At 44.0% G+C, this 144179-nt stretch overlaps 2 protein-coding genes and 1 long non-coding RNA gene across 8 annotated transcripts; 1 reads left to right on the forward strand and 2 right to left on the reverse strand.

The window, feature by feature from the left end:
• Nucleotides 1-7005: 7005 nt before the first annotated feature.
• On the reverse strand, nucleotides 7006-30922 carry LOC121282074 (ADP-ribose glycohydrolase OARD1-like). 6 transcript variants are annotated; one of them, XM_041195503.1, is made up of 7 exons: nucleotides 30766-30922; nucleotides 27234-27301; nucleotides 26705-26858; nucleotides 22572-22630; nucleotides 14984-15096; nucleotides 11433-11547; nucleotides 7006-7544 (listed from the first exon to the last, which is right to left on the reverse strand). In XM_041195503.1, exons 1-7 carry the CDS (start codon nucleotides 30812-30814, stop codon nucleotides 7539-7541), a joined length of 564 nt encoding a protein of 187 aa, XP_041051437.1. In that variant the 5' UTR covers nucleotides 30815-30922; the 3' UTR covers nucleotides 7006-7538. The 6 variants fall into 6 exon arrangements, with proteins under 6 accessions (XP_041051437.1, XP_041051435.1, XP_041051438.1 ...); XM_041195501.1 differs by having other exon boundaries at nucleotides 7006-7835; XM_041195504.1 differs by having other exon boundaries at nucleotides 7006-11547; nucleotides 27267-27301.
• A 10481-nt stretch (nucleotides 30923-41403) lies between these two features.
• LOC121281785 lies at nucleotides 41404-101803 on the reverse strand. The gene is made up of 3 exons (XR_005943930.1): nucleotides 101732-101803; nucleotides 48397-48695; nucleotides 41404-41551 (listed from the first exon to the last, which is right to left on the reverse strand). It is a non-coding gene; the product is annotated as an uncharacterized LOC121281785 (long non-coding RNA).
• Nucleotides 101804-120278: 18475 nt separating this feature from the next.
• On the forward strand, nucleotides 120279-127736 carry elf3 (E74-like factor 3 (ets domain transcription factor, epithelial-specific)). Its single transcript, XM_041196028.1, has 9 exons — nucleotides 120279-120435; nucleotides 120660-120803; nucleotides 121445-121675; nucleotides 122161-122259; nucleotides 123096-123221; nucleotides 124073-124162; nucleotides 124906-125022; nucleotides 126050-126245; nucleotides 126786-127736. Exons 2-9 carry the CDS (start codon nucleotides 120668-120670, stop codon nucleotides 126883-126885), a joined length of 1095 nt encoding a protein of 364 aa, XP_041051962.1. The 5' UTR covers nucleotides 120279-120435; nucleotides 120660-120667; the 3' UTR covers nucleotides 126886-127736.
• The last annotated feature ends 16443 nt before the right edge of the window (nucleotides 127737-144179 follow it).

The raw sequence follows: 144179 nt of genomic DNA on the forward strand, positions 1-144179 counted from the left end.
CCTACTTCCTCACTGTTACTACTGGTATCTCCTAAGGATTTATCCTTGGCCACCTCCTATTTCTCACCTACATAACCACGGGTTACATCATTTGAAAACAGTGTCAGTTTCCATATGTATGTTGATGACACCTAGCTCTACCTCACTGCTATGTCTCTCGATTCCCGCACTTTGCATTGTCCATCTGCTTGTCTGACATCATGAACTAGATGAGCAGAAATTTCCTATGATTAAATATTGGGGAGACAAAATCATTGCCTTCAGACCATGCCTTGTTTCTTAGTCACCAAATCCATCCCTGTCAGAGGTTGTCTGAGGCTAAACCAGACTGCTCACAAACTGTGACATATCTGACTTGAGATGAGCTTACCACATATTAGTGACATCACTAAGGCTGCCTATATACATCTCCATAACATCATCTGACTCCACTTCTGCCTCAGCTCATTTGCTGCTGAAATTCTTATCAATGTCTTTGTTACCTCCAAACTTGATACTCTAACCCACGCCTGGCTGGCCTCCCAGGTTCTACCCTCTGTAAACTTGAGGTCATCCAGAACTCTGCTGCCTGTGTCTTAACTTGTTTCAAGTTCCATTCACCCATCATGCCCTGTACTCGCCGACCTATGTTGGTTTCCGGTTAAGGAATGCCTGACTTTAAAATTCTTGTCTGTTTTCAAATTCCTCCATGGCCTTGATCTCTGTGATCTCCTCCAGCCCTTCAAATCTCTGAAAAATTTGTGCTTTTGCAATTCTGGCCTCATGAGCATCCCGGATTTAAATTGCTCCACCACTGGTGGCCGCACCATCAGTTGCCTAGCCCCTAAGTTCTGGAATTTTCTTCCTTCATTTCTCTGTCTCTCTACCTTGCTTTCTTTCTTTAAAATGCTCCTTAAAACCAAGCTTTTGGTCATCTGCCCTAATTATTCTCCTTACACAGCTCACTGTCAAATGCCCCCGTGAAGCACCTTGAATATTTTACTGCAGTAAAGGTGCTCTCATAAATACAGGTTGTTGTTGTGCAATAAATTGGTGATGACTGAATCAACCTTAGTCTTAATGACAAAAGCAAATTACTTCCTAAACAGAAAATCTGTAGCATCCGTAGAGTCAAAAAAGTTAATGGCTCATAGCTTCCATTCTGCCGGGGGTGGGGTGAAGGGTGCAGTCGTACCTGGGAGGTATCCCTGAAGAAGCACTGGCTCCCCTGGAATTACCCACGCAGAGATTGTCTGTGAATTGCCCAGGAAGTTCAAACTTTCAATGTGAAATTATCCTGCACCTGGGAACCATCCAATACTCTGATTTAAATCAGAGACTTCGAATTGATCTGACTGTCTTAACAAAAGAGTTATTCAGGAAAGAAGAATTAAAACCACTTCTAACTCCTAGGTAACTATGGTAGTGATCCCCACCCCCAACGACTCCCCACACCCCCTTTGACAACACCCCCACTACCCCGCACCCTATCAACTACCTGCCACAACTTCACACCTCCCCCAACTAATCTCCTGCAACTCCCCACCTCCCTAACTACCTCCATGAACCCCTAACCACATCCCCAACCATCACACACTGACCATCCAACCTCCCCACTGACCATCCGCCTGTGATGTGGGTGGATGGTCGGTGGGGAGGTCGAATGGTCAGTGACAACCCCACCTGTTCCAGCTCACTTACCTTACACACTGACCTTCTCCCTGGCTTGCCAAGTGCCATGAGAGAGAAGTGGCTTTTTCACTTCACTCAACTCTGTTGAACTCGACTGAGAGGATTCCTACACAGCTGCACTACATATTTCTCACTCAGCCGAGTCAGAAGCTCAGGCGAGAAAGGTCCAGCCGCGTTCTAGTGCAATTAAAAAGGACAGGAGCGACAATCTGACTGTGATTGCCACTCCTTGCAAGCTCTGGCTTATTTGCTTCAGGTCAATGACCTTACAATCTGCAACATTTTGTTTTTGTTGAAGACTGGAGCTGGATTGGAATAGTGTGTTATTTTTAGGATGATTGTAACTCTTACATTGTGCATTTAAACCTAAGTTATTTTATGCCACTGGTAAGAAACACAGTGTGGAATTCTTGTGGCACAATGATAGCGTCCCTATCTCTGGGGCAGAAGCTCCAGGTTCAAGTCCCACTCTGGGGCTTCATGGCCACAGAAGATGGGTTCACAATGTGGCCAAGCAGGTTGATTATCAGCATGTAAATGCTTCCAAAATGCCTGATGGCAGGTGGTGAAGAGAAGGAGAGTTTCCTGGTCAGCCATACTGCAGAAGCAAACAGCAAAACACTGCAATACTTAATTACCAAGCTTAATTATGGATCAATCCAATGGAATTCCATGGTCGCCAACACCCTCTTGGGCATAGCACCTGGAAGAGAAGGAAGACCGTAAGATGTAGGAGCAGAAGTAAGCCACTCGGCCCATCTGGTCTGCCCCACCATTCAATGAGATCATGGCTGATCTGACAATCCTCAACTCCACTTTCCTGCCTTTTCCCCATAACCCTTCATTCTCTTACTGATTAAAAATCTATCTCAGCCTTGAATATACTTAATGACCCAGCCTCAATAGCCCTCTGTGGTAAAGAATTCCACAGATTCACTACCCTCTGAGAAAAGAAATTCCTCCTCATCTCTGTCTTAAATGGGCAACACCTTACTCTGAGATCATGCCCTCTGGTCCTGGACTCTGCCACAAGGGGATACAACCTCTCAGCATCTACCGTGTCAAGCCTCCTAAGAATCTTATATGTTTAACTTCACATTTTCCCAAATTATATTCCATCTGCCAAGTTTTTGTTCACTCACTTAATCTCTGTAGACTCTTTGTGTCATCCTCGCCGCTTGCCTTCCACCTATTTTTGTGACTTCCACAAACTTGGAAATAGTACATTCATTTCCCCCATCTAAGTCATTAATATATATTGTAAATAATTGTGGACCCAGCACTGATTTGTATGACACTCCACTAGTTACAGGTTGCCATCCTGAAAATGTCCCCCTTATCCCAACTCTCTATCTTCTATTAGTTAGCCAATGCTCTATCCATGCTAATATACTACCCCCAACACCATGGGCTCTTATCTTAAGTAGCCTTATGTGCGGTACCTTATCGAATGCCTTTTAGAAAGCCAAATATATTATATCTACCGGTTCCTCTTTACCTATCCTGCTCGTTACCTCCTCAAAGAATTCTAATAAATTTGTCAGGCATGATTTCCTCTTCATGAAGCTATGCTGACTCTGCTTGATTATATTATGCATTTCTAAATGCTCTATTACATTCTTTATAATAGACACCAACATTTTCTCAATGACAGATGTTAAGCTAATTGGCCTATAGTTACGTGTTATTTGTCTCCCTCCCTTTTTGAATAAGGGCTTTACATTGGGAGTTTTCCAATCTTCTGGGACTTTTCCAGAATCTAAGAGTTCTTGGAAGATTACTATCAGTGCATCCATTATCTCTGTAGCTACTTCCTTTAATATCCTAGGATGCAACCCATCAGGTCCAGGGGACTTATCGGCCTTTAGCCCCATTAGTTTCCCTAGTACTTTTTTAGTGATAGTTTTTGTTTTTATTTCCATCCCCCTTTTGACCCTTGATTATTTAGTATCTTTGGAATGCTATGTGTCTTCTAACGTGAAGACTGATGCAAAGTATTTATTCAACTCCTCTGCTATTTCCTGGTTCCCCATTATTATTTCCCCAGCCTCGTTCTCTAAGGAGCCCATGTTTGCTTTGGCCTCTCACTTCCTTTTTATATCTTTAAAGAAGCTCTTTAAAAACTGTCTGTTTTTATATTACTTGTTAGTTTACCCTCAAAGTTTATTTTCTCCCTCTATTTTTTTTTTGGTCATCTTTTTTTGGATTTTAAAACTTTGCCAATTGTCCGGTTTACCACTAATCTTCGCCACATTGCATGTTTTTTCTTTTAATTTGATGCACTCATGAATTCTTGCTCATGGCTACCTCTGCCAATTTGATTTTCTCAGCCTACATGAAGATTTAAGTCACCCATGATTAACGTACTGCCTTTTCTACATGCCCTCATTATCTCCTGATTTACTCTCTGTCCCACAGTATATCTACTATTACGGGGCCTATAGGCTACTCCCACCAGTGTCTTCTTCCCCTTGTTATTTCTTACCTCCACCCATATGGATTCAACATCGTCCGATCCAAGATCATTTATTGCTATTGTACTTGTTCCATCTCGTACTAACAAAGCTACCCCACACCCTTTCCTTCCTGCCTGTGCTTTTGAAAAGTCATATAACCCTGAATATTTAGTTCCCAGCTTTGATCTCCTTGTAACCATGTCTCTGTAATGGCTATAGGATCATACCCATTAACCTCTATTAGTGCCGTTAATTCATTTATTTTGTTCCAAACACTATGTGCATTTAAATAAAGAGCCATTAATTTTGCCTTTTTACCATTTTTGGCCCGTTGACCTTATTTGCTGCTGATTTTTGTACACTCTGTCCCTTCCTGTCACATTCTGGGTATCATTACCTAAATAGCTGCCCTGCAATGCTGCCACATCTTTTTGCTTTGTAAACATACAGATCCCCTCTCCAGAACCTTCCCGCCCTCTATTTAGTTTAAAGCCCTTCCTACAGCCCTAGTTATTCGATTCGACGGGACACTGGTCCCAGCACAGTCCAAGTGAAGCCCCTCCCAAACAGCTCCCTTCTAGCCCTGCATGGGTGCCAGTGCCCCATGAACTAAAACCCATTCGTCCCACGCCAATCTTTGAGCCACGCATGTAACTCCTTGACTTTATTAACCCTATGCCAGTTTGCCCATGACTCAAGTAGTAATCCTGAGATTATTACCTTGGAGGTTCTGCTTTTTAATTTAGCTCCTAACTGTTCAAATTATTTCAGCAGAATCTCCTTTCTAGTCCTATCAATGTCGAAACAGAACGAACAGTAAAAGTGGTACTGCAAAATATCAGGTGCCTAAATATGAGGACGGACTATATATATTGATTGTTATGTTACAGAAAACTGAGACAGGATTTTACTGAGGTGTTCAAGACTCTTAATATCAGCAACTTAACTGAGAAACTTACCATGGTCCTGAGAACAATGATGAGGGTATGAGGTAACATTCAGAAAAGGAAAGGTAAACCGACAGGTCTAGGTACTGTATAATTTCAGAGTGCACGAACATTTGGAATGAATTGCCCCAAGAAATGATCAAAGCTATTGAATGTAAGAAAGAGTTAGAAAGGTATTTGGCAATGAAATCAACTGAGGGAGATAGGCAGTGAACTGTGTATCCTGTGTTCTGATGCTGAGTTAGCCAGATAGAGTAAAATGCTTTTTTATCAGCAATGTGATGCCAAATAATGGTAACATGCATTTAATTTTGTTTGTGGGCCAAAGCCTCCATTTTACAGCCTACACATCTCAAAAACAAACAAAAAGTCTGAATACCCCGTATCATAATAATACATTTAATGCAATTAAGTTTGATAAAATGTTTGCTAACATTTAAAATGTACTCAAGGCATTATCCACCCCCTTGTTTCTAAGTATGCTTCCTTCACCTAGGAGAACGCATTTGCAGTTTGTGGTCTCTGTGACTTATGATGACTCTAAAGTGGTCCATGAACAAAGAAACATCCTTCATAAGGGTGCCTGTTCCTCCTTAAATTGCGACATGTAATGGGATATCACAAAAGATTTGGATCAATTGGCAGCTGTAAGGAAGAGCTGAATTGATATTGGTTGAGAAGCGGGTGAAATGTTATAACTTTTTTGAGTTAACCAAATAAACTAAATTAATAAAATTAGGGACAAAAGAAACGCAGCCCCTTAAAGGGAAACTGCGGAAACAGAAAAAGACAAAAATTTAAAGGAAACTTACCAACATTAAATCAAAATGTGATTAAGAGGGTTGATAAAGCATCCCAGTCCCCGTGGTGCCGACCAAGCACAGCAGGCCTCGACGGTGCCGGCAGACACCGCATGCTCCCTCTCCAGGGACACCCGGCGCCAACATAGCCGGGGAAGAGGAGCAGACAGTCACGTCAGACGACCAGCACCAACAGGATCTAGTGTTCCTATTCATAAAGGGTCAGTGGGTGGAAGTACAATTCCATAATTATACATGGGTTTACAGAGGAGTGGGCTTGACGTTCCTGACATTTGTGCAAAACAGTTTAAACAGGAGACAACTGCAAATCACAGACATTCTATTAAATATATTAACCTCTCCATCATGGAGCTTCCACTCACGTCCAGCTTATTTCTGACACGTTGTAGGGGTTTGTATACACAATTGTGGAAGTGAGGAAGAAAATCACAGTACAGGTAAAGTACTTTGAATCTGGCTACCAGAAAACCGGCAGTGTTCGAAAACTGGACGTTCCCCCCTCCCCCCCGCACTGCCGAGCCCACCTGACCCCGCTTGGACTGACCCACCTGACTCGAGCCTGCACTTCTTGCAGCCGACCTAAGTCAGCTCAAAGAGAGCTATTTAAGAGTACTGTACAATCTTGCAATGAATTAAAAACAAAACGTTTTCAGTTACAAGTACAGGGTGTTTTTAGCATCATTTCAGTTTGATTGATCTTTTCTCATTTTAAATGGGATGCGCTGAAGGGAGGGAAGTGGGGGAGGCATGAAAGAGTTATTAAATCCAATGTGTGGTAAGTGAAGTAATATCAGCAGCAACATGACCATTAACCTAAAGTACTTTGCAATTATATCATTTGGTTTTCCCTGTCTCCCCTATTCACTGAATGAAGGGGTTCTAATTTTTCCCCCCCAAAAACCGGCAAGTTCTGAAACCCGTTATGAACTTGAACCCGAAGTTGCTGGATTTGAAGTACTCTACCTGTATACACATTAAAAAGAGGAATGCGCAGGACTTAGCATTTACCTCATTAATAAGCAGACTGACAATACCCATTTCAACATTATCCTTTCACTATGAACTCCTCCAGAAATGACAAGTGAATAAAAATATGCAACAGGCCAGGTATTTGCTCAATAGACATTATTTGCATTAGATGTCACAGGATTTATTTGAAAACAACAGTACTATCAAATGACAAATTGTGTGTTCCAGATTAACTTTACTTCACACATTACAAACTGGAGATCCCACACAAGTAAGCAGAACACAATGATCATAAACTTACAATATCATCTTGTTGAAGTACAGTTTGCTCCTTCCTGCATCAATGCTTCAATTCTTATTAAAATTTCTTATATCGGTAAGGTTATGTCTTCAACACTCTAGGTCCACACAATGTCGGATAGTTCTCATCCTTGTGTCAGGGTGTATTCTTGAGGCAGAATACTCCACACTAGCGATAGGGGCAGTACTGAGTTGTAAATTTGAGCACGACCTGCACAGCCATTTTATTCCATCCATTTGTGGAGTTCCTTTACTTTCTCCTATCATGGTTGGGCTTCCATATCCAGTTCTTGTGCACTGATTCACCATTTCCAAGATATGGTTGCAATTCCTCTAAACTACATCGCGTATTACAGTGCATTCTCAGTTGAAAATCATACCTTCAATAATAATGCAGCATACATGAAACAGCACTGTCAGTTAGTTAAGTAAAAGAATTAAAAATGTTACTTACAGCAGTTAAGCTTGCGTGGGTTACAATACACTTTAAGCATTGAATGTGCACGTTTTCCTTTCATGCCATGTCGGAGTGCAACCAGGTGTGACAAAGCAGGTAAAGGCCAAAATGGATTTCATCTTGCTTCTAAGATGGCAACAGCTCACCATTTAAAACTTGCTTCAGCTGAGTGAGCCAGCAGGTCACTTCAGATTAGCAGCAGCTCTGCTATGCCCTATAGCCAAAAATATATGACAAGGGTCACACAGTTTTAGAAGGGTTCAGGAATAGTACACATCAATGCTCCATGCGTGTATTTTACAAATATCACCTTCGAAATACTATAGAAGTTTGTGGAGAATCAACCTCTTCAGTAATCACAAGTGTAAAAAAGTGTGTTAAAAATAAAGTATTTGAAAGGGAATAAAGTTCACAGACAGATGCATAAATAAATTGGTAAGGAGTTGACAGCACTTCAGCATATGGTATGCTACTAAGAGGGATCACTTCAGTTATAGTATAATCTTTATGTTTGGATAAATCTAATGCAACACTACACTGGGGCTGAAATGACAGACCAGTTAAAGGTTATTCATATGCAGTATTATAGCCTGCCTACATCACAAACTAAGCTTATAAACAAACAATTTTAAATTCATGGATTATCTTCAAATTTAAAGCCACAGTAAAAATATTTTAGACACTATGGCCTGCTGCAAAACTTACTTTCTAAATGGTTCTGTTTTCATTCACATCCTCTAGACCTTTCTTGTTTCTTTACTTGTCCCTTTGGCTTGTTACAATCACCCCTTCTACCATTTAATCACTCCTGCCCTATCACAGACTTTCCTCTTAGTATTCCCTACTCTACTTCCTCACCTGGCTGTGTCTGTGTATAAACCTTTAAGTCTCTAAATTCTTCTAATTCTAATGAAAGGTCAGGACCCAAAACATTAACTCTTGATTTTTCTCTCCACAGATGCTGCTGGACCTACTGAACATTTCCTTCCTTTTCTGTTTTTCAGATCAAATTTCCACTTTTGGCAGTACTTTGCTTTTGTTATAGTATTGTTGGTTGTGAATGATTTGCCCATGAATCCCATTGTTTTTATTGTAATCCTGTGGGATTTCAAAGCATGTCTTAGCTCTGTGCTGCTGCTGCCAGGCTTTGTGTAGTATGCACTGATGGTATAATTGAGAGTGCTGGCCTGGGAGGTTAACTGTCATTAATGCGCTATAAGACTCAAGACATCTAGAGTTCATTACAAGCATTATCAGTTTACTGAGGAATAGCTGACATCTCCTTCAAGCCAGTACCATAATGTCAACAAAACTTTAAATAGAAATTGAAGCCCTTGGGATTAAAGGGACATTGGCTGTTGGACAGAAAGCAGAGAGCAAATAGGAACAGCTGTTTTTCCAGAGAGCAGGAAAGTGTGCCGTGGTGTCCCCAGGGACCACTGCTCCTTTTGATATAATTACCTGGACTTGGGTATACAGGGAATAATGTCTAAGTTTACAGAAACTCAAAAGATTGAGGGGGAGAGTAACAGGCTTGAAGAGGACAGAGACAGACTAGTGAAATGGGCAAATGGTAGATGAGTTTTAAAGTCTGAAGTGCTTCATTTTTGTACGAAGAATGCCTTGGAGGCAAAGCAAAATAAATGGTATAAATTTGAAGTGGGTGCAGGAACAGAGACAACTTGGGGGAGGATATTTTGCTCTTGCTGGGGCCAGGAACGGAGGTGGGTAGGCACTAAGGCTACCGCTTTCCAAGCTTCATCCCATCCTTGGGCCATTTTTTCAGAGGTGGGAAGGGACACAGCGGGCTACTTGCCTGCTTGCTGCAAGTAGTTGATTAAGCTCAGTAACAGCCACTTGAAGGAGTCCAGCTAGGACTTTCCAGTCAGCCTCTAGGTCTTCGCAGGCAGTGGGGGCCAGTTTAGCTGCCTGCAGGCAGCCTCCCTGTGGTAGACTGGGGGCAGCACTCCAGGCAGACTGAGGCCCTTCCTCCTTGCCTAGGTGCAGTAGTAGGTCACCCTGTGAAGGGGTTCCCCCCACCTCCCTCCTGCCACCAACCAACATAGTGACCCAGTTGCAAAGGCCGTTTTTAATTTTAAATTTGAAAACGTTGTAAAGGGTGCCTCCAATTTGGGGTATCCTCTCCCTCACTTGTCACAGCATCCTGCTGCTATTTACAAGCTGGAAGGCCTCCTGCTGGCTCTCCAGCTCCGAGAGCCTGCACGCCAACCTTAATTGGATGGCACGTCCTCCCTCTGGCCATAATTGGCCAACTTGGGGAAAATCAGAAGTAAGTGACATTTGAGCCTGATGGCCAGGTTTAGAAGCCAGCAGGTGTGTGCATATACAAGTCTTTGAAAGTACTGAGAAGGGTGTTAAAAAGGAAGATGGGCTTTGTAAATAAAGCCACAGGATATAAAAGCAAGGAATCAAATTAGGAGGAATGTCCAGGCCTCGGAGAGAACGTAGAGAAAATGTACTACAATAATACCAGGGATGAAAGACTTGAGTTACATGCAGTTGAGAAACTAAAGTTGTTCTCCTTCGTGAAGGTGGTGAGATTTTATAAAGGTGCTCAAAATAAGGATAAAGTAAATAAGGAAAAAACTTTTCCAGCAGCAGAAGGGTCAGTAACCAGAGGTCAAATTTAAGGCAGTTTAACAAAAGTAGAGCCTACAGGAGGAAAATTTACACAGCAAATGATGATTTGCACTGTCTGAAAGGGTGGGAAATGCATAACTTAAAGAAATGGGATAAATATGTTTTTTTAAAGTATTCATTCCTGGGATGTGAGCCTTGCTGCCATATTGTTATAAAACAATTTATGAATAGTCATTTGGTAGTACAGAACTTGAATTTTGCTGAAGAGTCATGTCGAATCGTTGTCTTACACTCATCATACTGGAATCCCTCAACGAGAGGGACAGAGTTTCAACGAGGTTGGTTGGCTCAGTGTTTACTGGCACCTTAAGAAATTCATGGACTTTGTCTTAGTCACATCTGTCATTTATTGTGCAGTGTGGTGTGTTCAACCATATTTTGCCTGTTAATTTACATCTAACTCTTTCTACCCCTGAATGTTAGAGTATTGGATAGATATTATAAATTGAGATAATGGTCTCAGGTAGGGGACAGGGAGAAGTCCCAGGGTCTCACCTGGCTGGAGAGTCGGTGAGAGACTTGTGCTACCTCCTTTGCGGAAGGTCCGCTGAACCAGGAGTCAGTTGGGCAGTTGAGAAGCCACTGGCGGGCCTTCACCAGGATCAGGACCCCAGAAGCAGGAAGTCCTGGCCACTGAGAGCTGCTGGCCAATCAATCAGAGGCTGGCAGCTCTTTTGCTAAGCAGGGAGATGGTGGCTACTGTCAAAATGACAGTCACCGGAGACCAGGATCACAGATAGACCCTGGCCAGAGGTAAGTGATGGTGGGAGGTACTTTGCAGGGTTATGGGTCTTAGGAAGGGGGGATTCGGCAGCAAGGGGACTTCCTGATACTGCATTCCTTGATCTGAATTTGAATGATGGACCCCCTCCTCAGGAGGTCACAACAGCCCACACAGATTTGCATGTCTTGCTCCCAACATGGTGACAGTCCATCCATTGCTCGGTTAATATTAGTGGCAGTTGCCTCCACAAGATTTTGCCCCTCGTGTTGTACATCATTTATGAGTAAATTCATTTTAGCTAACAGTTTCAAGATGTCAAAAATAACTATTTAGTAGCTACAGTTCTTTCAATGGCAAGAATCCAATGGCCCGACTGAGTCCGTCCTCGCATGCTATTTATGTAAAAACTTGTGCATTGGAAGTAACCTTAGCAGGTGTTTCCAAAGAGTATACAGTGATTTGAATATCAGTGTTCTTAAATACTTCTTGTATTCTTGCAGCAACTTTGTCCCAATTCAGTTTGTCCAGTCCACATCCGATCCTGCAGAGAAAACAATAATACCTATTAGCAATGCAGTCTATCCAAGCCTTGTGGTGATGCAGAATGTTAGACTGCAAAATCCTAAAGCCTAGAATAGTGTTGGGGTTTAACACTGAAGGGCATAAGAAATAGGAGGAGTAGACAATACAGCCCCTCAAGCCTGCTCCGCCATTTAATACGATCATGGCTGATCTTCTGCTTCAACTCCTGCCTACTCTCATATCCCTTGATTCCCTCAATGATGGAGCATTCACAACCTTCTGGGATAGAGAATTCCAAAGATTCACAATCTTCTGAGTGAAGACATTTATCCTCATTCCAGTCCTAAATGATAGAACCCTTATCCTGTGACTGTGCACCCATGCGTCCACAGCTGGAGGAAGCAACCTCTCAGTGACTACCTGATCAAGTCCCTTAAGAATCTTGCAAGTTTCAATGAGATCACCTCTCATTGCTCTAAGCTCCAGAAAATAGAAGCCTAAGTTACACTGCTTCTCAGAGGGCAATCCTCTCATCCCAGGAACCAATCTACAGAACATTCGCTCTACTGCCTCCAAGACAAGTATATCCTTCCTTAAATATGGAGGCCAAAACTGTGCTCAGTACTCCAGGTGTGGTCTTACCAAAGTCCTATACATTGTATTAAACTGCCTTATTCTTATACTCTTTCAATAAAGGCCAACATGTAATTTGCCTTCCTAATTGCTGGCTGCACCTATTAATCTTGTGTTCCTTGTAAAAGTACAAATCTTCCTGAAGATAATTTATAAAAATTTCAGGCTTTTTGAAAAAAAATTATGCTTTTATATCCCAACTACCAAAATGAATAACCTTACACTCCTCCACAACCATTCCGCTCCACTGCCACCTTGTTAGCCAGTTATTTAACCTGCCTACATCTCTTTGTAGCCTCTCCTTGTCCTCCTCAGCTTACATTCCCATCTAACTTTGTATCATCAGAAAACTCAGAGACATAGCTCTTGTTCCCTTTGTCTAAGTTACTAATATAGATTGTAAACAGAGAGACCCCAGCACTGATCTGTGAGATACTCCATTAGTTATAGCCTACTAACAAGAAAATGCCCCATTTATCCCTACTTCTTGTCCATTAACCAATGCTCTATCCATGCTAAGATACAACCCCAACTCCATGGGTTGAATTTTCACCTGGTTGGAAAGACTCGGGAGCCCTTTAAAAATGGCCGGCGGGTCCAGATTCTGGGAACCCTGACACCATTTCTGGGCTGTCCGATTTTTGGGAGTGCCTTTAAAGGGTGTGAGCTGGTTCCTGTCAAAAGTCCGCACCCAGCACTCCCAACCTGGCTGGCTCTATTGTGGAGATAGACATGTCCTTCTCTGCAATTTTCATGGGGCAGGATTTTTAGGTTGGTGAGCAGGGGGACGAAGGACAGCAAAATATTTGTTCAATACTGCTGCCATTTCCTCATTCCCATGATAATTTTTGCTGTCTCTGCTTCTAAGGGATCAATTCATATACTTGTAAAAGATATTATAATCTTTTTATGCTCCTGCTTAGTTTACTCTCATTCCACTTTTCTCAACTTTTTGACTGCCCTTTCTGAAACTCTCCCAGTCATCAGGCTCACTACTATTTTGCGCAACATTATAAGCCCCTTTTAATCTAATATCTTTAACTTAAGATAAAGACAAAATACTGCAGATGCTAGAAATCTGAAACAAAAACAAAAAATGCTGGAAAGACTCAGCAGGTCTCACAGCATCTGTGGAGAGAAAGACAGAGTTAACATTGTATGACTCTTCTTCAGAGCTAAAGAGAAGTAAAAATGTGGTGAAATATATACTGTTTAAGGGGGAGGGTGGGGGGTGAAACAGGTGAAGCTGGATAGAGGGCCAGTGATAGGTGGAGGCAAACGAGAGATTGCAAAAGATGTCATAAACAAAAGGTCAAAGGGGTGGTGATGGTGGTGGTACTGGCTAAAGGAGGTGCTAATGGTGACATTAAGAGTAGAAAGCAGAATGTGATAATAGCCAGACCAGGGTAAGCACTCTGGAAAGAACAACATGAGCAGTGACTGATGGCCCTAGTGGGGGTGGGGTGGGGGGAGGGGATGGTGTGGGAAGAAAGATCAAAAATAGGCTAAAAGGTGGCGATAAAACAATGAATAAAAAATGAATAAAATTGGGAATTAATTTTAAAAATAAGTGGAAAAAGATAAAAATAAAAAAAATAAAAATGAATATTGAAAAAAGGGGATCAAAAAGGGTTGAGGATGGAGGAGAGAGTTCACGGTCTGAACCTTTCCAGCATTTTTTGTACTATCTTTAACTTCCCTGGACAGAAACAAATCGTTCTTGCTGATTTAAAAAAAATTGAATTCCAAAATGTGCAATAAAATTGTATTATGAATACTTTTATCCCCCTGTGGATCTGTTAGTATAAGATTACTAATCAAATCTAATTTAATCAATTAAACTTAATTGGTTCCTGATTGTTCCAGGAAATTGTCATTAAAGCATTCTACAAACTCATCTTCCAGACCACCTTGACAATTTGATCTGTCTAGTCTACATGAAGATTAAAGTCTTCCATAATTATTACACTGCCTTTGTTACTAGCTCCAATTCTTTTCTTGCTTAATACTCTGTTTGGGGAGCTATAAATTACCCTACCTGACCCTAGTTATTTCCATGTCTACCTACTCTGATTCCATTTCCTGATTTTCTGAGCCAAGATTTTTTTTATGACTATTCTTAAATCATCCTTTACGAACAAGGCTTTTCCTCCTCCTTTTATATTCTGCCAGTGTACCCTGAAATATTTATTTTCCAACCTTGGTTCACCTTGCAACCATGTTTCTGTAATTGCAATTGGATCAAAACTATTTATCTCTATTTGTGTCATTAGTTTACCTATCTTGCTAAGAATCCTGTGTGCAGATAAAGAGCTTTTTTTTTTACTATTCTTTGCATGGACCTTAGTCACTGATGCACTCTTACTGTTAAACTCCATGTTCCTTCCAGTCACACACTGCTTGTCTTTACCCAAACCGCTACACTGCTCTATTGCTTCTAATTCTCCTGTCACCTGACCCCCTTCTCTCACTCTGTTTAAAGCCCTATCTTGCAATTCGCACAACTTCTCTCATCTAGCTAGCTACAATTGGGTTAGTGGTGATATAGATGAGGTGACATGATCAGATCAATCTTCAGAGTTTTGGGCCTCAATGGACTGCAGCAACAGTCTATCAAACATGCTTTGTGCCAGTGTGGACACCATTGTTGTTAAGATGCCTTTGCCCTCTACAAAATTCAAAAATGTAAAGAAGCTGAGTAAACTTGAGAATATCTTAAGCACCCAGCACTTTCCTTAGTTTTTCTTATGACAAGCCATAAGAAATGATATACCTGACAAATGGAAAACTGAACAAAACAAATTTAAACTTCCTATTATTACCTGGGCATTGAGATGCGTCTGACTCCATTGTTCAGGCAGTGTCTCATCATGGCCTCCAGGCTGCTCTGCAGACTGTCATAAGTTGGCTTTTGATAGGCCCTCTTTTTTGTAATCTGCAAATAGAAAACCACTTAATATCAAACAAGCATTTACAATTTAATTGCCCTTTTAACTCTCCCATACCCTTTCATCAATACATTGCTCATGATATTAAATATTTGAGTTGCAAGGCAGAACTATTCTGAATAATTTGACTGTATCTGGGCATTGCACAAGATTGACATATTTGAACACACAAGCTGGAATTTTAACAGGTGGCTTTTTGCATTCTTGATGCAAGTCAGAACCAAAATGAGGTTAAATGAGATGAATGCAACGCCTTCAACAGAAAGCTTATATCACAGTGAAGCACAAACTAGCTTCATACTGAATTTTAGTTCTACTCATCAGTGTTCTGAAATTTCACACTGAACTGCTATGCGTGGAGCAATGCTGAACTGTAAGGAGTTTGCAATGGTGCTAAAACCTCTTGGCAGAGAGTACAGCAAAATACAGTAAAGCACTCTGCAGTAATGGAAAATCATTCCTCCCTGCATTCGGCCACATCAGCAACATACAAATAATGTGGCAGTGCATTTTTTTCAGGATCATGACATGGTTTTAGGACTTAACGCTGTTGCCTTGATCAATATTTATCCCTCAACCAACATCAGTAACAGATTACAAAAGTAAAACACTGATGCTGGAAGTCTGATATAAGAACAGAAAATGCTGGACACACTCAGCAGGTCAGGCAGCATCTATAGAGGGAGAAACAGTGAACATTTCAGGTTGATGACCTGAACTATTGAGTATTTCCAGCATTTTCTGTTTTTATTTCAAATTATCAAGTCATTATCTCTCATTACAATTTGTGGGACCTTGCTGTGTGAATTGGCTACTGTTTTTCCTACAACAGTAACTGCATTTCAAAAAGTATTCAATAGTCCTGAAAGACGCCGCTTTCTTTCTTCTTTTACTCTCAGTACGTGAATTGTAATAAGATCTTAGCCATAGCATTTGGCATGTAGCATAACATTTAATTTGAAAATGTAATTGCCTGAAAGTTTGAAAAATCTGCCTTATGTTGTGCGAAACAGAGTCCGAGATTAATGAGTACTGTGCTCAAAATGAGCCACTCCTTCGTTGTGCCTCAGGATATCTCCAATGACTGTTCAGACCCAAACACTATGTTTGTACCCAACTGGTAATTGCAACATTTGTACTCACTGAAAATAAAAGTGAGCAAAAAAGCTCTCAATAACATGGGGCTATCATCCATCTACCATACACAAATATAAACCCAAAGCTGCCAATGGGTAATCCTGCTAGCCTTGACCAGATGGCTGATTTTTTTTTAAACAAAGCATGTGAGAAGATTAGCTTAACTAAAAAAAAAAATGCCAATGCAAAATTTGTCAGATTGGTGAATTAAGGAGGTGGCAATACTTAAATTTCCTGATACACCTAATTTAAAAAGAAAAGTTTTTACCAATTTGTATTGCATCTAGGAAAATAGGAACAGGCCATTCAGCCCCTCAAGCCTATTCTAGCATTCAATTAAATCATTGCTGATCTGTATTTACTCACTTTGATCCATTCCCTTCAATTCCTTACCGAACAAATTAATGAATTACAGTTTTGAAATTTTCAATTGGACCCTAGTAATAGCTTTTTGGGGAAGAGTGTTTTCCAGATTTCTATTATCTTTTGTGTGAAGTACTGCCTCCTGATATTATCCCTGAATATTCTTAACATTTTCCCCTTATTCTGATCTGCTCCAGATGAAATATTTTCTCCATCCCTATTAAATCTTAAATTTCTCAAAGTAGATCATCCCTTAATCTTCTAACCTCATGGAAATACAAGCCTGCTTTAAACAATTACTGAATTGCATAACACTTAGTCCTGTCATCATTCTGGTGAATATGAACTGCACCCTCTGCAAGGCCAATTTCTCCTTCCTAAGGTTCAGTCCCACAACTGAAAGCAGTGTCTCATTTGATCAGGATAGTTCCTGCCCACCCCAAAAAAGTTGAGACAATTTTATATGATATTTATAGAGGGAAAAAATAGAAAGAACAGAGATATTGCAATTTTAAACTGTTTAATGTATAAAAATCTCAGTGAAGTCTATATAAGTCATCTTATGTTTGGTCTTTTAAAGGTATTAAAGTAAATGGGAAATAAAGGTTTGTTTAACATCAATGGGATCACAAATGCACCATTACTGACTTCAACAGAAGAAGGTTACACAGAGCAGTAATGGACTGAGGTACATGTGAGCAACAGTTAAGAATGCGTGTACTGGAGTCTGAAGGTCATTGACAATAGTCAAGCCTGGAGTTTTAACCCCTCAAACTTAATCCATGTGTTATGACCACAGCAGGTGTTAATCGCAGCGCGAACTAAATCCCAGAGGGAAACTTGGTTTATAAGCCAAACCCTTTTATTTTGTATTCTGAAACAGAGATGATGATGAACCAATCTCAGAAGTAAGAGGTCCAGTAATGCTTTTGGGGTGTTAAAAATTAAAAGTAAAAGGAATATGGTGTTACCCTGTAAAGAAGGCTGGTTGTGTGTGTGAGAGGGATTTAATTAAGCTGGGCAAGAGATTGACAGGAGTCAGGTTGCCCGGAAGGTTTGAAACATGAGAAGCAATAGAGGCATTAAGTTTGAGGTACAATAGGTTAGAAACAAAAATAAAAGAAAACTGAAGCACACAAGATTACAGATACACAATTAAGGTTAGTCTTACAAAACATTCCCCCAAAATCTCTCTACTTGGTCAAACCCACAAGTAAATACCTTCTAGACAATGCTCCTTTTTAGATGTTTGGTGTGAAATCCAGTAATATTACACAAGGCAAACTGTTGTATCTTCAAGAAAGGCATGCCACTTTACCCCCTTCCACTCTGTGGTGGAACCACTTCGGAATAAACTGCTTGCTGCAGCCCAAGACTTTTCTGGCTTGACTGGATAGGTGATTCAAACTGCATCCTCTCCTAGCCCAGAGCTCTAGCTATAGCTCAACAGCTCAAGCTATCTCCGGCCATCTGTAGCTGAACAGCGATATCCACTAACTGTTCTTTTCTTCTTTTCATCTCCATTCCATTGTTCTCACACCTCTGAACTCAGACCCTTCCAAATATAAAAGGTCTTTCATGTTTCCATCTTGTCTTTGCTTTTGGGTCAATAAAATATAATATCCCCACTACTGTTTACCTATGGAACTCCTGCAAGATGCAAATGTGTTCATGCTACCTTTGATTCCCTTTTGATATTCAAACAAATTCTCAACTTATCTAAAAATGCAAATGTTAGATCTAATCTATTTACTTGTACCTCAAACTTAATGCCTCTATTCCTTCTCATGTTTCAAACGTTCCAGACAATCTGACTCCTATCAATCTCTTGCCCAGCTTAATTAAATCCCTCTCACACACACATCCAGCCTTCTTTACAAGGTAACACCACATTCCCCAAAATATTAAAAAAAAATCCATTCTCACATAAGCAAGTGCTGCTTTTAAATGATGGGACTGATTGGTGTACTTTGTGTAGTTTTCTTCTGGTTCAACAAAAAAAAACACGAAGAGATTTTAGCATTCATTACAAACCTTGTACAACAGTGTGTACTATATCTTGAAAACCAAAACAAAAACTCATCAAACTGTTAATAAAAATAGAAGGTACTGGAAAATCTCAGCAAGGCTGGCAGCATCTGTGGAGAGAGAAAGAGTTAACAGGCAGAATTTTCCGCTCCTGCCAGCAGTGGGAATTGTGGCAGGAGGGTGGGGGACTTAATTTCATGGGAGACAAAAAAGCGTTTCCCGATGGTGGAATAAACTGGAATTTTATTCTCCTTTCAAAGTGAGTCAAGCTTCCTGACAAACTATGTCAGGAACCCTATTCGCATGGATTGCACCTCATGCATGCCTGCAGAAGGCTATCTCACTAGAATTAAGCTCCCCACCAGCAAATATTTAGAAGGTTTAGTTTCCCGTCTATGTATAAATGGGATGCACCTGGTGAACTTCACCTCTTCCATGACTTTGAGGTCCACAGATGTTGCTTTCTCCTTCTTCGGAACCTCACATAACTTCATTCATATTGAGTGCTGTTAGCAAATGTTGCGCCAAGGCTGCACAAGGGAGACAGGCGAAGGCTGGACAGGGGAGGCAGGCTTGCGGAGGAAGGCTGCACGCGTTGCTGGAGAAAGGGGAGAAGGAGGGGTAATGTTTGGGGAAGTGGGGATGAGTGTGTCCAGGGAAGTGGGGGTGTCTTAGATGTTGGGATCGGTGGTGTCAACAGTGGGGTCCTGCGGGGAGAACACAGGGTACTGGTGAGAAGAGGAAACAATCACAGTCAGAGAGGGTAGTGGGATGCAGTAGAGCGGCAGGTCCAGGGAGAGGGTCTGGTTGGTGTAGGACTCATCAGTCACAGAGGAGGACAAAACAATTGGTTTGGATTATAGGAGGGAGCAGGGTGAGGGTGGACATGGGGATGGTAATGGGTGTCGGCTCCAAGCGGAGGAAAGGCATATGGAGGTGGATGGTTATAAAGTCCAGGGTAATGGGGGAAGGTTCAAGGGTGAGAGAGAGAGGGATGGTGATATTGGGTGGGTCTACGGTGATGGGCTGGGGGTAGGTAAGTTGGTGGGTAGGATAGAAGTTGGAGGAGGAAATTTGAAAGGTGATGTACACCATTTTTCTAAATTGACCTTGACTGTGCAGTTAGACAGTCAGCGAGATCCCTCGAAGTGGGAGGAGAGTCTTTGCGATGGGCAAGTTCATGGTCAGCACGTGTAGCCGACTAAAGGGACTCCCTAATAATTAGGAGGCAATTGGATGTCAAAGATGCTCACTTGTGTTCTCCTCTCTATGGTTATACCCGCATCACAGAAGGTTTGTTCCCAATTTATGGGTTTCATAATATCAAGATCCCAGCAAGGTGTGGAGCTGCCATTCTGTGCCATTTGCCATCGGCTGCAGTCAGAGGCAGGGAGGTGGATGCACCCAAGCAGTAAGGCTGGTGCAGGGCAGTCAACTCGCAGCTCAAAACCTCCATTTATGGCAGACAAGGGATAATGCAGTTAGTCTTCCTATGCTGCTAAAGCATTCTTTCCATATAGAGTGCTTCATGGGTAGTGGAGGCAAGCAGTAAAGTGTCTCGCACATGGCTCTCATTACTCTTGTCAAAGAGCAATGTCTCCATGCGCAGTCATGTGTGAACAGAAGGAACACCCATATCTATTCCCCCAGGATGTCCTTTACCTGGAAGGGCAGGGCTAGGGATGCCATATATAGATGGAGGTCAGGCAAAGGGTTTAGCACTTGCCTGCTGGCTTTGAGATGGCAGGAAACCTGTAAAGGACATGTTCACTTAACGTATCACTTCAATTTGTCCACACATCAACTGAGGTGTCAATGATGCAGGCTGCCTTTGTAATGACTCTCATCCAGATGAGGAGAAGGAAGGCCCAACACAAGCTGGCCCAGTGCCGTGAGAAGCAAGGGCCTGAGCAGCAAGAGGCAGTGGGGCCTCTGCAAGGTCAAGCATAGGAAGCGTACTCATTTAGAGATGAAAGGCAATACCGGAGGCACCTTTGTATGTCCCAGGATCTGGTTGCTCACATCTGCCAGCTTCTCCAGTATGACCTGTGGACACAAGCACCCTGTAGGAGTAATGCAAAGCTCTCAGCCACTGTGAATGTCTGTCCAGGTGCACTTTAGATATGATACCAGGACCTTCGACCCCATGAGGTAATGGCGGGACAGGTGACTTCCTGCCTGCCTCATTATGAGATTTACCAAGCTCCTCATGGACACATAATTAATGAGCTGGAAAATGTGTGTTCACCCACCCGCCGCCCAGTGGGAATCACAGACTTTCCTGCCTGTCACTGGGCTTAGTCTCCAGAATGGAAAATTCTGTCCAACATTTTAAGTCCAATATGACTCTTGTTCGGAACTGAAGAGAGGTAGAAATGTGATGGGTTTTATGCAGTTGAAGTAGTTGGGGGGAGAATCAGCTGGAACAGAAAGGAAGGTCAGGGATAGATTAGAGGTCAGAGGAGATTCATTACCAAAGATATGGAACAAGGCAAAGGGAGTGACAGTGATACCAATAAATAAACAAAGCATTGGTCCAGAGTAGTTGCTAATGACAGAATAAAGTTCAGCTCTGAATGAAACCAAAAACATGAGAACGAGATACATACTTGCATTTGGGGAAAAAATGTGAAATGGAGACAAGAATTCATGATCCAAAGTTGTTGAACCCTTTTGCTTTTTTTATTCGTTCATGGAATGTGGGCCTCGCTGGCTGGGCCAGCATTTATTGCTCATTCCTAATTGCCCTCGAAAAAGTTGTGGTGAGCTGCCTTCTTGAACCACTGCAGTCCATGTAGTGTAGATACACCCACAGTGCTGTTAAGAAGGGAGTTGCAGGATTTTGACCCAGCAACAGTGAAGGAACGGTGATATATTTCCAAGTCAGGATGGTGAGTGACTTGGAGGGGAACTTCCAGGTGGTGATGTTCTCATATGTCTGCTGACCTTGTCCTTCTAAATGGTAGTGGTTGTGGATTTGGAAAGTGCTGTTTAAGGAAGCTTGGTGAGTGCCTGCAGCACATCTTGTAGGTAGTACACACTGCTGCCAATGTGCATGGGTGGTGGAGGGAGTGAATATTTGTGGATGGGCTGCCAATCGAGCAGGCTGCTTTGTCTTGGATAGTGTCAAGCTTCTTGGGTGTTGTTGGAGCTGCACCCATCCAAGCAAGTGGAGAGTATTCCATCATACTCCTGATTTGTGCCTTGTAGATGAAGAACAGGCTGTGGGGAGTCAAGAGGTGAGTTTCTCACTGCAGGATTCCTAGCCTTTGACCTGCTCTTATAGTCATAGTATTTATATGGCTAGTCCAGTTCAGTTTCTGATAAATGGTAACACTCAGGACGTTGATAGTGTGGAATTCAATGGTGGCAATGCCATTGAATATCAAGGGGTGAAGTTAAGATTCTCTCTTGTTGGAGATAGCCATTGTCTGGCACTTGTGGCATGAATGTTACTTGCCACTTGTCAGCCGTAGCCTGATTATCATCAGGGAGTTGCTGCTTATGGACATGGGCTGTAAAATGCCTAATCGGAAGATGAAACACTGTTCCTCCAGCTTGTGTTAGGCTTCACTGGAACACTGTAGCAGACCAAGGACAGAAATGCGAGTGAGAGAGCAAATGGTGAATTGAAATGAAAAACTACAAGAAAGTTTGGGTCATGCTTGTGGACTGAGCAGAGCTGTTCCGCAAAGCAGCCACCCAGTCTGTGTTTGGTCTCCCCAATGTCGAAGAGACTGCATTGTGAGCAGCGAATAGAATACATTAAATTGAAAGATGTGAAGTAAATCGCTGCTTCACCTGGAAGGTGCACTTGGGTCTTTGGACTGTGAGGAGGCAAAGGGTTAATACATTTATTCCACATCCTGTGAATTTTAAATTCTTCATTTTAAGAGTTTCAGTGCTCAAATGATTAAAATCTTCTCTTCATTACCAAATAGTAAATGTATCTTTGCTTTGCCTTCAACACTGCTACATCCCCAGTCTTCTTTTCTGTGAAGAAAATCATGTTAAAAAAATGGTCATTTTTGTAAAAGGTAAATGCCTTACAAAGATGTTACAATTAGATGGTCAAGAGGGGATGGACCGAGACTTTTGGATTATTAACAAATAAGTGACAACGGCCTTCAAAAAAATCAGATTAAGGTCCATCTGATTTAATTGCAGAGACAATAAAACTTCTGTTTATAATTTTAACAGTCTGTACATTCTAAAAGGTTTTTACAATTCCATTTACTCTCTGAATGGGGAAATAGCACCCAGTGGAGGTTCGAAGTGATTGGGGGTCCAGGTAGCTAAATCATTAAAATGTCAAGAACAAGTACAGAAAATCAAAAAAGTTAATGGAACTATGGCCTTTATATCTAGAAGACTAGAAAACAAAGGGGTAGAAGTCTGCCTCAGCTATACAAATCTTCAATTAGAACATACCTTTTGTTTTTACTCGTTCATGGGATATGGGCATCACTGGCTAGGCCAGCATTTATTGCCCATCCCTAATTGCCCTTGAAGTCAGCCACCTTCTTGAACCACTGCAATCCATGTGGTGTAGGTTTATTCGGTGCTGTCAGGCAGGGAGTTTCAGGATTTTGACCCAGTGACAGTGAAGGAAGGAGAGATAGTTCCAAGAGAGGAAGGTGTGCGGCTTGGAGGGGGACTTGCAGGTGGTGATGTCCCCAACCATCTGCTGGCCATGTCCTTTTCTAGGTGGTTGTGGCTGTGGCTTTGCAAGGTGCTTTTTAATGGAGCCTTGGTGAGTTGCTGAGGTGTATCTTGTAGATAGTACACACAGCTGCCACTATGCTTTGGTGGTGAAGGGAGTGAATGTTTTTTTAAGGTGGTGAATGGAGTGCCAATCAAGCGGGCTGCTTTGCCCTGGATGGTGTCGTGCTTCTTGAGCATAATTGGAACTGCATTCATCCAGGCAAGTGAAGTGTGTTCCATCACACCCCTTGTGCCTTGTAAATGATGGACAGGCTTTGGGGAGGAGGTGAGTTACTTTCTGCAGAATTCCCAGCAAAATATTAAAGTCATTTAGAGTAATTATGGTCATAGCACAATTGGAACTTATTTCTGAGGAGAAAAGCAGAACAACCTTTTAAGGCTTCTGCTAAATATTTGGGATAATTATATGCATATGTTAATACTGGAGAATGGAGCACACATCCACTTCTGAAGGAACTTGAATTATCTTTTCTTTTGACTTAAGAATTTGGGGTGGAGCTAAAAACTTTGACAAACCAACATACTGATTTCAATTATAGAAGTTAATTAAATTTTATTACTCTAATAATTAATATCTTAGAAACATACATAGAAAATAGGAGCAGGAATAGGCCATTTGGCCTTTTGAGCCTGGCCCACCATTCGTTAGGATCATGGCTGATCATCCAAGTCAATAGCCTGCTCCCGCTTTCTCCCCATATCCTTTGATCCCTTTCGCCCCAACAGCTATATCCAACTCCTTCATGAAAACATTCAATGTTTTGGCATCAACTACTTTCTGTGGTAGCGAATTCCACAGGCTCACCGCTCTCCGGGTGAAGAAATTTCTCCTCATCTCAGTCCTAAATGGTCTATCCCGTATCCTCTGACTGTGATCCCTGGTTCTGGACTCCCCCACCATCAGGAACATCCTTCCTGCATCTACCCTGTCTAGTCCTGTTAGAATTTTATAGGTTTCTATGTGATATCCCCCCTCTCATTCTTCTCCAGCGGATATAATCCTAACCAACTTAATCTCTCCTCATATGTCAGTCCTGCCATCCCAGGAATCAGTCTGGTAAACCTTCACTACACTCCCTCTATAGCAAGAATATCCTTTTTCAGATAAGGAGACCAAAACTGCACACAATATTCCAGGTGTGGTCTCACCAAGGCCCTGTACAATTGCAGAAAGACATCCCTGCTCCTGTACTCGAATCCTCTCACTATGAAGGCCAACATACTATTTGCCTTCTTTACCACCTGCATGCTTATCTTCAGCGACTCATGTATGAGGACACCCAGGTCTCGTTGCACATTCCTCTCTCTCAATTTGTAGCCATTCAGATAATAATCTGCCTTCCTGTTTCTGCTACCAAAGTGGATAACCTCACATTTATTCACATTATACTGCATCTGCCATGCATTTGCCCACTCACTCAGCTTGTTCAAATCACACTGAAACATCTCTGCATCCTCCTCACAGCCTACCCTCCCAAACAACTTTGTGTCATCTGCAAATTTGGAGATATTACATTTAGTTCCCTCAGCTAAATCATTAACATATATTGTCAATAGCTGGGGTCTCAGCACCGATCCCTGCAGTACCCCACGAGTCACTGCCTGCCATTCGGAAAAAGACCCGTTTATTCCTACTCTGTTTCCTGTCTGCCAACCAGTTTTCTATCCATCTCAATGCACTACCCCCAATCCCATCCGCTTTAATTTTACATGCCAATCTCTTATGTGGGACTTTGGCAAAAGCCTTCTAAAATCCAAATAAACTACATCCACTGGCTCCTCCTCATCAACTCTACTAGTTATATCCTTGAAAAATTCTAGTAAATTTGTCAAGCATGATTTCCCTTTCGTAAATCGATGCTGACTCTGTCCAATTCTGCTACTGTTTTCCAAGTGCTCAGCTATTAAATCTTTTATAATGGACTCTAGAATTTTCCCTACTACCGACGTCAGGCTGACTGGTCTATAATTCAGTTTTCTCTCTACCTCCCTTTTTAAATAGTGGGGTTACATTAGCTACCCTCCAATGAGTAGTAACTGTTCCAGAGTCTATAGAATCTTGGAAGATGACCACCAATGCATTCATTATTTCTAGGGCCACTTCCTTAAATACTCAGATGCAGATTATCAGGACCTGGGGATTTATTTGCCTTCAATCCCATCAATTTCTCCAACACCATTTCCCTACTAATATTGATTTCTTTCGGTTCGTCCCTCTCTCTAAACCCTGTGTTCCCCAACATTTCTAGTATGTTATTTGTGCCCTCCTTTGTGAAGACAGAACCAAAGTATGTATTTAGTTGGTCAGCCATTTCTTTGTTCCCCATTATAAATTCCTCTGTTTCTGACGGTAAGGGTCCTACATTTGTCTTCAGCAATCTTTTTCTCTTCATATACCCACAGAAACTTTTACAGTCAGTTTTTATGTTCCCCGCAAGCTTGCTCTCATACTCTATTTTCCCCTTCTTAATCAATCCCTTGGTCCTCCTCTGCTGAATTCTAAACTGCGCCCAATCCTCAGGTCTGTTGTTTTTTCTGGCTATTTTGTATGCCTCTTCCCTTGTAAGCCATGGTTTGGCCACCTGTCCTGTTTTACTTTTGCTATTGTTGTTGCAGTTCACCCAAGCACTCTTTGAATGTTTGCCATTGCCTATCCACTGTCATCTCTTTAAGTAACATTTCACAATCCATCATAGCCAACTCGCGCCTCATATCATCGTTGTTTCCTTTATTAAGAATAAGGGCCCTCGTCTCAGAACCAACTATGTCACTCTCTATCTTGATGAAGAATTCTATCATATTATGGTCGCTCATCCCCAAGGGGCCTCGCACAATTAGACTGCCAATTATTCCTTTCTCATTAAACAATACCCAGTCTAGGATGGCCTGTTTTCTAGTTGGCTCCTCAACATATTGGCCCAGAAAACAATCCCGTATGCACTCCAGGAATTCCTCCTCTATGGCATTGTTACTAATTGGGTTTTCCCAATCCATATGCAGATTAAAGTCACCCATAATTACAGATATTCCTTTATTGCATGTGTCTCTAAATTTCCTGTTTAATGCTATGCCCAACATCACCACTACAGTTGGGGTGTCTACATACAACCCCCACTAACAGTTTTTGCCCCTTAGTGTTTCTCAGCTCTACCCATACAGATTTCACTTCGTTGGAGCTAGTACCTTTCCTCCCTATTGCGATAATTTCCTCTTTAACCAGCAATGCAACTCCACTGCCTTTTCCTTTTTGTCTGTCCTTCCTAAATACTGAATATCCCTGGATGTACAGTTCCCATCCCTGGTCACCCTGCAGGACGACTTACTCTTATTCATTAACCTTACTCTGATTCAGCAGCTCCTGAACAGATTGAAACCTCCTCCTGAATGAGACCGCAATCCCTGCCCCCATACGACAGTCTTCACTGATGCAGTGGGCCAGTGCATCCTGTGCTGGACATGTGAAAAGATCGCCAGTCACGTAACGGATCCTAAAGCTCTGGAATGGCCAATAAAAAGATAGTTATTTTATTACAATACTTGAAACATTTGCCCCCCCATCCCCAGTATAGTGTCTCCTTAAGGGACATAGTAAAGTATAACCATGGGGGGAGTTTTTTTTGGTTGTGTTATAGCATTGACAAGGGAATTTTTCTGCAGCTTAGGAGTATGTTGCCTATAATAGTGTTTAGTTAATGTTGCTTATAGTTTGTTTGTTACAATAAGAGTCCTACAACTTGAAACCTTGCCATGCAATTACTTTAACTTGGTCACTAGGAATGCAAATTCCTTTTTAAAAGTTATCGATCTCTACTGGTACCTTAGCACAAAAAAAGCATGCTATGCTCTTGCTTAAGTAAAGTCACATACTTACATTTCTCTCTACTAGTTTGTTTGTAAAACATACCATTTTGTTCATCTCAGTTTCTTTTGCACTTCCACCTGTTAAAAACAGGGCAAAATGAATGTACTTTTAACCACAATGTTCTCCTTCTATTACCACCTTCTGACAATGCCTGTAATTATTCTCTCCACAATCAACCACAAGGGGTGAAATGTTCTACTCAGGTTCATCACTCAACTATAATGACAGTGCCTTCAACTGTCTAGGACCTAAGCTCTGAATTTCCTTCCCTAAATCTCTCTCCTCCTTTAAAAAGCTCCTTAAAACCTTCCTCTTTGACCAAACTATTGGTCACCTCTCCCAAAACTCATGTGGTGTCCAGTTTTGTCTGATTTATGCTCCTATGAACTGCCTTGGGATATTTTACTATGCTAAGGTGCTATATAAATGGTGCCGTATAAATGCAGGTTGTTGTACACTTGTACTGATTAGATCTCCAATTTACTTGGACTTCAGGCAAACAGAATTACATTGGAAACACCTGAATAAAGAATCATAAATTGTAAAGAACATATCTTTTTATTTTCTGTTGGACTGTGGTAAAATTACAATGGCTGCAGCTGAAAAATATGTCCACTGGAACAGAATAAGGTATAGATACAATGTTGCAGTCCTGGAACAGAGTGTGCCATGAAAGACAGGGTGATGCCAGAAAGGAATCCTAGACCAATGGAGCTGCCTGATAACAGCATTTTAATTAGATTCTGACCAGGTTTTTGTTGTAGCCTGAAAGGAACAAGACCTAAAACCTCTCTCTCCTGTGTGTGAAAGATTCCAATAATTCCACAAGAATAGCTAGCTGTTTTTTTTCTCCTCATATCTCTATAACCTGCTCTCTCTCTGAAAGCCCCTGTCAAGAGGCAAAGGGGAAAACCACTGTTAGAGACATTGAAAAGCAAGTGCTCAACCAGTGAACTACAGCCTGAAAGTACTAGAAGACCACCTCATGTCATCAACAAGAACTGAAAGGAATTTGGAAGATATTGATCAAAATCAACTCATCGAATCCTGTACTCCAGATTGGTGCTATTGAACTGTTTTATCCCACCATTTAAATCCATGACTTGTGTGTGTATATAGGGATTTGAGAAGGGGGTAGAGTTTAAGTTATAGTGTTAGAAGTTAGCAGTTCATATGTCGTTCTTTTGCCACTAGTTAAAGACAAATTTGTTAAATGAACAGTTATTTACTTATTAAGTTTACAAACCTGGTGCCCAAATTCTGTTAACCTAAATTAAACAGTTAGGTAGAATTGGGGCAACCTGGTGACTTGGTCAAACTTTTCACATTTGTCACGGCTCAGGGGACAGTGGGGCTTGATATTACAGCACACTATCCCCAGTGAGTCGTGACAAAATGCAAAGCTGCCTTATATCTCTGTGAATAAAGGCACTAGCACATCGACCCATAAAGCTCCCTTGCAAAAGGCACATTTTAGATCTTAGGCAAACAGAGCAGCCAATTTAACAAAGCATGACCCCACAATCATCATGATCACAAGACCATAAGGCGTAGGAGAAGTAGGTCAATCGGCCCATCGAGTCTGCTCCGCCATTCAATGAGACCATGGCTGATCTGAATCCTCAACTCCACTTTCCTGCCTTTCTACCATAACCCTTGATTCCCTTACTGATTAAAAGCCTGTCTATCTCGGCCTTGAATATACTTAACAACTCAGAACCTACAGCTCGCTGCGGTAATGAATTCCACAGATTTACTAGCCTCAGAAGAAATTTCTCCTCATCTCTATCTTAAATGGGCGACCCCTTACTCTTGAGATTATGCCCTCTGGTTCTAGATTCTCCCACAAGGGGAAAGAACCTCTCAGCATCTACCTGTCAAGCCCCCTAAGAATCTTATATGTTTCAATAAGGTCAGACTCTCATTCTTCTAAACTCCAATGTGTACAGACCCAACCTACTCAACCTCTCCTCATAAGAAAATCCCTCCATACCCAGGATCAACCTAGTGAACCTTTTCTGGATTGCCTCCAATGCCATTATATCTTTTAAATGAGATGCTTTTCTGCTTTAGTGGTTTTGGTTGAGGAATAAACATTGTACATGATAAAATAACTTTTTTGCACTTTGATCAGAATCAAAAGATCTTTTACATACACCTGAACAGATAGATGAGGCCAACGTTTAACATCTTGCACAAATAAATAATGATTGAGAATTCTCCAAAAATGGAGCCCTCCCTCAGTGCAGCAGATTTTTCAGTAGTTTCTTGAGTGAGGCTTCAATTCTTCTGACGTGCTGCCACTCGAGTCAAAATAACACTTCAAAATGTTATGAAGGAATGAGTTCCATTAACAGCCTCATGTGTCAAGCACTGGGGAGGAGAGTAAGGAGAATAGATGGCCATGAAGGACAAGAGGAAATGGACAGTAATGTAGTAGAGAAAGGGGAAATGAAAGAGCCTAAAAAAATGGGAGAAACTAGATTCAATGTCTGGGATGAGAACAAAGAAAACAACAAGGAGAATGCCAACATTAAGCTGTGATTGAAAGCAGAAACACCATTTTGAATTGGGGAAGGGGTGAAGAGAGTACCAGATTGAGTTCGCAGCTTATCAACGCCTTCCCAAGGGCAATTAGGGATGGGCAATAATGGTGGTCTAGCCAGTGATGCCAACACCATGTGAAATAATTAAAAAAAATATTTGGCAGAGAAAGGAGTGCCAATAATGACTGGTGGGGTTGGGGCAGAAGGGACAGGGATGAGGATTGGCATAGAGAGCTCAGAGACTTAGTGGACAGTCTCAAAGAAAAGGGAATTAGTGTGTTTCTTAACTGGGGCAGGTGAAGATTAATGGTTTGAGGAGTATTGCAGGAAAGATGAAAATCCAAATGTCACATTGCCTTTTCTTAAATTTAAATATCTAACACTTATGAAGTTTAAAAACACACAAGTTTATCCAAATACATTCAAATTTATATAACGATTCAATTTAAAGAAAGGCTTGTATTTATAAAGCATCTTCCAGACATCCCAAAGTGCATTACAGTCAATGAAATACTTTAGAAGTATAGTCACTTGTTGTAATATAGGAGTTGAAGAAAGATGCCCCTGGACCACACCTAGAAATGCACCATTCGCCTCAGGTTTTCATGCAATTATTTACATCTTTAAAAAATAAATTGTCAAGTACACTTCTACAGTTTAAGTTACAAAGCCCATTTCTTGCATATCATAAGCTTTAAACTAAGGCCATTCTGGAATGGTAGTTTTCTTCCTGAGTTGGTCTATAATGGGGGAATAAGATGCTCACCAATTTAATGAGGCAGTGTTTGCGACTGCAAACTTAGATATGATCAATAACATGGTTTCAGTACAAATCATACTGCTGTATTTTAAAAAAACACAATTCCGACAAAAAATAGTTTTGCCAGGAGGAAGCACCAAACTATTTTAACAAACAGCCTGAGCACCACAGCCACGGGAAAGCAGCCAGATCGACTGATTGGGATTTACTGTGTGTAAAGGTTTCATGGTCTTACCGTCCTCACCAAGGCTAAAAGGTCGCGTTATTCCGGCAACAGACACCATTGCCTCTGCTCACAAGAAACAGCCCAGAGTCCTCAGGCCGCGGTGCCGGTCAATCGGCCTCACACAGTCGCCGGAGGGGAGGGCTGAGCCTGGGCTGGGCGGGGCCGGGAGGTGGGGGTCGGGGTCAGGGGGAGGGCGGGCTGAGCCTGGGCGGGGCCGGGTCTCTCCTCAAGCAGCCCCCGAAAGGCCGAGCCGAGCCTCTTGATAGGAGCGATCGAAGCGTCAGGAAGCTGCAGCCGTGTTAATGGGGTCACGTGTGGGGAAGGCGGGATGATATCTGAGGCAATAAGGGCTGAAGCATTAAAAATTAAACAAACCAGGGCTGTATTTTTTCTGGAATACACTGCATGAGTGTGTGTGGTGGAGGCAGGTTCAATCGAGGTTAAAATTAGATGATTATCTGAAAAGGAAGAATGTGCAGGGGAGAGGCTCTAGGTGCATTGCTCATTTGGAGAGCTGGCATAGACATGACAGACTGAATGGCCTCCTCCTGTGCTGTAACCATTCTGTGTGTCACCTATCTAGACATATTTAATACAGAGATAAAAACAAAAAAACTGCGGATGCTGGAAATCCAAAACAAAAACAGAATTACCTGGAAAAACTCAGCAGGTCTGGCAGCATCGGCGGAGAAGAAAAGAGTTGACGTTTCGAGTCCTCATGACCCTTCGACAGAACTTGAGTTCGAGTCCAAGAAAGAGTTGAAATATAAGCTGGTTTAAGGTGTGTGTGTAGGGGGCGGAGAGATAGAGAGAGAGAGGTGGAGGGGGGGGTGTGGTTGTAGGGACAAACAAGCAGTGATAGAAGCAGATCATCAAAAGATGTCAATGACAATAGTACAATAGAACACATAGGTGTTAAAGTTAAAGTTGGTGATATTATCTAAACGAATGTGCTAATTAAGAATGGATGGTAGGGCACTCAAGGTATAGCTCTAGTGGGGTTTTTTTTTATATAATGGAAATAGGTGGGAAAAGGAAAATCTTTATAATTTATTGGAAAAAAAGGAAGGGGGAAACAGAAAGGGGGTGGGGATGGGGGAGGGAGCTCAAGACCTAAAGTTGTTGAATTCAATATTCAGTCCGGAAGGCTGTAAAGTCCCTAGTCGGAAGATGAGGTGTTGTTCCTCCAGTTTGCGTTGGGCTTCACTGGAACAATGCAGCAAGCCAAGGACAGACATGTGGGCAAGAGAGCAGGGTGGAGTGTTAAAATGGCAAGCGACAGGGAGGTTTGTGTCATTCTTGCGGACAGACCGCAGGTGTTCTGCAAAGCGGTCGCCCAGTTTACGTTTGGTCTCTCCAATGTAGAGGAGACCACATTGGGAGCAACGAATGCAGTAGACTAAGTTGGGGGAAATGCAAGTGAAATGCTGCTTCACTTGAAAGGAGTGTTTGGGTCCTTGGCCGGTGAGGAGAGAGGAAGTGAAGGGGCAGGTGTTGCATCTTTTGCGTGGGCATGGGGTGGTGCCATAGGAGGGGGTTGAGGAGTAGGGGGTGATGGAGGAGTGGACCAGGGTGTCCCGGAGGGAGCGATCCCTACGGAATGCCAATAAGGGGGGTGAAGGGAAGATGTGTTTGGTGGTGGCATCATGCTGGAGTTGGCGGAAATGGCGGAGGATGATCCTTTGAATGCGGAGGCTGGTGGGATGATAAGTGAGGACAAGGGGGACCCTATCATGTTTCTGGGAGGGAGGAGAAGGCGTGAGGGCGGATGCGCGGGAGATGGGCCGGACACGGTTGAGGGCCCTGTCAACGACCGTGGGTGGAAAACCTCGGTTAAGGAAGAAGGAGGACATGTCAGAGGAACTGTTTTTGAACGTAGCATCATCGGAACAGATGCGACGGAGGCGAAGGAACTGAGAGAATGGGATGGAATCCTTACAGGAAGCGGGATGTGAGGAGCTGTAGTTGAGATAGCTGTGGGAGTCGGTGGGTTTGTAATGGATATTGGTGGACAGTCTATCACCAGAGATTGAGACAGAGAGGTCAAGGAAGGGAAGGGAAGTGTCAGAGATGGACCACGTGAAAATGATGGAGGGGTGGAGATTGGAAGCAAAATTAATAAATTTTTCCAAGTCCCGACGAGAGCATGAAGCGGCACCGAAGTAATCATCGATGTACCGGAGAAAGAGTTGTGGAAGGGGGCCGGAGTAGGACTGGAACAAGGAATGTTCCACATACCCCATAAAGAGACAGGCATAGCTGGGGTCCATGCGGGTACCCATAGCCACACCTTTTATTTGGAGGAAGTGAGAGGAGTTGAAGGAGAAACTTTTTCTCTTTCTCTCAAGTGCTAAGGAATGCAAGCTCCAACAGCTCATCGACACCAACACCCATCTAGGACCCTCCACCCCTGCCTGTCCCTCCGTCCCCACCCTTTCTTCCAATCCCAACTCCAGCCGTGTATTCACTATACCCCCTGACCTTCCCCTCTCCGATGCTGAACTTCAGTGCTCAGCAAAGGACTTAGTTTCATACCCTTTCGCCCTCACCTCAATGAATTTTGGGCTCGGCATGATACTGAACTCTTCTTCTGCCGTCTTCGTCTCCGGGCTCACTTCTTTGGGCAGGAGACCTCTCCCAGTTCAACGGATCCTTTTACCCATCTCCAATATTCTCCCTCCACCTGGACCCCTCCCTCTGGATTCTTACCTTCTCTCGATCTTTTCATTGAGAACTGTCGGCGCGACATTAGTCGTCTCAATTTCTCTGCTCCTCTCACCCATTCTAACCTGCCTCTCTCTGAACTTACTGCACTCCATTCTCTCAGGTCCAACCCTGACATTGTCATCAAACCCGCTGACAAGGGTGGTGCTGTTGTTGTCTGGCGCACTGACCTCTACCTCGCGGAGGCTGAGCGTCAACTCGCAGACACTTCCTCCTACCTCTCCCTGGACCATGACCCCACCACTGAACATCAAGCCATTGTTTCCAGGACTGTCACTGACCTCATCTCCTCTGGGGATCTCCCTCCCACAGCTTCCAACCTGATAGTTGCCCAACCTCGGACGGCCCGCTTCTATCTCCTACCCAAAATCCACAAACAGAACTGCCCCGGTAGACCGATCGTCTCAGCTTGCTCCTGCCCTACAGAACTCATTTCTCGTTATCTTGACTCCCTTCTGTCTCCCCTTGTCCAGTCCCTTCCCACCTACATCCGTGATTCCTCTGACACCTTACGTCACATCAACAATTTCCAGTTCCCTGGCCCCAACCGCTTCCTCTTCACCATGGACGTCCAATCCCTCTACACCTCCATCCCCCACCAGGATGGTCTGAGGGCCCTTAGCTTCTTCCTCGAACAGAGGCCCGAACAATCCCCATCCACCACTACTCTCCTCCATCTGGCTGAACTTGTTCTCACGCTGAACAATTTCTCCTTCAACTCCTCTCACTTCCTCCAAATAAAAGGTGTGGCTATGGGTACCCGCATGGGCCCCAGCTATGCCTGTCTCTTTATGGGGTATGTGGAACATTCCTTGTTGCAGTCCTACTCCGGCCCCCTTCCACAACTTTTTCTCCGGTACATCGATGATTACTTTGGTGCCACTTCATGCTCTCATCGGGACTTGGAAAAATTTATTAATTTTGCTTCCAATCTCCACCCCTCCATCATTTTCACGTGGTCCATCTCTGACACTTCCCTTCCCTTCCTTGACCTCTCTGTCTCATTCTCTGGTGATAGACTGTCCACCAATATCCATTACAAACCCACCGACTCCCACAGCTATCTCGACTACAGCTCCTCACACCCCGCTTCCTGTAAGGACTCCATCCCATTCTCTCAGTTCCTTCGCCTCCGTCGCATCTGTTCCGATGATGCTACCTTCAAAAACAGTTCCTCTGACATGTCCTCCTTCTTCCTTAACCGAGGTTTTCCACCCACGGTCGTTGACAGGGCCCTCAACCGTGTCCGGCCCATCTCCCGCGCATCCGCCCTCACTCCTCCCTCCCAGAAACATGATAGGGTCCCCCTTGTCCTCACTTATCACCCCACCAGCCTCCGCATTCAAAGGATCATCCTCCGCCATTTCCGCCAACTCCAGCATGATGCCACCACCAAACACATCTTCCCTTCACCCCCCTTATTGGCATTCAGTAGGGATCGCTCCCTCCGGGACACCCTGGTCCACTCCTCCATCACCCCCTACTCCTCAACCCCCTCCTATGGCACCACCCCATGCCCACGCAAAAGATGCAACACCTGCCCCTTCACTTCCTCTCTCCTCACCGTCCAAGGACCCAAACACTCCTTTCAAGTGAAGCAGCATTTCACTTGCATTTCCCCCAACTTAGTCTACTGCATTCGTTGCTCCCAATGTGGTCTCCTCTACATTGGAGAGACCAAACGTAAACTGGGCGACCGCTTTGCAGAACACCTGCGGTCTGTCTGCAAGAATGACCCAAACCTCCCTGTCGCTTGCCATTTTAACACTCCACCCTGCTCTCTTGCCCACATGTCTGTCCTTGGCTTGCTGCATTGTTCCAGTGAAGCCCAACGCAAACTGGAGGAGCAACACCTCATCTTCCGACTAGGGACTTTACAGCCTTCCGGACTGAATATTGAATTCAACAACTTTAAGTCGTGAGTTCCCTCCCTCATCCCCACCCCCTTTCTGTTTCCCCCTTCCTTTTTTTTCCAATAAATTATAAAGATTTTCCTTTTCCCACCTATTTCCATTATATAAAAAAACCCCCCCACTAGAGCTATACCTTGAGTGCCCTACCATCCATTCTTAATTAGCACATTCGTTTAGATAATATCACCAACTTTAACTTTAACACCTATGTGTTCTATTGTACTATTGTCGTTGACATCTTTTGATGATCTGCTTCTATCACTGCTTTGTTTGTCCCTACAACCACACCCCCCCCTCCACCTCTCTCTCTCTCTATCTCTCCGCCCCCCACACACACACCTTAAACCAGCTTATATTTCAACTCTTTCTTGGACTCGAACTCAAGTTCTGTCGAAGGGTCACGAGGACTCGAAACGTCAACTCTTTTCTTCTCCGCCGATGCTGCCAGACCTGCTGAGTTTTTCCAGGTAATTCTGTTTTTGTTTTAGACATATTTAATGTTCATGCTCTCTGCGTTTGGTGCTATTTTGAGGTTTCAGCAATCTTCTCCCCCACAATCCGTTGGGATCGAGGATGATAAGTCCAATGTGTGATCTGCAGATTCTACCACATCTAGGGAGGTGGTGCTTGAAAGGTTGGGGAAGTTTCTGCGCTCCCTCGGACACCTCGACTTCACCTCTGCACTTTACTGACGAAGTCTCTCCATGTGTTCGGTGCCTTTCTGAGCCTTCTCCATTTTGGTTGGTCACAACACAGGCTTTCCCACGAGTTGGTAGGGATGTGTGACCTTATCAGGGATGCTTTGAGGACATCCCGAAAGTGTTTCCGCTTTATTAATGGGAGTCTCCTGCTGCGACCGAGTTAAGAGTGGAGCAATTGCTTCAGGAGTCTGTTATCAGGCATACAAACAACATGTCCTGCCCAGCGGAGCTGGTTTGGAATGATCAGTGCCTTAATGCTGGGCAGGTTGAATTGAATTGGGAGAGAACGCTAATGCTGGACTGCCTTTTCTGCCATCGAATTTGGAAGATCTTGTGAAGGCAACACTAGTGGTACTTCTCCACTGCTTGGACGTTGTCTAAGTCTCTGAAACATGTAGGAGTACAGGAATCACTGCTGTCTGGTAAACAATGACCAGCATTACAGCAGCGCTGGTTTACCCAGAGGACTTCCTCTGGCCTGCACTGGATCGTCCGGAACAGTGGTATTCAACAGAAAAAATATTGAGGGCTAATTGAAATATTGAGAAATTTTAATCAGGGTGCAAGTTGAATTTAAAGAAACACTTATTGATTCATTGCGATTTAATCCTTCAAAATGATATCTTGGTAAAACACAAAAACTGATTATTGTTACTTAAATGTTTATCTTCTTTAAAGATTTAAAAAAATCACATCTTACATTTATTTTGATGTTGATGGGTGGAGCCTTTCAGATTTCTGCATTATTTTGTTGATGTTTGCTGGTCATTTTAAAACAGCAAGCCTAAGCAGCTGGTCCAAGTGTATTTTAGTAACTCGGGTGCTGTCGTTCTGTGTGAACTTTCACTTGCTGAAAGTTGCTTTGCATAGATATGTGAACCCAAAAAGTGGTGAAATCTTTTTGGCACAGGTTAATAGAAAAGGGTATTGCTCTTCTGGAAGCATGTTCCAAAACTCAGTTGCATTCTCTATTTTAACTTTCTCTTGGAACATCGAGTACTGAGATCTGCAGACATGATGGCAGCAATCTGAACCTGCATAGTAGTAAGGATGGATCTATAAATTCTGTCTGAGCTTCCACTGCAGTACTGAGACATTTGGTGGATTCCACCTTTACCATTTACAGGGTAAATAGTGAGAAAGTGTTCCCACTCAAGAGACCATCAAGAACTAGAGGGCACTGATTCAAAATAATTGGAAAAAGGAGTAAATGTGATGTGAGGAAAAACTTTTTCACCCAGAGGATGGTTGGAGTTTGGAACAAACTTCCTGAAAGGGTATTGGAGACAGTTTCGATCGAGGTATTCAAAAGGGAATTGTATTGCTACCTGAAAGGAGAGAATGTGCAAGGTTACGGAGATAAGGCAAGGGAGTTAGATTAGGTGGAATGCTCTTTCAGGGAGCCAGTGCAGACTCGATGGCCCGAATGGCTTCCTTCTGCACTGTAAAAATACTGTGATGCCTTCCAGTGCCTTGTTTTGCTGCAAGTCATTCAGTTCATTTAAGTATTCCATGTCATCGTCAAGAATACTTAGTCCTAACACATCATTGGTTGAAACTATTCATGAATTTTCAATGAGATGGAAAGCATGATAAAATCTTTCCTCAGGCAGGTCAACAATTGGATGAAACTTGCCACATCGTGCTGAACGAGGGATGGAGGTTTGGAAAGCTTGTGAAATCCTTAATTTAAAATTTTCAATGTGCATCTTAAACTCCTCTGCAAATACAAAATTTTGCTAGTGATCTGGGTTATTCATTTATTTTCTCCCTGAAGGATCAGTTTAAATGTTGTTCAACATCCCAGTAATATATTTGTGAGAATTGCAATTTTGTGCCAAAAATCAACATTGGGCTGAATTTTGAGATTGTTGGGCTGGCCCGGTGAGCAGGCCTGGGAGCAGCCAGGAAAGGCCCTGACCACTGCGATCGGCCCCCAACCACAATTTCACGCTGGCTAATTAATGGCCATCCAGAGTGAAGCGTGCATTGAAAGGCTCAATGTTGCTGGAGTGGGGGCAGGAGGAGGGCAATCGCTGATGTAAGCATGGGCGCGGGGGAGCGTGGAATGAAAGCTCCCTGAAGGCAGAGAGCTGTCTCAGGGAGCTGATGAATTTGAAACCATGAAATAAAGATTTTAAATTGTAAAAAAAATGTCCACACATTGGACTCACTCACCTAAATATATAAATTATAAAAATTCTGCCCCAACATTTTTTTAAAAATTAATATCGGAAACCCTTGGATGAGGTTTCCGCAAAAATCCGAAGGCCACCTGGCCGATTTGTCCGCCTGCCAACCATAATGTTGGATGGACGGCATAAAAGTCACAATAATTAATACATTAAAGGCCTTAATAGGCCTCTCATTTGTCAGTGGGTGTGCTGTTGACTCTTGCGCATGCCCACCGACCAAAATATCATGTGCGTGTGCAATGACATTGGGATGTCATCATGCACTATTTTATGCTTGAACTGTTGGGCATGCACCTGCAAGCCGAGCGAAAAGTCCTGCCCATTGTGCAGCTCGGGATAACTTGCACCACATTCAGCAAAAGAAAGCTTAATTTCAATGTACAGCTTGAAGAACCTTTCCAGGACTTTACCTGTATTGAGTCTATGAACCTCTGAATGATAAAGGATGCCTCTATGCTGTGAGTCAAGTTCTATCAGATATTCCCAGAAAGTGTAATGATTGAGCTCTTGCACTCGAATATTGTTGACAATATGGCTGACCTTTTTCATTACGTTACTGAAGTCTTCAGAGAACTTTGCTGACAATTTTTCTTGATGAAGAATACAGTGGTTGTTTAATAAATTTGGTTTATTTAACTCTTTCTTAAGAAGAGAAACAAAAGCATAGTTTGTGCCAATCCTGGAAGGATACTCAGCAGTGCACAGAGGTACAATTTTGTCCCAATCAAATCTATGGGTGGAATTGTCGCAGATTTATACTAAGTGTGATAGCGGACGAGTAAATCTGGCGGGTTTTCATGCCGTATCATCCTAAACCCACCATATTACTTATGCATTCCTGGGAAACATGCCATTTTCATGGCAGGCGCACTCTCATTTGCCCACCACACCATCACCTTGCTGCTTCATCATGCCGAGCACCATGTTTCCAGTGCTTCCAGTCCACATCTACCACAAGGAAGATGTCAAAAATGTAAAAAGACTGCAGCCCCCAGGTTTAATGACGCGTCACTGGAATGACATTTGGATGCTGAGGAGGTGTGCCGTGATGTCCTCTACCCCGGCTCTGACCGCAGAACGGGCAGCCGCATTATCAACCCTGCATGGCAGGTGGTGGCAGCAGTGGTCGGTACCAACGCTGCACAGAAGAGGTTGACCATCCAATGCGGATAGAGGATGAATGACCTCATCCGTGCACCCAGGGTATGGCAAACATTTCATTACTCTAAACTCACACACTCAAGCCCATCACACATTCACTTGCATCTCACTCACTGCCAGCTCAAGGGACATCACCACTCACTCTCTCACACATACCCTCACATGTCCATCTGGCCTCATTTCTTCTGGAGACTGCCTCCTCAACCTTCACCATCTTGAGGCCACTAGCACGGATCAACATGTGCCCCCCACACACACACCCTGGGATAGCCTCCTTCCCCAGTACAACCTTCGTCCTGCAGCCTCTTCCCTTGCCTGAGGCCACTTCTCCCCCTTCCCCAAGCAAGCCCTAGCCCTGCAGCCATTGTAAAGCCACCCACATATGGCTGATCTGGTAGGTAGAGACCAGCCAGTGACCCCCTCAAAAAGTGCTATGGTGCTGTCTGTGGAGCCTGACGCTGATGACTGTGAGTGCTGACCGAAGCAAGGGAGGTAAACAAACCTTGAAGTACTGAGCGAAGTGCAGCTCACCAGGTGCACGTCGCTTATGTTGGTTGTTGTGAAACACGTCAGTGTGTTTTCCCGCCATGTGGGCAGACAATCCAGCGGTGGGAGATTAGTCTGGCAGACTGGCCTTATAATGATATGCTGATATATTACAATGAGGTTTCAGACATCTGATGGCAGAAACCGCGGCCTGCCCTCACTGGGCAGAGCGGATGATCGCAAACTGGTCTCACAAAATCATGAGACTGATTTTTGGCCTTCTCGACACATTGTCCGCTCATGCCACCGAACGTGTCCGATGCCGGCGGGCACAGAAATCCTGGACTATGTATTTTAAAACACATCTTAACCATTTGCAAGTAATCTTCCCTCCCACCACCATTGCTTTTCACCACAATTTCCCTCCCAATCTCCATTCTCCCCACAAATTCCACAGTATTACCTCCCCACAACCTCCAGCCTCTGTCACTCTCTCAACCACATTGTCCCCCATGGCCTTTTTCTGTCATTTGCCCCCTCCCAGCTGCCACATTGATACCCTAGTCTCCAATTTTCCTGCCCCCACCCCCTACAACCTCCCTGATGTCTCCCTTCACTAGTCTCCGATCTCACCACCAACCCTCCTTCTATCCACTCCTTGGTTGTGGCCTTTCAGCCCAGCAGGCAGCCAGCTTTTCAATTTGGCCGACTGCCTGATGGAATTGGAGACAAAAATTTCAATGCCAAAGCCTGAGGGATTGGCAGGTCAGAAGGATTTCTGTGTGGGACTGCTCTTGCGTCTGGCCAAGGTAGCCATCACCAGCTGCAGGCAGTGGGCAGTCAAAGGGGTCAATTGGTCCCACTTTCTGCCTGTCTTCGATGGCTACATTCATGCCAGGTAGATGGAGCACATGGTGTCCACTGGTAAGCATGGGGCCTTCCGCGACCAGTGGCAATTGGAGGGACTGACTTGCTTCATCAACATCCAAAACAGAAATCTAATTTGATTTTGTTGAGTTTTATTTACATTTTTAAATTATAATTTATGGGTTGTACCCCTCTAAGAATGGGCACATCTTACTTTCAATTGGTGAATGTAATCAATCATCATTAACAACATAATGAGGTAATTTCACACAAATTATTCAATTTACCATGCTGTTCACTCATGATGTGGTGGATACTTGCCTGGGAAGTTCTGCGTATACGTGGTAACATTAGTGGAAGGTGATGCCTGATCTACAGTGATCCTGATGAGATTGAGAAGGAGGAACAAGCCACTGCGAAGAAGGCTGCTGGTGAAGAGGAGTACCAGGGAGAGTGGACTGCTCCCGTTGCAGAATTCGTTCAACCTGAGGTTACTGAATGGCCTGAGGGGGTGCAGGTCCCTTCTGTGCCCATCCAGCAGTTTGCAGCTGCAATTGGTAAAAATCTAGTTGAGACACTGGTGGCAGCAACATTCACTGCTGAAACAGCTACAAAGGACTGGAGTGCTCAGCCTGCTGCTGAAGACTGGTCTGCTGCTCCCACCGATCAGGCTCCAGAATGGGGTGGTGCTACTGTTGATTGGTCCTAAGATTTGGGTCGGAATTGACCAGAAAACTGACCTGCCTGTCTGCATTTGGTTGAAAAGGAAATAAAATGATTTGTTTTAAAAATAAGCAAATAAAAAACAATCACAATTTATAACTCAGATTCACAGCCTCACCTCACCCTCACACACTTAGCACTGCTGCAAGCTTTACACCCAATCTCACAGCTTACACACCACCAGCTATTCAATCATGACAGCCACATCACCCAAACTGATTGAACCACACTCACTGACACACTTCCCTTTCTCTTGTAGGAGAAGGTGGCACATAACTGGAGTCAGCAGCACCTAACTAGTGAGGGACCGGCATGGTTGCATGTTCTTACCCCCATGGGGCTGCTCACCATTATTGGAATGCCCATTGCTGAGGCGGTGGCTGGGAACTGGGCTAAAATCACTGAAGGTGATGGTATCCTCATGTCTAATTCTCTTTCTCACATCCTCATTTCGCCACATCACACAATCTTTTCTGATGTAGAAGCTACAGATAGTGTAAGCATGCACCTGCAACTATTCCCCCCACCTCCACTCCCCTATTGTTTCTCAGAATGACATTTGTCCTCCCACCACTGCCACTCTGCCAGTTCCCTTGCTGTTGCCTGTCAGCCAGTCCAGGCTGCTGCCATCTTTGCCAAGTTGGCTGCAGTCCAAAGTTGAGCCTGCGCAGGCCAGAGCTCCTTGAAGAGGCAAGGCCATCTGCAGACTCCTACTGTAAAAGTCAACAACCTTTCTCCAGCCATGCTGCAGCCATTTAGGTGGCACTGTGTTGGAGCACTAGGACAGGCAAAGGCACATGGAAGACAAGCACTGAAAGAATGCACAAGGATAATTAGTTGATTTTTGTTTGGAATATTGGATAGTTGATTGGATAAATGTTCTTTGGTGGCTTTTATTTTAGTATTGTGACCCAAGATGGTCAGTAACAGAGGGAAGGTAAGGTATGGAACTGTGGACAAATGTGGAATTGGGAGCTGCTTTCACTGGTACTGCAGTCAATCTGATGGGTCAATTGTGGACAGCCCATGTGTAAAGGGGCTGAGTTACTGAACTCCTCCCTTCTTCTTATTCCTCCTCAGTTTGTCACTGTATAGCTGGTAGCAAGGGCTGTGCCATCGTGATGGTGAGATTGTGCAGTAGACTGACAAATCTTGACTCATGCTCTGGCTAGTACTGCAGAGCTCCTCCAGAGCAGACCAAGCAATTGAAGAGCTCTTTAAGTACACTAATGGTCAGTCGACCACATTCTGTGTGGCAAAAAGGCTTTCGTTATATGCATGGTGCCCAAATGAGAGTGGGATTTGCACTGGAGTCCACAGCCATGAGGTCAGCCAATAGCCCTCATTACCCAGTAGCCATCCTCTGGTTTGTTGTGGTGGCTCAAAAACAGAAGGTGCATTGACTGCTGAAGAATGAAGGCATCATGACTGCTGCCAGGATGGCTGGCATTAACCTGCATGTTACAAAAGCAAAATGCTGTGGATGCTGGAAATCTGAAATACAAACAGAAAATGCTGGAAATACTCAGCAGGTCTACCAGCATACTTGGAGAGAGAAACAGAGAATCCCTGCATGATACACTCTGCATGGTTATACACTAGCTGGACGTTGAGGGAGTGGAGTCCCTTCTGCTGGCAATACATCTTACGGTTGGCATGCAGTGCCCAGAGAGCAGTGTGTGCGCAGTCAATGGCACCCCACACCATGGGGAAGTCTTCACAAAACCAGATGCTTGCTGCATCTGCTTCTCTCTGGCAAGAAAGAATAAAATATATTCAGCTCTCTTGGAATACAAAGTTTCAATACCCTCCACCCCATCCCCCCACCAGCCCCACCCTAGCACTTGTGCAGCGGTGTACAGTGAACTGGGAGATGTTGCAAATATTGCCTGCTCCAGCCTGGAGGGAGACAGACGAACAAGAGTTCATGGCTATGGTCATCTTCACAGCCACTGGCAATGCCGTCCTCTCCCTGCTCTGAGGCTGCAGTTGACGTTGGTGCAACTGGTGGATTTCAATGAGAAACTCCTTAATAAAGCAGAGACATCAAATGCACTGTTCCTCACTGAGATGGAGAGAGGAGAATTGCTCCCTGAACAACACAGGCAGGCAGGCATAGCATCTTCCCTCTTCCAGCACCTTGCCCTGCTCTGTGTTGTCTGCTCATTCTCCCTGTGTGCTGTGTTCCAAGCAGGATGCAAACTACTGCATCCATGTCTGGGAGCAAATGCAGAATCCTTGAAGTCAGGTTAAGTCCTTCATGCAGGTGCAGGAGGTGCAACAGCTGGCCTTTTATTTCTCTCCTCACTGTCCAAGGCCCTAAGCACTGCGATTTACATGTACTTCTTTCAATTTAGTATACTCCATTCGCTGCTCACAATGCAGTCATCTCTACACTGGGGAGATCAAACACAGATTGGGTGACCACTTTGCAGAACACCATCTTCAGTCTGCGAGCATGACCTCCGAGCTTCCAGTTGCTTGCCATTTTAATTCTCCACCTTGTTCTCACTCTGACCTCTCTGTCCTTGGCCTACTGCAGTGTTCCAATGGTGCTAAATGTAAGCTTGAGGAACAGCATCTCCATTTTTGTTTAGGCATTTATAGCCTTCTGGACTTGATGTTCATTTAACAATTTCAGACCACAATCTCTGCCTCCATCTTTTTGTCCTTTCTCTTTGTATGTTTTTGTCACTCTGCCATTCACACCCCCTCTGGAAACATCTTTTGTTTCTTTCCTCACTCCCTTAGGCTCTGCAATGCATTTAATCTCTGCTGTCTTCCACCTTATTACAGACCTTTCCTTTCGTGCTTTTCCCACCCTACCCCCATAATACTTGCTCAAAACCTATTCCATTTCTAACTTTTCCCAATTCTGATGAAAGGCCATTGACCTGAAATATTAACTCTGTTTCTCTCTCCACAGTTGCTGCCTGACCTGCTGAGTATTTCCAACATTTTCTGTCTTCATTTCAAAATTCTTCAGCACCTCTCACACCATTCACTATTGATTTAAGTACCACCAATAAATACCACAAATAAAAAGCACCAAACATTTCTACAAACCCAGCAACAGCCAGCAGAAATCAATCAGTAACTAAATTGAAAGTGGTTGAAGATCCCTTTAAATAGCACTGATGGGGTGGAGGATCCTTCCTGCTCTTGGATTAACCTTCCGTTTTTAGGTGTTAGCTGGAAAGCTGAGTTCCAAAAAAGCAGTGCTGGCATCAAATCAGTGTTACTGCGGATTGATATCATGATCTGAGTACTTCTGGTACACCCTCCCTGCGAATGCCTTGCCTAAGATGGCATCCGGCACAGCCTGCACCAGAACTGTGCATGTGTGCTATGGAGGCCATTTTGGAACTCAGATTTTGGGGGAAAATGGTGAGTCAGTTTCGGCAGATGCAGCTTACTTTTGTATTAAAAAAGCACAAGTATCTTAGAGAATAAGGAGAGGCCTTACCAATAATGTACTATGGAGCCGAATCTTGCTATCTCATTTTCCAGCAAATAAGGAACAAGCATATTCTTGAGACAAAAATATATATAATTTCCACTTTTTCACTGGTCTCTTTTGGAGATTAGGATTCTATTTGAAATACACATAAACTCAATATTCCAAAATATATTGGTAGATTCCATCCGTGAATCTGAAAATCAGACAAAAATTGAATAGTTTCTCAGGCTGTCACAGCACCTAATGAGCCAATGGCCTCAGGAAGGAACAGGCTGCAATTTTCTTTCATGAAACATGTGATGGGAAAGTTGTGGTTTTATACAAGTATGAGTCTGTAAAAGCCCAGGGTGGAATCCGTTTACACTGTTTTCAATGATTTTTTTTTTGCAAGACTTTGGACCTACGTTAATGGCACTTTATACATGCAATTAGTTGTGTCTCACACAACATACACAGAGAAACTGGAAACAATATATATTTTATCTCAGCATGTACAACAACTCCAGAATTCCTTGGGAAATTTGCTGATGCTCTTTCTGTAGATAAAGGAGTGAGGCAAGATTGTTTAATGTCTCTTCATTGGGTTTGTAAAATGTATAAATCTAACTAAAACCATTTATTTATGTACAGTAGCTTTTGTTCACAAGGATCAAATGTCGCAACACTATGTTGGCAAAATTCCTCTCCTAAAGCGACCCCACCACAGTCCGAGGCAGGATGCCTCAACACTGCTGTTGACCTGTGCTCATTTCACCAGGTCTTGAATAAGATATAAGTGAACATTTCTTCCCTTGGCAGCTGGGTTTCTGTGGAAGGTCATGTAATAGAGGCAAAGTCCACAGGTGTTATGAGCTGGGTATCTCTGCAAACAGCAAAGTACAGAACACTTAGCAGAGATTGTGCTTACATCTCCTGTCTACACCCAGATCTTGTGAACTACTTGGAGTGATTTGAGGTCACCTAGTTCTGCACAATTCAAACAGGAGGATCCTGAACAACACTTCTGAAATATGATTACAATCACTTGGAGTGCATGAGAATAGTAAATAGGAATGATACATATTGATCAGGAACTTTAGATTAATGTGTTACCTAATTAAATAATACTTTAAGCATTTAAAAAAAAACAAGTGTCAGGCTGCTTGCAAAGTGTGGGAAAGGAAAACTTTAAATAGAATAAGTGAAAAACAGAAAACTACAAGTTCTGAAAATGTGAAACAAAAGACAAATGCTGGGATTGTGCAGCATCTGTGGAAAGGTGCACAATTTGATTTGCTAATTCAAATCGAATGTTCATGGAGGGAATTGATGCACCCACTCAGACATTTAAATTGTTTTTAAAAACAGATTACCTTGTGATTCTACTCCCTTGAAACCTTCCAAACCAGTTTTTCTTTCACTAACAGCCTGAAACTCCTTGAACAAAGATGTCGGTTGTGTTTGTATTGCTTCACGCTCAATTTCCTTATCCTCTCAATCCTCTTCTGCTTTCAACCATATTTGAACTTTTCTCTAGGTATATCCTCCCTTTAGCTACCTCTGTCACCCTGCTGCCTCTTGTTCCAGTCCTGACTATTATATTGCAGACATTACAGGGATTGTTTTTTGATTTTGCTTGCCTGACTGGAACCCTCACATACTGAAAGTGCCTTTCAAGAATTCAGGTGGATTTTGCATCTGATTTTCTGATCATTTTTCTGATATCTTTCAGATGAGACATGAAACTGTTGCCTCATCTGGCTCCTCAGGTGGACATAAACACTCCCATTGCACTATTTCAAAGAAGAGCAGGTGAGTTATCTCCGATGTCCTGGCCAATATTTATCCCTCAGAAAACATCCCAAAAACAGATATTCTGGTCATTATCACATTGCTATTTATGGGAGTTTGTGTGCACAAATTGTCTGTTGTGTACCCTACATTATATCAAAGACTACATTTCAAAGTACTTCATTGGCTGTAAAGTGCTTATATGTCCAGTCTTCATAAATGTAAATCTTTCTTTCTTTAAACTAGAGGCCAAAAGAAATGGGGCCTCTTCTGCTCAAATCCCCAATGTATCAAATCTCCAACATATACTCCTGATGTGCACGGCACCCCACAGGGAGAGCAAGATAAGAAAAATTACTCTTTATATTTCACCTAATGGCTTCTCTGGTGCCGGCTTAATAACCAATGTAGCCCGATGCTTTTTCCTTGCATATGAACATATGAATTAGAAGCAGGAGTGGGTCATTTGCCCCTCAAACCTTGAGGGACACAGTTTAAAAATAAAGAGTTCCCCATTTAAGACAGAGAGGGGGAGAAATATTTCTCCCAGAGGGTTGTGAATCTTTGGAACTCTCTTCCCCAGACAGCAGAGGAGGCAGTGTCACTGAATATTTTTAAGGCAGAGGTAGATAGATTTTTGACTAGCAAGGAAGTCAAAAGTTATCGAGAATAGGTAGAATATGGAATTGAGGCCACAATCAGATCAGCCATGATCTTGATGAAGAGCGAAGCAGGCTCGAGGGGCTGAATTTCCTACCTCCTGCTCCTGATTTGTACATTCATATAAGCCTACTCAGCCATTCAGTAAGATCATGGCTGATCTGATTGTGGCCTCTACTTTCTTGTCCACCCCCTATGCCCTTTGACTCCCTTGTCAATTAAGAATCTATCTGACTCAGCCTTAAAAATATTCAATGACCCTGCCTCCATTGTTCTCTGGGAAGAGAATTCCACAGACTAATGACCCTATGAGAGAAAAAAATATTCTTCTTGTCTCCGTCTTAAATGGGAGACACCTTACTTTTACTCTAGTCTCTCTCATAAGGTGAAACATCTCTCAGCATCCACCTTGTCAAGTCCCCTCAGGATCTTATATATTTCAATAAGATCACCTCTCATTCTTCTCAACTCCAATGCATACATGCCCAAACTGTCCAACCATTTCTCATAAGATAACCCCTTCACCCCAGGAATCAGTCGAGTGAACCTTACTGAACTGCTTCTCATGCAATTATACCCTTTCTTAAGTAAGGAGACCAAAACTGTACACAGCACTCCAGACATGGTCTCACCGAAGCCCTATACAACTGTAGCAAAACTTCCCTAAATTCCCCTTGCAATAAACAACAATATTCCATTTGCCTTCCTAATCTCTTGCTTGTTGGTTCCCTCCTCTCCTGCATTGATAAGCTACTGCTTGGTGACCTTATCAGGAAGCATAAGACCAACTTCCACATGGATGCTTATGACACCTGGCTTTATTTCACAACCTCCTCCAATGAACCCAGGGCCATTACTCCACTACTCAGCTGCCTGGCCACAGGTTAAGTGAGAGGTATGATATGCTGCTGTACTGCTCCATTTCATCCTCAGATCCAATCCATTACCAAGATTACTTTCTTTCACATCCAGCACCTTACCTGACAATACTGCCAAAATTCTATTCCACATCTTCATTGTCCAGGGACTCGACATCTCCAGTGCTTTTGCTGGTTTCCACCCTTAACGAATTACTGGTCATTCAGAATGTCTCAATCTGTGTCCTTACCAGCGCAAAATACTGCACTGCCATCATCGCCAACCTTGCCAAGCTTCACTGGATCCCCATGTTTCACAGAATTGATTTCAAGGTCCTTGCCATTGCCTTTCAAATCCCAAGGCCTCACCTTTCCCAGTGATCCTGCCCAGCCACACATTCCTGTGTGCATCCTCAGCTCCCCTGAAACCAAAGAAAAATGTTATGGATGCAGGAACCTGAAGTTCAAAAATTGCCAGAAAACACTCAGCAGGTCAGGCAGCAGCTTAGGAGAGAGAAACAGAGTTAATGAGTGGGCTGAATGTTGCTACTGAGGCAGAGGGCATTTGGAGATGGGAGGGCAGGGAAATTCATCACCTCCGGGGTGTGCTTCCCAGGGATGGGCTGCCACGGGAATTGGCAACTAACTCCAAGGAAGTGGACAGCCAATTAGGCAAATCAAGTCCCCACTTAGGTACCATTGTCATTACCTGCTGGCATTTTCTCAACATCATTATGCCAACCACCACCCCTCCCATCCACCGTCCCACCGTAGCCCTTCCCCCTCCTCGGCCACATCCTCATTGAGTCCAGAGCCTGGCAGTAAGTTGGAGCTGGTAACTTCCACTTTATTGTCCATATTGATTTCCATTTTGGGTACATTGCTTGTTCATTAAAAAAAAACATATAAATGATTGGTAACAATAAAAAGAAAGAAAATTAACCTATCACGGAAGTCTAGCTATATTTAACATATGTATTAAAAACTCTTCCAATGCATTGGTCAGTGAGTCCCACCCTGAATACATATCCTCGTCCATACATTAAACTCCTGTTAAAAGTTCTTATAGCAAAGGGCACAAACAATTTCAGAAACTAATTTGTCCTGCATCTGAGGGATTGTAGTCTTTTCCCTGAATAGAAGCAACAGTAATACTGAGACAAGGGGTGATTCGCATTGTTCATGACACTCTACTTTCATCAAAATTCTTCGAGAGCAGATTTAATGAAGATAGATCTGTTCACCAAATACCTTTCCTGCCCATTTCAATAATCAGTGCCTCTTCTCACTTGCCCAACCAATAAGTCGCAAGTATGTAAAAGCTGCAGCCTAAACGAGTCCTGTATAGGGGTTTCTGAAGACCCTAAGACTGTGGGCCTTCCTTACTTTTACATTTTCAGCATGCTTCTTAGAGTGTCTCCATTTTGAGGTGCCCTTGCACTCGCATTCTTCCTCAGCAGCATCCACCACACCCAGCGGGGTTTTTGGCTAGCTATTTCTGTGGGCCTCTCATTGGGCTTCCTGCCTTGAGAACTTGCCTGCTATCCTTAATTGAACAGCGAACGTGGAGGTGGCCAGAAAGTTCTGCTGGCAGGCGCCTTGATGACCCATATGGTCCTGATGAGAAAATTCTGCCCAATGTTTCCTGTCACACAAAAGTTTTTAAAAATTCTTCACAAACATTTGTGAAAATGGAAGTTATTTTAAAATATTTTTTGGAGAATATTGGATTATTCTGTGAAGATGTGTGTACGCGTGCATAAATGATTTAATTAAGCTGGGGAAGCCTAATTGGCTGGGGAAGTTACTAGAAGACAGATTGTCTGGGGGAGGGGGTTTAAGACATGAAAGGATAGAGGTGTTTGGTTTGAGATACATGTGAATAGATTGGATCTAACATCTGCATTTTTAGATAAGTTGACAGTTCGTTTGAATATTAAAGGGAAGTCAGGGGAACATGTTTGCAGCTTGCAGGAGTTCCATAGGCAAATAGAAGAGGGTAGATTTTTTTTGACCTGAAAGCAGAGACAAAATAGAAACATGAAAGATTTTATATTTGGAAGGATTTGTGTTTCAAAGAGGTTTGAGAACAATAGAACATGAGGTGAAAGGTGGGAAAAGGTACGTTAGAGTTACTGTGGAGAGCTTAGGGATAGATGTTGGCTATGAGCTGGTAGTTGTTAGCTGTAGCTGTTGGCTGTTAGCTGTAGCTGTTAGCTGTAGCTTTAGGCTGGGAGAAGATGCAGTTTGAATCAGCCATCTAGTCAAGCCAGAAAAGCTTTGGGCTGCAAAAAGCAGTTTTGTTCTGAAGTTTTGGATTTCCACAGCAGAATGGAAGAGAGTTTAAGAGGTCATATGGTATGCCTTTTTAAAGCTATAGCAGTTTGCCTTGGGTAATATTAGCAAAGTTTTATAGCTAAACGTCCATAAGGGAGTGTTGTCAGGAAGGTGTTTACTTGAGAGTCTGACCAAGTAGGGAGTCCTTTGGGGGAATATTTTTTAAGACTAATTTTTAACTGTGCAACTATGAACTTGTGTGCTTAAGTTTTCTTTTATTCTTATTAATAAAACTTTTACTTTTAATTTAAGAAAAGGGTATGGCCCGGAAGCCAAGTTTCCCTCTGGGATTTGGTTTGCACAGCAATTAGCATCTGTGGTGGTCATAACACACAGACTGTTGTTGTATGTTTACAGCAATTTACACATCCAATAGAAGGTGTAATTCAAATTATATGTTAATCGTTTTTTTATTCATGCTTGGGATGTGGGTGTCGCTGGCTAGCCCAGCATTTATTGCCCATCCCATTGCCTTTGAGACAGTTTATTGAATTGATGCTGCAGCTGCCAAGGTTAATGGGAGGTATTTTCATTTTGACAATAAAATGTTCCGTTGCAAGGAAGAAGAAACCTTCTAGCATTCAATTTGGGGTTGGGCGTGGGGTCTAACATGCAGCTGACATAGGGAATGATGGCTGAAGATATGGTTCGGAGGGACCAGGGCACGCGTTAGAAACTGGAAGGAGCGAGTGTCTATGGTGAAAAGGAAACTGGGCATGTGGGAGCGACGCTCCCTCTCCATTGCGGGTAAGAACCTGGTCATCAGGTGTGAGGCACTCTCGCTGTTGCTGTACGTGGCGCAGGTCTGGCCCATTCCACACTCCTGTGTGGTGGCGATCACCCGAGCCATCTTCCGCTTTATCTGGAGGTCGAAAATGGATCGTGTCCGCAGGGACACGATGTACAAGCCTCTAGATAAAGGGGGAAAAAACGTGCCCAACGTCGCCCTCATACTGATGGCCACCTTTGTGTGCGGCTGCATCAAGCGGTGCGTAGACCCTCAGTATGCAAACACCAAGTGTCGCTACATGCTGAGGTTCTACCTGTCCCCGGTGTTGCGAAGGATGGGTCTGGCCACGATGCCGCGGAACACTCCAAGTAGTTGGACCGTGCCGTACCACCTGTCCCTCGTGGGAAAATTTATGCAGAGAAACACCTTCGACCGCAAGTCCGTCAGGCAGTGGTCGGCACGTAACGTCTTAAAGGCCCTGAGGGAAAAGGAGAAGGTGGATCCTGTGGGATGGTTCCCTGAGCAGACTGACAAAGTCATTTGGCAGAATGCCTCATCACCAGAACTTTCCAACAAACACTAAGATGTAGCTTGGCTGGTGGTGAGAAAGGCCCTCCCTGTAAGATCCTTCCTACACGCCAGGAGTCTCACCCCCTCTGCACGTTGCCCTCGAGGTGGCTGTGGTGGGGAAGAGACCGTTGTTCACCTCCTTGTAGATTGTGTCTTTGCGAAGAAGGTCTGGAGAGAGATGCAGTGGTTTCTGTCGAGGTTCATCCCAAGCAGTTCTGTGACAAAGGACTCTGTGCTCTACGGGCTGTTCCCAGGGACGCACACCGAGACAAACATCAACTGCAGCTGGAGGATCATCAACTCGGTGAAAGACGCTCTTTGGTCTGCCCGAAACTTGTTGGTTTTCCAGCGCAAAGAGTTGTCCCCGACCGAGTGTTGCAGACTGGCACATTCCAAGGTCCAGGACTACGTGCTGAGGGACACATTTAAGCTTGGGGCAGCCGCTGCAAAGGCGCAATGGGGAAGGGTCGCTGCCTAAGACCTTTCTGCCACAGTGCACTGGGGGGCTGGGAACTGTAAAGAGCCCCTCAGGCTGTACAGATTAAAATGAATGTCTGCCAATGATTGAAATATTCATTGTTTGTTCTGATACACCTTGTGATTCATGTTGTAAAAGTTGAACCTGTTTGTATTTTTGTAATGGTGATTTGTAATGGTTCGAAATGTTTTTGAAGATTTATGAATAAAGTATATTTTTGCAAAAAAAATGATGGCTGAAGACATTTTACTGAAAGATGACTACCAAGGAAGAGAGAAAAAGGGGTTAAATAGAACAAGGTTGGGGGTGGAAGGAGGGTAAAAGCATAGTCAATGGTGGCGATTAAGAAGGCTTTTGAAAAATGGAATAGAATTGGTAAAACAAAAACAGATGGGAAGAGGCAAAGTGGCATAATGGCTGCAACATGGAGGGAGTAGGGAATGCAGAATAAAGCTTTGGTGGAAAAGAAGAGAATGCAGACAGGGACGTGCAGCTTGAGGATGTCCTGGAGAAATAATAGAACAGTACTGGTGGAGGTCAAAAAGATGGAGTGATGGGGAGAGAGAGAGAGAGAGAATGTGGACTGCATCAAGCTGGGCAAGCACTGAGAAAGACAAGTAGTTGGGAAGGACCTAGAGGGCGTAAAGCCCTTTTATGCGTGGGAGCAACTTAGCTCTGCTGAAAGTAAGACCGACAGTTGCTGTTGTCACAGGCCAGTGAATGAATCTGAAAACCTCCCCATCTGTTTCATTCAATTCCATACTGGTCAATGAATTTATTATTTCAACCAACAGGGGGAACTCTATTCTTAATGTTTGTAACAACCCACCTCCAGAACAGCAATGCTACCAATAAAGGTTCACAATGACTTGTGTGCGCACAGACATTTTAATTTACCTCTGTTTTTGACCCATACAAACCAGGGAATCACTCCCTATGGATGAAGCAGAGTGACTGTGTTCCATAGATTCAGATTACACAAGCCAGGACCTGTACAATATGGCAACTAGCCACCATATACCCGCTTCATTCAGGTCAAAACTCTTAAGGAGACTGAGAACTTCTACTTCAATTCTTTTGGTGTGATTTAAAAAAGGGCAAACGTTGGGTGATATTTCATGAAGAATCTTGCATGGACAACTTGTAGGGTGTTTGGCCTGATCCAACCACCAATTAAGGGTTTCAAATATCCTGTACCTGAATACCTGTTTACTAGAAAAATGCAATCTAACCAATCTAACCAAAAATTTACCTCACAGTTAGAAATGTGTAATATTTTGTACTTTTCCAGATGATATAGCTCCTGCTTTGAGGGAGCAATCGCCATCAGAACCTCACTCCCCTATTAATATTTGACCATCTTCAACTATACACGCAATAGAATGTCCCATTTAACCACATGTCAGAGGCCTGTACTCAGCATTGTTTTTGAGTTATTAGTATTTTAATGCAGTGCCAGTTTTGCTACTTTCTGTGTTGCAGATCTATCAGGCCCATGGTAAGAGAGTTGCCATTTTGTAGTCAGCCACACTCCTCCAATACAATAATGTATTTGATTGACTCCCAGTGGAGAGCGGAGATCAACCCTAGTAATGTTTATAGTGAGTAAATTTGCAAAATATTTGCTTATATGCTTTGAACATTGATGTGCTCTAACCTCACCTGCCTCTGGAAACAAAGCAGCAGATGTCTGATATTGCCCAGTTATACAACAGCTTCTGTAGGTTTCTTTTGTACTCTGTATGCCCTTCATCTCTGCTTCACAATAACATGGGAAGGGCCCATCCTGTGGCGTAGAGGTAGTTTGCATTAGTTACTCAAGCATATGTCATCTCACCATTTGATGTCAAGCAGCAGCTAGAGAAAAAAGAAAAACTTGCATTTCGATAGCACCTTTCTTGACCACTGGAAGTCCTAAAGCACTTTACAGCCAATTAAGTACTTTTTGAAGTGTAGTCACTTTGTAAGGTTGGAAATACAGCAAGCAATTTGCACACAGCAAGTTCGCACAAACAGCAGTGTGATAATGACCCGATCATCAGTTATTTTTTGTGATGTTGATTGAGGGTAAATATTGGCCAAGGTCTCAGGGATAACCCCTCTGCTCTTCTTCAAAATTGCACCATTCCATTTTCTGTGTCCACATACCTGACAGGACAGGTTGGGCCTTGGTTTAATGTCTTATCCAAAAGACGACACCTCCGGCAGTGCAGAATTCCCTCAGTACTGCACTGGAGTGTCAACTTTGATTTTTGCATTCAAGTTCTGGAGAGGGACTCATCTGACTCAAATAAGAGCGCTACCAACTAAGCCACAGCAATGTCACTTTTCTAGATATCATGGGAAAAATTTTCCCCCATCGGGGGGGGGGAAGTACGTGAATGGGTGCGCCTCTGATTGGCACCCCTGATCAGGGGTGCACCGCCATTTTAATTAAGGCCCATCCAGCTGTGCGTACGCTGTTGCGGGTGGGGGAGGGGATTTTCCTCAACCGAGAGTGTGCTCTTTCGCGCATGCGTGTGAAAGAGCACACAGATCTCCCTGAGGCTAAGTGCTGCCTCAGGGAGATCAGGTTGGACTTCAAGTTTTTAATAAAAACCATCTTAACATTTCCCTTCCATGTCCCCTCATGTGACAATGTCACATGAGTTGGGACATGACCATAACTTTTATTAAAACTCAATGTGCAGATTTTAAATCACTCATGAAACTTCATCCCACCTGTGGATGAGGTTTCATGCTTTTTCTGATGTCCGCCAGGGCTCCTGGCTTGCCTGCCAACCTTAAGGTTGGACCGGCAGGTCCACTAATTATCTAAATTGGTTTTCTAATGGCCTGAATAGACCATTGACAGGTCGGTGGGCACGCAGCTGACTCGGCTGTGCCCCCGCCAACCTGAAAATGGAAATCACGTGGGGTGACATTGGGAGTTCCACCCGACGTCATCCTGCGTCATTTTACGCGTTGGCGAGTGGGCCCCGCTCCTGCTCGCTGACTGGAAGATCCTGCCTCATGTCTAATTTTGGCCTGTGCACTCTAGCAAGTAATTCTGCATCACTGCATCATTGTACTTTGAAGTGAAAGGCCGGATTTTCCAGCCCCGCCCGCTACCAGATGGTCCGGTCCCTCCGAAAGTCAATGGACTTTTGGCTGGGCCTCCTAATGTCCTGAGGCGGGTCCCGCCACCACAGGCCCGGAAAATCCCAGCCCAAGTCTCATGTCAGCCATATGCCCTGTGCCCCTCTTACACTGGCCAGAATTTTTCCGTTGGTGAGTTGGGGGCGGGGCCCGCTTGCCGATGTGAAAATGACGTGAGATGACGTCGGGAGGAATCCCCGATGTCATCCCACCCTATTTTAAAATTCAGGAAAGTGGGCGGACAGCCAATTGAGGCCATTGACAGGATAATTAAGACAATTAAAGGCCCTGCCCGTCCAACCTTAAAGCTGGTGGGCAGGCCAGGAGCCCCAGTGAGCTTCTGGAAAAACATGAAACCTCATCCACTGGCGGGATGAGGTTTCATGTCTGTTTTAAAAAACTTTAATAAAGTTTTAGTCATATTTATTAATATGTCTCATCTCATGTGACATTGTCACATGAGGGGGACATGTTAATAATTTTTTAATTTTTCTATTTTTTAAGTTTATCAAACTGTCAGTGCTCTCCCTGAGACAGCACTTAGCCTCAGGGAGCAGTATGTTCTTTCACGCGCATGCGCGAAAGAGCGCACTTTGACAGTTGGGGAATCCCTCCCCTCCCCCCGAACAGGGGCCTGCCCGTTCAAAATGGCGGCCGGGCCAGTTTCGGCAGTGGAGTTCGGCTGCCGAGCCGGTGGGGCCTGCCCGCCCATCGAGGGCTAAGTTCTCCCCACTATCTATTCAGTCACTATGCTCTAGTTCTCTAGAACTTTCTATCTAGTTCCCCTCTATGATATCCATTGTTTCCCCTCTTTGATGAAAAACACTTTGAGACATCTTTTTGTGTGTGAGGAAAACTATAAAAGTGTAGGTCGTTCTTTATAGTCTAGAATACCTCAGCATCTTTCAATTGAGAATGTCTACAAATGGCACTGACAAGCTGACTTGTGCCTGTGAATTTCATAAGTATTCTTCAACATTGAGATCAATTCCATATTTAACATTGAAACACTGCCCCACCTGGAATTATTACATTTTACAGCAGAAGGGGTGCCTGTCATTCTATTCTGCCTGTGCTGGCCCTTTGGGGGAGCTGTCCAATGAGTCCCACTGCTCTGCTCTTTCCTCATAGACCTGAAAATTTATGCCCTTTCCAATATATATCCAACTTACTTTTGAAAGCTACTACTGAATCTGCTTCCACCACCCTTTCAGTTAGGACATTTAAGATCATCATAACAACCAATGCTTTTGGACTTGCCTTGCTACCACAGAATACTTAGAGAGTCTGCTGAGGTAAGGAAAACATTAACTTAGTTGGAACATCTCTTACTGTGTCTACACCTTTCCATGAGGTCTATAAAAGAGAGCAAAATTATGAGACATTGCATCATTTCCTGTGATGATGTATAATGTGTCTCATTTGGAGTTCCTCCCCAGTCAGGCCTATTTAGCCCACCTGCAGTACATCATGGCTGTGGGTTGAGTTGGCGTGGAGTGAGTCAGCTCCACATCAACCTTGCTTCCGGGTGAGTAAGCTTTCCTTGCCTCCCACCTGCAGTAGGCTGCCCAATATCTTGATCAGCTCCACTGCACTGTGTGATGAAGGGTACATGGCTGCGGGATGGAACGGATGATCTTGAAGCAAAATTGAGCAGGCAGGTGTTGGATCTAATGGGGTAGATGGTGCACCAGAATTGTGCCTGTGGTGGGCCTAGCACCTGCCAGCCAATGGAAATGGGATGCCCTCTCTCTGACCTTGAAAACTCCAATAGGGTCAGTGTTTGAGGGGATATGCAGATGATAACCTGGGCAGAACCTTTGGTAAGGCATCCAAGGACTTTTGTTAATGTTACAAATACAAAGTTTATACGATTGTTGGCCCATTACCTCCAGTCTCCGGGGCGTCATACCTGGGAGGTACCCTAAAGATGCACTGCCTCCGGGAGTCCCCACATAAGGATTGCATAGCAATTGTCCTGGAAGTTCAAATTTCTGTTGGGCAATAACCCTCCACTGGGAACCATCTGATACTCCGATTTAAATCGGAGACTTCGGATGGTTCCGACTTACAGGACTAGTTACCCAGGAAAAGTTAGAAGAACTAAAACCACTTCTAACTCTTAGGTAACTATGGTAGTGACTCCCCTGACCTCCCACTGGACTTTCCAACTACCCTTCTGACTCATCTCAAGGTCCCCAATGATTACCTCTCCCAACCTCCCAATGACCTCCCCAACCCCCGACTACCCTCCCTACACATGACTACCTTCCTGACCTCCCAAAAACCTCAACCCCCAACTATCCTCCACATCCCAACTAACATCCTGACCTCCGGACTACCCCCACCCCGACTACCATCCTGACAACCCCCTGACAAGCTGACCCCACCCACAATTCTGGTGCATCATCTACCCCATTAGATCGAACACCTGCCTGCTCAATTTTCCTTCAAGATCATCCGTTCCATCCCGCAGCCATGTACCCTTCATTACACAGTGATCCCCCACTGATTACCCCTGCATAGATAATCCCTCCCACATGGAAGATCAAATTTCTTTTTAAAAGTTATCAGATTCTATGGGGATCATAACAGTAAGAGATTACAAACTTGTTAAATATCAAAAATTGCTAGTAGCATTTGCCCAAAGAGCCTCAGAGAATTGGCTATGGCTATTATTGGGCTAACCATAGCTATTTCCAGTTGGACGGTGAACATCAGACACCATGGAAACAGCAGCATTAAACTTAGATGAAAGTAATTAGAGGAGACTTTATTGCGAATTTGCCCAGTTGTACAGGATTGCCTGGGCACACCAAAGAAGAGATTTGCCTTTTTATTTGAAGTATCATTTACCTGTTAATTCACGCGTAATTTGCATTGGTTCTGATTCGTGTTAAAGTAAAAGCTACAAAAAGTGAAACCTTGTAGTTTCTTCATTTGCAGGTCATTCAGTAAATGTGGTGGTTTTGGTTTACTGTTTCTTCACGGGGATCGTAACAACTGATCTTACTTCCCATCATGCAGGAAATATGAGGCTTTTAGATTCACTGGCAGATTCAATGGTGAGTTGGAGAATACGCTACTTTCTAACAATCAGCGTGTTCGCCACAAAGTTTGATGCTACAGGAAGTAAATGTGATAGATGGGGTGTACATTATATGTAAAACTACCAATATATTATACACATTAGATTTGAAATGTGTCTTTTACAGGATAAAAAAAAATCAAACCAGATAGAATTTGATCTCCAAACATGATCAAAGATAAAGAGTCCTCAATACCACTATTAGTAACATTTGCAGACAATTAGATGATAATATTCCAAATACCATCCTTTTAACAGAATAATTGGACTATTTAAAATCAAAGGCTCTAAGTTTAAGGTTACGTCTCCTTGTTCTGGACCAGAGGAAATAGTTTCTCTCTTTTAAATCCTCTAATTATTTTAAATACTGCAATTAGATCACCATTTAAACTCCTGTATTCAAAGGAATACAAACCCAGGTTATGCAATTTGCCTTCATAATTTAACTCCTTTGGCCTTGGATTCCACACTGCACACTTTCCAATTGAGGCCAATATCCTTCCTGAGTTTTTTAAATCATTCATGGAATGTGGGCATCACTGTCTAGTTCAGCATTTATTGCCCATCCTTAATTGCCCTTGAGAAAGTGGTGGTGAGCTGCCTTCTTGAACTGCTGCAGTCCATGTGGTGTAGGTACACCCACACTGCTATTAGGGAGGGAGTTCCAGGATTTTGACTCGGTGACAGTGAAGGAAAAGCGATATATTTTCAAGTCAGGATGGTGAGTGACTTGGAGGGGAACTTCCAGGTGGTGGTGTTCCCATCCATCTGCTGCCCTTGTCCTTCTAGCTGGAAGTGGTTGTGATGTTGCAGTGGTGAGGACTGCTTGCATGAAGTCTAACCAGAGCTCTGTAAGCTATGATATATCTGCTATCCTTTGTATTCTAGCTCTCTTTAGATAAAGGCTTTTGAAATTACTTTTTATACCTGCCCTCTAGCTTTTAGCAATTCCTGTCCTTGGACCCCTGAATCCTGCTGCCCATTGACAGTTCCTAGCTTCTTGTCATTTAGAAAATACTCTGATCTATCTTCCTTAGGTCCAAAATGAATGACCTCACACTTTGCAGAATTTTAGCTCCCTTAAGGGGGCAAATATGGAATTGAGCGGGCGGGAAAATTTGCAGTGCCGGCTGGAGTGCTGCTTTCCTGGCACCATCACACCCCCTGGGACAGAAGGGTTGCCCGCCTACTATCAGCCAGTATCCAGTTAGAGTAAGTAAATGGCCTATTTAGGCCAATTGTCAGGGGTAACTGGAATTTCATAACGTCTTTAACATTGTGAAATGTTCCAAGGTGCTTCACAGGAGCATCATCAGACAGCGTTCTGATACTGGGCCACACAAGGAGGTATTAAGCTAGGTGGCCAAAAACCTAGTCAAAGAGCTAGGTTTTATGTAGTGGTCTAAAGAAGGTGAGACAGGCAGAGAAGCAGACGGATGGAGTCTCAGAATTTAGGACCTAGTCAACTGCTGGTAAGGCAGCCAACAATGGGGTGAACACAACTGGGGATGAACAAGAACTAGAGGAACCCAGAGTCCTTGCTGGGTTTTGTAGAGCTGAAGGAGGTCACAGAAATGGGGACTGTTGAGGTCACGGAATGGGTAAAAGTCACCTGGAATGTGATAGTTACAAACAGTTATAATTGCCCTGTGTGCAAGTTTATGAGCACCTACAATTATAGTTACTCCCATTCCTCACAGGCAGTCACTGAGCAGTGGCCTTAAAGATAGGGTGGGTTATCAGCTAAACAGAGCAACAGTGCTCTAGATCCAAGCACAATGTCACAAGAGATCTGTTCGTATTTACAATTGTTCATAGTGAATAGACACATGAGACTTTGTTCTTTTTATAGCTGGCAGCACTTTCCTCACCTGCCTGGTCATGTGAGAGCACTAGGACGAGCTCTAGCAACAGAAAAACTCATTGACACAGGTGGTTTCGTCTCTTGAATAATTTTATATATCAAAGCCGAGAACAAATAAGTCAGTGAAAAGGGCTTATTTTGGGAGCTTTGTGGGGAGGAGCAGTGAATATTGTGTACAGAAACAGCAAACAACCACAAAAGCAAGGCAGCCATTTTGCTCAACCAGAGTTATGGTGAGAATCTTGTTAAAGCCTCTGTGGATTTCCGGAGCCTATTATTTCTTTGTTTACATTTTGCTTTCTTCCCCAAGTCTGGACTTCCCTGTAGGGTGTTACCCATCTTGAAAGTCCAGAAGTGTATGAGTAGGATTGAGCTGCAGAGGACCATATAGCTCATCAAGCCCTGTTCAACACTGCATGAAGCATCATCTTTAGACATTCCCTATCCACCAGTAGCCATGTCATTTCCTGGGAGAGATAAAAGACAAAGATCAACATTGGCACATATAGGGTTAATGTGGGACTGTGTACAGTACTGCCCACACAGTGATCTAGGAGAACACATGACCCACACCTCGGGATCAGTCTAGTGTTGGACAGAGCCCTGTGCAAAAGCAAGCATGGAGACAACTCCTAGCTTGAACCCTTTACTGTAAAAATGTAGATAGTTCTTGTAGTTAATAAATACACACAGTTAACCTACTTAAGACTACAAAGACTTCATTAAGATCTACTGAACAGTATCCAATACCCTACAACAAACATGAAGGCTAATTCAGGAAAAAATCTGGAAAATTCTACTCCAGCTTCCTTAGGCAATAGAAAACAAGGACCACACTGACCATGTTTCTTGCCTGGTGCATTTACCTTTCTGTCCCAGACAAGTAATGGTCCAATTCTCTTTTGGAGAGTCAGCACTCATTGCATGTGCCAGCAAAATGTTAAAAATACCTTATTTCATCTGTGAAATAAAGAACTGCTTAATGTCTAACCTAAACATACTCTCGTGTAACTTGTACATAAGATCTTTTCCAATCTATTGTACCAAAATAGTCTATCAATAAGAACAGAATCCTTTCACTATTTTATATACTTTTATCAAGAGTCTAGGAGTCCCTAAAGTGAATAGACCCAGCTCTTTATGAGTAATTAAAACTTTTTATGCTGGGAATCATTCTTGTTGCCCTTTTTTTCCATATCCCCATGCTGATATTTCTAGTAGCCTTTTGGATCTGTGAAAGTGCATCGTCCATTATGGACCAAATGGCCTCCTTCTGTGCTGTATTATTCTATGATTCTATGATTTCTTCATGCCGTCTGTTTTAGTATGTATTACTTAATTGGTTTGCGCATTGATCCTACTTCTACAAGAGGTACAGCTCACACCTCAAGACTCTGTGTATGTGCCCATATGTGCACAGTGTATTTGCTTGTGTGTTGTGTATATGTGTAAATGCACCTCTTTATTCTTGTCTTTATGTACATGTCTGTGTACATGAGCGAATGTGTGCCTGTCCTTTGGTCTATTAGCACCACATTGGCTGGAATTTTGTTCTTGCAATGGGAGTCCCTCCAACAGGCCTGAAACTGAGATTGGGTGGCGGGGGGGGGTGCTGGGGAGTGGGGGTGACCATGCTTCAGCTGTCTGCAGAACCCAGAACCACATTTTATGGGGGGGAGGGGGGTGGGGGCCGGGAGGGCAAGCAACTAATTGACTGTCACTATTAAGAATGAATACTTGCCCCCACACCTCCCACCAACCCTCCAAGAGCTGCCGTCCAACTGGAGGGCCGGCAGCTCAGCAGTGCCACTAGGAACAGGAGCCACTGCTGTGACTGCACCTGGAAGTAGAGGACACCATAAGTGAGGCCTGGGGTGCCTGAGGCCAGTCAGGCAGGCCCCGATGAAGGGGCGGAGATGCGGTTGGCGGGGACAGGTGGCACCATGGCCATGAGGGCAGCCATTGACACTGGGTGCCCCTCCCTATGCCAAAAGTGCTTGAATAGGAGGGCCCCCAAGCTCACAGCAAGGCTGCCAGGGTTTACTTGGCAGTTTCCTTAAGCAGCGGAAGGCCAAATCACCACAGATAAAATGCCAGCGGAGGCCCGAAGTGGCCCTTCATTGGTCACTTAAGTGGCTCAATTGGTCTCTGGGCAGGTGGGACATTTGCTACCTTTCCCACCACTGACAAGATGCCATTGTAGCAGGAAGGCAGTGGGCACTCCAGCCCCCACCTTCCCTCTCCATTTTATGGGCCACCCCATCTCCCTAATTGTCCTTTAACTGATAGCTTGCTAGACTATTTCAGAGGTCAGGTAAGAGTCAACCACATTGCTGTGGGTCTGGAGCAGGTAAGGGCATTAGTGAATCAAATGGGTTTTTACAACAATTAATGATAATTTTGTGGTTACCATTACCGAGACTAGCTTTATATTTCAGATTTATTAATTGAATTTAAATTCCACCAGCTACCGTGGTGAGATTTGAACCCATGGCACCAGAGCATGAGCCTGGGCCTTTGGATTACTAGTCTATTGACATTACCACTATGTTACCATAGTCATTCACTGCCATAGCTGGTTTGACCACTTATAACATAATTGGGTCTTGCTTTTGTTTGCTAAAACTGCTCACTATTCTAGGATTATCCTGGAATACAAAGATAACCCCTGGAATCTTCTTTCAGCTGCAAACCATCTTCTTAAACCTCTCTCCCTGTTTCTTCCAACCTTACCTCCAACAGCAAATGCAAGGAGCTCAAGAATGTCTTTATCACAAAGATTGAGGCCATCTGATCAGCTACCTCTGCTGCTTCCCTCCATGCCCCTAACCCACTCAGTCATGCTTCCTCTGAGATTCCCCCTTGCCCAGTTCAGAACTTGCATAGTTCTCCACTTTCTCTCCTATCTCCCCTCTCTGAGCTCATCTTGCCCACAAGACCCACCCCTGCTCTCTCAACCTATTTCCACTGAACTACTGACCACCCAATGTTCCTTCCTGGCTGCCACGTTAGCTGATATTGTTAACTTTTCACTCTCCTTAGGTTCTGTCCCTCTCTCCTTCAAATCTATCATCACCCTTCTTCTCAAAATAACAGCCCATGACCCTGCCCTCCTTGCAAGCTACCATCCCATCTCCAACCTCCCTTTCCTCGCTTAAATCCTTGAATGTGTTGCTGCCTCCCAAATCTGTGCCAGAGGTCCCTTGCTCCAATCAGGTTTCCACCCCAGCCACAGTACTGGAACAGCTCTTATCAAAGTCACATTGATATCCTATGTGACTGTGGCAAAGATAATCTATCCCTTATTGATCTGTCTGTAGCCTTTGACACAGTTGACCACCCTGTACTCCTCCAGCGCTTCTCCACTGTTGTCTAGCTGGCTGGTTCTGCTTTGACCTGGTTCTGTTCTATCTAGTCTCAGCAAGAAAATGGCCTACAATTACTTCTTTGCCCACTCCCATATCGTTACCTCTGGTATACCCCAAGGATTCATTCTTGGCTTCCTCATTTTTCTCATCTGCATGCTGCCCCTTGGTGACATCAATCCAAGTACAATTTTATTATCACGTGTAAGCTGATGACACTCAGCTCTACATACCACCACCTCTGTCGCCTCCTCCACAGTCTCTAAATGATCAGATTGCTTGGCTGACATCCAGTACTGGATGAGCAGAAATTTCATTTAATTAAATATTGGGAAGGCTGAAACTGTTGCATTTGATCCCCACCCCAACCTCCATTCCTCTCCCTCTCTGATGCTAAACTAGACTACTTGCAAACTTGGTGTCACATTTGTCCCTGAGCTCAACCTCTGACCATATATCCACACCATCACTAAGACTACATATTTTCACCTCAGTAGCGTTACCCAACTCTGCTCCTACATCAGTTTGCCTGCTGCTGAAATCCTCATCCATGCTTTTGTTACCTCCAGACTTGACTATTCTAACACATTCCTGGCCGAGCCACCAACATTCTACCCCCTGTAAACTTCAAGTCATCCAAACCTCTGATGCCTATGTTCTAACTCGCACCCGGTCCCATTCATCCATCACTCCCACGCTCACTGACACGCTCTCAGTTAAGCAATGTCTTAATTTTATCACTCTCATCCTTGGTTTCAAATCTTTCATGCCATCACCTCTCTCTATCTCTGTAATCATTCCCAGCCCTATAACCCTTTGAGATATCTGTTCTCCTCTGATTTGGGCCAGTTGAGATTCCCTAATTTTAATCACTCTACCATCAGTAGCCGTGTCTCACCTGCCAAGGCCCTAAGCTCTGGAATTCCCTCCCTAAACCTCTCTGCCTTCTCACTTGTCTTTCTTCCTTTAAGATGCTCCTTAAAGCCTATCTTCTGCCCGAATACCTCTGCATGTGGTTTGGAGTCAAATTTTGTTTGATAATGATCCTGTAAAGTGGCTTTGAATGTTTTACTATGACAAAAGCACTATATAAATGCAGATTGTTGTTGTGATTGACGTGTGTATATCTGTGTATATGCACAAAGGAACGTTGCCTCATTTCTGGTAGTCTATGGAAGAAGTACGTTTATTTTTCTTTCCAGTTTTCTTTTCTTCGCTCTTGTCCTGAGTAGGAACATAGGACTTAAGAACAGGTGCAGGCCATTTGGCCCTTCGAGCCTACTCCACATTCAATAACATCATGGCTGATCTGGTTGTGGTCTCAACTCCACTCTCCTGTCTGCTCCCCATAACCCTTGACTCCCTAGTCTGTTAGGAGTGTCGACTCCTTGGTTGGGCTAAAGTCCATGATGGTCTTTGGTATCTTGTCCACTGGCCATCACTTACATGTGAGCCTTGATGCTGAGCATGGAAGACAATTTTACTCTAAAGGATGTCAAAACTAAGCTGAATCCTGTTCGTAGCTGATGTCCACACACATAAACATTCAGTTGTGCGTTAACAGTGACTGGAGCAGGAATGCTGGCATCATAAATCCCTGAATTTTGGAGCTTCTGAAGCTTTAAAAAAAGCCACTTTTTTTACACAATAGACCAGCCTTATGGATATGCCACTCTTATGGAATCATTGTTCTGCTGTTTGTGCCATTACAGCTTATTGCTAATAATAGCATATTTCAACATAACACATGCAAGTTAATTTATGTAGTTATGTACATTTGGAATTAAGCTCATACACATTCCTTTTGTGCAAAGTTACCCTCGTTATCTGATCAGAACAGGTATGGCCAGTTTGTCTGGGCCTAATGATTCAGCTAAATGCAAAAGAATGTCCTGCCAGTAAACAGAACCCCATTTAACCATTGGAGCAGCAACATGATAATCTCAGCATTCAACTTTTGGAAGAAGTGTCCCCAACTCTGGTTTGATGTATTCCTGGAGATTTCATCACATTCTCTTTTACCGCCAACTACCCAACCAGTTAAACAGCCTTTTCCATGTCTACAATATTTTTCTTAGAAAATGAAAAAGGAATACTATTTTTCTAATGCTGCTATAATTTTTCTCCCTGGTTGCTCACAGCAGTGTCCAGGATATTTATCTTTAAATCCTGGAGACTCTGGGACATTCCTGGAAGTTTGGTGATCCTATTTAGAAGTTACAATTATATTTGTGGTACACTAATTGAAAATCCTGACATGTGGCTGAGGCATATTAGAAGAAAGAAAATTCAGTCAGTAATCAAATTAATAAATATCACATAATTGAATTCAGCCCCTACACCACTTGTAACGGGTGAGTGAAACCTTATTTCACTGGCCATTTACAAGGCAATAATTCCACTATAGTTAAAAACAGAAAGTACTGGAAATGCTTAGTAGGTCTGGCAACATCTGTGGAGAGAGAAACAGAATTAACGTTTAGCGTCAAATATGACTCTTCTTCAGAGCTCCACTACATTGTGCGTGTGATATTTTCAAACTTAAAGACACGTCAGTTAAGAACAGAACATTGGAGTTCAGAAAATATGGATACAGGGATCACATGAAGGGTAAAATGATCATCTCAAAGTACATAAACTAGTTAGCATCCAATGAATTATTGAGGGGGTACTGTATTGTTGGAGTTCCCATCCTTTATATGAGATGTTAAACTGAGGCCTTGTCTAACTGTTGAAACAGATATTAAAGATCCATATGGAACTATCTCAAAGAGAAAGGAGTTTTCCTGATGTCCTGGCCAACATTCTTTCTTCAAAAGCACCACTGCAAAAAACAGATTTGCTAGCTGTTCACCTCGTTGCTGCTTGTGGAGCCTTCAAATGCGTGAAATAGCTGCAGTATTTCTGTAAGTAGCTGAAATTATTGGACTTCAAAGTGAGTCCATGAAGGAGAAGAGCTTTGGGGTGCTTCTGAGAGGTTGATAAGATGCTAAGATATTTCCTTTCATTCTCAGTGGGCAAGTATACTGCCTATTGCTATTAAGTTATAAAGACCAAGTCAGTGCCAGATTCAACCCCTGTCTATGGTGAATTAACTCATGTCAGTCAGGGTGACAGTAGAGTGCTGCAATCAACTTTAATATGCCAGTTTACAAAAGGAGATCAAGCAGGTCCCTCCCCATGACTGCTATTAAAATGACCATTACTGAAAAGTGCAATGGTGGCCCTCAAAATTCTTGATTATTTCATGAAGAGCACTTATTGGGTGAGATGAAAGAGGACTGCTGGTCATATGGGAACAGATTCTGATACAAGTCACTACTTGAAGGAGGGAGGTGAAAAAAGAAAAAAAATTATTAAAAGCAAACAACAGATATTGTAAACTGTGTCCTGCAATAACATTCTGTACCCATTACTCACCTGTTCCATTTCTCAACCACAATCTGATAAAGAAATGTTACGATGGATTGCACAATTAAAGACAGCTCTTTCTTGTGAGTGATCTTAAATTAAATTCTATTTTTGTCGTAATGATACTGTTTAAGTTTTGCACTCCCAGGTGCAGTATAACGTAATTATTTGGCTTTATGTTTGTGTGGAGGGGCAGATTGTGCTTTTCTGTAGTATTGTTGGCAATAAGCCAGACCAGCTCTTGAGTAATTTCCACCAGCTCAATCTCAGTGAATGCATGAGGCTTTTCAAACTCCAACACAACCTTCTCACTAAGCTGTGTGAGTTTGTGGCCGCACTGCAATCCTGACTGTACCACACAGGGAATAAACTGCACACAACCAACATTCCTATTACAATGCCTACAGGTGCAGCAGCACAGTAATCTTAAAGGGACCATCCAGTGCAACAAACAGGTCACGCAGAGTAAGGAGAAATTAGAGGGAACATTGCTCCTGTTGTTATAAACGTATAATCATTTTCATAATATTGTTCTGGTTTATTGTAAAGTAGGTTTATGGGTGTGGGTGTAGATGGTTCTGTCTGTGTGATTTAATTACATTTGGAGTCAGGTAGACTGCAAACTTGAAATTATCAGAAGAACTTAGGTGTAGAAATTCACTTGAAGTGTTAATAACTAAACATGGATGAGTAAGCATGCAACGTGTGTGGGGAATTTGCATTTTTAGCTAAGTGAAGGCTGGTTTGGATTTCAAAGGGATGTTAGGATGTTTACAACTAGCCAGATAAGCAAGGCTAAGCAGTGTGTTTATTTTTCCTGAAAGTTACTGACAATATTGGCAACATGAAAGATTTTTATATAATGGGAAAGGTAAAGACATATGGAACAATGGAATTTACATATTAAAGAGAGAGAAACATATATAAAGGAAAATGAAAGGCTATGTTGGGGTGCCATGTAGGATTTATTAGGAGTGTGTGAAACAGCCTTCGGGGAGCTCCAGCCACTTGTGCAATAAGTCTGCTGTGTCTAGTAACTAAAGTTGGAGACAAACTTTTGGAATTTCACTGTCAAATGGGTACTGTGGTAACTTGCTGGCTTGTTTTTTAAAATTTAAAATCTATTTTGGATTGTTGCCTTAAAGGGGGTGTGTAATTTAGAGTCAGGTTAATTAGGAATTTTAGAATTTGTTATAGTATTAAGTAATTGTAGTCTTATGTATGTAAGAAATCTTTTCTTTTGTTAATAAATATTTTAAATTAATTTTTAAAAATTTCTAAAGGTCTTAGTGGACTCATTACTTCTGAATTCAGTGCACACAGCTTCTTGTCATAAATACAAATTGCAGAACTGTTGTGATAATATGGCTAAGTTTCCCTTGTGGATTTGGTCTGCCTGGCACATATCACCCGCCATGTCATAACAAAATATTATATTAAATTATAGAGGCTGAATTAGGGTTGGGAGAGGGGTTCACTAACCTCCACATCATGCAATACATGGCCAAACTGAAATGAATGACATATTCATCTGTTTTTTCATGTTGGGATTCATAACTTGTTACCCAGAATGTGCGGAGCTAGAGCCCAGGAGAGTTGGGTATTGCAACACATACTAGACTTTGAACATGTGCAGAAAATATTTAGGATTGTACTTCCCCTACCACAGTCTCTCCAGTACTTTCCTGTGATGTTAAAATTCCACCTGTACTGCCGGGAGGAATGTATTATACATCTGATGGTTCATTGTAAATGGTTCACTTTTCAGCTTGTTACTGAATATCACACTTGCTGCTTTGCCAAAGATATGTCACTTATTATCAGCCATTCTACTTCAACAATAAGAGTCATAAACTTTGATACCTCTGGTCCATTCTAAATTACCACAGGGGGCAGCAACAACATCTACTTTGTAGTTCACTGGTGTGCCAGGCAGGTGAGTTATGGTGTTTTAGGCCAAATGATTCCCCCTAAGGACAGCCAGCAGCAAAATGAAATGGCACTGTCTTTTTAGTTTAGGGTGGCAGTCTTCCCTTCAGGCCAAGGTGTTACTGATATTGATCAAAGGGCCATTTGTTTCCTGTGCACAATTCCTTTATCCTTGTAAACTGCAAAGGCTTTCATTAACATTGTGCAGGCCGATCATGACCATCAAATCTGGATAATGGAAGTGAATGCTGCCTTCTCAGCAGCAGTTCTTTGTGTGCAGATCCAGGATTTTTCTAGTCACAATGAAAAGTTTAAGATTAACTTTTAAGAAACCAGGACATTTTACCTTTTGAGCCCAAATGTATGAACAACAGAGTATGCAAATACAGAGAGGCCTATGGTACCATCAGGGCTATTACTGAACACATAATAGAGGTCTATCACTAGCTCTTCACCAGCTCAGGAGACCAGCATCAAGAAGACACCCCCTTTGACATGTGACTCGAGTCACTTGCCGGGTTGTCACGTATACAAACCTCACCAAGATGCTCAGTCGGTTAACTGCCCTCCACATCTGCACTATGAAATGGCCAAATACAACTTCATTGGCCTTTGCATTAACTCAATTAGCATGGATCTACTCCTTTTATTTGTTTTAACCTTATCCCAAGAATACACACTGGATGTAATTGAAACAAAAATCAACAAAATTTAGTTTCCTAAAAGTGAGCAGTGCATGGGTGGCTAGTGTTTTTTTTAAACTCATATGCTTCCCTTTTTGGTACTATTTCATTTGTGTAGTTTGGAAACCAAGTATCACTTTTTGATGCTTCTCCAGGGACAGGAGCATTGGGCGGCTTGTGTCTCAGTGAGAGCCTCTTGGGATTGAGGTGGCCTTTTACTTTCTTTTGCCTGGTCATGGTAGGTTCCTGCAACTGTTTACTGGTGTGAAAATTACTATAACAGTTGCTTGGCTATGCTCACTTTCTGACATATTTACAGTCATATGAGGGAAGGGGAGTTTGAGAGGACTTGATGTTACATTGCCGGCAGAGGGAACAAACTGAATCGTGCCCTACTGTAACCATGCACCTGGGCAAGCCCTACTTGTCCAGCTACTCCTCTTGTGATCTGTGTAAGGTTTTCTCCACCTAACTATAACACTTGTGGAAGCCAGGAAGAAAGTCCCTTGGAGTAGAGCTCAAGACCTCCATAGTAGCAGTGTGAGAAATGTAGAAAAGATCTCAGTCACTGTGAATGCTACTGCAGAGCCCCTTGTAGTTGCTCCAAGGCTAATCAGTTTAGATAACTGGTAGTGCAAAACAGTCCGACATCAGTGGCAGCACAAAGCTGGCTGAGTGACAGAGTAGTGGTGAATGGTTGTTTTTTGAACTGGAAGAAGATGCACAGTGTAATTCCTCAAGGATTAGTGCAAGGACCACTACTTTTCTTGATGTATGTTAATGACAGACTTGGGAGTACAGGGCACAATTTCAAATTTTGCAGATGATATGAAACTCCGAAGCACTGTGAACTATGAGGAGTATTATGACCAGATGAGAAGGGATGAACTGGCTCCCTTCTATTCAACCTCCTGGGTTGGTCACACCAAAGGTTTAAGTTTCTTTTTACAAAGGATATACCTTTTCCAAATCAAAATGTGTTTAATTAATTAAGCTGTGAGCAATAAGGGGACAAACAAACAAGGTTCTCTTGAGTCAAACAAAGAGCAAATTTATTAACCTCCTAACCTAAGAAAAATAATAAAAACTTAGCACCAAGCATTTGGCTCTAATGCAGTCATTAGGACCCACACAGACACACACAGACACACACACACACATACACACAGACAGATAGACAGACAGACAGACACACACACACGCAGACAGATAGACAGACACACACACAGACAGACATACACACACAGACAGACAGACACACACACACACACACACACACACACACACACACACACATAGACGTATCAGAAATAAGAGGTTAGAATCCAGCAAAAAAATGATTTCAAAAAGGTTAGATGTCCTTTGATTGTTATTGAAGTGTAGATTTTAAACATTGCAGCTGATTAAGGTTAATTGGTTTCTTGGATGTGGTCAGAGGTAGAAGATGTTGTAATTATTACGAAATCTCAGATTACTGGTAGGTTTCTGGTAGAGTTGGCTTCTCGAACCGGGAAACACCCTTATTCTAAAAAAGAGAGAGGGAGAGAATGAGAGTCCTCAGCTTGTTTCCTCCGCTGAAGGTTTTCTGGACACCACCTGTGCCACTTGCAATCTCCCTGTTGTGGCTGGCAGTCTTGTCTTGAAATACTTTACACATTGTGTATTCCTAAGGGGTTTGGGATGTTTCTGTCTGCAGCCATTGTTTCAATATCCAGCACTTTGCATTTTTAATGTCTCTTCCTGAGACAATTATGAGTTCCGATGGGTGTCTGAATTACAGGAAATGTCTCTCTTCACATTCCCCGGAGGATGATTCGTTGGTTTCTCACCTTCAACTTGGAATGGGACCTTGCATTTTTAAGCAGTTTGCTTTGCCTCAGTTAAAATTGCAAAGTTTCCAGTCAGTTGAAAGTTGAAAAATCATATTTTCAAAAATAAAAGGGCATAGCCTTGTAACAGGAGGACAGTGATAGACTTTAAGAGGACATAGGTGCTTGTCCTTCGCTGTCCTTCACCGCCACTGTACTGGTATTATGTACCCCATGGTTTGGGGCTCAACTGGTTATAGCCAATGCTTCACGAATACACTTGATCTTAGCCAAAAGGCCGAGAAGTGATCTTTGTTACTCAGCACATGACTGCAGTGCGGCAGTGAAAGTGGCACCCCAGGATATATATTCACATAATAATTAGTTCCTAGCTCTTTTTGAATAATATAACAATATAACACAGGAGAGAAGAGCAGAACTTCTTCAACGTAGGGATTCCTAGATGATAAGTAGCATTTTGTTATTACTGGGAATTGAAGAGTCTTTAGCTCAAGGTTAATTTACTGCTTCTGAATCTGATTAAAAGTGACCCAATAGGAACAGAGCATTAAAGACAAAATCCATGCAAGTCGATTTTCAGCACAGCGCCCATGACACAAAATTACTAAAAGACAATCAATTTTGGTACTGTAAGTACAAAGTTGTTTTCTAAGTTCATAAGGATCTTGCATCTGCTCTTGACTCATCTTTGTTTCTTTGTTTCTTTTCCATCCCCATCACCACTCCCTTTGAACCTGTATGACTAACTTTCCATCATTCAATCTCTTCTATCCCAGACCTTCCTTTTGTCCCTTTTCTCATCCACCCCTTTCTCAAAACATTACAACTTTTCCCAGCTCTGATGAAAGGTCATCGACCCGAGGCATTAACTCTGTTTCTCTCTTCACAGATGCTGACCAGATTATCTGAGCATTTCCAGCATTATCTGTTGTTAACACAAATGTCCCTCCTTACAACAGTGACAAACCACTGAGAGTTCCCTGGATTTTTGAAATGCCAATCCTATTCAAAGACACCAGAACAGATGCTGTATTCTGTCATATCTGGGGTAGAATTTTCCCCTTGTGGGGGAGGGGGCAGAGGGTTGTGCAGGGGCAGACGCGGGCGGGCACGGAGCCAATTGGCGACCCCGATCGGGTCCACGCCACCATTTTATGTGGGCGGGCCAATTAAGGCCCAGCCAGTGTGACACGTGCCCGGAAGCGCTGAGTGGGCGGGAGGTGGGGGAGGTTTCCCTGGGTCGGGGTCTGCGCTCTTTTGTGTACATGCAAGAAAGAGCGCAGAAATCTCCCTGAGGCACAGAGGTGCCTCCGGGAGATAAGTTTTAAGTTTTAAAAGGTTAATAAAAGTGGAGAAATAGTTTTTATGACATGCACCCTCATGTGAAACTGCCACATGAGCTGGGACATGTGCTTTAATTTTAATAAAAATTTGTGTGAAAATTTAAAATCATTCATGAAACCTCATCCCGCTCTTGAATGAGGTTCCATGAAAAATGCAAAACCGCCTGGGCTCTTCGCCTGCCCACCAACCTTAAGGTTGGACGGGCAGCTCAGGTAATTGCTTGATTGCCTTTTTAAATGGCCTTAATAGGCCTTTTACAGTTCGGCGGGCGAGCAGCCGACTTGGCTGTGCGCCCACCAAACTGAAAATCTAAATGACGTGCGGTGACATCAGGATGCATGCCCGATGTCACCCGTGTCATTTTACGCCTCGACAGGTGGGGCGGGGCCCACTCGCCCAGCCGAAGATTCAGCCCCTGGGAAATGTGACACGCTTATCAGTTTCTACACAGCAACAGATCTTCATTGGATTGTAGTCGCTACAAAGTTCCTACACATACCAACAACATTCCTAAACTGTATGTTGATTTCTTTACTGGTATCAGCAAGCTGAAAGGCATTACATGCAAGGGGCATGAGGACTCCAAAGTGTCTCAATTGCATCAACATAGAAGGATACCATTTCATGTCAGAAAACAGAGAAGAAACCTCAGCATCTACTTGACCTTAGCATCATTGAGAAAATTGGTGATGAGCCTGCCTCCCTGGTTCTCAACCATACAAATTGTCAAGAAACCCAAGAACGAGAACCACATTAGAATCTGCATTGATATGCAGTCATCAAACCAAGTAATACGAGAAAATAACTTGACACCAACAATTGGTGATATCATAGAGAAAGTGAGTGGTGCTAAATGCTTCATTAACCTTGACTTCAATGCAGGCAACTATCAAATTGAGCTTGCAGAAGAATCGAGGTACCTTACAATGCTTTCGACTCACATTGGACTTTTTTGATACAACAGACCCAACTTTGGAGTCAACTCAGCAGTTGAGGTCTTTCAGTATTCGATTCAGTCTGCACTGCAAGGACTTGAAGGCATACTGAACATCAGTGATGACATTCTCATCGACGCTCACAGTGAAAGTGAACTCGAGACAGGCCTACATGTATACCTACAACATCTTGGAGTCTGTAACTTCACCTTGAAGAAAGACAAGTGCTTGTTCAGTGAAATCAGAATTGAATTCGTTGGTCACGTGTTCAGCAGTGAAGGAGTATCACATGATCCAGGGTAAGCTGAAGCCAATGCAAATGCTGCAAATCCTACAAATGTGCAGGAAGTTTGGATTCTGCTATAGGACTGTAGTTGCTTCATTCCTGACCTCATTACGTTGTCTGTCCCCCTAAGTGATCTGACAGAGACCACCAAGTGGAAGTGGGCTAAATCACATAAACAGGCTTGACACCAGATCAAACAACGGTTGTTAGCAAGTTGCCCAAGTGCAGTTCCTGCTGTTCGATCCTGCTGCTGCAGCATGTGGGAGCTGCTGGACACCAAGGTGATCTAGAGTGAACGCATCTGTAGTATTTGTTTGCAACTCAAGGAATTTTGGATCAAGGAATTGAGGAGCTGGAGGCCGAGCTGCAGACATTGCGCCGCATCAGGAAGGGGGAAAGTTACCTGGGCACTTTGTTCCTGGAGGCGGTCGCACCCCTCAGATTAGGTAATTCAAATTTGGCCTGTGATCAGGGACAGGAGGGTGTGACTGCTGGTGAAGCAGGTATAGGGAGCCAGGAGGTAGCATTCGAGGAGCCCCTGCCCCTGCAATTGTCCAACAGTTAGAAGGTTCTTGCAAGCTGTGTGGATAAGCGTGGGGATTGCAGGGAGGATGAGTGAACTGACCATGGCACCGTGCTACAGGGAGCCATTCAAGTTGGGGGAGGAAATAGGAATGTAGTGGTAGGGAACAGTATAATTAGGAGGATAAATACAGTTCTCTGCAGCCATGAGCATGAGCCCGGAAGGCTGTGTTGCCTGCCTGCTGCCAGGGTTAAGCACTTCTCCTTAGAGCTGGAGAGGAACTTGGAGTGGGAAGGGAGGGATCCAGTTGTCATCACCACATTGGTACCAATGACATTCATAGGATGAGAAAGAAAGTTCTGCTGAAAGAATTTGAACAGTTAGGAGCTAAATTAAAAAGCAGAACCAGGATTATTGCCTGAGCCACAGGCAATCTGGTATAGGGTAAATAAAGTCAAAGAGTTAAATCCGTGGCTCAGAGATTGGTGTTGGAGAAATGGGTTCCAGTTCATGGGGCACTGGCACCAGTGCTGGGGTAGAAAAGAGCTGTTCTGGTGGGATGGGCTTCACTTGAACCATGCTGGGACCAATATCCTAGCAAATTGAATAACTAGGGCTATAGAGAGGGCATTAAAATAAATAGAGGGAGAAGAGGGTTCAGCAGAGGGGATTCATAGGCTTACAAAGCAGATGGATATGGCAGCATTGCAGGGCAGCTATTTAGGTAATGATACCCAGAATGTGACAGGAAGGGGCAGAGTGTACAAACATAAAAAAACAGCAAGTAGGGTAAAAGAGGGAAAAATGGTAAAAAGGCAAAATTAATGGCTCTTTATTTAAATGCACATAGTATTCGGAACAAAATAAATGAATTAATGGCACAAATAGAGATTAATGGGCATGATTTTATAGCCATTACGGAGACATGGTTACAAGGAGATCAAAGCTGGAAATTAAATATTCAGGGGTATGTGACTTTTCAAAAACACAGGCAGGGAGGAAACGGTGGTGGGGTAGCTTTGTTAGTACGAGTTGCAATAAGGATGATAGCAAGAAGTGATGCAGAATCCATATGGGTGGAGATAAGTAATTACAAGGGGAAGAAGACAATGGTGGGAGTAGTCTATAAGCACCCTAACAGTAGTTATACTGTAGGACAGAGAATAAATCAGGAGATAATGAGGGCATATAAAGTAGGAAGTACATTAATCATGGGTGACTTCATAGAGATTGGGAAAATCAAATTGGCAGAGGTGGCCATGAGCAAGAATTGATAGTGTATTTGGGACAATTTCCTAGAACAATATGTTGTGAATCCAACCAGGGATCAGGCTACTTTGGATCTGGTAACGTATCATGAGGCAGGTTTAATAAATGATCTCAGAGTAAAAGATCCCTTAGGAAGCAGGGACCATAACATGGTATATTTTAGCATTCAGTTTGAGAGTGAGAAGCTTGGGTCAGGAACAACAGTGCTAAACTTAAATAAGGGTAATTATAAAGGAATTAGAGCAGAGTTGGCTGGAGTGGACTGGGAAAGGAGTTCAGCAGAAAAGACAGTTGATGAACAGTGGCAGACATTTGTGAAAATGGTTCATGACTCACAACAAAGATATATCCCAGTGAGGAAGAATGAGAAGAAAGATTCTAGGAAGGGTATAAACCAACTATAGTTAACCAAGGAAGTTAAGGATAATATCAAATTGAAAGAAAAAACACACAACGTGGCAAGGATTAGTGGTAAACCAGAGGATTGGGAAAGTTTTAAAAACCAACAAAAGATGACCAAAAAACTAATAAAAAGGGAGAAACTAAACTTTGAGGGTAAACTAACAAGTAATATAAAAATGGACAGTAAGAGCTTCTTTAAATATACAAAAAGGAAGAGAGAGGCCAAAGTGAACATAGGCCCCTTAGAGAATGAGGCTGGGGAAATAATAATGGGGCACCAGGGAATGGCAGAGGAGTTGAATAAATACTTTGCATCAGTCTTCATGGTAAAAGACACTAATAGCATCCCAAAAATGCTAAATAATCAAGGGGCAAAAGGAGGGGAGGAAATAAATACAATAATTTTCACTAGAGATTAAGTACTAGGGAAACTAATGGGGCTAAAGGCCGATAAGTCTCCTGGACCTGATGGGTTGCACCCTAGAATATTAAAGGAAGTAGCGACAGAGATAGTGGACGCACTAGCAGTAATCTTCTAAGAATCCTTAGCTTCTGGAAAAATCCTAGAGGATTGGAAAACTGCCAATGTAACACCCTTATTCAACAAGGGAGGGAGACAAAAAAAAAACAGGTAACTATAGGCCAGTTAGCTTAACAACCACCATTGGGAAAACGTTACAGTCTATTATAAAGGATATAATAAATAAATAAATAAATAAAGGAATTCACCAAGGCTCCTTCATAAGCAACTTCCAAACCCACGACTGCTACCATCTAGAAGGACAAGGGCAGCAGATAGATGGGAATACCACCACCTGGAAGTTCCTCTCCAAGTCACTAACCATCCTGACTTGGAAATTTATCACAATACTTTCACTGTCGCTGAGTCAAAATCCTGGAACTCTCTTCCTAACAGCACTGTAGATGTACATACACCACATGGACTGAAGCAGTTCAAGAAGGCAGCTCACCACCACCTTCTCACGGGCAACAAGGGATGGGCAATAAATGCTGGCCCAGCCAGCAAAGCCCATATCCCATGAATGAATTAAAAAAAATAGAATTTAGAACTGCAGAATATAATCAAGAAGCGTCAGCATGGCTTTATGAATGGGAAATCATGCCTGACAAATTTATTAGGATTCTTTGAGGAGGTAACAAGCAGGATAGATAAAGGGGCACCAAATATATAATATATTTGGATTTCCAAAAGGCATTCAAAAAGGTACTGCACAGAAGACTACATAATAAGATGAGAGCCCATGGTGTTGGGAGTCGTATATTAGCATGGATAGAGGATTGGCTAACTAATAAAAGACAGTAAGTTGGGATAAGGGGGGCATTTTCCGAGTGCCATAGAGATCAGTGCTGGGGACACAATTATATACAACATATATTAATGACTTGGATGAAGGAGGTGAATATACTATCAACAAATTTGCAGATAACACAAAAATAGGTGGGAAGGCAAGTGGTGAGGATGACACAAAGAGTCTATGGAGGGATATAGACAGGTTAAGGGAGTGGGCAAAAACTTGTCACATGGAATATAATGTGGGAAAATGTGAGGTTATGCACTTTGGCAGAAAGAATAGAGGAGCTGAAAACTACTTAAGTGGAGAAGGACTTCAGAAAGCTGCAGCACAGAGGGATTTGGGGGTCCTCGTGCATGAATCACAAAAAGCTAGCATACAAGTTCAGCAGGTAATGGGGAAGGCAAATGGAATGTTGGCCTTTACCTCAAAGGGAATGGAATATAAAAATAGGTAAGTCTTGCTAAAACTTTACAAGGCTCTGGTTAGACCACACCTAGAGTGCTGTGAACAGTTTTGGTCCCCTTATCTAAGGAAAGATATAATGGCATTGGAGGCAGTCCAGAGAAGGTTCACTAGATTTATCCCGAGTATGGAGGGGTTTTCTTATGAGGAGAGGTTGAGTTGGTGGGGCCTGTTCTCATTGGAGTTTAGAAGAATGAGGGGCGACCTTATTGAAACATATAAGATTCTTAGGGGGCTTGACAGGGTGGATGCCGAGAGGTTGTTTCCCCTTGTGGGAGAGTCTAGGACCGGAGGGCATAAACTCAGAGTAAGGGGTTGCCCATTTCAGACAGAGTTGAGGGGGAATTTCTTCTTTCAGAGGGTAGTGGTCTGTGGAATTCATTACCCCAGAGGGCTGTAGAGGCTGGGTCATTAAGTATATTTAAGGCTGAGATAGACAGATTTTTAATCTGTAAGGGAATCAAGGGTTATGGGGAAAAGGCAGGAAAGTGGAGTTGAGGATTATCAGATCAGCCATGATCTCATTGAATAGCGGAGCAAACTCGATGGGCCAAATGGCCCACTTCTGCTCCTCTGTCTTATGGTCTTATGGTCTGAGAAAACCAGCCAGCTAGTTGTAGATGCAAGCCCGGTTGACTTAGCTACAGTTCATGTGTAGCAAGCTAGGGCAGGTAAACCAGCAATTCTGCGTTGGCAAGCAGATCACTGATGCCCAGAGCAACGTTACTGACAAACAAAGAGAGAAGCATTCTCAATCATATGTAGTATCTTACACTTTCATCTCTATTTGTATGGAAGCGAGTTTGATGTAATTAATGATCATAGACCACTAGCAAGCTTGTTCAACAATCCACATAAGCAACCCCCTACTCAAATAGAGTGTTGGATACTCAAACTGCAAGAGTATGAGTTCTGTGTATGGCAAACTCAACCCAGTAGACTATCTCCTGTGACATTCTTTGCTGACAATCAGCCCTAGTAGTTGATTGTTATTTTTGTAAAGCCAAAAAAAAAAGTTTCTTTTTTTTTTAAAAAAAAAGTTGCAAGCCGTTGGATTTTTTTTTTAAATTTGGAAAGGTTTTTACAGAGGAAAAGGTTGCTGAACAACATCATAACTATGTAAGCCTAACTGCAATGCCAAAGGCGCTAAAACTAGCTGACATCAAAGTCGCAACTAAACAAAATGAAGTATTGCAGCAATGTATAACAAGTATGGAATCACAAAACTGGAAGGATGTACAGAGAGAGTCTACAAACGAAATGGCTCACACATTATAAGGTCTTCACAATGATCAAAATGAGGCCACAGTTGCCCACGTCTGCCATTATTTGTGATTTACTAATTTGGTTTTCACCTTACCCATAGCACAGCGACTGTACTGTTCAAGGTAACAATGACATCCTGTATGATTGTGACAGTGACACCACTGTCTTCTCCTTCTTCTTGATTACCCAACCACCTCCAACAGCACACAGACACTGTCTTTCTGGCGAAATTCATATTGTCACAATGCAGAAATTGCTGCCAAAGGCATATCCTTTTCTGCCTGCATGACCACCTCAGATGTCATTTGAATGTCTGTCCTTTACCATTTATTTGTTAATCCATGGGAATATCTTTTGGAAGCACTGAGCCAGTTACATTGGCTGATAAAATGTAGCAACTCCTTTCTGCCTCCTTTATTAATCCATCTGACTGTCACACATCAAAACCTCCATAAGCCTAATATTCCTGCCATGTTTTTTTGCTCTCATCAATAATTGCCTTTTCCTCCATCAGCGCTCTGACTTCTGAGTCAGAACTTTAAAGTTCAGCTTCTTCTCCTACTTCCGATTTGTTACCAAAATATTGCAATTTGCAGGCTCAATCCCATCCTCACATCACCCCTGTTGTAGTAATTTTGGTTTTATTTAGTGTGTAATGTACCTTTGAGAATAATACTTGTTTGAAAAATCACATGGTTTTTAGTAACCAATAGGAGAATAATGCGGGCTACCTCAGCAGATAGTGCGGAGATAGAGTTGGAGTTGAAAGCACAAGTTTACTTGCTGCTGACTATATTGTAAATAAACTTAATATTTCTACTTAAGAAGTGTCTGCAGTTCAACTCTGTTACTAACAATACAACTCGGCCACCCGAGAACAAACTGGCAATGAGGATGGAATAGGATTGAACAGAAGAAGTCAAATTAGAAAGGGATTGGCACTGTACTTCACCCAGTCATTGTAAGTAGCAAGCTCTGTTAGAATTGGAGAAGTTATCCTCTCACAAAATGCCACAGTTTGAGAGAATTGATCCTTTTGAAGCAGCCACAGATGATTGGTCTCAATATATAGAATGTCTCACGTTCTTTTTTTAAATGAATGAGATTACATGGGAAGAGAAGAGGCAAGCAATCCTCTTGAGTACTAGTGGGAGCAAAACCTGTGGTTTGATTCGAAGTTTGCTGACTCTCAGTGCCCCAGATTTGAAGAATTTTGGTGAATTGGTGGAGCTTGTGAAGGGTCACTTTCAAACCAAGCCCTCAGTCACGATGCAGAGGTTCAGGTTTAATTTGCAAAATAGGGCCCCAGTGAGGCAATTGCATGCTATGTGGAAAATTTGAAGCAGCTAATGGAGCACTAGCTCGAACGACATGCTCAGATATCGTTTAGTACGTGGTGTGAAAGAGGACACTATTCAGAAGAGATTATTGTCCAAAGTGAAACTGGGTTTCAAGAAGGCACTAGAGATAGTGCTGGTCATGGGAAGCACTGTAAGACATTCACAAGCAATAGTGCGTGCAAACTGCTGCTGTCCTCCACATCGGGTGGGAAACCTCAGCCGAAAGTGGTGTGAAAAGGCGAAATCCTGCCAAGAAGCGGGAAACAGCCCCCGCTAGCTGAAGAATAAAGAAAAATAACTTAGCAGCGAAATCGAAGAATAATTTTAAAAGAAGTGGAAATAATCAGTCTTTTAGCAATTGGCAGTTTAATAGAAATTGAATGCTACTATGGAAATATAATGAGATAGTGCAAGAAAGATTCAAGCAGGCTTGTAAACAAAAGAAGCCCAATGAAATCTACAATGTAGAAGAGCCTGAAACAATAAATTCTGACACTTACTTATTGTTTAATCTGAAAGTTGGAGAGGCAGAACCAATACTTGTCACAGTGAAAGTAAATGGCAAACCTGTTAAAATGGAAGTAAACATGAGAGCTTCCACTACAGTAACTGGGGAACATACCTTCAGATATTTGAATAATGGTGAACATCAATTAAGCTTAGAACAAACAGCTGCCAAGCTATAAACATATACTGGTGGTGAAGACATTCAAGTAAAGGCAAAAGCAGAATAACTGTCCATTATGGAAGCAAATTGACAAAGCTACCAATGTTGATATTGAGAGGCAGAGGACCAAGCCTTCTAGGGCAAAATGGCTTAGGGAAATCAACCTTGATTGGCCACTGAGATTCCAAAAGGAAGCTGGATGCGTTCCTGTTTTGAAAAAAGGATTGTGTAAGGATTCGACAACCTGAAGAAATGCAGGCTGTCTTAAGCCAAAACCTGGAAGAACCGCGGAAAAATTCGAAGAGACCCTGCTAGATGACAGAATTCGAGACGAAGTGAGCAACTTTTGCAGGGAAAAAGAAAACTTGTCGAAAGACCTTCGCACACTACAAGATTCCCTCAAGGTAAAGTTTGTACCACTGGAAAAGTATGAAGAGAAACAGAAAGAATTCAGCACTTCTCTGAACAAACTGAAGAATGAGTTGGCAGAAAAGACACAATAATGTCCAATTTTCCAGGAAGCAGCAAACAAAAACAAAAAAGAGACAGACGAGCTGAAGAATCAGCTAAATGAAGCCAAGGAGGCTTTGGAAGAAAACGTCTCAGAATTTTCCAAGAAGCAGACAGGTAATTAAATTTTGGGAGTCTCAACCGCTGAGCTCAGACAAGCTGAGCTTGCCTCTGAGTGAAGTCAAAAGGAAGGCTAAGATTAAAGCCTGCACTAGAAAGAAGAAGGCACGTAGAAAGAAAGTTCAGAAATACTAATAGGGCCTTAATTCTGGCAGCATACGAATATACTTTCTTTTGTAGGCCTGACAATCAAGTAGCAACACCGATGCCCTTGGTCATTTGCCTTTACAAGAAAATGATGAGCATGTCCCAGTTCCACAGGAACTTGTTTTACTGTTAAATTTTTTAGATTCCTCGACGGTATGTGCTCGACAGATCAGAGACTGGACAAGTCGGGACACAGTCCTATCTCAAGTATGAGAACAAGTGCTACAACGTTGGTCACAGGAGCCTGTATCTGATGAAATGAGACCGTACTTCGACAGAAGACATCAAATAAACAGACAGGATGGCATCTTATTGTGGAGTGGATGAGTGATAGTTCCTCCAAAGGGAAGGGAGCCTCTTTTAATTGAACTACACAGTGCCCATCCAGGAATTTCCCCAATGAAGACCATAGCACACAGCTATCTATGGTGGCCAGGGGTGGATGGTGAAATGGAGAATATGGTAAAGCATTGTGGGCAATGTCAGCAACTGCAAAAGTTGCCAGTGACAGTTCCATTACACCCATGGGAGTGGCCAGGTAGACCCTGAGTGCGGTTACACATTGATTACGTTCCCTTTCCTGGGAACAATGTTTCTGCTCATTGTCAATGCCCATTCAAAATGGCTGGACGTATGTGAGATGAAGTCACCAACGTCGGGCGCTACAATTGAGAAACTACTTCAGAGTTTAGCCATGCACGGACTAACAGAAGTGGTCATATCCGATAATGGCACAGCATTTACGAGTGCTGAGTTTCAATGGTTTATCAGCCTCAGCGGTATCATTCATGTAAAAACTGCACCGTACCACCCTTCCTCAAACGGACTGGCTGAAAGGGTGGTTCAAATGTTCAAGACAGTCATGAGAAAGCTAACGTGATTCCTTGGCAACCAAGCTAGCACGCTCCATACCCGTGGAGTTATTATTGAAACGCTGTCTCAGGGCGAGATTGAGCCTCATAATACTGATTTTAGAGGATAAGGTGGAAAGGAGTCAGGGAAGCTAGAAAATTAGACACGACTGGCATAATTGTGAGAGGAAATTTACTGTGGGAGAGCCGGTATACGTAAAAACTTCGGGGAAGGACCAAAGTAGTTAACGAGTGAAGTAAGTGTGGTGACTGGACCTCTATCTTACCACATGGAGGTGGAAGGCCAGATCATTTGTAAACACATGGACCATTTAAGGAGGAGAGAGACAAATCACCAAGATTTGGTTCTACCAGTGATCATTACCGGGTCTGCGTTTCCTGTTGAGGATGCTCAACCCAGGACTGACATGTCTGATGTTCCTGTAAGAGTTGAGGACATAGAACTGCAAGTGCCCACTGGAGCACCTGATGTTCTGGCAAATCCGGAAAAGAAGGTTCCTGACAAAGAATCTGAAGTTGTGGAGCTGCGATATTCCACAGATACCAGGAAACCACCTGAAAGACTGAACTTGTAAATTTCTTACACAGTGTAATATTATGTTGTCTTGAAAAATATGTATTTGTAAATATAATATGTATAGTCGAGTTAAAGGGGGAGGAATGTGGCGATTATGGTTTTACTTAATGTGTAATGCACCTTTAGCAATAATACTTGTTAGGAAATATCACATGACCTGTAGTAACAAATAGGAGAATAACGTGGGTTACCTCAGCAGAGAGTGCAGAGATAGAATTGGAGTTGAAAGCACATGCTGCTGACTATATTGTAAATAAACTTAATGTTTCCACTTAAGAAATGTCTGCAGTTCAACTCTATTACTAATAGTACAACTTGGCCATCCTACAACACCTGTGCTCTCCAGGTTCTCCCTTGTTCTATCTGTGCTGACTTGAAAATTCTCATTCTCATTTTGGGCTCACCCATTCTACCTCAATAAATGATTTGTTTAACACTGGGCTACTCCTTGCCCTTTCTTGTCTCTGCTCTGGTCATCCACTCTGCTCTTGCTCCCTAGTTCTTTGTGCCTTCTCACCTCCCACCCTGCTTTCAAAACCTTCTCAAAATTCTTCACTCTTTTGACCCTTCACGGCTACTTTTTCTGTTTAACGTCATGTGCTTTGAGACATTGGGGGTAAATTGACTTCCCCTCATTTTTGGGCCTGAATCAGTTGCATGTGTCAGAAGAGGCCTACCCGAAGACCACACAAAATTGGCCCTCTGACCTGGTCTTAATTTTTCGGGCAAGCCACCAGCTGCAGTCATTCCTCCAGGGGAGCTCATGGCCCTACTCACCTCCAATTCTGGGACAGCTGGCTCACTAGCACCTGCCCAATGGGAGGTCATGGTGGTGATAGGGTGTTAGAGTGCCATGTTAAGGAGCTGGTGTGGGGAGGGGTGGGGGTTGTGGGGGAGGGGTGGGTAGGGGGTGTGGGGAACATTCTCCTGACTCCACATTAAGTATAGAAGCAAAATACTGCAGATGCTGGAAATCTGAAATAAAACAGAAAATGCAGGTCTGACAACACCTGTGGAGAGAGAAACAGAGTTAACATTTCAAGTCCGTATGACTTTTCTCCAGACCTAAATATAAGTAGAAGTGTGATGAAACTTATATTGTTTAAGGGAGGTGGAGCAGATGAAGCTGGATAGAAGACCAGCAATAGATTTGGGCTGAGGAGAGATTGACAAAGATGTCATGGACACAAGACAAAGGAGTGTTAATGGGAGTGGTAAGGGCTAAAGAAGGTGCTGCTAATGGCATTAAGGTAAGGAAGTAGAATGTGTGAATAGCAGAACAAGGGTCAGCATTCTGTGAAAGAACAACATGGAACAAGTACAGCTGGCCTTGTTGGGGGTGGGGTAGGGGGAGTGGGCAGTGTTTGAGGAACAAAGATAGAAAAAGGGATGGAAAAGGGGATAAATAAGGGCATAAAACAATGAATAAATGAATAAAAATAAAGTAAATAAAAAAATAATAAATATTTTTAAAAAGTGATTTAAAAAGGGGGTGAAGATAGAGGTGAGAGTTCATGGTCTGAAGTCGTTGAACCCAATGTTAAGTCCAAAGGCTGTAAAGTGCCTAATCGGAAGATGAGGTGCTGTTTCTCAAGTTTGTGTTGAGCTTCACTGGAACATTGCAGCAGGCCAAGGACAGACATGTGGGCATGATGCATGACAGCAGGATGGTGTGTTGAAATGGCAAGCAACAGGAAGGTCTGGGTCATGCTTGCGGGCACCCAGTCCATGTTTGTTCTCTCCAATGTAGAGAAGACCACATTGGGAGCAATGAATACAGTAGACCAAATTGAATGTTTGACTGTGAGAGTGCTCCTGTCATGGAGATGTAGTGGAGGCCCTAATAGTTGCTCGATCTCAGGAGGATGATGACAATATGCAGTGAGGACACTCCACAGGTCTTCACATAGCCTCTGAGAATGTCTGACTCCTGTCTGGCCAAGGGCAGCTTGCTTGCGCTCCATAATCAGGGCCATCTCAGAGACGCAGGCATGAAACTATGGCATCAGTGATGGAGTTAAGCCCATGCAGCAGTGCAGGAGTGATGTCCTGGGCCAAGGTCTCCATGGCAGCTGCCATCCTGCCAGTGTTGACATCGGTGCATTGCAATGCCAGTGCTATCACCTCAGCCTAAAGGAGGGCAGACTCCTCCATCATGCCTTGCAATCTGAGTAGTGCAGCGGACATCCCTTCCTGATGTTCCTGAGCTTGCCTTTGCAGCTTCAGCAACTGTGACATGGCTGAGTCCAGAGTCTCATCATATGACTCGGACTGAGCAACGTTCTGGCCTCCAGCAGCCTTCCTTCTGCCAGGGACCTGGGAAGTCCCTGCCTCCACCTCCTGTGGATCAGAAAGTGTGATGTGCTCACCAGATTGTGATCCTGGGGCTACTCTAAAGCTAGGTCCCACCGAGGCATATGTCTCTGTGCTGGTGGAAGGTATGGGTGAGCGCTGTGACGGGACTTCAGGGAGGGTGCCTTCAGATTCCTCTTCAGAGGTTTCTTTGGAGCTTGATTGGAGGCTCTGAGTCATGACTCCGTCTGCTGTTTCCCAGATGTTCCTGCGAAAGCAAGGGGAGGTAATTAGTGCATGGTAGTGGCCTGTGAAAGAGGACACATCACTCACATCATGGTTTTCTGATGGATGTTGCATTGCTGGATCCTCACTTGGTAGAGCAGCGCCGACCTCACCGTCAGCACAGGACCGGTCCTGGTCATCACTGGCCAGCTGGATGGCTCTGTTTTCAAATTCAGTGAGAACTTTGAATTCCAGCATCCCTCCACCAGTCTGCGACCTTTCCTTCCTGTTGTGAGCCAGTTTGTCCTGCATGGATAGAGATGGGGAGAGTGTATAAGGATGCCTGACAGGCCAGATGATAAGTGGTGAGCGGTCCCATGGATGGGATGAGGACAATGACGGTGTGTGAGTGCGAAAGAGTGAATGGTGATATCCCTTGCACTGGCAGTAAGTGAGGGGCCTGTGCGTGTGTGATGGGTTTGTGAGTTTGTGAGCTCGGAGTGATGAAAAGAGCGACTTACCTTGGCGGAACAGAGGAGACCATACATCCTTTTGCGGCAGTCTGTGGCTGTCCTCTTCTGAAGGGCATTGGCGCTGACCACTGTTGCCACCACCTCCCAAGCTGGATTGGTGACTTTGCTGTCCATCCTGCAGCCAGAGCAGGGGCAGAGCACATCCCGGCGGGCATCCACGGCATCCAGCAGTCGCTCGAGGGACCTGTCGTTGAAGCGGGCTGCAGTCTTTTTGTCTTTGCTGGTCATGTCTCCCAGGCAGTGATGGTGAGTTGGTGGCGATGAGCGCTTTGCTAGTGGCTGCCTTTTAAAGATGGCGGCCGGCGTGATGCAACAGTGAGGTGATGGCGAGTGGGCAAATGAGAGCCCACCCTGCCATGGAAACGGTGTGTTTTGCAGGAGTGAATATATAATGAGGCGGGCTCAGGAAGATATGGCATGAAAACCTATCATTTTCGTCGGTGGGTAGGACTCCATTTTACCCACCCACTACCGCACTTAGTGCAGTTCTGGGAAAATTCCGCCCAACATGTGGATTTAATTAAACACAAGTAGATTGTACAATGGAAGCTGTTAGAGTTGATCTGAAGCTGACACAAGCTGCATATGTAGGAGAGGGAGATTACTGTGTTACCGCTTTAGAAAAGAAATATAATTATGGATACCCAAATCCATGCCCTGTTCCCGAAACAACCTTTAGTTTTAACCCAGAAACACCTGTTAGTATTGGTGATCGAGAATTGATGAATACTCACCATCAGAATATCAGAGAAATTAGTGTAAAAGACAGGATGAAGGGATGATTGTGGGAGTTTGTGAAAAGATTCAATTATGATGTCTCATAACTGCCAGAACAACTTGCAGCAACCTAGTGAGTATATTGATTAAAAAAAATTGGTGACATCAAAATTACCACATGGTGGGGGGATTTGTGGAACTGGGGCACCAAGGTGAATATTCTTCCATGGATTAGGATTATATCACGTGCATTTGCGATGACTGTCACTTTAAGATCAGTTTAACTGAGTAGGGGGTCACGTGGTTTGTTCAACCAATGTGTGGCTGGCACAGGGGAGTAAATTCAGGGGAGGGGGTTCCCTAGGAAGAGATGGCTGTACGAGGGGCTGCCTGGATACGAGCAGCCATGGGAGCGCTCGTGTAAATAAAGTTTATTTTGTTTGACTAAGAAGGCTCCCGGATCGTTTTCTACAGTATTAGTCTTTGTTTAATTACTGATAATTCTGATTCCACTAATTAACTGCTGTATATAGCAATCTGCAAATAAAGTTTACCAAAGACTGCCCTCATGAGTAACTGAACTTGAAATACAACCTTGACGAGTAATGAAACCCCAATGGGATATATAAAAAAAATCATTCCAGCTGGATAAATGACAAAAAATAGTCATTTTTGATTATAAAATACTGTTGTATTTTGTATTTTAAAGTGGGGTGGGGGGGGGGGCGAAGGCTGCAGGCCTGAGGCCTGAGGCCTGCAACCACTAATTTTTGCAATTTTGCATTTTATTTCTGCTTTACTCTTGATTTTAAGCCTATAGTGAATATTTAAAGTTATTTTGCATTAAACCTTACATTGATCTTAACCCAGCTTTGGTTGTGCTGTGATTAATTAACCAATAATAATCAGTAGAGACCTGTTTTCCCAGACCTTGTTTGTTTTTCATACCGGCCATGCACAGCTGGTATTTAGACTATGTCTTTGTTTTCCATTTTTCAAGCTAGAAATACCAAAATTAGTTGTCTTCTGTTTATCTTTTTTCTCACTGCATTCAGTGACCCTTGGAATACAGGCCAGGACAATGAGTAACCTTATGCGCGTCACCTAGTATGGTCATCAGAAGGTGAAGTTTGATTGATGAACAGAACACTTGAAGGATGACAGATGGGAAGACACCATCAAAAGATGCATAAACAACTTGGATAGTGTGAAGTCTGTGTGGCCTTGCAGTGTCTGTGAGAAGAATTGATCAGACTTGAGACTTGTTTTGGGAAAGGACTGTACCAGGCCTCAGAAGGCTGGAATGGAGCCAGAATTTGACTTAAAAGGAACGTTGCTTCGAGGACTCGTTGCTGCATCCATAGTGAAATCGTCACCACTGAACTCGGGAGGAAGGGCCAGGAATGGAGTGACTGACCGTGGTGCCCAACCACAGGTTACTCAGCAACTTGGTAATGTATGTACCAAGGAGATGGTAATGTATGTACCAATTTAGGGTGCTATTGCAGAACAGACTAAATTGGGGTTATTCTTTGTGCTTTAGAAAAATCTGTCTTTCTTCTTTTCTTCTGATACATATAAAGTGCTTCCTCCTTTCATTAAAGTTATCTTTCTTTCTTTTTACTTATTTTTCTTTTATATATATTAATGTATTATCAATTATAATTGTCATATCATCATTATTATAATCATCATTCAATATTCAATAAAATTGTTGTTTTAACACATTACTTGTCATAGTCACTCATTCCTGTCACAGCTAGAGGACGGCTTTGGTTCAAACATGGACAAAGGAGCCAAACTTCAATGGTGAGGTGAGAGTACCCGCCCTTGACATCACTGCAGCATTTGAGTGAGTGTGGCATCAAGGAGCCCTAGCAAAACTGGACTCAATGGGAGTCAGGGGGAAAACTCTCCACTGGTTGGATCAAACTGAGCACAAAGGAAGATGGTTGTGGCTATTGGAGGCCAATCATCTCAGCTCCAGGACATCACTGCAGAAGTTCCTCAGGGTAGTGTCCTTGGCCCAACCATCTTCAGCTGCTTCATCAATGACCTTCCTTCCATCGAAAGTTCAAAAGTGAGGATGTTCGCTGATGATTGCACAATGTTCAGCATCATTCGCAAATCCTGAAGCAGTCCATGTCCAAATGCAGCAAGACCTGGACAATATCCAGGCTTGGGCTGACAAGTGGCAGGCACATTTGCACCACACAAGTGTCAGTCAATGACCATTTCCAACAAGAGAGAATCTAACCATTGCCCCTTGACATTCAATGGCATTACCATCACTGAATCCCCATTATCAACATCCTGGGGGTTACCATTGACCAGAAACTGAACTGGACTGGCCATATAAATACTGTGGCTACAACAGCAGGTCAGAGGCTAGGAATCCTATGACGAGTAACTCACTCCTTGACTCCCCAAAGCCTGTCCACCATCTACAAGGCACAAGTCAGGAGTGTGTTGGACAACTCTCCACTTGCCTGGATGAGTGCAGCTCCCACAACACTCAAGAAACTTGACACCATCCAGGACAAAGCAGCCTGCTTGATTGGCATCCCATCCAGAAACATTCATTCCCTCTACCACCAACGCACAGAAGCAGCAGTGTGTATCATCTACAAGATGCACTGCAGGAACTCACTACGGCTCCTTCCACAGCACCTTCCAAACCCACGACCACTAACATCTAGAAGGACAAGGGCAGCAGATATATGGGAACACCACCACCTGGAAGTTCCCCTCCAAGTCACTCACCATCCTGACTCTGAAATATATCGCCATTCCTTCACTGTCGCTGGTTCAAAATTCTGGTACTCCCTTCCTAAGAGCACTGTGGGTGTACCTACACCCCATGGATTGCAGCAGTTCAAGAAGGCAGCTCATCACCACCTTCTCAAGGGCAATTTGGGATGGGCTATAAATATTGGCCTAGCCTGTGATACCCACATTGGGCCCTGGTGTTTGGCACCATTTGCATGCATCTCCCTCTGCCAGGCCCTGGTGAGGTCTACTTAAAGCCAAGACCAGCTATACCTGCTGTCTGCAGACAAAGATGGCACTGTGCCTAAGGGGGAGAATTTGGTGGGACTGGGGAAGCCTGTGAATGCTCCTAAACAGCTGCTGTGTCATATGTCACCTGCTGGCTCCTCTGCCGCAGAATTTTGTCAAGTCAGTTGAAATGGTGCAGAATCCCAGTGGATCCGGATTGTGCTTGCTCCAAATTTCAACTCCTCCCAACCCTCCCTCTCCACACTTGACCAGAAATCCACCCAAAGATTCTTCAGTTCGACTTTTGATTAAAAGTGATCAAAGGGTTAAGTGAGACTCGAATGGTACGACCTGTAAAAGTGGTATTTTTGAATTCTGTAAATCATTTTGGGTTGACAGTTAGCTTAACTGTGCCTTGTTAAAACATTTTTTCCCCTTGAATTTAAATTGTCTTCAAAATAAACATTGGTTTAAATTTCTGAATTTATCCAGATTTTCCGGGATACAACTTTTCCCACTGATTTTCTTTCTTATCCTTTATGCTGAAAATAAAACCTGGAAAAATCCCAGGGCATTGCACAGAATCTTAGGCCAGAATTTTCACATTGGCGTGCGGGGGTGGGGCCCGCACATCGATGCGCGGTGACGTTGGGCGTGTGTCCCGACATCACCGCACAACATCGCGATATTTTGGTGGTTGGGTGCACGATGATCTCCGATGCACGCCCGCCAATAATTAACGGCCACTTAAGGCCCTTGAGGAGCCAACTGACACCGATTTTTCAGGGCCCATGCGATCTTCGGGTTGTTGCATGGACAGGCGGGTAGAAAACATTTTTATAAACCTCATCCACGGGAGGAATAAAAGTGGTGAGTGGGGTCGCGAGTGTTATTTGTCAGACATCTAACGCTTAAATAAAAACAAAAAAACTGCGGATGCTGGAAATCCAAAACAAAAACAGAATTACCTGGAAAAACTCAGCAGGTCTGGCAGCATCGGCGGAGAAGAAAAGAGTTGACATTTCGAGTCCTCATGACCCTTCTACCGAACTGCAAACTCCAGTTCGGTCGAAGGATCATGAGGACTCGAAACGTCAACTCTTTTTACCTAAAGCTTAAAGTTACTTATACTTGCCTGTGTGAGCAGGAATACTTCAAAACACTTCACAGCAGCTTGGACAGGAGTAACAGGCTTCAGGCCAGGACTCTGAGTCAACATCATTTCTGGGGCCTTGCTGGTTTCAAGAAGTCTTCCCCTAGCCTGGGAATGGGAGCTGAACTCTTCACTGGAGGCACCTCCGCTGAGGAGGAAGGGAGGGCCAGAAAGGAGAGGAGGCCAGGAATCCACATTCAGCCTCCAGGGGAGCCACCTTTGGGAGGAGGGCCGCAGGCCCAAGGGCTGTAGGGCCAACAGGAAGTCCAAGGTGGAAGGGGCCACAGAAGGCACCACTATTCTGCTGCCAGGGTATATATGAGGCAAAGCAGCTACCTCAATATGTCTGAGGTGCAGTGCCGAAGGAGGCTCCGACTGTCAAGGGAAACAGTGACCTCCTTTTGTCAGACGATTGGTCCTGAGATCTCGGCAAACTATGTGGGTGGACACCCCATGCCAATGGTTCTAAAGGTCACAGCTGCCCTCCATTTCTATGGCTCGGCTCTTTCCAGGGGTCGGTGGGTGATCTTTGCGGAGTATCCCAATCAGCTGTCCATACTTATGTCAAGCAGAAGGTGACAGACGCTCTGTTTAGGCATGCATTGACTTTAATCCACTACCACTGGGAAGAGGCCAGCCAGACACAGGGAGCTAGAGGCTTCGCAGCTATTGCTGGCTTCCCCCGTGTCCAGGTGCAATCGACTGCACACGTGACCATCCCACTCCATGAAGGTGCAGCCAGTGTGTGATCACAAGATGCAGATCCTACAAGACTATGCAAGGTACCCAGGCAGCTTCTACGACGCTTCCATCCTCAGACTCTCCCAGGTGCCGGGGCTCTTCAGTGCTCCAGCTCGGCTGGATGGGCGGCTGCCGGGTGACAAGGGCTATCCCCTCAGAAGGTGGATCATGACACCTCTCCGCCATCCAAGAACAGAAGCCGAGCAGCGGTACAATAGGAGCCACACCTCCACAAGGGCTGTGGTGGAGAGAGCCATCGGTCTTCTCAAGATGCGCTTTCAGTGCCTGGACAGTTCAGGGGGCGCACTCCAGTACCCCCCAGATCATGTGTCGGTGATAGTGGTTGCATGCTGACATTGTTGCTCCGGCTGCACATGATGAGTCCAGCAGTGAGTCCGAGGATGTGCATGCACCGAGAATGCTGAGGGGATAGATGCTGACCCGGGTATACTTCAGGGAGGCAGGGTCACCTGGGAGGCTTTAATCCAACGCTCCTTCAGCTAGCACACCACAGATGGACCTCCAACACAAGCCAGGGCTGCAGGCTCCATACACAATACCTGGCAGCAAAATCTGCCTGGTTAGTAACATTAACTATGTGCCACATCAATAAAGCTCAATGACAAACAACTCACTCATAACATCATGGGTTCCTGTCCCACCTGCTGAAGTAAGGAATCACCCTGAACCATGCTCACATCTCAAAATTTAATGAATTCATAAAATGAAGCAGAAAATAAAATTAATGCGAAGGCGTTATGCATCACACCAACTTGTCATCAACTAATAGTGGGGCAACATTAAAAACACCAGTGAGAAACCTGTGGTGTGCCTAAGGTACCTTAAGTTTACACTTCTGGGTGCTACGTTTAGGTGCTCCCCCGTCACTGGCGCGGGCATCTGAGACAGCCTGCTCACTCTGCTGTCCTGTTGGCCTTGATGACCTTGGCGTGCGTCCTCTGGCCCATGCAGCCTGTGTTGGCTCCGCCTGGGAGGGAGCTACCGGTTCCACAGCTGGCATCTCCCCAGTTGCCACAGCCTCATCGGATCCCATGGTCAGGCAGAGGGGTGGAGAAGCTGCTGCCCTCATCCGGAGCGCCCTGAGAGGAGCCCACAGAGTCAACAGGCAACTGCTGTGCCGACGTGAGATTGCTTCGGACCTCCTGGCCCACCATTGATCTCACCGAGTTGAGATATTTGGTGCCCAATCCATCTCCCACACTGGCACTGACCAGCTGAGGTCAATGCCACTGTGAGGGCTTGCAGGTCCGAGCGCAACCCCAGGAGGCCCTGATTGTTCTCTTGGAGGAACCTCTCCACGAGAATCACCACTCTCTCCATGGAGGAAGCATGACGCTCAGCCATGAGGCTCATTGCATCGGTGATGCTCTGCGTGGACTCCTCCTGCACGGGCACCATGCCACAGCATAGCTTCATGTATCTCTGCCAGATCCTCCCACATAACCTGCTGCACTTCCAGCGTTTGCTGCCTCATGGATAACTCCAGAAGCATATCATCAGCCACCAACCGAGCATGTGTCTGGTCCCCAGCAGTCCTCTGACTGCTGACGCCATGGCCACTCAGTCTCTGCCTGCACCTCAAGCGAGTGTGAAGTGCTCTCACTGCTGTGCCCCAGATCACTAGCTGGGGTGCTAGTATCGAGGTGCTAGTATCTGCGCTGGTGCCTGCCTAGCAGGGATAGTGTGGCGCTGATGAGTGGATTTCCTCTGGGGCCTCAGGTGTGAGATGTGGCCCCTCTGCCCCCTCCTCCTGGCCCTGCTCTGGTGATGCTGAATGGAAGAACAAGGACATTTGATTAGTTACAGTACAGACAATGTCAATGTGCATGCCTGTCCCCCGGATCATTATGTGCCCATCCTTCCATAAACAACAGTCAACCTATGTTGCAAACTTCAATCCCTGATCATTCAGCAGTGTCATGGCTTCTGGGGTACACATGGTGACCCGAGTGCTCGGCAAACATACCTCCCCATGGCACCCCAGCCTCACCGCCACCGGTGGACCTGGGCACAAGGCACCTCTCCATATCTGTGGCCTTCTGCTCGTATCTGGTGACGATGGAAAACTGGGCCTGGCCTCAGCCAGTCTGCATCCACACGCTGGAATTGTGCACAGTCTTCTCCTGAAAAGGAGAGAAGAGCATTGATTAGTCCAGCCTGTATCTGGATTCCCTGCCAACCCAGCCAGAGTGGGACATTGCAGGACTCCAGTTCTTCATCACCCTACAGCTGCCTCACACTCACCCGAAGAAGCCAGGGCTGCATCCTCCCTATTGCCCAAATGCTGCCTCCTTCACAAGTGGCACCACAAGGTCTAACCTTGCAAAGCAAGGATGCACAAGCACGTGGAACGCCAAGGGCAGCAGATGGATTGGTGCCCTGCCAACTGGAAGCTCCCCTCCTGACTTTGACATGTTTCCCAGTTCCAGCACTGCGCCTAGGTGCAGACCCTTGAGGTTACCCCCAAAACAGTACTCTGGGTGTCACTCAAACACGTGCTGCAGGTGCAGAACCCATCTCAGCATGAACTAGGCATAGGCAATATCTGCTGGCCCACCCAGCAAGGGAAACATGCTGTGAAGGATTCAATGCTGTAACTGCACTCAGAAGTTGGGGGGGTGGACACTGGGGGAAAGCCTACCTGCTGTGTTAAGTGACCTTTGCCAACATGGTATTCACCCTTCCTGAGTGCAGGAGGTCATTGAATCGCTGGCGGGCCCACGTGCGTTGCACTAGTCATGGGAGCTGATCTTGTCTGTCACCTCCTCTCAGGCACATTTGGTCATGTGGGGGGGCCTCCTCCTCCCATCCCTTGGAATGAGGACCTCCCGCCGTGCTGCCACCTCCTCCAGGAGTGCAGTCAGGCACTCATCAGAAAAGCAAGGGGCACACTGCCCCGCTGCCCTACCCTCTTGCCTGGCCTGCTCTCCAGCAGTGCTGTGGGGAGCCCTCCTGTTGGTCACGATGAACAGCCTTTGCAAGGCTGCCTGCACTCTATTTGAACAGGCTGCCAGATAACCATTGGATCTGGTGGTCAATGCACTCCCACCACCTGCCCACTCCCGCTATCCTTGGAAGCCGCGCTTCACGCTGGGCGGGCCTTAATTGGTCCACCCACATAAAATGGTGGCATGGAGCCAATTGCGGGCAGCAATCAGCTCCACACCCACCCACACCTGCTCCCAAACGGCCCGCCTGATGGGGAGAAAATTCTCTCCTTAGAACTATACAATAGTACAGCACAGGCCATTACATCTAGACCAGCTCTTATGAAGAACAATCCAGTTAGTCACACACTGCTGCTGTTTCCCCACATCCTTACAGCTTTCTCCCCTTCAAGTATTTATCCAATTCACTTTTAAAGGCTACTATTAATTCTAAATAGACGAGAAAAACACTGGCCAGAAGTTGTCAGTTGGTGGGTGAGCTCGGCGGGAGCAGGCGGGGGTGGTTGGGAACCCGATCGCTGCCCGCAATCGGGTGCGCACCACGATTTTATGCAAAAGGGCCAATTAAGGCCTTTAAATGTAATTTGCGGCCCCCCGAGATCTGTGGGAAGGGTCGGGCGGCGGCAGGAAGCCAATACCCGCCGGGTCCAATGGCGGCCCGGTGGCCAATTCATAAATGGCTCAAGCAGCCGTCCTGCGGCTGCCTCTGAGTTTGGTTATCTGCCTCTGAGTTTGGTTATCTGTAATGAACAGCATCGTCGGAGAGCAGCCAGACGGGAGGGCAGTCGGCCCTGAGGTTCTCCGATGAGCGCCTCATTGCCCTCCTGGAGAAGGTGGCAGCACGCCGGGATAACCTTGTCCCAAGGGACGGGAGGAGGAAGCCCCCCCTGCCTGACCAAATGTGCCTGAGAGGAGGTGGCATCGTACATCAATGCAGTGCTGCAAGCAGTTTAATGACCTCCTGAAATTGGGAAGGGTGAGTACTGTGTTGGCATGTGTCACTTAGCAAGGCAGTAAGGTCGCCCCACCAACCACCCCTCCGCACCCCGCACCCCCCACCCCCCCACCCGCCCCCCCCCCCCCACCCTGCGCAACCGCCCCCCCCTCCCCCCACCCCGGCCCTAGCACCTCGGAATTTTGTTTTTTTATTCATTCATTCACGGGATGTGGGCATCGCTGGCTGGACCACAGCATTTATTGCCCATCTCTACTTGCCCATGAGAAGGTGGTGGTGAGCTGCTTTCTTGAATCGCTGCAGTCCATGTGGTGTAGATACACCTACAGTGCTGTTAGGCAAGGAGTTCCAGGATTTTGACCCAGCGACAGTGAAAGAACGGCAATATATCTCCAAGTCAGGATGGTGAGTGACTTGGAGGAGAACTTCCAGGTGGTGGCGTTCCCATGTATCTGCTGTCCTTCTAGATGGCAGTGATCGTGGGTTTGGAAATTCTTAGACCGTGAGTGGCAAATGTCATGGAAGTAGCATCTGGGCAAGAGGCTGAGCCCTGGCTGCTTGGAGTGAGCGTTTGGCGGCTCCACAGTCACGAATCAGATGAGCCCTGCAAGGTTTCACTCAGGTGGGGTTGGCCAGGCTGCAATGTCAATGCAGGTACAGGGTGGACTAATCAATGCTCCTCTCTCTTTTCAGGAGAAGACAGCACACAATAATGTTGAGAGGCTGCGGACTGGCAGAGGGCAGCTCCACCTTCTGATCCTCACCAGATACGAGCAGGAGGTACTGGAGCTGGAGAGGCGCCATGCGCCTAGATCAACCGGCCATGGTGAGTTTGGGGTGCCACTGGGAGGTAAGAGTGCCATGCCCTGAGGTCACAATGTCTGTCACTGCAAACATTCCACTGTTGGCTGTATATTGATTTTAGCCTCCAATGTGGAATCCCCGTTGATAATGGAAAGACGAGGGCACCCTGATCCGGGTGCCAGACATGTACAGTAACAGTGTAACTACTTCAACTCATCAAATGTCCTTGTTCTTCCTTTCAGTCTCACCAGAGCATGCCCAGTGTCAGGAGCCTGAGGGACTGCCGCTCACCTCTGAGGGCACAGAAGGTATGAATGCACCAGCATCACACCCTCTCAGCCAGGCAGGCACTAGCGCATGTAACAGCACCTCGGTGGGAATAAGATCGTTGACTAGTATCTCAGTGCACAGCGGTGAGGGCACTTCATACTCGATTGAGGTGCAGGCAGAGGCAGAGAGTGCCCAGGGCGCTGGCAGTCAGGGGCTGCTGGGAACCAGGAACATGCTTAGTCGGTGGCTGATGATGAGCCTCTGGAGTCGTCCCTGAGGCAGCAGATGCTGGAAATCCAGCAGGGTGTGCGGGAGGACCTGGCGGAGATACATGAAGGAATGTTGTGCCATGGTCTCTATGATGGAGGAATCCATGTGAAGCATGGGCAATGCAATGACCATCATGGCCGAGTGCAATGCCTCCTCCATGGAGAGAGTGGCGACTCTCATGGAGAGGCTCGTCCAGGAGAACAATCAGGGCTTCCTGGGGATGCGCTCGGACCTGCAAGCCCTCACAGCGGCATTGACCTCAGGTGGTCAGTGTCAATGTGGGAGATAGATTGGGCACCCAGTATCCCAGCTAGGCACCCGTCCATGAATGGTGAGCAGGGAGGTCCAAAGCCATCTAACCTTGGCGCGTGAGCTGCCTGTCGTCTCTGCGGGCTCCTCCCAGGGTTCTCCGGATGAGGGCGGCAGCTCTTTCACCCCTCTGCCAGTGAACGTTGCATCCAGTGAGGCTGCAGAGATGCCAGCCATGGCACTGGTCGCTCCCTCTCAGGCGGGGCCAGCACAGGCTCCACAGGCCAGAGGATGCCCGCCAAAGCCATCAAGGCCATCAGGACAGCAGAATGACCAGGCTGTTTCAATGCTGGTCTACGTAGCATCTGCAAGCGCAAACGTAAAGCCGTGTAGGCACAACATGGGCTTGTCACTAGTGGTTTTGTTTTGCCCCATTTTTGTCCAATAAGTTGGTGCAATGTTCAACACCTTTTCATTTAGTGTGATTTCTGTATGCCAGGCACCACACCATTAAATGCGTTGGTTCTCAACAAGCCTCTGGGTGCTTCATTAGTTCTGCAGATGAAGGGAAACCCATGATGTTATGAGTGACTTGTTTGTCATTGAGCTTTATTGAAATGGCACATAGTGCATGCCGTTGACCAAGCAAATGTTGCTCTCAGTTATCGAGTATGGAGACTGCAGCCCTGGCATGTGGTGGTGGTTCATCTGTGGTATGCTAGCTGAAGGAGTGTTGGATCAAAGCCTCCCGGGTGTCCCTGCCTTCCTGGAGGTTGCCCAGGTTGGTGTCTATGCCCTCAGCATTCTCCTGACCGTGCTCATCCTCGGACTCACTACTGGACTCATCATCTGCTGCCAGAGCAGCTGCATCAACATCTTCACCCACCATTGCGTACCCCCTTTCCAGTGCCAGATTGTGGAGAGCGTAGCATGCAACCATTATCAGTGACCCACGATCTGGGGGGTACTGGAGTGCGCCCCCTGAGTAGTCCATGCATTGGAAGCACATCTTGAGAAGACTGATGGTTCTCTCCACCACAGTCCTTGCAGAGGTGTGGTTCTTATTTTACCGCTGCTCAGCCTCTGTTCTTGGATGGCAGAGAGGCATCATGAGTCACCTTCCTAGGGGATAGCCCTTGTCACCCAGCAGCCTTCCATCCAGCCGAGCTGGAGCACTAAAGAGCCCCAGCACCTGGGAGTGTCTGAGGATGTAGGCGTTGTGGGAGCTGCCAGGGTACCTTGCACAGACTTGTAGAATCTGCATCCTGTGATCACACACTATCTACACATTCATGGAGTAGGAGCCCTTCCTGTAGATGAAGGCACCCGGCTCACCCGCTGGCACCTTGATGGCCACATGTGTGCAGTCTAATACACCTTGGACACGGGGGGAAGCCAGTGATCACTGCAAAGCCTCTGGCTCGCTCTGCCTGGCTGGCCTCATCTGAGCAGTAGTGAATGAAAGTCAATGCACACCTGAACAGAGCATCTGTCACCAGCTTGACACAACTATGGACAGCTGATTTGAAGGCTCCACAAAGATCACCCTGTTATTTCTGTCATAGTCGCTCTGAAGCAAAATAAAGTTGACCTGTTCACACAAGCAAGTAGCAGTAAGTTACAAACTAAAGTTCCAACAATTCACATCAGCTCACTCACTCACCCCTCTTATCCTACCTGTGGATGAGGTTTATATAAATGTCTCCTACCCGCCTGCCTGTTGCACCCGTGCGGCTCACTGAAAATCGCATGGGCTGCAAAAAATCGTATTTAATTGCTGCCTCATGGGCCTTAACTGGCCCGTTAATTAATGGCGGGCACACCTCTGAACTCATAGCGTGCCATCCTTCCCAAATATCGTGAATGCACGCGGTGACATAGGGATGCACACCCGACATCATCGTATGTTATTTTACACGCTTGCATGTCAGGCCTGCCCCTGCAGGCCAACTGTGAAATTCTGCCCACTGACTTTAATTATCTTTAAAAATGATACATAAAAATAGTACTCGCTTTTATATTCTAGATGCAATTTTATCCAAAAGGTTTTAACGTGGTAAGCTGATCTGCTTTGATTTATAATCAATTACCTTTGTTATGACCATCTCCATCAAGAGAGAATCTAACCATCACCCCTTGACGTTCAATGGCATTACCATTGCTGAATTCCCCGCCATCAGCCTCCTGGGGTTACCATTGACCAGAAACTGAACTGGACCAGCCAAGTAAATACTATAGCCACAAGAGCAGGTGAGAGGCTGGAAATTCTGTGAAGAGTAGCTCACCTCCTGACTCCCCAAAGTCTGTCCACCATCTGCAAGTCACAAGTCAGGAGTGCGATGGAATACTCCCCACTTGTCTGGACAAGTGCAGCCCCAACAATACTCAAGAAGCTCGACACCATCCAGGGTATCAGCTCTGAAGAAGAGTCACACGGACTTGAAACATTAACTCTGTTTCTCTCTCCACAGATGCTGCCAGACCTGCTGAGTTTTTCCAACATTTTCTGTTTTTATTTCAGGATATCAGCCCGCTTGATTGGCACCCCATCTGGAAACACTCACTCTCTCCACCACCAGCATACAGTGGCAGCAGGGTGTACCCCTGCCTAACTCCTTCAGTGCTCGGAGGCAGTACTTACTCCCTCCCTAACAGCACTTTGGGTGTACCTATACCACATGGACTGCAGCACTTAAGAAGGCAGCTCACCACCACCTTCTCAAGGACAATTAGGGATGGGCAATAAATGCTGGTGTTGCCAGTGATGTTTTCTTCCCAGAACAAAAAAACACAATGGGGTAGGTGTGGTAAAGTGAAGTACTGTGTACCTTTAAGAGAATGCAAGTGAACTAACCATGTGACAGTACTAACCAATCACTGTACAGCCCGGGCTACTAGTTAACCAAGTATAGAGCTGGAGGTGGTTGTGGGAGCATGCAAAGGTTTAGTGCTCTGCCCTCTGTTACAATAAACAATCAGTTTGTTCTTATGTCAGCCTCTCTTCATTATTGATAGCGAGCATCAACTAACAAATGTATAGGAAGGCGTGTAATTCGAGTTTACTTGACTAGTAAACTCATAAACTCAAGACCTAAGAGTAGAGATTCATCTCGGTCGTGCAGAGCAGGTGATATCGCATCCATCGTCAGTTATACACCCCACTGAGTATCTGTTCCATTGCAGTAAGTGCAATGATTATCAGGTGGGATGCCAAACTTGGTCAAAGAGGTGAACCAGTACCACTCAAAATAAATTTCTACCCAACAAGTATAGGGATGTCGATGTCAGTGATCAACCATCGCACTCAAACATTTTCCCTACATTCTGGCAGTATGTTGGTACAAGTTTTCTCTGGTGTGTTTGTGAGGGGTGAGATTTCAGCCACATTGCACAGTGAAAATCAAACAGGAAATGCATAATTACAATAAATGGCCTTTCGTAACAACCACATTCCAACTGTAAGTGGGGTGGAGATAAGCTCAACAGAAGGCTGAAGACAGAATGTTGAGTAATTCTTCAATGATATGGTAAGGTTGTTTTTTCCATAGTTATTCAGATTATATATTCACCTTGTAATCCAAGCTGTCAAGAGGCATTTGCAATGTTAAATAATGGTGAGAGAGGTGCTTCATTGAATCTTAAATAGTTTTTGCATAACATGCTAACCTGTCTTCTGCCAGGAAACATCATATTAACATCCAAATGCTGAACAGGTTTCCCTTCATTTCAGTCTCATGCATAGCTGCCAACCTCAATATCTTAAGAAAGACTTAAGAAGAAAATTATGATAGCAATTCAAAAATTTAGAGATAACATTGTTCTTACCAATGGAAGGATGCTGGGAATCCTGTATGTCACTGGTCAAAAGGAGCCTGTAGAGTTTCTGTTGGACCAGAGACTGTGACAGGAAACTGGAAATTCCCACTCCCTTGCCTGTGTACACACATTTGATTGCTCTTTCAGTTATAGTCAAACAAACCTCAGGGCCTGGGTGTAGGGTGGGGGTGACTAGGGGAGGAGGGGAATGGAATTTCCACAGAATAAATCTATCCCCATGTGCAATATCAACTAGCTGACTAAATATTCTCATGGATTGGACCTCAGTGAAATTCAGAAGAGCTTTGCAAAGCCTTTAGGGTAGATGAAATTTAAAGTAGATGCAGAACCTGACTTAGTATTTTAAAATAGCTATTGCATTTTTCTTTTTCTTTTGAATTTACAGTTGAATTTATTATTTTTCCCTGCTTCTGAAGTGTTGCTAATACCCTGGAGCCCTGCTCCTGGCCCCTGCCTCTCTCTGCAGTGAAGCTGTAGCTAAGGTAACCAATCTTTCCCACCCTCCTTCTCAGGGTTGGCCATCAGGCCTGATGTATCAGACTCACTTTGGATCTCCCACCCAACAAACTTGTGCCATTATCTCTGTTCATTGGTTTTCCAGCATTGCTTTACCTTTATTTTCTCCCTTCTGTCATTTTATTCAATCTTTGTTTCTTATGAAATAAATAAAGGCATAAAATGGAATGCACATGCCTGTGATACAGGCCAGAATGGGTCTCTGTAGGCCAAGCCATATCTTGAGGTTAGGGGATGTTAATAAAATCCTTCTGTTTATTATTCATTTATGGGATGTGAGCGTCGCCAGCAAGGGCATTATTTGTTGCTCATCCCTATTTGCCCTTGAGAAAGCGGTGGTGAGCTGTCTTCCTCAACTGTTACAGTCCATGTGGTGTAGGTACACCCACAGTGCTGTTAGTGATTGGGTTTTTGTCCTGGGATCCGGGATTTCGACCCAGTGATAGTGAACGAATGGCAAAATAGTTTCAAGTCAGGATGGAGTGTGGCTCGGAGGGGAACTTCCAGATGGTGTGTTCCCATGCATCTGCTGCCATTGTCCTTTTGGGAGGTAGTCCCTAAAGTGGTCTAATTTGCTTCCTGCCACTACTAGATTGACCATCTGCATATAGAATCGCTTGGAAGTGAGAACGTGGTGGGAGCTAACCTGATATGCTACCTTCAGATTTTATTCTTAGTCCCACCTCCAACGTCCCCCCCCAACTATCTCCATGGGACCATGAAGATTGCCCAGGGTAGCAGTACTTCTCTCAAATCTGGGTTTTAATCCAGATCCTCTCCCTATCCCCTGTCTTCACTGAGAATTGGCTCTTGGATTCCAGAATCTCCAATTTGAAACCTACACCCTTGTGCTTAAATCCCTTCAGAGCCTCACCTCTCACTATCTCTGTAACCTCCTCCAGAATTATAAGTGTTCTGCCCTTCTGCTCGTTCCTCTGACTCTGGTCTTTTGTGCATCACCCAACATACAACTCAAAGGAATATTCCCAGCTAAGGTCCTTGCAGGCCCTTTTTCCCAGTGATGTGTTGCTCACTATCTTTATCCAATTTCAAGATGAATGTGCCACGTGCAGTTTGATTCCCTCTGTTTACCACTGGGGAAATTATCACACTTTTTTTTCAAATTAAAGAAAGAAGTTGCATTTCTATAGTGCCTTTCAAAACCTCAGGATGTCCCGTAAAGCACTTCACTTCTAATAAAGTCCTTTAAAAGTGTAGTCAAGGTTGTAATGTAGCCAATTTCCACACAGCAAGATCCCACAAGCAGTAATACTATAATGAACAGATAATCTAATTGACTGATGACATTTGGTATTTGTTATTGGAGAAAATGTTATTTTTAAAGTTTAGCTCAGGCAGATGGTTTTTTTCCGTTTTGAAAAAGAAAATATGTTTTATATTTCTTGTCCCAGCTAAACGGTGTGTGATTTGGGCATTGGAGAAGTGGGTGTCACAGGGTTAGAGAAAGAATAAAATTAGGAGAAGGTGGTAATAAGTAAATAGCATTTATTTTAGGCCGATATATGAATGAAAAAGTAAGATACCTCTGATTGGAAAATGGAGGAATGAAAAGCATCTGGGAGCTAACATTGTGTTGGCAGCCCTGGGGGAGGGCTGGGAGCCCAGAGAGCTCTGAAGCAGCATGGCGGCAGTGGGGTGGGGTGGTGGGGGGGGGGGCAGCTGTCTCCCCTACTGATGGGAAAATTCAAAGGAGTGTTAACTCTTGCACAACATGGTCACAAAGCATTGTGAACAGAGACCTGTGAGTGGATGAACTGCTTACACTCAGTCAGGAGAGGTGTGTGGTTTGAATAGGCATAAATGCACACAAATAATGATTCTCTCATGCACTCCATGCCTTGTGCCTCTGTGTCAATCTCTTGTTCTCTTCTCTTTCTGTCTTTCTATCCCAGTAGCTGATCCAGTTCTTATCATTGAAGCCCTGTAGCAACCTACATTTCCATCCTCAATATTTTTAATTTTATGTCTGGAATTGTTGTGAAAGTATTTACTTCAGGATTAATGTTAGTGAGGTGGCAGTTTACAAGGCAGTTCCAAAGGTCACCTTTTGAGGTTAAATGTCACATGACAGGGCCAAAGATTATTCAGGACAGGAGCTGAGTGCCCTTCTTAGCAAAAAACACTTTCACCATTCACAAAAAAACCTGAAGTACAGCTGCTGGAAATCTGAAATGAAATCAGGGAGTGCTGGTGACACTCACTGTCTGCAGAGAGAGCATACAGGTTCATGGGCTGGATTTTCCCCTATGGCTTGAGAGGTACGATTTGGGCCATTTCCTGATATCACGCTCCCGACTCCTGAAAGTCAGCCCGTTCACCCGGAATTTTCACCTTCCAGAGTCGGGTGCAGGTTTGATTGGTGGCCACCGCCTCCTGATGCATCCCTGACGCAGGAAAGGAGGCGGGCAGATAGCGAGGCCTGCAGGTTAGAGGGCCTGCCTCCATTCACTGGGACATTGGCTCAGTTCTCTACATTGTTGTTAGGGCCCCTAGCCTTCACTCCTCACTCCCCCCTACTCTCCATTAACCCCCAAACCCCTCCATACCACCCATGCTTCCTCCATATCTCCTCCATACCCCCTCATATTCTCCATGCCCCCTCCATGCCCCATGTGCCCTCCATATCCCCTCTTATCTCCTATTGCCCCTCCATGTCCTATGCCCCTCATATCTCCCATGCCTGTCCCATGCCTCCGACATGCCCCATGCGTTTTTCATGCGCACTTATCCAGTATCCACTGTGTACAGACTTCATGAGCCCTATAATAGCACTGAAGTGCTTAGGAAATACAAATACATAACCATTGAAATGCCCCTTGAAAAGCATTCTCTCATCTCAAGTGCTCATTAATCTGTCAAGATAAACAAACATTCAAGAACCCCTTCAAAACATTTAATCCTATTATCTACTCATAAAACTACCAATCAAAAAAGCACACAGTCTCTCCACAGCTATGTAAACAACTCCTGATGAGCTAGATCCAAGTGGGGCTTGGAGCTCAGCCATGCATTCATGGTGAGGTTGAATTACAGAACTATATAAACAGATCCTACAGAGCTCAATACATAGACTTTTTAAAGTTGCCTGACTAGATCTCCAGCCACATGCTCCATTTTATTTCAAAGATTCAATTGAGTTTCAATCAGAGAAGAATGGCAACTGTTCTGTATTTTTCAAAGCCTGAGAAGATCCCTAGACTATAAATCATTGTAATACTAAACCCACAGTGTCCAGATGACCCATTTAAATCAGATTCCCAATACATTTGAATGCAGAAGAGGGCTTATCCAGTGGATAAAGTAACCTAATACATGTGAATACTTATACAATGTTGGTTAATTTAATGGTCTCTTATCTATAGGGATAGAACCCTATGATCAATCACTGCATTAAATCATCATACACTATTACATTATGACATTTGAAGTTGACGAGACCTTTTGAATTTACCTGTCAAAAGGTTCTCGACTCCACATCAGATGTTCATGAAGTGACTAACCTGGCATCGCTCCCACAACCTTCAGCAACCCATCAGCTTTGATGAAAATACTGATGTCAGAGAAAATTGCATCTGCAGGTGTTTTTAAATGGTGACATTGATATCATTTTATGTGAGGGTCAGGTCGCCACCCGGGAAAAATGTTGTATGTCAGAAATTGAACGCTAAATTAAAATGGTGGCCTCTCTTGTCTCCACTTTGGGTCTCCCGATGTGGGTTGCTCAGTGTTGGGAGAAGACTCCTTCATCAAAACTGAAGGAGAATATGGATTAACAGCATTTAAAAGGGAACAGATAAATAAGCACATACACGCAAATACACAGTCATAATCATACTCACATATCACACACACTCAAATACAATCTCACCCACAGACTCACACTGGCATACTCATACATATAATCATACTCATCCACTCACACACCCAATCATACACACACACTGCCATACACACATGAACAGTGATACTCAGTTACTTACTGTCACATGTACACTCCCACGCAGATGCACTCATTAATTCACATTCACACATACACACACACACATACCCAATATACTCTTTTGATTAACTAATTAAACTCAATTAACAAATGAAAGGACAAATTAAAAGACAGCCCCTTAATGGGGAACTGCAACAAGAATGATAAAATCTTGAAGGAACCTTACAAAATTCAAAATAAAATATGATTAAAAGGGTCAATAAAGCACTGCAGTCCCCATGGCACCCATTGGGCACAGGCGGCCTCGATGGTGCCAGCGGACACTGTGTGCTTCCTCTCCATGGATACCCGGTCGCAAATGTAGCCACGGGTCAGACAGTTGGGTCAGATGACTCCCTTGATCACCCGTTGCCGGGACCTGACTATGGTCAACTTGGCTGGACCCAAGAACAGGTTCAGGATGAGGCCCTCCTCTCTCCCCATCCCTCTCCGCACAGGGTGCCCAAAGATTAGGAATGTGGGACTGAAATGCAAACAAAACAAGAGTAAAAGGTTTTTCGAGAAACTGAAAGGGGGGTTGCAGCCTACAACACCCTATATACACATGGTCCACGGATTCTACAAGATCACACAAAACGCAGGTAACTTGGGAGCCTGTGAACCAACGCAACATACGGTTGTATGGGACTGCTGCATGCAACACCACCCACCCCAGGTCCCTGATGGTAAGGTGGAGGACTCCCGTGTGGAGAGCCCCCCACTGGGGATCTCCACCATTGGACGTGCCAGGGCATGTCTGGACGGTGGGCGTACACTCAATATAATCACACACACAACACCCCACTAGGAATAGGCCATTTGGCCCTTCGAGCCTATTCTGCCATTCAATACAAACATGGTTGATCTTTTACTTCAAATCCACATTCCCACGTTGTAACCATATCCCTTCATGGTCAATTTTACCAACACTAACCTGTTGTTCCAGATATTTTATAAAACTAAATTAAAATTCTCTGGCCTACTTGGTGGAATTTGAGTTCACGTTCTCTGGATTATTATCCCAGTAACAACCGCTACGCTACTGTGCTCCATTTCTTTTGCAGAAGTACAGCATTAGGATAAATGATATCAACAAAGATCTCCATTTCTCCCATCCTCTAACTGTCTGGCGTTGATTCCACTCCCACCTAGACGCTGGACCCACTTAGCAGAGACCTACTGCGATGTTAATCCTGTTTTTTTCTAGCCCTTTTCTCGATCCATTAAAATGTGGTCTGAAGCCCAATATCTGGGGAGCCCTGAACTTCACCATTCTTGTCCAGGGTATATAACCTGTGCACCGAAAAATGGGCGTCCCCAAATTTCTGGCACTAGGTCTCTTTTTTTGATGCGTGGCTGTAATGAATGGACAGACCACAAGGTGGCAGCACCTCACATCTCTGGTGCTTGAAGGAAATTCTTCAGGAAACAATCATTAAAGCATCTTTTAATTACATATTTTACAAAGGTGACAATGATGGATTTTGATCTAACTTTCTTTCTTTACTTTTGCTTTCAAGAAAAAGATTTTTTAAAATGCTATAGTGTTCCATTTATTACTAATTTAAGTTTTTAACATTTATTCTCTGGGTTTTAGTGTCACTGGCAAGGCCAGCATTTTTGCTCAGCCCTAATTACCCTTCAGAAAGTGGTGGTGGGCCTTCTTCTTGAACCATGGCAGCAGCTTTTGTTTACGACTGAGTATCTTGTCGGAGTCAACCACATTGGTGTGGGTCTGGAGGCACATGTAGCCCTGACTGGGTAAGGGTGGCAGAAAACCTTTCCCAAAGAACATGAGTGAATCAGTTGGGTCCCATAAGTTACATAAGAAATAGGAGCAGAAGTAGGTCATTTGGCCCTCTGAGCCTGTTCCACCATTCCACACAATCATGGTTGATCTTCTGCCTCAACTCCACCTTCCCTCCCCATATCCCTTAACAGTCACTTTTACTGATATTAGCCTTTTATTTCCAGTTATTTTTTTAAAAACTGGATTAAAATTCTCAAACTGTCATGCGGAACTTGAGTTTTTGTTCTCTGGATGATCAGCCCAGTAACATAACATTGTCGTGTCCCAATTCTATTGAAGAAGAGCAGAAAATTGGATAGATAACATCAACAATAATCTTCACAAGCCTTGGTTCAAGTCTGTAATTGTATTGAGATCTTACTGTCAATACTGAGCTGTGAGGTTCAAAGCTGATGATTGACATCTGAAGTGATGGAACAAATTGGCATTATAATCCTGTCCTCTGGGTGTAAATTTAAACATAAGTAAACTCTGGTACTCTGCCACATATACTAGCTCCCACATCTCATACTTTTCTCTGGAAAAGCACGCTGCCTGTTGGAGCTGCTTGCTCAAAATATTTTAGATGCAGGCCCAAGGTTTTGGGCCAGTCTCAGGACTTTCTGTCTAGTTCTCTCAGGACTTGCATCAGACTAATCTTGGCTCCACTTTCAAGGAGCCAACATAACTCAGTCAGAAAATCCTGCCCAAAATGTTTCTGAAACCTGTTAGGCTTTGGAATATGATTGATAAATTGGAAAGGTCTGGGTCAGATAGACAGGGAAAAGGACAGGGTGTCTTTATTTTGACTTGTACTGACTGATAACTCCTGCACCTTGCTTAAAAATTAGCAGTAATTGGGGCTCTGGTGAATTGATTAGCTGGACATCTCGAGTGTCAGAACGTTTAACATAGGGAATGATCATGACCTGGAACTCACTGCCCACGAGGGTGGTAGAAGTGGAAATTATCAATGATTTCAAAAGAAAATTAATTCACACTTGGGGAAAATAAATTTAGGGCTATACAGATAGAGAGGTGGAATGGGGCTGACAGGATTGCTTGACATTCCCACTGACTCCGAGTTCCCCACCAGCCACTTCACATTTGAATGAGTATTAAGTGGCTGCAGGCAGGACGTCAGCCTCTCACTCAGGAGAAAGCCCCACGTTTAAGAGCTGCTGGCCAATCAGATTGGCTGGCAGCTCTCCAATCCCTGCAGCAACAGCGCTGCATTGGACAGAAGAGGAAATGCAGGAAGACATCGGAGACTAATCTGGGCAATGGAGGCCCAGAGAAGTTCAAGGGGTCCCAGGGCAGGGAGGGTAGGGAAGGCCTGGAGGGGACATGATTGGGGTCTTGGGGGAGAGGCCTGTGGGGGAGGGATGTCTGGAGGCCAACAAGGCCTTCAGGGGGCAGCACTTGACTTCAGAAGGGGACTTCTGTTGGAAGCACCCACCCCCACACTTCCCGCCTGAGGTGTAACTTTTCTTTCTTGGCTTCCTCAACAGAGCTTAAATCGTCCCACCAGCCTAAAAATTGAGGCTGGGCAGGAAATGGCCCTTAGGTGAACCGGAAGGAATCCCATCCCTTCAATTTCACGTTCCCCCAACAGCGAAAAACCCGCTGGTGGGAGAGGATAAAATTCTGGCCATAGTGTAAAAAGAACTTCTCCTCATCTCCCCTCTGCTTCTTTTGCCAATTATCTTAAATCTGTGTCCTCTGGTTTAACAAACCCTCCTGCCAGCGGAAACAGTTTCTCCCTATCTTATTACAAGCCATCCCCAGGTGAGGTTCCCCAAAATTGTTGATCCAGGTGAGACCCCTCATTTTGTCACTGTCTGACTGGACATCCCCAAATTGTTATGCCCCAGGTAAGGAGGGGTGAACTGGCTCCCTGTCTTTATTCAGCTCCTCCCTTCTGTTGGTTGCAACAAGATTTAATCTAAAGAGAATCCCTTTCACGGACACCTTTTTCCCCAGACCCAATCGTTCTGGTTTTGAAGGAGCCAATTTGATCAGACTTTCTTGAGTTAAAGGTAAGAGTAAGTTTATTAATTAATAAAGGCAAGAAAAGATAAAACACATGCATATATGGTCTTCCAGGTTAAAAGCAAGAATTTAACTTGAAGTGAGTGAATATATATATACGTATATATTAAATAAGGTATACGAACAGTCCTTGACTTGTGGGGTGTAGGTGATCGAGCATTGTGGCTGTTGCAATTCGAGATTCCAGCAGAAATTACTCTGATAGACGAATAGTCGGTTTCGAGGTTCCAGTAGAGTTGACTCCGGTGGATGAATAGTCAGTTTCAAGGTTCTGGTAGTGTTAAATTCGGTAGAGAAGGAGAGAGATTGAGATACCTGCAAAATGGTGATTTGCTGGGGTAGTATGTGTAGCTGTTACTTCGGAGTCAAACTACCAGCACTTGCCCTCTCTCAGAATATTCACCAACAGACAGACGCTTGGGCAGCTTTTCAACTCACTTTTAACCCCTCCTTTGTATATTCCAAGTGGGAAGTGAATTCACAAATCTGTCTGGGCATTGCTCACAGTATTTCTTGATGAGATGACGCTCATCTCCCATTATGTCCCATTGTTTCTAATGGAGGGAGCAATTAGTTCCTGGATATCTTTAGAAGTACCTTGTCTGGCAATAGCGCGGGGTTCCATTACACCCTGCAGCATTCCAGCCAGTGGCTTGTGTGTATTTTTTAAAACTCCAGTCTTATTTTTAAAGCCCAGTATTTCTGGATGCAATTTGGTGGTTTTTCCTTCATTATCATGAAAATCTGCTCTATCAAAAACCTTCATGATTTTGTATACCTCTATTCAACCTCTCCATAACCTTCTCTGCTCTATGGAGCACAATCCGAGCTTCAGTAGGGCTGTTTGTGAAAATTTACATTTCCCCCCGGTTCCCACTTGGACTTAATTTAATTGTGTAAGTTACCAGGCTCTGGGCGGGCTCTAATTGTGTGTTAACTGTGCCAATGTCATATGACTACTAACGTTTGAAGGGCATTAATCTACTTGCCATTTGAAAAACAAACAAGACAGATCTGATAAATGGGACATGCCTAGATCATCAAAACCCCATTCTTCTCTTTACAAACGATAAATGACCAAGAGCACTTTCTGTTGTTGTTTTCAAACAAATACTCTTTAGGTTTTAGTAATAATGAACCAGGGGCAGAATTTTACATGTGGCGTGCGGGGGAAGAATGTAAAATGATGCGCGATGACATTGGCTGTGCATCCTGGCTTCATCGCGATGTCTCACGATATTTCGTTTGGCGGGCGTGCGCCAGAGTCAGCTGCGCACCCACAGATAATTGAAAGGCCTACTAGGGCCGTTAACCAGGTAATTGACCTTAACTTTACGCTGCCTGTTCAACCTTATGGTTGGCAGACAGGCGAAAAGGCCAAGCAGCCTTCACGTTTTTTAGGAAACCTCAACCAGGAGCGGGATGAGGTTTCCTAAAGCTTTCACCAGTTAAATAAAAAGTTTCTTTGAAGAATAAAAGCATGACCCATCTCATGTGACACAGGCACATGAGGGGATATGTTTAATTAAATTTTTAACGTTTTCATTTATTATTTTGAAACGTGCTTCAGTCTCCCTGAGGCAGCTCCGTGTCTCAGGGAGATGCGTGCGAAAGAGCGCTGGGCTCAACTCTCCCTCCTCCCCCCCGCCCGCACAGGTATCGCTCAGCGCTACCGCTCACCATCCACACTGGGCGGGCCTTAATTGGCTCGCCCGCGTGAAATCGCGGTGCTGAGCTGATCACGGGCGGTGGTTGGCTCTGCCCTTGCCCGCTGCCACCGAGACCCCCCCAACCAATGAAGATTCCTGGCCCATGGTTTTCTGAATTTCCGTCATTTGAGCTGCAATAAGAGCACACCCATAACAACAACTGACAAAAACTGATAGTTAAATGTTTAATAAATGTGGTTTTCAACAAATGATATGATGCAAGTTCAATTTAAATATATTCCAGATCCCTTCATTCTTTGCAGTACCTTAAAGTATATTTTTCATGAAGAAAGCTGTTTGGCAAAACCTTCTATTGTCGAGTGGCAAATATAGGAACTGAAGACATAAATTGAATGGATGGCTATCTCTTCGTGATGCACACGTCAGCTGCCTTGATGGGAGTGATTCTTTTGGTTCTTCATTCACTTAAAGAAAAAGTATTTTGATAAACATTTTCAAATGAGTCACTGTTCTTTAAAGATCACAGCAGTTCTAAACGACTTGCTGCGATAGAAAAAATAGCCATTTTATTGCTTTTTATGGTTGCTTACTAAAGTTCACCATGCCATAGTTAATAGTTCAGTGAGTTATGAGCATATGACTATTATAGGTATAAATGGAGAAGGAAGCCTGCTATCAGGACCCTGAACCAAGTGGTTGGAGAGAATTATGTTTAGCTTGAAATATTTGCTTGTTCTTTTTATTATTGTTTGAAACAGAGCTTGATGACGATCTCATCAAGGGAAGAGCCTTAAAGAAGAAATCCTCTGAGAGAGAGTTCTCAGCCAGAGAGAAGTACTCCTACCTGAGAACTGTTACTGTTACAGTGTAAGGGAACTGCATGCCTATAGTCACTGCACCATAAAAGTACAGTAGTTTTGGAAAAGGCTGTGACCCATTCTAGAGACCCCAACCGAAAGTGCTCCCCCTAGTATTGCAGGACATGCAAAGACAGCTGGGGTGAACCTCCCTGCAGTTGTTGGGATCTTTAACATCTACTTGAGAGGCAAGACAGGGCCTTGGTTTAGTGTGTCATCTGAAAGACAACACCTCTGACAGTGTAGCACCCTGATACTACAGCACAGGTGTGTTAGCTCAAGGCTCTGGAGTGGCCTACTTATAAGGGAGAATTTTCCCTCTGGCGATGGGGGGGGTAGAGTTGGGCGGGAGCGGGTGGGAGCGGGCACGATCCTGATTGGCGCCCCCGATCGGGTCTGCGCCACCATTTTACATGGGCGGGCCAATTAAGGCCCGCCCAGCGTGACATGTGCCCGGAAGTGCTGTGCACTCCCTGTGCGGGCAGGGGAAGGATTCCCTGAGTCAGGTGCCTCAGAGAGGTTAATTTAAGGTTTAACAATTTTAGTAAAGAAAAGAAAATATATTAAGACATGTCCCGTCATGTGACAGTGTCACTTAAGCTGGGACATGGCAAGGAACGTTAATGAGAAAATTTATTTATTTTATAAACCCTTCATGAAACCTCATCCTGCCCGTGGATGAAGTTTCATGACAATTGCGAAGGCCGCCTGGGCTCTTTGCCTGCTGCCAACCTTAAGGTTGGATGGGAAGCTCAGTTTATTACTTTAATTGATATTTAAGTGGCCTTAGTAGGCCTTTGACAGTTCAGCGGGCGTGCAGCCGAGTCGGCTGCGTGCCTGCCGAACGGAAAATCTAAACGACACGCGGTGGTGTCAGGACGCATGCTCGACATTCACCCCGCGTCATTTTAAGCCTTGGTGAGTAGGCCCTGCCCCTGCTCGCCAAGCCGAAAATTCTGGTCATAAGCTTCTAACTTCAGAGCCAAGAGTGCTCCTAACCTAACCACAGTTGACACCTAAAAAATCAACTAATTTTTCTCTTCCATATGATGACCAGCCTATGATGTGCATTTATAAAAACAAAAAAACTGCGAATGCTGGAAATCCAAAACAAAAACAGAATTACCTGGAAAAACTCAGCAGGTCTGACAGCATCAGCGGAGAAGAAAAGAGTTGACGTTTCGAGTCCTCCAGTTCGGTCGAAGGGTCATGAGGAAACTTGGATTCACTCAGTTCGGTCGAAGGGTCATGAGGAAACCGACTAGGCACTTTACAGCCTTCCGGACTGAATATTGAATTCAACAACTTTAGGTCTTGAGCTCCCTCCTCCATCCCCACCCTCTTTCTGTTTCTTCCCCCTTCCTTTTGTTTTTTCCAATAAATTATATAGATTTTTCTTTTCCCACCTATTTCCATTATTTTTAAATATTTCTAAATCTTTTATGCTCCCCCCACCCCCACTAGAGCTGTACCTTGAGTGCCCTACCATCCATTCTTAATTAGCACATTCGTTTAGATAATATCACCAACTTTAACACCTATGTGTTCTTTTGTTCTGTTGTCTGTGACATCTTTTGATGATCTACTTCTATCACTGCTTGTTTGTCCCTACAACCACACCAATCCCCTCCACTTCTCCCCCCCCCCCCACACACACCTTAAACCAGCTTATATTTTACCCCTTTCTTAGATTCACTCAGTTCGGTCGAAGGGTCATGAGGACTCGAAACGTCAACTCTTTTCTTCTCCGCCGATGCTGCCAGACCTGCTGAGTTTTCCAGGTAATTCTGTTTTTGTTTTATGATGTGCATTTGCTGTAGTTTGGTATTTTTGTTATTATTTTGTTTGGAAGAGTTACACACGAGTCACAAAACAACACAGATCAAAGGTTTGTTTTGAACCGCAGCATAATCACCCTGTTTGCTTCTTTTAAACAATTAACCAACATATCTCATAATGAAATAACTTCACAAATATTTTAGAATCTTGGACTGAAGAACTTTGTCAGCAAGCATGAATTATTTTGGAGTTTTCTGGTAAGGGAGGGCTGAGTGCTTACTTTGACATTTGCAGTGTGGACAAGCAAACAGCCAGGCTGCACAGAACAAGCATTTAAAAACATTTGGGAAGTTCCACTTTTGTTGTTTATCCAGTTGGTAATGGCTGTAGCGTATAAGGATACTTCACAAAATGAGTGCTGCAGGTTACTAGATTTCAGTGTAACATATTGGTAGTGACCCACTCCCGAGACTGGAGCACACAGTACTGAGGGAGTGCTGCAGTGTGGGATGAGACATTAATCTGAGGCACCATCTGTCCTCTCAGGTGGATGTGAAAGATCTGTTGGCAGTATTTTAAAGATGATCAGGAGAGCTCACCCCAATCAAGCCATTGTTTCCAGGACTGTCACTGACCTCATCTCCTCTGGAGATCTTCCTCCCACAGCTTTCAACCTGATAGTCGCCCAAACTCGGATGGCCCGTTTCTATCACCTACCCAAAATCCACAAACAGAACTGTCCCGGTAGACCGATCGTGTCAGCCTGTTCCTGCCCCATGGAACTCATTTCTCGTTATCTTGACTCCCTTCTCTCTCCCCTTGTCCAGTCCCTTCCCACCTACATCCGTGATTCCTCTGACACCTTACGTCACATCAACAATTTCCAGTTCCCTGGCCCCAATCGCTTCCTCTTTACCATGGACATCCAATCCCTCTACACCTCCATCCCCCATCAGGATGGTCTGAGGGTCCTTAGCTTCTTCTTCGAACAGAGGCCCGAACAATCCCCATCCACCACTACTCTCCTCCGTCTGTCTGAACTTGTTCTCACACTGAACAATTTCTCCTTTAACTCCTCTCACTTCCTCCAAATAAAAGGTGTGGCTATGGGTACCCGCATGGGCCCCAGCTATGCCTGTCTCTTTATGGGGTATGTGGAACATTCCTTGTTCCAGTCCTACTCCGGCCGCCTCCCACAACTCTTTCTCCGGTACATCGATGATTACTTCAGTGCTGCTTCATGCTCTCGTCGGGACTTGGAAAGACTTATTAATTTTGCTTCCAATCTCCATCCCTCCATCATCTTCACAGGGTCCATCTCTGACACTTCCCTTCCCTTCCTTGACCTCTCTGTCTCAATTTTTGGTGATAGACTGTCCACCAATATCCATTACAAGCCTACTGACTCCCACAGCTACCTCGACTACAGCTCCTCACACCCCGCTTCCTGTAAGGACTCCATCCCATTCTCTCAGTTCCTTCACCTCTGCTGCATCTGTTCTGATGATGCTACCTTCAAAAACAGTTCCTCTGACATCCTTCTTCCTTAACTGAGGTTTTCCACCCACGGTCGTTGACAGACCCCTCAACCGTGTCCGGCCCATCTCCTGCGCATCTGCCCTCACGCCTTCTCCTCCCTCCCAGAAACATGATAGGGTCCCCCTTGTCCTCACTTATCACCCCACTAGCCTCCGCATTCAAAAGATCATCCTCCGCCATTTCCGCCAACTCCAGCATGATGCCACCACCAATCACATCTTCCCTTCACCCCCCCGGCGGCATTCCATAGAGATCGTTCCCTCCAGGACACCCTGATCCACTCCTCGATCACCCCCTACTCCTCAACCCCTACCTATGGCACCTCCCCATGCCCATGCAAAAGATGCAACACCTGCCCCTACACTTCCTCTCTCCTCACCGTCCAAGGACCCAAACACTCCTTTCAAGTGAAGCAGCATTTCACTTGCATTTCCCCCAACTTAGTCTACTGCATTCGTTGCTCCCAATGCATTCCCCTCTACATTGGAGAGACCAAACGTAAACTGGGCAACCGCTTTGCAGAACACCTGTGGTCTGTCCGCAAGAAAGGCCCAAATCTCCCTGTCGCTTGCCATTTTAACACTTCACCCTGCTCTCCTGCCCACATGTCTGTCCTTGGCTTGCTGCATTGTTCCAGTGAAGCCCAATGCAAACTGGAGGAACAGCACCTCATCTTCCGACTAGGCACTTTACAGCCTTCCGGACTGAATATTGAATTCAACAAATTTAGATCTTGAGCTCCCTCCTCCATCCCCACCCCCTTTCTGTTTCTTCCCCCTTCCTTTTGTTTTTCCAATAATTTATATAGATTTTTCTTTTCCCACCTATTTCCATTATTTTTAAATCTTGTATGCCCTGCTAGTCTTTCCACCCCACCCCCACTACAGCTGTACCTTGAGTGTCCTGCTATCCATTCTTAATTAGCACATTCGTTTAGATATCACCACCTTCAACGCTTCTTTGTTCCTTTGTCTGTGACATCTTTTGATTATCTGCTCCTATCTCTGCTTGCTTGTCCCTACAACCACACCACCCCCCCAACACTTCTATCCCCAACCCCCGCCCCATCCCCCACCTTAAACCAGCTTGTATTTCACCCCTGTCCTAATATTCACTCAGTTCTGTTGAAGGGTCATGAGGACTCGAAACGCCAACTCTATTCTTCTCCGCTGATGCTGCCAGACCTGCTGAGTTTTTCCAGGTAATTCTGTTTTTGTGCTGAGCTCACCTCAATGTCCTGGGCAATCTTTACCTCTCATTCAGTATCACTAAAAACAGATTATCTGATCATCATCGCATTGGTATTTCTGAGAGCTTGTTGTGCGAAAATAGGATGCCATGTTTCCTACATTACAATAGTGACTACACGCAAAAGTACTTCATTAGCTGTAAATTGCTTTGAGATGTCCTGAGCTTGTGAAAGGTGCCATAGAAATGCAAATCCTTCTTTTCTCTTATTGGGGCACCAAAAGTTGCAGATATTTGTTCACAGAGAACCTGCTTATACAAGGAGCTCTTGAATTTATTCATATCTACCCACAGGGTGTTTTATTATGTTAAAGATGCTACATAAATATAAGTTGTTCTTGTATGAAATCTCAAAACATTTATCAAAATCCTACAGAATAATTTTCTATTTGACAAATAGAATAAGGCTGAGAGTGCTCAGCTTGTTGGCTGTTGTGCATTCACACATCACCAGTTTAATTAATTCCGATCCAAAGCAGAAAGCACAACGCACTGACACAAACTGTGCAGAGTAAATCAGGTATGAAGTTCTCAACTCACTGTCAGTACAGAAAGGACCTAACCTCACCTGTCCAGGAGTGTCACTCTGCTTCATTGATCTGCTGGCTCCTAACATTGGTGGTCAGACTACATTACAGTTCAGATACAGATGTAATAGGATTACAATCTAAGATATTAGAACAGAACAGTCCTAATTAGTAAATTTGAGAGATTCTGAACACAGTGGCGCAGCAGCGTAGATTCACCAGGAAGATAGTGGGGCTTCGGAAATTTAATTTGGACAGGGATTGGCAACCTTAATAACAAGAAGAGCCATTCTTCAAAATTTAGTCAGAAATGTAATAGCTGAAGAGCTGAAATGCTGTTACTCTTGAGTTATCCCTGGTGTCCTGGCCAATATTTATCCCTCAATCAACGCCACAAAAAACAGATTATCTGGTCATGATCACATTGCTCTTCATGGGAGTTTGCTGTGTGCAAATTGGCTGCCACATTTCCTACATTATGGCAGTGGCTACACTTCAAAAAGTACTTCATTGGCTGTAAAATGCTTTGAGACGTCCAATGGTCAAGAAATGCCCCATATACAAGTACACAGGTCCCTAAAGGCAGCAATTCAAGTAGGCAAGGTTGTAAAGAAGGCATATGGAATGCTGTCCTTCATTGGCAGAGGTTTGGATATAAAAGTAAGGATATAATGTTGGAATTGTTTCAAACACTGGTGAGGCTACAACTGGACTATTGTGTGCAGTTTTGGTCACCACATTACAGGAAAGACATAATAGCTCTGGAGAGAGAGTGCAGAGGAGGTTTACAAGAATGTTGCCAGGGTTAGAAAAGTGTAGCAACGAGGACAGATTGGATAGGTTGGAGTTATTTTCCTTAGAACAAAAAAGGCTGAGAGGTGATTGAGGTGTACAAAATTATGAGGGGACTAGATAGAGTGGACAGGATAAAATTGTTTTCCTTGGTGGAGAATTCTAGAACCAGGGGACATAGATTCAAGATAAGTGGCAGAAGGTGTAGGGGGGACACGAGGAAGAACTTTTTACGCAGAGGGTAGTTGGTGTCTGGAATTCGCTGCCCAAGTTGGTGGTAGAGGCAGAAACTCTAAACTTCTTTAAAAAGTACCTGGATCTGCACCTTAAGTGCTATAAGCTGCAGGGCTATGGGCCGGGTGCAGGAAGGTGGGATTAAAAAGGGCACCTGGGTGTCCTTGGGCTGGCACGAACAAGATGGGCTGAATGGCTTCCTTCTGTGCTGTAAATTTTCTATGGTTCTATAGTTCTATAAATGCAAGTTACTGTTTTCTTTTTACTCAAATGCCAGTAATAATGAAAAACAAGAGAGACATTTTGACAACATTTTAAAAGCTTTTACAAAAGAGCTGTTAATTGAATGATACTTTCTCACAAGTAGAATGTTAATAAAAGTTTTAGACAAGAAAGCCTTTTAATTATCATCAAAATGGGCTTGATCCATCAAGGATGGGAGTCACACATGAGCCCTTAATAGGCAGCCTGTGGCTGTGGAGCCACAGCTCTGAATTAGGAGGTCGGGCTGCATAAATTAGGTTTGTATTCCCTTGAGTACTAAAGATTGAAGTGATCTGGCCATGGTGTATAAAATGTTAAAAGAATTTGATGCAGAAATTATTTCCTTTGCTAGCAGAATCAAGAACAAAGAGACATAATGTTAACATTAGAGCAAGCCTGTTAGGAGGGAAATTAGGAAGCAATTTTTCACATTAAGGGTAGTGGAAATCTAGGATTCTCTCCCACCAAGTGAATTGGAGACTCGGGTCAATAGATTTTTCCTAGACGAAGGTATCAAGGGTTATGAAGCTAAGGCAACTAAATGGAGTTGAGGTACAGATCAACCATGATCTTAGTGAATGGAGAACAGGCTTTGGGAATGGCCAACTCCCAACACTAGCACTCAGCACAGAGGCGCTTCTTCCACATGAACCATACGGGGGCAGCAGAGAACAGGGTGACGGTCCATACACCTGTTCACCTGAATTGGAGCAGGTGTAACCTCAACTTGGCTCAGTTTGATAGAAAGCAATACACAGCATCCCGTTGAGTCAGAGTCTCCACACACACAGGCAGCTCAAAAAGCTGTGTGAGTGGGAGCAGGGCGAGTCACGGACTGCTCTGCCAATTGTTAAACCGCAGCATTGAAACCCTTCACTTCTGCAGAGACAATTATTTACCATTTTGCAGCTTTCTGGTTGGGAAATAAATAGAAACAATTGGAAGACACATCCAACTCGAGTTTAATCGCAATCTTATAACTTTTCCCATGATAAAGTCATAATATTTCACACATATCTGAAATTATTACAAAACCTGTTGGCTTGAACTCTCTGGCAATGATTAATGGGAGGGGCCTGGTTTCCCGTCACTGGGTGGGGGGTGGGGGTTGGCCAATTTCCAGGTGTATAATATAATGTATTCTCTCTCTCTTTTATGCAAATCACTCTAGTGGCCATGGCCCTCTCTCAGGTAGGAATTCCCCTAAAGGTGGGGTTGCTGGCTGGAGAGCTCACCTCGTGATTCCAGGCGAATCCTTTATAAACAGAGAAGCCGCAAAAAGCCGAGACAGTCCTGGTAAAAGGCAGGTGTGTGTGTGTGGGTGGATGTGAGAGTTTCCAGTCAGGGTGCAAACAGCTACTGAAAAGCAACCTAAAGTACGGATTACAATTCGAGTTTTTGCTGAACCGGAGTTGGTTCGTAGAGGTAGGTTTTTTTAAATCGAGCAATGTATAAGCAGATTTCGCTGTACGAGTAGAAAACTACAATACCCTCACTCCACTTTAATAAGAAGGTGTTCAAATTCACCCATTTTCAAACTACGAGGCTTGGGTTTTTTTTTTCATGCTGCACCCGCTTTATGCAGATTGGGATCTAGATATTCGCGGTTGCTTCTCTAGATTTTAATATTAAAAATTCCATACCTGCAGGAGTTATTATGGCTTCAACCTATGGGATTGGCAATATTCTGACTGATGTGATGCGCTCTATGTATCAGACTGAAGAAAATCAGCCCCTCTCCACGGGAGTCAAGGAACAGCTTCACATCCCAATGTTACCAACAGACATGCTCGGTAAGAGCGGGGTACCCAACTGAATGGAAGAGGGGAGATTAGGGGGAAATGCAGCTGAAGTATTACGCCTCAGATAAATATCTGTTGTTTTTAAATTGTTAAAGACTGATGTTGAAGTGATTTGGTAGACCGATGTAACCCAGACTATTAATAATCTGAGATTGCTCCTGATCGAATCAGGTTTATGAATGTTCATCACAAGGTGTAATTTAACCAGAGTAACCCAAAGCTGTTACTGTACACCTGCCCCGTTTGGCAACTGTTTCCATGATGAAAATAACCAGTCACCAATTTCAATAAGTTTGTCATTATTATCATGGACAATTTTAACAATTTAACATGGGATCCATTGGGGATTCTTTCTGTTGGTGGTCGTGTTTGTGACTGTGCTCCCAGACAAGATTACCTGGTAATTGCCTCATATGAAATCATTGTTAACCATCTGTTGGCATCCAGTAAATATTCAAAGTGTATATTTGATTTGACTTGGTTGCTGATGTAAATACAAATTGTGCTAATTCATATAGTCATAGTTTGACTTAGGAGAAGAGTTGGGCAATTTTACAAGGTGATACACCTATTGATACTGTGGGCAAATCACCTGGCCACCTTTTTATTGACATGGTTTCTTTTATGTCTAGATTCCACCTCTTGGTTTCAACTTGATCCTCAGTTGTGGAGTAAGCAGCATGTCCTGGAGTGGATCAGTTACCATGTTGAGAAGCACAAGTATGATGCAAACAATATTGACCTGTCCTTCTGTGACATGGATGGGAGCACTCTTCGGGCACTGACAAAGAACCAACTGGTAGCTATCTTTGGTCCTTTGGGGGAAGAGCTCTACAAAAGTCATCAGGATTTAAGTAAAAACAGTAAGTAATGCAGTCATTGTATGACAATCATCAGCTAGGCAGTGTTTCTTTATCCAAGGTGCTGCCTAGTCTCTGCCCTAATGGAATATGCCCAGTGCAAACACTGGAATGTTCAGTCAGAATACATTGGAAGGAAACCATAGAGAGTATCAATTATGAGCATGAGGGGTTACGACTAGTTTTCACTCTTGAATGTGGTGACTAGTGCCAGTGTCAGTTAGCAATAACCTAAGAGAAATGGGGAGCTTGCATTTGATCATTTTTGATCTACAACGACCATAGAGCTAATATCCACTGATTGTGGTATTTGTAAAGAAACTGGAAACAAAAAAAAAATCTGCTTTAGTGAGCCTTTTTGACAGTTAATGAGCAATTCACATGAATATTGTGGCCATCTAAAAGGTCACTGAACTTAAATTGTTCAGTAAGTGTATGGTATCCAATACCTGCAGTAAGCCTGTTATTTTGTTTTCCACTGATACTAGGTTTTGATCTGATGCTGCCTGACGACTTCAGTGACATTTTCTTGCCAAGCATCCTGCCTGAAGACTGTAGCGAGTACAAGTTCCTGGACACTGTAATTAGTAAGTTTTTTTTTAGCAGAATGAGGGCTATGCATTCAGGATCTCACGGGTATTAGTTATCGCATTGAACTTTGAGTTGACCTATATGAGAACCTTTATTCTGGGGCTTTGTGGGGGTGCTAGCAGTTTCCAGAAAGGAGAGACCAAGCCCTTTGGTAATTTGAAGAAAGGGGCATAATGTTTGGTTCTTGAAGGACCAAGGTTCATAATGCAGGAGGAAAGATGAGCTGGCTTAAGGGTTTGGGCTATATGCCCTATTAGTACATGAACAAAATAGCCTGTATTTATGTCTGGAACCCTGCTCTACATGCTGGCTCTTTTTTTAACATTGCTAAAATTAGTGAATAGAGGTGAAATTGACCTATCCTGGAAAGGTGAGGCAAAGCTTGAATTTTAAAAGTCTGAGGGTTGGGAAGATTTGAAGAAGGAGAACTGTAGACATTTTGAAGCTTAAAAGCTGCTAGTTTATAAACTCTCATTTTTGTGTAAAATGTGCTTGGGCATTACAGGCTCAAAACAAATCAATCAAGTCAAATTTCTTGCATACGGATGCAAGAAAGAGCGAGAGTTGTTTAGGAACTTGAGGTACCTTTACAGGTTTCTAGGAAGTGCAAGTGATCACTTATCTCTGGCAATGAAAATGATACTTAGTGTTGTTTAGCACGAATGGAGTTTGAACTCTCTTATCTGCCAACTGCTGTGTCCTTGGTTGAACAAACATGGGAAAGTTTTTAAAAAAAATTTATGGTGATGTTTGTGTTTTAAGGTGGCTTTTTACCTGTCATGGTTTGTGTAAGCATGTTCTACCTTAATAAACTCATTTCTTTTGCTCCTAGCCTGGAATGATTTGGACAATGAAGATGCACCAGATCATTGGAAAACCTTGCCTGATTTCCTACCCAGTGATCCTGGGTATGAGTCTGCACCCACCTCTCCATACAGCATTGATGACTCCAATCCAGGTAAATGAGCTCTTTGTTACAGAATCCCAACACAAGTACATGGCAATCCTAGCCTTCTACAAACAGCAAGTTTAGCAGGTGCATATAGTTGATAGGTGGACTGAGCTCACTAGCTTTTAACTAAAAACTGGACATTGTTTGAAAGTATTTTGGTAGCATAGTAATCTGAGTAGCCAATGAAAAAATCCAGCTAATTTACTGAAGTTCTTTTTAATCTTTTACAGTAAGCTGCCAAAAGCCATTGCTTCCTGTACTGAACTTCTTCTAAATGAATCTATTGTGTAGATCAGCTTGAATCAATATAGGAACTATATGGATTCCACTATTGCATGCTTTTTTTGGAAAAAAACAAAACTTTAGCCTTGACTTGGAGTTACCAGGTATTCATTTCCCTCTGATTTTTGAGGGACTGTGTGCTTGTGCTTATTGTGGTCATTCAGTCCTGGCTTATGGTTCACCAGCAGGTGGTATTTTCAGTGGGTCTATAAATAGGAGGACATCTTGTCCTCCCACCTGTGATGAACACTTCTATGCACAATGTTGACCCATCTACTGGCTTCTACCTTGGCTGCCAGCAAGAGAAGGGTGTACCATTGCGACATTTAGTTAGGTCTTTGCTATTTTGGGGATAGGGAGTGTGAGGCTGAATTCTCAGTCACTTCCACCATGCCTTTTAATATTCATATTATTTCTAACTGGATTTTCTAACAATCTCTTCAGACTCAAGCCAGTTAATTGAAAATTGTTTTTGATAGTTTATTGCACTTCAATTTTAATGCTCTCTTTACTGTTGGTTTTGCTGTCTAACTAAATGAACTTGATTAATGTGCTACATTCTTGGTGTGTTGCAGGTTCCCAAGCTCCCAATTCTCCAGACTCCGGTGGAAGTGAATCCGATTTTGATCCCTCAATAACAAACAGTCAATATGCAACACAAAATGGTAAACATTTCTTCAATTTGCTTTAAGGGGACAAATAGCATCAAGTGCAACAACTTGCACACTTATGTTCACTTTTTCATTCCTGGGGTGGAGGAGAGGGTTGAGGGATTTTCTTCTTATATTTCTTTTATCAATTGATCATTGGAACTGCTTTTCTTTCTAATGTATCATGCTTTCTCAGGTCAGTGTTAGCTGTCCTGGTAATGCCCCATTTAAACACTCTTTGTAGTGTCTTGCATTGGGGTTTGCTCTTAAAATTTTCATTTTTATCAGAGCTACTGTGAATAAGCTTTGTTATCTAATGTCAATGAAGATTAAATTCTGGTTTAACACTGGAGTGGTGTCTTATTTTGCTGAGTTTTACAGATATTGAGAGGAATAGACTTCCATTACCTATTGAGTTAGCCTTGAATCCAGATCCTAGAAGACCTTTGCTAATCTATTTTCCCCATAAATTCTTAATTATATAAATTTCTATTAAAATTGACATCCATTGCTTAAATAGTCTTGATAAAAATGCTCCATTTTTAACAATTTGTGTGTAGTTAATCAAATATCCTTGATAGAACCATTCTTATTAATACCCTTTCTTTCAAGATCAAGAACCATTAATTCTTTCAGTAATTGATCCTTTCAACACTGTATCTGAAACCACTTTCTCAATTCCAATATGTATTTTGTTTGATCAGTAGCCAATCCAGTATTATGTGGATAATTTTTTCACTTTTTTTGTTTAACTGCAGAAGGATTTCCTAAAATTTCAAACTGTGATGCCAACCCTCCCAAACGAGGAAGAGGCAGACCAAGAAAACTTGGCAAAGAAGAGAAGAACTGTGTAGAAACCAAGAAAAGTAAACACTGTAAGTGATTAGTGATGCTGCCAAGGTATTAAAAACCTGCATCATCAAATCGAGGCCTTCAGATGACTATTAGATAATTATTTGGAGGGCTATGGAGAAAAAAAAAAGTGGGACTAATTGAGTTACACTTTCCGAGAGCCAGTACAGACAAGGTAGGCTGAGTGGCCTCCTTGCTGTAACCATTCTATGATTTCATGAAATAAACTTGCCTTTTTAAAAAAAAAAGCTCTAGTCAAAAGGCTGAATAAACATTCTTAATGGAATTTTTCATTAAAATTTTTCTCCAGATGAGAGAAACTCGATTATAGCTCTTTTTTCGACTCATTTCCACCTGTTAGGCTCTATTCTCAAATCTGTTCCCTTAATAGCCCCACAGACTTTTTTAATCACATTGTTCCCTTCATTGTCTCACTCACTATCAAGCTAAACTAGACCAACTGGTTATTCGTGTTTGTGGGATATGGTCGATGGCTATAGTTACAGAGGCTGCACTCGCAATGTCCTTCAAAAGTAATTCTTTGCATGTAGCACTTCATGACATTTAGTTTTGAGGTTCTAACTTTTATGATTTTTGGTTAAGCTGACAGGACTGGGGACTTATACAAAAGCAAAGCATTGCTGGAAATGTGAAATAATTCCAGAAAATGCTGGAAATACTCCAGTCTGGCAGTGTCTGAAGAGAAAAGTGTAGTTAATGTTACAGGTCAATGACCTTTAAAATGTGACTTGAGTTTTATTGGTTGATACTATTTCTAACTTGGAGATGCCATAATATCTTCAGTAACATCAAAACATTTGACTGACCAAGAAGAATTTGTTGATTAATGGTTTGCTAACAACCTATGTCTCTTTTTTTTTTTGTCCATTGGTGACAAGAGTTCAAACTGTTAGATATTCAATCCCTATTCCTAATATCCTGCATGTTGTATAGGCTTCTTTCAGTAGCTGTTTTGATTTCTGTTATGTCTGTATATTTAACCCTTTTTTTTTTGCCTTTAAATTTACCCCTCTCTCTTGTATTTTGCAGCCCCACGTGGAACACACCTCTGGGAATTTATTAGAGATATCCTTCTTCATCCAGAGATCAACAATGGCCTTCTGAAATGGGAAGACCGGTCAGAAGGAATCTTTAAATTTCTAAAATCTGAGGCTGTTGCACAGCTCTGGGGTGAAAAGAAAAAGAACAGCAGCATGACCTATGAAAAACTCAGCCGAGCCATGAGGTGAGCAGATCTTGCAGGAGAGGTTTATGTTTAGATTCATCCCAAGCTCTGGGCACGATTTAGCATTTATTGCCTGTCCTTAGTTTCCCTCTAAGGTGGTGGTGAGTTGCTACATTGAAGCATTGCTGTCTCTGTGCTAAAGGCACTCTTGCAGTGTTGTTGAGTAGAGAGTTCCAGGTTTTTGACTCCGCATGAAATGGTGATTCATATATCTAAGGCTAGCACTGGGTTACTTGGAGGGACTATGGCATCCCGCCTACTGCTTAGACTGGTAGAACATCTGTCTGCCATCTTGGTTGATGAATGCCCCAAGATCTGGGGAGAGGAGAATTTGGCATTGGAGTTCAATCTATATGGATCTAAGTCGAGAGTGATGATTATATGGTATACATTTTAATTATGATCCTTTCAGTTAGACAGATGAATTAAGAACTAGCTAAACATCCTGTTGCTAAGCAACGTCCTTGATAGGAGTACAGAATGGTTAAGAGAGAAATGCAAGGGTATAATCTGCTCTAACTGTTCCCCATTCTCTTGCAGATATTATTACAAGCGTGAAATTCTGGAACGAGTAGATGGGCGGAGGCTGGTCTACAAATTTGGGAAGAACTCCAGCGGTTGGAGAGTTGAAGATGCATGATCAGAATATTTTTTTTCTTCCATTTAAAAATTCACTAACTCTTCAGATATGTTTGCTGGCAAACAAATTCCATCAGTGGGAGTGAGCTAACCCAGGCTGCAATGGATTTAAGACTTGCTCCATTTGGGGATGTGCTCCATGGGCATTTAAGTAGTGAATTTTATGAAGAGATGGATGCATTTTTATTTTTTATTTTTAATTCTCTACATTTATCAGACTCCAGCCTTTCAGGGCCAAAAGTGTGTGTCATAAAGGTGGCACTGGAAATAGTAAGCCTATATTTGGGCCAAAGTAGGTTATTAAACCAATTTTTAAACTGTTATGGATACGCTACAAGCTGTTTCACAAAACCCATGGAGTGCACAACAGGTATTTCAGACTGTGGGCAAATGTGAACAGCTCCAATCTCTGTTCTGTCCAGGTGTTGTTGTTGCTTCAGGAGTACCAATCTGAGCATGTGCCATGGTGTGTACATATGGACAATGTGGCTGTATTGCAGGACTCCGTTCTGTTGCTTATTCATAGAAATGTGTTGCTTACGCATGAGAAGTGTGTTTTGCAGTAAAGTTTATTTTAGAGATTGATAACCTAATGTGTATAAATATATATTGACATTCCTTCATGGCAATTTGAAATGTTGGAAACTTATTCAGCTGGACTGGTGCAATTTCCACAGGAATGTGACTGTACATATGATTTGAAGAGACACGAGGATAAATATTCTCTAAATAGATTGCATAGATTTTGTAAGAAATTTTAAGTCCCTAAACATAATTATGGATCTGTATGTACTTTATTTTCCTATGGAATACATTGATATTTTGCAAATAAAAACAGATTTAAATTCCAAACTTGCCTGAATCGTCAACTGTTTTTCCAAATGACAAGTGGATCATGATGTTTATAGTCTTGGGATTGCACATTCATTTTTCTTGCACTCAAATCAGTCTTTCCATTTGGAAATGGGATTTTGTCAAGTGTCACAAATCAGATGTTTCTTTGGACATTGTTTCATTGTCTCCAAATGCTCCCACTTTGGGAACAGCCCAATTGGGTGAAGAGAACAGTTCTGTAATCTATTCCAATGATGACTTAATCTCTAGCTCATGAGAGCAGTGCATCAGCAGAATCAAGTGTGGACTCTTGTCAAGCTGAGTGTGGTGCCTTACTTAGTGCTTTTGTCATAAGGAGACCTATTCCTTCAGTTTATATATTAATACAGCTGGATCATAATATGATCCAAGCATTTTATAATGAGTAGCTTTTTATTGGATAACTTTATTCAAATGAAGCTAGTTTGAAAAGCCTGTGTCCAATAGCTAAAGGGAGTTTAAAGCAAATATTAAAGGAAGATTGGAAGTGGGCGGGCGGGCGAATATGCGTTCTAGTAATTACAGGGTAACAATGTTGGCAATGAATCAAAAGCAACAACTCAGTTGAGGTCATGCACCATAATAGCGAAGTGGAGTGAGTTATGACTACCAGTAGAGTTAAGCTAACTGAGGTGGGTGATGTCAAATTTCATATCAATTTTGAGCTTACTTATAACACAAGATAGGAACATAGAGACAAACTGATGTATGTGAAAGAATACAAGGACAATAAGTAATGTGATTCCACTTGGGTACAATAGGTGCACCAGATTTCTCATCTGGTAATAACATGCACACACACATTACTATAGAGACTAATGAATACTTGTGAGAGATTGCTAGGTAAAAATCTCCTCAAGGGGTTCAGGTAATATAAACCAGGAGAAAGAAGCATAAATGGTTTATAACTGTCACCTAAACTCTTGAATGCTATTAACCCTTAGATTGCCAGCAAATCTAGGCAGATTCCCAATTCCCTGGTATTTGATGCTGAAACAAACACCAACATCATAGCATAATAAAGCCACTAAGATGTCAGCAGTAGCTTTGTTAGTGTAAGATTTCTTCTTGAGTTCTCTACCTGAGGGCAGGTCTGACTCACAGTGCCATTGCCTCCATCATGAGTAGGGCAAGGAGGCAGGTATGGGATCTGGAACAGGGATTGACCCCAGTGCTTTTGGCGCGATTCTGATCCACTCTGGCTTTTCATCCAACTGAGCCAACTGGTTCCTGAGTTGCTATGGCAACTAAATTTTTACATGTAGTCCTGGAGCTATGGATAGTGAATGTAGAGTCTCCAATTTCTTTCCATCACATAGCTGACCAGGAATCTCTCCCACTCTTACCACCTGCCATGTTGGAAGGATTTATAGGTTGATACTCAACCCATTTGGCCATGTTATGGACGTACCTTCCTTGGCCATCGAGACCTGAAGTGACTCAAACCCAGAGCTTCTGGCTCAGAGGCCTCCTCACTGGAATATTTACACAATTTAATGTTAAATAGCAATAAAAATGGTGAGAAACTTTACATTAGCTCCCCCTGCCTTGCCTTTACCCCTTTCCATTGTTTTTATTTATCACTTTGATTTTGCTTTTAATTTTTTTCCTATCTACTTTGTTTTATGTCTGATTATTTATGTCCCTTTATCTCCTGAGACTCTTTGTCCATGGTAGAATTGTGAACTGAATGCAAAAACACAGGGCTTTGATTTTCTCCCCAGGGCCAATTGTCTATAGAATGACACAGTTTAGATTGCAGCCAATCTATTTCTTTCATATCAAATGGACCAAGTAGACCACATCTACTGCTTGGCCTGGTATCTTTCTGATGCTGAAGGTGTGATCCCTCTGCATTAGTGCAGTAAGGTTAAAAGACAATTCAATCCAGGGAGTTTGTTGTTTTTATACTGAGTGCATTTTACTAGAATGGTATCAGGGATGAGGGACTCTGTTATGTGAAAAGATTAGAGAAGGTTGTTTTCCTTAGGGCTGAGATTGGTAAGAGGAGATTTAATAGAGTAGATAGGGAGAAACTGTTTCCACTGGCAGGAGGTCAGTAAACAGAGGACATTGATTTAAGATAATAGGCAAACGAGCCAGAGATTCTGTTGAAGGGTCATGAGGACTTGAAACGTCAACTCTTTTCTTCTCTGCCGATGCTGCCAGACCTGCTGAATTTTTCCAGGTAATTCTGTTTTTGTTTTGGATTTCCAGCATCCGCAGTTTTTTGTTTTTAACCCAGCGATGAGATGAGCAGACACTTTTTTTACACAGCTAGTTGTTATGATCTGGAATGCACTGCCTGAGAGGGCGGTGGAAACAAATTCAATTGTAATTATCAAAAGGGAATTGGATAAATACGTAAAGGGGAACAATTTGATGAGCAATGGGGAAGAGCAGTTCAGTGGGACTAATTGGATAACCTCTTCAAAGAACAAGGGCAGGCATGGTGACCTGAATAGCCTCCTATGATTCTATGATTGCATATGTAATCACAGATGCAGCTAGATTCAGTTTTGGATCCATATTTTGTCCCTCACATCACCCTACAATGCTGAGGTTCACAACTATTGAATTTTGCTTCATTGATGATCGTGGAAGGAGCAATATTTCCAATGTAACTGCTGTGTATTTGGTAAGTCATTGCCAACAGTTGAATATGGGGAAATAACATTATCTGCAATTACTATATTGCAATGAGATTGAAATAAAAGCAAAAGGATGGATATGGAATTGTTGGAAACCATACAACAATTAAATAAAAATCTGAAAATGCAGGATATTTGAAACAAAAGCAGAAAGAGCTGGAACTACAGAACATTTTGATCAGAAACTGTAAAAAGGGAAATAAGGGTAACATTTCATGTAGAACTTCTTCTACATGAACTTCTTCCAGAACTGAAAGCTGAGAGAGAAATTTGTAATAGAATTGAACAAAAATAGGAAGGAGAACAACAAAAAGCGAAGCATCTGATCACAGAGAGTGAATGCCTTGCAATCTGGTTAAATGAAATGCGGGGGATTGTTAGATTATAGAAAAAAATCATCGTAATGAGACAATGAATGATATTTAAAAAAAAGCAAAGGTACATGCAAATAGCAAAGATGGTGACAAAGGGAGACTTATTTTACTTCATTCATGACCCCAGTGCTGAGCCAAACAGCTCTACAGCTAATGAAGGTTTTTTTTGTAGTGTAGACTCAGTTGTGATGCAGCAAATGTTGCAACAAATTTGTGCTCAGCAAAGTCCCATAAACATCAAACATAATGACCAGATAATTGTTTGTCAGTGCTGGTTGAGGCTGGTTGTTGGCCAGGGCATCAAAGAGAATTCCCCCCCACTCTTCCTCCAAAGAGTGACAGGGCCTAGGTTTAAAATCTCATTCAAAAAACAATGGGCAGAATGTTCTGTGCCCGCTGGTGCTGGGCTTCAGGATGGGTGTGAATGGACAATATAGCAGGAAGCCCAAAAATTGACTTCTTGCTGTCTTGAAACCAGGTCACAATTGTCCACTTCACCCGTCAATGGCAGGCCACATTTCCTACTGATGCACTTTGGGAACTTCATTGAAACGCATCTGCATATCATTATAAGCCCAGCTCACCAGAATCATGCCTCATGTCAAATTTACTGCCCACATCGTCAGGAAAACACGCCGGTGAGGAACACATCTTGACAAGTGCGATGCGCAGAATTCAAGACTTACCATCAGGGCCTTGCTCACATCGCGGACATCCAAGGAGCAGAAGATGCTGGAGCCCGGCAGCAATGGGACCCTGAAGGAATGTGCATTGCATGCTGGGTGAATTCTCATGGACATGACTTTGCCATGGAACAGCTCACGGAAGGTGGAAACGCACCATTGAGTGTCTGCTTCGGGACTTCAGTGCCTTGGCATCCAGGGGTGGAGAGGAAGGTATAGGTTTGAATGGGAGAGAAAGGTGTGTCGGTTGGGGTGGGGGGGGTGGTGGGGTGCTGAGGTCGGGAGGAGGGGAATGAAGGTGTTGGGGGGTGAGTTTGGGAAAGTGGGAATAAAGGTGCTGAGGTGGGTGGGTGTGTGGTGTGAGGAGCGTTTAATGGGGGAGAATACAACAGGTTGGAGAGGTTGGTGTAAGCAGGGAGGAAGGTGTAAGGGAAGGAGTTCGGAGGGGGAAAGGAGTTGGGCAGGGGGAAGGAGTTTGAAGGGGGTGAAGGAGTTTGGGTGGAGGAAGGAGTTTGGAGTGGAGGGATGAAGTCCAGGGGGAAGAAGGATTCTGGAGGGGGGGGGGGGTGGGGAAGGAGTAAGGAAGGGGGAAGGAGTCCAGAGGCTGGAAGGAGTCTGGAGGGGGAAAGTAGTCCGGGGGAAGGAACAGATTCGGAGGGGGAGAGGAGTCCGGGGGAGGAAAGAATCTAGGGGAAGAAAGGGTCAGGAGGAGGTAGGAGTCCAGGGGAATGAAGGAGTAAAAAGGAGGGGGTGGGGATGTCCAGGTGAATGTGCAAGAGAGGGGTCAATGGAGTAGATGGCTGCCTCCTGGGGTGTGAAATGAGGGTGTGCATGGTAGGAGGGAATGGAGAGAATGAGAGAGGGCAAAGCGAGCTGTTAGGGTGGGAGTATGAGGGTGCAATGGTACCGGTAGAAGGGACAGTGAGGGTGGATGATGGGGACTCAGAGGTAGACACGGACCCAGGGGGTGGAAAGGAGGAGGTCTGGGGTGTCAATATACATGACGGTGTAATTTCTGGGAATGTAGGGAATGTACACGTTCACCTGGGCATCTCCAAAAGAAAAGGCTTGTGGCTGATAGGCGGCAGTAGGGAGGTGGAAGGAGAAGTGATCAGGATTTCTTAACACTTCTAGACGTCCGCAGAAGGGGCGGAGACAACCTGTGCAATGGTTGGTGCTGTTGCCTCTTAGGATTTTGCTGTGGGCCACCTGATGATCCAAGGCCTTGGGGGCCCTGGCTTGCTTTGTTTGTCCTCCTGTGGACCAGCTGCTCCCTCTGCGGTGACAGAAGATGAGGTTGAGGGGCTCGCAGGCAAAGGAGACCAGGAGAGAGAGGACAGCCTCTGAGATTCCTGAGTGGATGACCCAGGGGTTTTCAGTTGTTGCCCCTCCTCTCTTTGGGTGCCCAAGGGGCCTGGCCTGACACTTTGAGGGGAAGGAACACCTAGCGGGACCCTGCTGGACCAGGGTCTCCTTGGCATCCATCATCCTTCCCATACACAAACATGTGGACAGCACTTGGTCAGAAAGCAGGCGGACACACTACCCTGACTTCTGTGCCACTCTGTTGAGGGCTTCCAATAGCTCTGTGTGATGTTCCCCTGTCTGCTGCTGACTCTCCGCAGTGAGTTGGAAGGCCTAATCCAGAGGCTCATCACTTGATTCAGACCTCATAGCTGCTCCTTCCCCAGCAGTCCTCCGGGTGCAGGGGAGTTCGTCTGAACTTGCCTCCTCCTGCTGCAGATACATGTCCATGATGACCCAAGATTGTGAACATGAACCTGTTCTAGATCTACGTCTCACAGAGGCATGTGTCTGTGCTGGTGGAGGGTGTGGGTAAGCACCATGACAGGTCCTCCAGGCTGCTTACTTCCAACTCTTCAATAAAGAGGTATACTCTTGGCTGGAGCTGAGGGACTGGCTGGCTGAGGGTGTCAGTCACTTGGCAGAGCTCCTGTGAGCCAAAGTAGAGATAATTAATGCACGGCAGCAGAGGCAAAAGCAGGAGAGAGAGCACTCACAGTTGCATTGAGAGAGGGATGATATGGTGCAGGATCCTCACGTGACTGTTTGGCCCTGACTTCACCATCACCACAGGCATGGCACATGTCCTCACCAGTCAGCATGATGGCATGCTTCTCAAAGCGATTGAGGGGTCTAATGTGGGCCACTCCATCCCTGGTCTGGGACCTCTCCCTGCTGTTGTGAACCAGCTTCTCCTGCATGGAAACAGATGGAGAGAGTGTGAGCAGGACACATGGCACTGTGTGGAATGTTTGTGTGGTGAGCGGAGCCATGGACAGATGAGTAAGCAAGCTCGAGAGGATATGAGCCTGATGGAGATGTGAGGGTGTGTGTGAGAGTTACTGGTGCTGTCCCTTGAGGTGTGAGATCCCTGTAGATATGTGATGGGCTTGTGAGTGTGTGAATTGAGGTGAGAAGTGTGATTTGCCCTGGCGGAATGGAGGAGATCATTCATCCTCTTTCAGCACTGGGTGGCTGTCCTATTTTGCAGGGTGTTGGAGCTGACCGCTGCCTCTCTTGCTACATTTTTCACCTTGCTTGCTGGCCGTCACCCAGACTGTGGGTAGCGGACATCACAGCGGGCCTCCACAGCATCCAAAAGGTGCTGGAGAAACACATCACTGAATTGGGGGGGCTGCAGTCTTCTTGCCTTTTGGGGCCATGTCTTTGTGCAGCAGTCCAGGGCTGAAGGAACTGAGAGGTGTACCCGTGGCTGCACTTTAAATATATATCCGGCGTGAGGAAGTGGCGAGGTGAAGGCATGGTGGGCGAATTGGAAGCCACCCGCCAGTGAAATGATGTGTTTCCTGGGAATGCATGATTAATGAGGTGTGATTGGGATGATACAGCGTGAAAAGCCGCCATTGCAGCCGGCAGGTAAAACGTCCATTTTCCCACCTGCCACCGCACTTAGTGCGGATCTGGGACAATTCGGCCCAGCATCTCTATAGGATAAAGGGGCCACTTGATATTATGGAGATGAAAGGAGGCAGAGGTCTTGGTGCTGGAGAGGATATGGAGTCGGAATCTCAGGTCAGGGTCAATTAGGTCACCCAGCTAGTGACCAATTGGACCAACCTGAGACAGCAGCTAGAGAGAGGGATGGAGTTGATGGGTAGGTAATGGAGTTTGCAGTGGACACTGAAGACAGTAGGCTCAGTCTTCCCAATGTTTAATTGAAGGAAATTTCTGCTCAGCCAATACTGGATGCTAGATAAGCAGCCTGACAAATTAGAGGCAGTGGAAATGTCAAGAGAGGTGGTGGTGAGATAAAGCTGGGTGTTGTCAACATACACATGGAAGCCTGGTGTTGTGTTTTTAGATGATGTTAAATGTGGATGAGAAGAAGGAGGGAGCCAAGCATAGATCCTTGGGGATTACAGAAGTAATGGTGCAGGAGTGGGAAGAAAAACCATTGCAAGTGATTTGCTGTCCATGGCTGGATAGATAAGAATGGAACCAGATGAGTGCAGTCCCACCCAGTGGAAAGGTGAGGTCCATTGTGTTAAAGGCTGTGACAGGTTAAGAAGGATGAGGAGGGATAATTTACCTTTTTCACAGTCACATACAATGTCATTTGTATCTTTGATAATGGCTACTTTGTGCTTGGGCAGGAGAGGAAACCTAGTTGGAGGGTTTCAAGCATAGAGTTCCTGGGAAAGATGGGCATGGATTTGGAAGGCGAGAGCACTTTGGGGAGACAAGAGAATCTGGAGATAGGACATTAGCTTGCAAAGACCGAAGGGCCAAGAGTGATGTTTTTGAGGAGTGGATGATGGCAGCAGATTTGAAGGGGAAAAAGATAGTATGTGAGGGGAGAGAACAAAAAATAGCTTCATCTGACAGCATAAACAGAATAGAATCAGCATAAGGTGTCTGGAAAGACCAATTCAGCAAATAAGTCACACAAATGAACAAGTAGGATAAACATAAGTGCACTGCATTGTTTTTTTAAAAATCCTTTCCATGGGAACTAAAATTAGTGTTAATAATCAGAACAAAAAGGGATGACGGTTCTAAGTCAGGTCAGCCTTAACTGACTTCTTTCTGTCTTATTGGCTGAGTGGATGGTAGATAATTAACCCAATGCCATCACTTAATAACCAATATTGTTTATAACAACAACTTTTATTTAGTAGCTTTAACTTTGGAAAACATCCCAGGCTTCACATGAGTGTAATCTATCCAAAAGTGAAAAGTTTTTAAAGTCCACCTGGCTTCCTTACTCCGTTTTCCCACCAGCCTTCACTTCCATCCAGTTGAATGGGCAAAATGTTCATAAAAGCATCTCAAACATCTGGAGGGCACAGCAACAACCATAATACGCTGCTTGAGCAAATTTGGTTAATTCAGTGGAGCAAGATCAATCTTGGCTTCACCTTTGCCTCAGCCTTCAATAGCACTCCTTTTCCAAAGTAGGAAGGTTTATACCACATTTTATTTTTCATTTTATTAAGGGTGCTTGTGGAGGTGTTGTGATGTTGCTCATGTTAACTTGAAGGGATCAATTATGTAATAAACAATGGTGCATTATGTCAAGTGTTACGGGCAGAATGTATGTGTTCTCTTAAAGACCATAATCAGTATGTTTATATGGAAAGTGCTGTTTCTTTTCTTACCCTTGTAGTGTGAAATCCAATTCATTATTTCAGCAGCAAGCTTTCACGTGTTTAAAATAAAGGTTATTTATTCTCACACACTTATCAAGAATTAATGCAACATCACACATATGTTCTCACACACACTTGTGCACACACACTTGTGCACACATACACTTGCTCAAACATACTGACACACACACACACACACACACACACTCACTTTTACAGATAATCTTCCCCTCTCACCATCGGTGAGATTCGTGGCAGGCAGGGTCGTAAGATGTGGTGGAATGTAAAAAATCAAATTCCTGACATCAGGTCGACATTCCTACTGAAGCTTGACAGGAATCCATTTTGCATTTCATGCACATTAAAACCCCAAGAGGCAGGAATTGTGTGTCTTCATCAAATCTTTTGCTCCACCAGCAGGAATTTATGCCGTTCAGTTACCTGATTTCAAAATCATATTGTGTACCTGGCGAGGGAGAATTTTAGACCGCTGACCATGCAGTCAACGCTGCCCCCACCACTGGAGCTGAATACAGGTATGGTGAGCACGGTTAACACAAAGTTTGGGGGGATGGTGTTCCAGAGGAGACAAAGGTGGGGGGGGGGGGGTGGGGGGGAGACATGAAGGGGGAATCCAGAGGAGACGAATGGGGGTGGGTGGAAGATACGAAGCTGAGGTGGGGGTGGTGGCTGGAGTGAGTGGAAGGGAGGAAAACATGAAGGGGAAGGGGGAGGGAGGAAAGCATGAAGGGGAAGGTGAGGACTGAGTGGGGAGGGGTGCAGTGGCAGAGCGTTTCAGAGAGAGGGGTATGTTGAGTTAATATTGTAATCCTGGGGGAAGAACTGAGGGTGTTGATGGTAGGAATGGACGGTGATTGTGAAGCGGGGAAGTGGGATGCGGTAGGATGGTAGGGTCAGGGTTTGTGCATGGTGGGTGTAGTTTTCATCTGGAGGGTCTTTGAGAGGAACAAGGATGATGGCATTGGATACAGGAGTAAAGAGGGTCAGGGTGGGCATGGGCACAGTGACAAGTTTGGGCACAGTGATGGGGAAGTCACGTTTGACACTGATAGGGTCCAGGTTGATGGGGTCAGGTTCAAGGGTTACAGAGGGGAGAGTGAAGGTCACATTGGGGGAGTGGGGAGGGGGGTCAATGGTGGGTGACAGGGGTGGGCAAAGGGTGGTGGAGAGAGTTTGAAAAATGACACGAACCATCACGCCAGAAAGACAGCTCAGCAACAAATCAACATCCTCGATTTCTAACTTTGAAACACCGAGGTGGGAGGAGGGCTTTCTTGGGGGGTGGAGCTGAAGGTCAGCATAACTGGACAACTAAAGGGAATAATCATGGGGGGACTATATCAGAGCTTTGTGCTTTGCAAATCCTCGCTGTCTGGTGAAGGACACATGACAGCAGGTCTGGCCCAGGGAGTTCACATTATAATGAGATCCCAGCAAGGTGTAGAGCTGCTGTTCACTCTGCACCATTGGCCATTAGCTCTAGGCAGAGTTAGGGAAGAAGGGATAGAGGGAGAGGAATGTTTACAAGGAGCATGCAGGTTAATGGCAGCCAGCTCGCGACTACAAACCTCCATTATCCGGGGGGGAATGGACTTGCCTGACGAGGGCTCATATGGTTCATCTTTCTATTATGACAAGGTGAAGGTCTCTCTATAGAGTCTTGAGGGCAGTGGATGCAAGTGGAATCATGTGAATGGGAGGCCTCTCGCACATGGCTTTCATCACCCTTGTCAAAGAGCGATGTCTCCATGTGCAGGCATGTATTAGGGGGAGGAACACCATCCTTGGTCTCCCAGGATGTCCTTCACCTGAAAGGGGTGTACTTTAGAACAACTAGCAGCAAGAATGAATCCAGGAGACTTCCAATCAGTGCAAGCTAACATATATTTACAAGTGTCAAAACTATAAACAATGACTGTACACTTGTGCTACTAGTGTTTATTTAAAGCTTCCTAATTTCCTCACTCTACTACTTCATCTGGGTGTGTCACTGACATCTACAGTAGAGGTGGAGGTAGCCTGCTGATGACCATGCCCTCTTGTCTCTGATGGCTTTGGCGGGCATCCTCTGGAGGTCAGAGGCCTGGAGGGCTCCAGCCTTCTTTGGATCTCCTCCTTAGGGGCACGTCTACCTTCCAAGGCCTCAGAAGCTGGAGCTGATGGGGTCACAGGCAGAGGGGATAGGGATTGCATAACCTCTATACTTTCATATTCAATTCCCCTTCATAATAAATAATAACATTCTATAAGTTTTCCTAATTACTTGCTGTACCTTCGTACTGACCTTTTGTGATTCATGCACATGAACACCCTGATCCTACTGTATCTCAGAGTTCTGCAATCTCTCACCATTTAGATAAGATTGCTTATTTTTAATTCTTCCTGCCAAAGTGGACAATTTCATAATTTCCCACATTATACTCCATCTGCTAGATCTTTGCCCAGTCACCTAACCTACCTATATCCTTTTGTAGCCTCCTTATGTCCTCTTCACAGCTTACTTTCCTACCTATCTTTGGGTTATCAGCAACTTTAGCAACCATACCATTGGCCCATTCATTCAAGTCATTTATATAAATTGTAAAAAGTTCTGGTCCCAGCACTGATCCATTTGACACACCACTTATTAGATCTTGCCAACCAGTAAATTAACCATTTATGCCTACCCTCTGTTTCCTGTTAGCTAGCCAATCTTCTATCCATGCCAATATGTTACCGTCTGCACCATGAGAGTTCATTTTCTGCAATAACCTTTAATGTGGCACCTTTTCAAATGCTTTCTGGAAATCTAAGTACAGTACATCCACTGGTTCCCCTTTATCTACATCACATGTTAATTCTTTAAAGAACTCCAATAAATGGTCAAACATGATTTCCCTCTCATAAAACCATGTTGATTCTGCCTGATTATCTTGAATCTATCTAAGTGTCCTGCTATAATGTCTTTAAGAATAACTTCCAACATTTTCACTATAACAGATGTTAAACTAACTGGCTTGTAGTTTCCTGCTTTCTGTCTCCCTCCCTTTTTGAATAAAGGAGGGACATTTGTTATTTTCCAATCTAATGGAACCTTCCCCGAATCTGGAAGTTTGGAAAATTCAAACCAACACATCAACTATCTCACTAGCCATTTCTTTTAAGGCCTTAGGATGAAGTCCATCAGGGCCTAGGGACTTCTCAGCCCACAGCTCCAACAATTTACTCAGTACCACTTCCTTGGTGATTGTAATTTTCTTGAGTGCCTCCCTCCCTTCCAATTCCTGATTTACAGCTATTTGTGGGATGTTATTTGTATCCTCTTTAGTGAAGTCATTATGCATTCTTCCTCACTAGATGCTTGGGGGAGGCTTCGACACAGGGACTCTTCCCCTGACAGCTTGGCACTCTGTTGCTCAAATTGAGTGAGGGGCCTGAGCTCAGGCATCCTTCCTCCCATTTTCTCTCTCTCACTTCTGTTGTGGGCTGTCATCTCCTGCATAAAACCACAAAGATGGATTGTAAGCATGTTTGATGAAAGAGCAGGTCACAGGCTGCCAATTCTGTAGCTAATAGCTGACTTCATGATTCCCCAAAACCTGACCACCATGTGCAAGGCACAAATGAGGAGTGTGATGGAATACTCTCCACTTGTCTGGATGAGTGCAGCTCCAAAAACACTCAAGAAGCTGGAAACCATTCAGGACAAAGCATTCCAATTGATTGGCACCCCATCCACCACCCTCAACATTCACTACCTTCACTGCCGACACACTGCCTGTGGCAGCAGTGTGTACCATGTACAAAATGCACTTTGGCAAGTCACCAAGGCTCCTTCAACAGCACCCTCCAACCCCGCAAGCCCTATGAGCTAGAAGGACAGGGGTAGCAGGCACATGGGAACACCATCACCTGGAAGTTGCCCTCTACTCCACACCCCATGGCTGTGCCTTCATTGTGGCTGGGTTAAAATCCTGACAGCACAGCACCTGGATTGCAGCGGTTCAGTAAGGTAGCAGACCATCACCTTCTCAGGGGCAATTAATGACGGGCAACAGAAATGCTGGCCTTGACAGTGACACTCACATCCCATGACAGAAACATAAAATGAGTGGTGATGTATGACCTGGGAGAGTAGAGTGTTCAATTACACTAGCAGAGCGGATGAGATCATTCATCTGTTTCCTGCACTGCAGGGTGGTCCTCCCCTGGACCCCATGGGTGCTGACTACCCTGTTGATCTCCTCCCAGGCCGTCATGGTCAGTCAGGTAGGCCTCCTAATGCCATCCCTTAGGAACAAGACATCCTGCCTTTCCTCGACACCCTGGAGGAGATGTTCCAGGGAGGCATCACTAAACCGTGCTGCCATCTGCAGCCCATCTTTGTTCCAGGGTCCTGGTGCCATCAGTGATTTGCTGTCTGAGTGCTTTTTAAGTATGGCGCTCAGATATGATAGTGGGGTGGCTGAGTTCCTGCTCGCCCCACCATGAGACTCAACACGAACCACACACATGCATAAATAATGAGGCATGGAGCGCATGATTATACGTAACGGTCCTCCTTGTTCCGTCGCTGGAGTCACTCGGAGTTTTTGGTCCGGTCACAGAACCTAGGTTGGGAGGGGACGATTCTGCCTACAGTCAATTCAGACTTTGATTCATGAATTCGGTCTCCCATGTGCCAGGTCTGTTGATTTCTTAGATCGATCTGATGATTTAAATTTGAAGTAAGGGCCTTGTACAGTGAAGGGTTCACAGCAGGTTGTGAAGTTTCTTGTCGAATTTCCTGAAGGTTGGTTCTCAGGTGAAGATTAAAGCTGAACAGGTTAAGTACTTTTAGCTGCTTGATGACTTACAGTTAGTTTTTAGAGTCTGGTTCCCAGACTAGCTAATGGCCGATAGATCTGATGGATTAGCTGGATCTGCCTTTTCCCCATGACTAATGGGGTAATAAAGTGCAATCCCTAAAACCAGTTTCTATCACATGACTGCAGGGTTGCCACTCTGAGGCCTGCCTAGTCTAACTTGAATGGGAAGGCTATTATGATACAATGAGAACTTTTCCTTTTATTTATTCTTTTATGGGATGTGGGCATCACTGGCAAGGCCAGCATTTGTTGCCCATCCCTAATTGCCTTTGAATTATGTGGCTTGTTAGGCCAGTTCAGGCAGCAGTTAAAAGTTGACCATGTTTCTGTGGGTTTGGAGCCATATGAAGGCCACACCACGCAAGGATGGCAGATTTCCATCTCTAAAAGGCATTCGTGAGCTTCATGAGTTTTTACGGCAACTGATGATAGTTTCATGGTTGCCATTGTTGAAACTAGCTTTATATTTCTGATTTATTAACTGAATTCAAATTCCACCAGCTGCCATGGTGGATTTGATCCCATATCCCCAGAGCATTAACTGGGTCTCTGGATTACTAGCTCAGCGACATTACCACTGTCTTCCTAGATGGTGTGTTACAAAATTATAATAATTTTCATAATATTTTTCTGGTTTGTTGTAAAGTAGGTTTATGGGTGTGAGTGTAGATGGTTCTGTCTGTGTGATTTAATTACATTTGGAGTCAGGTAGACTGCAAGCTTGAAATTATCAGAAGAATCTCGGTGCAGAAATGTACTTGAGAGGCTGAGTAAACATGGATGCTGTCTTAGCATGTAGAGCGTGAAGGGAATTTGCATATTTAGATAAGTGAAGGGATTGTTTGGATTTCAAAGCAATGTAAGGCTGTTTACAACTAGCCAGATAAGCAAGGCTAAAGAGTGTGTTTACCTTTCCCAAAGCTTACTGACAATATTGACAACATGAAAGCTTTTATGTTATGGGAAAGGTACATTTCCAAAGACCTATAGAACAATAGAATTTACACATTAAAGAGAGAGAACCATATATAAAGGAGAATAATTCAAGTAATGAAGCCTAAATCAGGGTTACACTGCATGCATGTGAATGCACGGAGTATAGCTAATAAAATTTGGGAGTTACAGGCACAGATTGCCTTGTGGGATTATAATGTTGTGGCAATAATGGAGACTTGGCTTAAGGAAGGGCAGATCTGCGTGTTAAATATTCCTGGTTACAGATTTCCTATCAGAAAAGATAGGAAAGGGAAAAAGGAGGAGGGGTGGCATTTTTGGTTAAGGAGAGTGCTGCAGTACTGGAAAAAGAGGATGTGTCAGAGAATTCAAGGACAGAATCGATTTAGCTAGAGCTAAGGAATAAGAGGGGTGCAATTATATTGCTTGGTGTAATGAAGAGACCATCAGCTAGTGGGAAGGGTATAGAGGAACAAATCTGCAAGGAAATTACAGAGAGGTGTAAACATTGTAGAGTAGTTATAATGGGGGATTTTAATTATCCATATACAGATTGTTATAGTGGGAGTGTAAAGGGAAGTGAGGGACAAGCCTTCCTAGATTGAGTTCAGGAGAATTTCCCACAGCAGTATGTATCCAGTCCAACAAGAAAGGAAGCACTGCCAGACCTGGTTCTTGGGAATGAGGTGGGCCAAGTAGATCAAGTGACAGTGGGGGAACATTTAGGGGACAGTGATCATTGTATCATAAGATTTAGGATGACTTTGGTCAATCCAGAGTAAGAATAAACAACTGGCAGGGAGTGGACTTCAATGGGGCAAGAACGGAGCTGGGCCGGATAGACTGGAAGAAAAGGTTGGCCAAAAAACAGTAGCTGAACAATGTGCTACCTTCAAAGAGAAGATGGTTTGAGCACAATCATGGTATCTTCCCTCAAAAGGGAAGGGTAGGACAAACACATCCAGAGCTCCCTGGATGACAAAGGAGATAGAAATTAAGTTAAATAACAAAGTGTGCTAACGACAGGTGTCAGGTAGCAAATACAATTGAGAACCAAGCTGAATACAGAAGGTTCAGAAGGGATGTGAAAAAGCAATAAGAGAAGCAAAGGGGGATTATGAAAAAAGACTGGCAGCTAACACAAAAGGAAAAGTATTCTTTAAGCACATCAGTAGTAAAAGGGTGGCAAAAGGAGGAGTAGGGCTGTTTAGGGACCAAAAAGGGGATTTACACATAAAGGAAAGAGGCATGGCTGAGGTGTTAAATGAATACTTTGCATCTGTCTTTACCTACGAGGTAGATGCTGCCCAGGCCATGGTGACAGAGGAAGAAACTCAGTCAGTAAAATTGTTTAAAATTGATAAGGAGAAGGTATTGGATAAGCTGTCGGTACTTTAAGTTGATAAGGCACAAGAATGGATGAGATTCATCCAAGGATATTGAAGGAAGTGACAGTAGAAATTGTAGAGGCGCTGGCAATAACCTTTCAATATTCCCTGGACTTGGGGGAGGTGCCACAGGACTGGAGAATTGCAAACATTACGCCCTTGTTCAAGTAAGATTGTAAAGATCTGCCCTACAATTACAGACCAGTCAGTTTAACTTTGGTGGTGGGGGAACTTCTAGAAACAATTATTCGGGATAGAATTAATTGTCACATGGAAAAATGTGGATTGATTTGGAAGAGTCAGCATGGATTTGTTAAAAGAAAAACGTGTCTAACTAACTTGCTGGAGTTTTTTGAAGAGGTAACAGAGAAGGTTGATGAAGGCAAGGCCACTGATGTGGTGTATATGGACTTCCAAAAGGCGTTTGATACAATGTTACATAACAGACTTGTGAGGAAAGTTAAGTCAAGGAATAGAAGGGACAGTAGCAATGTGGACACAAAATTGGCTGAGGGATAGGAAACAGAGAGTAATGGTTAATGGGTACTTTTCGGACTGGAAGAAGGTTTGTAGTGGATTCCCCAGGGGCTGGTATTGGGACCCTTGTTTTTCCTGATATATATGAATGTTCTAGATCTTGGTGTGCAGGGGACCATTTCAAAGTTTGCGGACGACACAAAACTTAGGAGAATTGTAAACAGTGAGGAGGACAATGTGGAACTTCAAAAGGACATTGACACACTGGTGGAGTGGGCAGATAGGTGGCAGATGAAGTTCAATGTAGAGAAGTGTGAGGTGATACACTTTGGCACAAAGAACATGAAGAGACAGTATAAAATAAAGGATACCATTCTAAAGGGTGTGCAGGAG

Source organism: Carcharodon carcharias, chromosome 9, assembly GCF_017639515.1.
Source record: "Carcharodon carcharias isolate sCarCar2 chromosome 9, sCarCar2.pri, whole genome shotgun sequence".
NCBI classification, from domain to species: Eukaryota; Metazoa; Chordata; class Chondrichthyes; order Lamniformes; family Lamnidae; genus Carcharodon; species Carcharodon carcharias.

Bases quoted from the DNA above. Each gene is read 5' to 3' on its own strand.
- elf3 (XM_041196028.1), top strand. From the start codon at position 120,668: ATGGCTTCAACCTATGGGATTGGCAATATTCTGACTGATGTGATGCGC. The intron at 123,222-124,072 runs GTAAATGAGCTC...GGTGTGTTGCAG, and splicing joins CATTGATGACTCCAATCCAG to GTTCCCAAGCTCCCAATTCT. The intron at 126,246-126,785 runs GTGAGCAGATCT...ATTCTCTTGCAG, and splicing joins AAACTCAGCCGAGCCATGAG to ATATTATTACAAGCGTGAAA.
- LOC121282074 (XM_041195500.1), bottom strand. From the start codon at position 30,814: ATGGTGTCTGTTGCCGGAATAACGCGACCTTTTAGCCTTGGTGAGGAC. The intron at 27,302-30,765 runs GTAAGACCATGA...TGTTTTTAACAG, and splicing joins TTTTAGCCTTGGTGAGGACG to GTGGAAGTGCAAAAGAAACT. The intron at 22,631-26,704 runs GTAAGGTTAATG...TTTTCTTCACAG, and splicing joins TCAGGAGCTGCTGAATCAGA to AAAAGAAGACTGGGGATGTA.